Source organism: Lissotriton vulgaris, chromosome 5, assembly GCF_964263255.1.
Source record: "Lissotriton vulgaris chromosome 5, aLisVul1.2, whole genome shotgun sequence".
Lineage (NCBI taxonomy): Eukaryota > Metazoa > Chordata > Amphibia > Caudata > Salamandridae > Lissotriton > Lissotriton vulgaris.
Genome location: NC_141693.1, coordinates 1803352574 through 1803496752, shown reverse-complemented (window position 1 = coordinate 1803496752; position 144179 = coordinate 1803352574). Strand labels below are relative to the sequence as shown.

The 144179-nt window shown below is 44.8% G+C and overlaps 2 protein-coding genes across 3 annotated transcripts; both read right to left on the bottom strand.

Moving 5' to 3' along the window:
- Positions 1-29467: 29467 nt before the first annotated feature.
- LOC147717225 (keratin, type I cytoskeletal 19-like) lies at positions 29468-80499 on the bottom strand. The gene is made up of 8 exons (XM_086924175.1): positions 79939-80499; positions 61112-61194; positions 59009-59165; positions 56322-56483; positions 54954-55079; positions 34144-34364; positions 32490-32536; positions 29468-30052 (listed from the first exon to the last, which is right to left on the bottom strand). Exons 1-8 carry the CDS (start codon positions 80497-80499, stop codon positions 30036-30038), a joined length of 1374 nt encoding a protein of 457 aa, XP_086780301.1. The 3' UTR covers positions 29468-30035.
- On the bottom strand, positions 29953-139411 carry LOC147717224 (keratin, type I cytoskeletal 17-like). 2 transcript variants are annotated; one of them, XM_086924174.1, is made up of 8 exons: positions 138776-139398; positions 131662-131744; positions 128915-129071; positions 126231-126392; positions 124765-124890; positions 122437-122657; positions 120775-120821; positions 29953-30052 (listed from the first exon to the last, which is right to left on the bottom strand). In XM_086924174.1, the coding sequence occupies exons 1-8, from the start codon at positions 139349-139351 to the stop codon at positions 30036-30038; spliced, it is 1389 nt and encodes a 462-aa protein (XP_086780300.1). In that variant the 5' UTR covers positions 139352-139398; the 3' UTR covers positions 29953-30035. The 2 variants fall into 2 exon arrangements, with proteins under 2 accessions (XP_086780300.1, XP_086780299.1); XM_086924173.1 differs by lacking the exon at positions 29953-30052 and adding an exon at positions 118018-118622 and having other exon boundaries at positions 138776-139411.
- Positions 139412-144179: the final 4768 nt, after the last annotated feature.

Genomic DNA, 144179 nt, shown 5'->3' with positions numbered 1-144179 from the left:
AAAGCCATGGTTGCTGCTTTTTTATTTATTTTAAAAAATCAAACGTGTGATATTTATGTTTGAATGGTTTTGAAATATATGAATGTGTTCTAGGCTTCTTTGTAAATCAAAGTGATTACATTGTAGATACAACTTATATGTTCTTGTTTTGTATTATGTGTATATATGTAAATAGTGTGGTTTGAGAGTGGTATGATTGAATGTATGTATTATATGTTGTCCAAAAAAGTCTAAAAAGATTTCTACTTGAAAAAAAGTTTTTTTTCTTTTGAGTAATGTTCATTTGTTTGTTGTACATAAGGTCTTAAAAAAATTTTTCTTTGAAAATTCTTAAATCAGTCATTGAGAATCAAAAAATAAGAAACAACCCTTTTTCAAAATAAAATATAAATCAAACGACACATTTGGGTCATCAGTAACATTTGTTCCATGGTCAGATGTTCAAACTCAAAATAAGGGAGTTAAATGAATGGCAGCACATGCAATCTCTGTTGTTGTTTAGTAGCTTGTGGCAAGCAGTGCTGTTGGGAGCCCAAACCCAGTAGTTTTTTGTTGAAGGTGTACTTGCAGACAGCAGTCTGTGTGGTCCCAAATCTCTTGAAATAAGAGAGGTACTAAGTTGTAAGTTGTCATTTTTGTTTTTTTACCGCCAAGCAGTTAGTATTGCTTCCTGTGGGTGGTAGCCTATGTGATAGAGTGACCTTTTGTTCATCTTGTGTAGATTGGTTGTTGGGAGTATGAGTGATAATGAAACTTTTGCGTATACTGAAGACCATATAAAAAATCTACTAGCTGACCCGCCCCTATTCGCTTCTGCTTCTCTGAGCGTTTCAGCCCAGAACCAGAATGAAATAGATAAACTAACTCGCTTAAAAAAGAAACAAATTCGCACCGACCTGCATGGTCATTTTTTGCTGCAGCACTTGAGAGGAGGAACAATCCCGACAGGATTACAGATCAAAAACGTTCCTGTAATATTCACAGAAGATCCTATATATAAAAAGGGATACAGTTATATAGAGACGAAGTGCAGTCGCGATTTGATGGTGTTAACAATAGAAACTGCTCAAAGACTCTCAAAAACACAATTGGAGGAAATAGAGGCACTTGAAACAGCAATCTCCAGAAATCAACTAATCACAGATTCAAAATCATTGCTAGAGAAATTACAAAAAGAGATTGGAGAGTTCAAGGATTACACAATCAATCAAAAAACGGTGCAATTCGAAAAGGACAAGAAAAATTTCAACTTGGAAAAGGTTTATCCATATTTACAATCCGATTTCTATTCTAAACCAGATTCTAGAAAACACTTACAGGAATACCAGGGAAGATCATTTAACAAATTTACAACCTTCTCAGACACGTCGTCGGCAAGCGGAAACGAAGGAGACGACCCCGCACCAAGGAGAAACAACAATAGGAGGGGTGGATTCCAACAAAACCAGGGACAACAACATCAAGGACCTTTTTTAGGCAGGGGCCAACTCAAACCACGTGGAAAAACTCGCTTCGCCCCCCAAACATGGGAAATGTCAACAAGACGACACAACTACAAAAACTAATACCGTCACCAATATTCAATTTGTCTAATAAAATCTTGACACCGGAAGAAGAAAAGATTTTAACAAAAGGTCTCACCTTTGTCCCTACCAAGTACACAAACTTTGTAAAACTTAAGACAGAGGTCATTGAATTTTGTCGGAAAATAAGACTAAAAACCTTCTTCATCGAGCAGCCTTACCAACCTAGGCTCGAAATAACAGGACTAAGGAACAAATCAACTTTCTGTCCACCTACAAATAAAATACCTAAGGAGGTGATTACTTTCGAACGGACCTTATTGTCAGCGGTTATGGAAATGGAGAAAAAGAAAAAACATCTTAAATTCAATTTATCAAAAGCGGAGTCACAAGCCCTAAACAATTTAAAAACGGATACGTCGGTCATTATAAAGCAGGCCGACAAAGGTGGCTCAATTGCCATCTGGGACAAAGAATTGTATAAAATGGAAGTCAAAAGACAACTGGATGACGAGACATGTTATAGAAAGGTGAACAAAGATCCAACCTTGGAACTGAAAAATGAACTTCATAAAATCATTGACGATGGTTTTGAACAGGGATTCCTTGGCCAAAAGGAGTTTGAGTACCTTAAAATAAAACACCCCAGGACTCCGCTCTTTTATGTATTGCCAAAAATGCATAAAAATGAAAAAACGCCCCCAGGACGCCCAATAGTGTCTGGTTGTGATTCCTTAATGGAGCCTATTTCTAAGTTTGTCGATTTTTTTCTTAAACCCTTTTTATTGACAGTGAAATTTCATGTACAAGACACTACGGACTTCATCAAAAAATTGATGACAATTAAGTTTGACAAAAACTCTCAAGTAATGGTGACAATGGACATCACTTCACTCTATACTTCAATCCCGCAGGATGAAGGTATTTATGTCCTTGAAGCAATTTTGGAAGAAAGACCAAGACCTCACCCAATACCAACGGATTTCATCTTGAGACTTGCAGAATTCGCATTAAAAAAGAATTATTTCAATTTTGATGGAGAATTCTACTTCCAAATCGGCAGCGTGGCAATGGGATGCCCTTTCGCCCCGGAACTAGCGGTATTATTCATGGCTAGATATGAGGAGGCATTCGTCTATAACAACAATCCTTACATACAATGGATAACCCATTGGTATCGTTATATAGACGATATTTATTTCATATGGACTGGACCAACAGAGGAGCTTGAACGATTCCATGATTGGATTAACAACAGAGTACCAACTATAAAATTCAGCATGGAACATTCATCAGAGAAAATGCCGTTCCTTGATGTACAAGTGTATCCATATGAAGGAGAACTAATAACAACATTATATAAAAAATCAACCGATCGAAACAGGGCATTACACTTCCGTAGCAACCATCCACGGAGTCTAAAGGAGAACCTCCCATATGGGCAATATTTACGGTTGAGACGCAATTGCCAATTCAAAGACGAATACTGGAAGCATGCAGACAAACTCACGGAAAATCTACTACTACGGGGCTACCCAAAAAAGCTGTTAACAAAATCAGCGAAAAGAGCTTGGTGGGCGCCACGTGAAAGCCTCCTCGAAAGAAGAACGAAAAATGACACAGACAGGTTGGTTTTTGTTTCGACATTTTGCCCTAATTCAAACGCTTTGAAAAAAGTGGTCAAACAAAACTGGCACCTCCTGCGCAATTTAGGTCAAACCTTCAAACAAGAACCACTCTTTGCTTTCAAAAAGAATTCCAGTGTCGCCAACCAATTGATCAGAGCAGCATTGCCCAAAAAAACGAATCCAGATTTGAGGACTATGCTAAATTTTCCACCAATTCAGGGACACCGCAAATGTGGCACATGTACATGCTGTGACACTACAGTCGAAGGGTCTGTTTTCACCTATAACCATATCAGTTGGAAACATGAAAAATTCTCTAACTGCAAATCACGCAATGTAGTGTACGGAATCATCTGTCCTTGTAAATTGGCATACATTGGCAAAACCAATCAAGAAGTGCGCCTCCGAATACAACAACATAAATCCAGAATTCGGAACAATGTGGCCACAGCTCCGCTGGTCAATCATTGGAAAGAAAAACAACATAAAGAAACTGATGTAATCTGGACAGTCATCGCCAAAGTGGAAAGCGACACTAGAGGTGGTAATCTTGAAGCAAAACTAACAAAAATGGAAGCGATGCTAATCGTCAAATTCAATACAGCATTCTATGGGCTAAACGAAATGTCAGAAATGTTCAAACTCTAACTACCAACAGTTGCTTAAGGCACCAGTCATGAACACCTATACCCTGACCTGTACCATGACCACACCATAACCACACCACAATAAACTTCGTCATGTGGACCCCAACGGACTCCACTCCACCCTTAGATGCTCAGTCCTTGAACTCATCATGCATACGCACAATTTCCGAAATTGATTATTTGCAAACGGAGCACCACAACTCTCAGAAACTTTTGAACATTATGCCAACCACAAACTAACACAACGGAATTTCACTATAGTCTCTAAAAAACCACATTGGTTGAATGGAATATAGAGATTCACATTTCTCAATAATGGCCGTATTTCGACATTACCAACGGAGTACTACAACTCCCAGAAATCATTTAGACACCAGTCCAACTAATACTAACATAACGGCATTCTTGGTGCTTTTAATATAGGCTCAAAAAAAAAACCCTTGAATAGAAGGACATAGAGACTTCTGGCCAGGGTTCACATTTATGAAAAGTGACTGCCGATCAAACGATCTTAGTGGCCCTTTAAAAGATCGAGAACATCACACAGTCTGCATCCGCCCAAACTCCCAGGATCCTTTGCGGACCCGGAAGCTGCGCGCAATTCGCACGACTGGCAGAACGGAACGCTGCTCGGTGCTGCCGTACCCGTGGGAAGGTAAGCCTCCCGTTAGCTTTTGCTCCGCTCGATTTTTACAACAACTTGTACCCGCTTCTTGACAGTTCTCCCCTGTCTCGGTTTTCCAGACTCACTACAAACGATCTTGGACAACGCGTCCTCCGTCACCCCACACCAGACCGGCCAGTAGGACACAATAACGAGCCTACAGGTGAGAACACAATCTCCCTTTATTCACATGCTGCCTTTTAACTCAGAAAAAATCCCCGTTTTTAAAAAATTCCCCGTTCTTTACACAGCCGGAGCCCCACCACCTTGAATCATCAGGGAGCCCGGACCCACCAAAATCATGTAAGCAGAACGAAAGGAGTTGTGGTGTGAGTGTGGTTAATTTTGGACATGTATTGAGAGATACTGATGGGATTCATTTCTTCATGACAGATGGTTTGGTGTCCCGGTAATCGTAGTCGCATTTCTGGTTTCCTAGTGATTGAGAGGTAAGAGATAGAAGCTAGTAGTAGGGGCAGTCAGTGTGGTTTCAACACAAAACAGCATACCAATAAGTTTCCCCTTCTCTTTTCACAGACCTCGGTCCTGACGAGAACTCATTCACCCATATGAGTTCGAAACGCGTAGACTTTTCAAGCCTTAAAAAATCAAACGTGTGATATTTATGTTTGAATGGTTTTGAAATATATGAATGTGTTCTAGGCTTCTTTGTAAATCAAAGTGATTACATTGTAGATACAACTTATATGTTCTTGTTTTGTATTATGTGTATATATGTAAATAGTGTGGTTTGAGAGTGGTATGATTGAATGTATGTATTATATGTTGTCCAAAAAAGTCTAAAAAGATTTCTACTTGAAAAAAAGTTCTTTTTCTTTTGAGTAATGTTCATTTGTTTGTTGTACATAAGGTCTTAAAAAAAATTTTCTTTGAAAATTCTTAAATCAGTCATTGAGAATCAAAAAATAAGAAACAACCCTTTTTCAAAATAAAATATAAATCAAACGACACATTTGGGTCATCAGTAACATTTGTTCCATGGTCAGATGTTCAAACTCAAAATAAGGGAGTTAAATGAATGGCAGCACATGCAATCTCTGTTGTTGTTTAGTAGCTTGTGGCAAGCAGTGCTGTTGGGAGCCCAAACCCAGTAGTTTTTTGTTGAAGGTTTTTTTTATTTTAAGCAACTAACAACCATTGACAAAGCCAATAGTCCTGGTTTTGTTGGTGTAATGATACTTGCTGTATTATTTATATATATATATATATATATATATATATATATATAAATATAAATATATATATATATATATATATATATATATATATATATATATATATATATATATATATATATATATATATATATATATATATATATATATATATATATATATATATATATATATATATATTTATATATATATATATATATATATATATATATTTATATTTATATATATATATATATATATATATATATATATATATAAATAATACATATATATATATATATATATTCACAGAAAAAACCATAGGTTATAGTGGATATATAGTTAGGAATTTGCATTTACAAAACCTTGAAAATTCAATGAAAAAACCATTGGTTTTAGGCCATATATAGTTAGGGATTTGCATTTACAAAACCTTATTTTACTCGCATAAAACCATTGAAATTCCATATATAGTTATAAGCGCTAACTATATATCGCGCACCCGCAATCCACTGCTGATGATGTCACATATTACATCATTCATGACATGGTTAGTGACATCACTGATGACATCACTGATGACATCTCAAATGACATCACTGATGACATCACTGATTACAACATCCAGTGACTGTATGTTTCTGTAAAGTTAAAATATGTTTTACATATTGAAGAATGAGTGGATATATAAGTGTCTGGATGAAGGATTTACTAGGTGCATGACTGACTGATTGAGTGAGTGATTAAATGTGTCTCACTGAGTGCATGGGTTAGTGACTAAACTGTTTTAATTTGTGCATCATTATATCTGTTGTTCTACAAACTGCTGCATATGTTGATCAGTAGCTATATGAGTAACTGTATGGGTTATTGATTGGTTGTCCAAGTATTTGTATGGGAAACTGAGTGTGTGTGTATGGGTGGCTGGAAGGTGTGTGACTCTGTACATAGATGTGTGAGTAGTTGATTCACTATATGTATAGATTCAAAAGTGCATGTGCAAACAGCTGTATGGGCGGTTGACTGTGCATGAGTGTATTAGTGAGTGAATGGATATCTCAGTGCTACATGTCAAATTAAGTACATATGTAAAACACAGTACATGTGAGAGTTGACATCTATAAATAACTGTGCATAAGAGCCAGTGAATGTGTGAGTGGCTGTATGGATCATTGTGAACATGTATCAGAGATTGTATAAGAGAGTAAAGTAAATATGTGTTAGTATATGTTTGAATAAGTAAGGTGTGTATAACTGTATAGTTGAGAAAATGGAGGTGTGATTGATTTTTGGCATAACTGACTAGGTGTGTGAGTAACTCCATGGATGAGTGACAGTCTGTGACTGTCTGTTTACACTGATTGTATCTAAGGTTATATTAGAGTCTGAAGAGGTTCATGGTATTATCACATGAATGATATCATCAGTGATGTTATCAGTCATGTCAAATGAGATGTTTTCAGTGATGTCATCAGTGATGTCATTTGAGATGTCATCAGTGATGTCATCAGTGATGTCACTAACCATGTCATGAATGATGTAATATGTGACATCATCAGCAGTGGATTGCGGGTGCACGATATATAGTTAGCGCTTATAACTATATATGGAATTTCAATGGTTTTATGCGAGTAAAATAAGGTTTTGTAAATGCAAATCCCTAACTATATATGGCCTAAAACCAATGGTTTTTTCATTGAATTTTCAAGGTTTTGTAAATGCAAATTCCTAACTATATATCCACTATAACCTATGGTTTTTTCTGTGAATTTCATTGGTTTTTTAATAGCAAATATGAAAAGCTTTAAAATGTCAAGTACGTGATAGATAAAAACATTTTCGTATTTATGCACGCTGATGTGCTTTGAACGCTGCCCCCCTCCCCTCTTTTCTCTTAGTAGTACTCTCTCTTTGCAGATAGTGAAGAGTAGTTAACGCAGGCCTTTACCCCCGTTGTAATCCGTCCTGCCTGCTTGTCTCTCCATTTGATTGATTATTATCCAAGCATTTACTGTTTTTCAATTGATTCTCTTTGGTTCATTCTCTATTTACAAACAAGCACAAAGTCGCAATACTCTGTTTAGTCTTTGCAGATCGTGAAAAATCGTGTAAAAAAATAAAAGTAATCGAGCAAAATCAGTAGGCCACTAATTGGATCTCTTTTTGACCTCGCTAAAATAGAAATATTATAAACAACTCTTCATGAGAAATACGAAAATAGTGAGATGAACTGAGCTCCACACCATGAGGGCTGCAAGACAGCTCGGCTCCGTCACCCACCCCGCCCAAAATAACGACAAACCCTATGCAAATATTAAAAATATAGACAACACACCAGCAAAGAAACAGGGTAAAACATTTTATTAAATAACTATTTACATAACGTTGGTTTATAAGATGATGTCAGTAGTGGACCGATGTGTGAATAGGTCGGAAGCAGCACAAGGCGCCAAGATCCGGATGGAAAGTCCTGGATGTTGGGTGCCATAGTTCAGAGTTCTGAGTTTGAGCCTTTTTCAATGCCTGTGCTTTGTTGTTTCCCCTCCATCAAAAACAAAAAAAATATATAAAACTGTGCAAAAATACAAAAAAAACAAAAAATGTTTACAAAAGCAGTGCTTGTAAGACTGTCTGAAGCTTATTTCCACCTACTGCAGCTTCACTATTCTCAAAGTAAGTGAGGGTCGTTTGTGGACCTGACTGCATTTGAAAACAATGTTATATGGTACCTCCCTAAACCGCTTGACGGAGGCCCCCGAGGGGCGGTGTGATGGCACGGACTCGGAGAAGACGCTTGGCTCCGACCCCCTCCCCAAGTCTTATAGCACTGGTGTAGCCTGAGATCGCCCCCGACATAGGCGGCCGGCTCCCGGGGTCCGGCGGAACTTTTTGCCTTTTGATGACTCTTCTATTCTGGACTTTGTCCCGCAATCCGTTTGACCTGAAGACACGCTGTAGTGGGGCGCCCCTTTACCGTTTTAGTTGCCATTCCGCCCGCTTTTGCTACACTGTGCCTCTTCCGCCATTCAGCTGTTTACCGCCCGCTCTTGCGACTACAGCGTGTCGCTCACCATGTAGTTAAGTTGCTCCCGCTCTTGCGGTGCAGCGATAGGCGGCTGCCACAGGACTCTCAAAATGGCGGCCGGCTCTTCGGTTTTGGGCCTGGTCCACTAAAATGGCCCTGGGACACCTTGGAACTCGGACGCTTCCCTGATAGGGCTTGGGTCCCATTCTCGAAAGCGTCCCCTCAGCCGTGAAGATTCTACAAAAGTCTTGGGGGCCCCCGACTCCCGCAGGCTTCTGGTGGGGAGCGGCTGCCATGTCTGCTCGTGGAATGGCCACGACGGAGCTACGAGATGGTAGTGCTCTCATGCTGACGCCAGCTTTAGTCTGAAACATCCAGAAACACTGTAGACTACCAATTCGATCAGTTCCGGTAGCGCCCCAACATGACCCGGAAGAGAAAAACTTGCCCTCCCCTCTTTGACTGATGGTTCTTGTTGCCTGTCCCCTCTGTTGTCATTTAACAGAACTTTTTGGACTGCTGAAAGGGGTTGTGTTCCGAACGCTGGTTGGTGGAGACATTTTGACTATATTCTTGACCTACGTTGTCGCGTAATGCGTTATATGACACGCCGCGTTAGCGCACCCGGAAGTGATCCGGGGCGCGGCGCGCAGCGCGTAACGTAAGCATACCAGGTCATGTGACTTGTTAATAAAACTTTTCATTGGTTCATTTTACTTTTGTTATTTTAATGATGAAAAGCTTGGTCATATGACCTAAAAATTACGCTTTTTATTGTTTTCGAACATTATTTTTTTTAAAACATATATGTTATAATATTCCAGGCTAATGTACTTTCCCGGAAAATTTACAACTGTCCTGCAAGTAAAATATATTCCTTTTTCGAGAAAAAGGGCGTTTCTTCGTTCCATGACGGAGCCGTTGAATAAAAGAGACTGGGCCTGCTGTCTTAGTCGCCGATACGCCTGATTATCAGATTCTTATCGATCACTTTATGTTGCAAGAATGGAAAACACAACTGCCCTTGACCATTTATCTTTACTACGTTCCTACATATTATACCTTTTATCCGTCATGTAATTGGACTGCTTTATTTCACTTGCCTTTTACTGATTCGAAAACAGTGACTAAAAGTAGAAACTTTACCAATGTAAATACTACTACCGTGTTTGATTTAAAAACCTTTATTGTGAAAATGTCAGTATACAAATACGGGCCTATAACCACCTGGGCCGGCCACGGAGCAAACTGAAATCGTATATGATGAGGAGACATTTACACTGTAGAGGAACGTAACGAGCGGGCCATTAGGTTGCAAGAACTAAGGTGTCTAACAGTTGCGGAATCGGTGGACGTACATTTTGTAATTAAAATAAGACAGGGCCACTTACAATAAAATGTTCTAGATATACATTTGCGGGCAAGGAGTTACGAGTCCCATTTATACCGGCGCCATTTTGGGCGAGGCCGGGCAGGTCCAAGATATAGTCAAAATGTCTCCACCAACAATCGGCCAGACCAGAACCCCTTTCGGCCCTTTATGCTACAAGATGGTGTCTTCCATTCAGAAAATATTGTTGGCAGCATTTTGAAAGGAAAGATAAACAGCCGTTCTCCTAGTGAGTCTCACATTGTTACATTTAGGAAGAATGTTGAAGAGTAATATGTGGAAAATCTGAAGCCATTTTTCTACAAACTCTCAATCAGCCTAAGTCATGGGCGATCTTTGTCCACACCAGGGCAATAGTGATGCTGCAGCAGGTGCAAAAGAGCTTCAGACAGTCTTACAAGCACTGCTTTTCTAAACATTTTTTTGTATTTTTGCACAGTTTTATATTTTTTTTTTGTTTTTGATGGAGGGGAAACAACAAAAAACAGGCATTGAAAAAAGCTCAACAGTGCAGGGCGCCTTGTGCTGCTTCCGACCTATTCACACATCAGTCCACTACTGACATCACCTCATAAGCCAACGGGGCACCCCACACTGACTTTCGGCGCAGCATTGTAGGATGGCCACACCAGTGCGGCAACTTGCTGGACACCACCTCGGTGCCATCCGGATCTCGGAGCGTTCGAGTCACTGTACCGCAAGAGTGACCGGAACTCAGCTGGTCACGCCGTCTTTCGGCGCAGCATTGTAGGATGGCCATACCAGTGCGCCAACTTGCTGGACACCACCTCGGTGCCATCCGGATCTCGGCGCGTTCGAGTCACTGTACCGCAAGAGTGACCGGAACTCAGCTGAACACGCCGTCTTTCGGCGCAGCATTGTAGGATGGCCACACCAGTGCAGCAATTTGCTGGACACCACCTTGGGCAACAGTGAAGCTGCAGCAGGTGCAAATAAGCTTCAGATAGTCTTACAAGCACTGCTCAGAACTCTCAACTATGGCACTCAACATCCAGGACTTGCCATTCGGATCTTGGCGCCTTGTGCTGGTTCCGACCTATTCACACATCGGTCCACTACTGACATCACCTCATAAGCCAACGGGGCACCCCACGCCGACTTTCGGCACAGCATTGTAGGATGGCCACACCAGTGCGGCAACTTGCTGGACACAACCTCGGTGCCATCCGGATCTCGGCGCGTTCGACTCACTGTACCGCAAGAGTGACCGGAACTCAGCTGGACACGCCGTCTTTCGGCGCAGCATTGTAGGATGGCCACACCAGTGCGGCCATTTGCTGGACACCACCTCGGTGCCATCCGGATCTCAGCGCGTTGTGCTGCCTTCGGCCTATTCGCACATCGGTCCGCTACTGACGCCGCCTCACGTGCCAAAGGATTTTCTACGCTTTTTGTAGCCCTATGCCGCATAACAGGTCATGTGACTTGTTTATAAAACTTTTCATTGGTTCATTTTACTTTTGGTTTCCTAAAGATGGAAGGCTTGGTCATATGACCTAAAAATAACACTTTTCATTGGTTTAGAACATTTTTTTTTCCCAAACGATGAAAGCCCCACCTTGTTTCTGGATGTTTCAGACTAAAGCTGGCGTCAGCATGAGAGCACCACCATCTCGTAGCTCCGTCGTGGTCATTCCGCGAGCAATCATGGCAGCCGCTCCCCACCGGAAGCCTGCGGGAGTCGGGGTCCCCAAGACTTTTGTAGAATCTTCACGGCTGAGGGGACGCTTTTCGAGAATGGAGCCCAAGCCCTAGCAGGCAAGCGTCCGAGTTCCAAGGTGTCCCAGGGCCATTTCAGTGGACCAGGCCCAAAACCGAAGAGCCGTCCGCCATTTTAAGAGTCATGTGGCAGCCGCCTATCGCTGCACTGCAAGAGTGGGAGCAACTCAACAACATGGTGAGCGAGACGCTGTAGCCGCAAGAGCGGGCGCAACTCAGCTGGATGGCCGCCACCTGGGGAGGCCCGTTCACGCCGCCTCCCCCACGCCCGGGCCGCCCCACGCCAATTTTCGGAGCAGCATTGTAGGATACCAAAACCAGTGCGGCAGTTTACTGGACATCACCTGGGTGCCATCAACATCTCAGCGCGTTCTGCTGCCTTGGGACTATTCGCACAACAGACCGCTACTGACGAGGCCTCCCCCCGCCCCACCCGGGACGCCCCACGCCAATTTTCGGAGCAGCATTGTAGGATACCAAAACCAGTGCGGCACCCAGGCGACATCACCTGGGTGCCGTCCAGAACTCAGCACGTTGTGCTGCCTTGGGACTATTCGCACAAAAGACAGCTTCTGACAATTGTTGCTTTTTTGGGTGAAAAATGTTTAAATGTTTTTACAGTTTTTGTTCCGTTCATTATAGTTAAAAGTTAATAAAGTTTTAAAATCTAACTTTGTTGGAGTGCTATATATGTTTAAAAAATCGGGTGAATGGGGCCTTGAATTGGGTTATTGTCATGTGTGGGCTTTGCAAGTGTACTGCTACAAGATCGGACATTTCAAACTCAAATGCACGTTCTTTTTCTTACCTTTCCGAAGCATGGAGCGCAATAGCAGGCAGAGAAAGGGTGATGCACGTGTTGAACACTGCCTGGCCTGGCAAGTTGCTGGCAGTGCCACCCCCGCCCGCTCCTGAAAGAGGGCACACACACACCGCCGCCCCGAGTACTTCACAAATCTTTAAAAGACCATGCGCTTGTTCATGAGGCTTAAATGGTTTATCACCCCTTCTAGAACCCCTGCATCGACCCTCTGACGTTTCCTGGAAGAATTAGCACGTAACACAATACCAAGCCCTGTCAGCTGAAACCCCCGAGAAATCATGGGGCATATTATCAAGGGGGTTTATTTCCGCTTTTTGGGCTTTAAAAGCCAAAAAAAAAAGAGATAAAATTATCTCCCTATTACCAAGCTGTCGCTAACACCAGTTAGTGACATCTAAAAGGAGATAGCGACCATCTTGGGCCCCGCTTTGCATATCAGTGATATTTATCACTAATGACATGCAAAGTGGGCGTGCCAAGATTTTAGCGACTGGAAACAGTCCCTAACCATCGCTATCTCCTATTACCAACTTTTGGAGATATTCCCGCTAAGCGCGAATATCTCCAAAACCTAACACCTGCCCTGAGCAGTTTTAGCCATGTTATCCAATGGGAAGTGGATAACATGGCTAAGAGCATTTGCTGGATAATGCATGAATATCGCTGACTTTTCAACGATATTCATGCATTGCGGCCGTTTTTTATCGCATTTGCGATAAACCTTGCTAATAGCAAGGTTTATGTGCGATAAAATTCGCCGATGTGCGGCGATAATTTTTGTCTCTAAACAAGTTAGAGACAAAAATTATCGCTAGTTGTTGGTAATATGCCCCCGGGTTTTTGCTTGCAGGAATCGGGAGGCGGGAGACTAGCACTGAAATCAGTAGTCTCACGCCTGAATCGGGAGGGTTGGCATGTCTGGATATTCTACAGCTGGGGCCATAAACTACATCCGCAGGGCTAGGTGATAGCCTAGGTCCGGCCTGGACAATCGGACACAGAGGAAGAGGAGTGTCAGAGGGTGCGGTAGTGAATAGGGTGAAAGGGAGGTGTCGGGCGGGCACAGGGTGTGATTCTCAGAGAAGAGCAGCGCAGATGGGGGGAAGTATATGGCCCATGCATGAGAGAAAGAGCGGGGGTGACCAGTGCGTGGGGGAGATGCTTGCGAGGGTGGGGAGCCATGCTGAGGATCGGCGGCGTGCAGAGAGTGGCCCTGGTCAAGGCATCTAAAATGGCTGCCGTGCACGACAAAATTGTGGCATTGGACAAAAACGCAAGATGGCGCAGACAATGTTTATCAATAAGGATTCATTTATAACAAAATATTTACTCGCAGTGACAAAATGGTGGTCAACACTTCCTGATTTCCATCTAATCGAACGTTAACAAACGTCACGCAGCAAAAAAAAAAAAAAAAAGCTCACGCACAGAGCAGTTTTTAGCCATGTTATCCAATGGAAGGTGGATAACATGGCTAAGAGCATTTGCTGGATAATGCATGAATATCGCTGACTTTTCAGCGATATTCATGCATTGTGGCCGATGTGCGGCGATAATTTTTGTCTCTAAACAATTAAAACGAAGCACAAAATGGCGAATTCCCGTTTCCCTACCAGTTTGCGGCCCAGTTCGCGGCCCGTGAAGCGCTTCTACCGTGAAAAATCATTTTTTTTTTATTTTCCCCACGGGACCCTTTAATAACCCCAACAACATTCCTAGGGGGTCAAGAGGGGTATACCTTGCCCCCTTTCAATAAATTCCCCCTTCGTTTTTCACCTCTTCTTCTCTCTCGATCCTAGCGAGAGATAAGATGGCGGCCGCTCCGGACTGTTTAGAATGTTGACAGACACCGGAGAGCCAATCAGCTTTCTGCGCGCAAAGTTCCGTTTCGCGAAAAGTAAGCGGACCGGATCGCTGCCCGGAGCGCTGTTACAGATATATATCTTGTTTTGAACGTTAAGTTCTCAAAAACTACTGGAGCACATATATTGAGACCTAGCAAAGGCACATCGGGCTAACAGTCCCTACAATTTTGCCAAGTTTCGTGCAAATCCATTCAGCCGTTCGAGCTAAAAGTGAGTCCAACCGCCCTATGGAAATTAACATGGGAAAAACGCGTTTTGGGACCCCCCTTTTTTCTCGGCCCCCCGTCGACAAAACCCCCCCAAATTTTCAAGGGCTGCTCAGAAACAAAATGTGCCATTTTCCTGAAAATTTCAGCCGATTCCGTCCACAAACGCCAAAGTTATTAGACATAGAATTTTCAAAAATCCCATAGGGAAAAAATCCTAACTATATATACCTACTGGCGACCGCCAGTAGGTAATATATATATATATATATATATATATATATATATATATATATATATATATATATATTCTCTCCTAGTTACGCCTGTCTCCACATGGGGTACTGGGAGAGACAGGTCCTCAGTGGCGAATACTCTGCCATATGCAGGGATCACATTGTTCGGTGGTTCAGATACATCGATGATGTTTGTATGATCTGGAAGGGAACCACTGAACAAGCAACAGAATTTATCGCTAAGTTGAATGTCAACAACTATAACTTGTCATTCACCTCTGACATCAGTAATTCACATGCCACCTTTCTAGATGTAGCAATTGATATCAACAATGGAGAGATTGAAACATCATTGTTTAGGAAACCCACAGCAGGCAACACAGTGCTGCATGCCCATAGTCACCACCCACCACATCTAATCCGAAGCATTCCCTACGGGGAAATGCTGAGGATTAGAAGAGCGTGCAGCACTGAAGTCCAAAATAAAACAGCGCAAGAAGCATGCAGACAGCGATTCTTGGCTCGGGGTTATGAGGAAAAGGTAGTTCTGGCAGCAATCAGAAAAGCAAATGCCATACCCCGATCTGAAGCCCTAGCACATAGGAGGTTACAGAATTCCATCATGACTCCTGTGCCACAACCTGTCAGACTCATATGGTCTTTTAACAGCCAACACGGTGCTTTACGTAAGATCGTAAATAAGCATTGGGGCTTAGTGAAGTGTGATCAAATCATAGGCAATGATATGCCCGCAAAACCGGCAATAACATATAGGAAAGCCTTTTCACTGCAGGACGCACTGGTGAAATCAAGTCCAGAATTAGTGGTTAGGCATGATTGGTTGGCTGACAGTAAAGGCTTCAGAAAGTGTGCTTCTTGTAAGGCCTGCATACAAGGGGTTAATAAGACAGAGTATTGTACTCCCTTCTCCGATGCCCCATGTAAGATCAAGAAGAAGCTCACATGTAAAAGTGAATTCTCAGTATATGTTTTGGAATGCCCATGTGGGTTAAGATACGTGGGCAGCTCCAAACTTCAGGTGCACAAAAGGGTCTTACAACACCTAAGGGCCATAAAGACCAATGACCCAGTGTACCCCGTGGCCAGGCACTTCAGGGAAAAGCACAACAGCAACAGTGCGTTACTGAAGTATTATGCCATTGATTCCATCGCACCCATGAGAAGGGGTGGCAATAGAGAAGCTGCATTAAGGAGGTTAGAAACAAGATATATCCTCATGTTAGACAGCAAGTCACCCAATGGGCTTAATGCATCGGAAGATTTTTATACCTGTCTGTAGATCACTTATCTTTTCTCCAGTTTGTTGCATGTTTGATTCTTTAGGACAATACAACGAGTCACTTCAAATGATCCCACATTACGGCTATGGATATGTAATTCCAGCTTGGCCGGTGAGGTCCTTTGACCCAAGTTTTGTCCACTTGTCTAAGGATGTGATCAGTGATCCTATCATTCCATTTGACAGACCTGATTATAATTAATTTAACATCAGGGTCATATTTGTAATCAGATTGGATTGTCTGTCATTGTTTTTAATCTTATTCACCTTACACTTTATGCTCACACAATTTTTTTTTGTTTGTTTTTTAACAACCAACGTAGCGTCTTTATTAGTTCTGTTTGCCAGTTTAACCTGTCATATCTGTTTATATGCCTTTGAGGGGTTATAATCTTTTTTTGTCATTTATGCGTCACAATGTATTTTTCATCATTGATCCTCGCAAATGGCTTTGAGTGGGCATCAACAATGGTCTCAATTTGGTTATACTAGCGGAATAAACAGTATTACCTAGAGGCAAATATGGATTTAGCCATACACAGGTTTAATGTCGTATACCCGGACTGTGTTGTTGTAGTTGCAGATATATGCACTGTTCACCGGATACAGAGGTGCCTTTATACACTTTCGACCAGAATGTTACTAATGGATTTAACCGGATATTGTACATTTTATTTGTGTATATATAGGCTTGACAGGGGTCCTTAGGTATTTATCCTAATACTGGCTATCTGACAAAAATGTGAAGTGTATATTTAATGTCAGAACTGAAATCGACATGTAGTATTTTTACTATGCTTATTACACTGCTGCACTTTACGCTATGTTGGTTGGTTACCGCTAAATGCACTTGCACTTTAAATTCTGCAGTTTCCCTGTGTAACACCATGTGACCAAGGCCTCCTGTAGGCTGAAACGTTATGCTGCCGGTTGTTGCGGAATAAAAACAACTCACGGAAAATCTTTGGGTCTGCTGTTTTCTTGAGGCGGCGTTGCTGCAGGATGCTTCGCCGTGCCTTGCTGGGAACCCGTGTGGATATATATATATATATAAATCTGGATGCAATGACATAAACAACATAATACCAGTCGGGAGGAATACTACGCTAGTGCTGATTTTTAGCCTAGGTGTTTTAAACTACGCCCTTAATTACATCGAATTACTTTGAAGAGACCTCCCAGTTTTTTTACACCACTTAAAGCCCTGGCAACAACACCATGTCACAGTCACCTCACATCCTGGCACTGTGCATCATGCATGACTCATGACTTCTACGTTTTCAGACTGCCTATGTGCAGGGGCATAGTGAACTGTCCCCCACCCCACCCCACCCCTTGCTTTAGGAACTACAGCAAGGTGAAGTTCTTGATGGGCCTCTTCTCTCTGCAACTCTGTAGACAAAGGCTCAGCTCATAATGTGAAAAGGTGGGTGAAGGAATGTGTGAATGGCTGGATGGATGACTGAAAGGATGAATGGATGAATGAAAGGGTGAATGGATATGTAAAAGAAAGGATGGATGGATGAGTGGAAGTATGGACGAGGGAAAAGGTAAATAGATGGATGTATGGGTGGAAGGGTAGATGGATGGGTAAAAGGGTGTATGGGTGTATGAAAGGATGGATGGATGAGTGAAAGCGTAGATGATGGGCGAGTGAATGGGTGGATAGATGAGTGAAAGGATGGGTGGATTGAATTGATAAGTGAAAGGGTGAATGTATGGATGGATGAGTGAAAGGGGTAGATGGACAAAAGGATGAATAGAAGAGTAAAGAAGTGAAAGGGTGGATGGATGAGAGAACGGAAGGATGGATGAGTGAAAGGATGGATGAGTAATAGGATCAATGGATGGAATAAATGAATGGATGAGTAGATGGATGGGTGGATGATGGATGGATGGATAAGTGAAAGGGGGATGGAGAGAGAAAGGTAGGATGAATGACTGAAAGGGTGAATGGGTGGAAGGATAAGTGACTGGATGGATGAGTAAGTGAATGAATGAATGGCTGGATGGGTGAAAGGGTAAATGGCTGTATGAATGAGGGAATAGATGGATGGGTGAAAGAGTGGATGGGTGACTGTACGGATGGATGGGGTGAAAGGGTGGATGGATGAATAATGGATGGATGACTGAAAGGGTGGGTGGAGGGATGGATGAGTGTAATGATGGATGGAAGGATATATGGTGGATAGGTTTGCAAATGGTTGAATATGTTTGGATATAAATGGGCACATAGATGAAAGGGCAGAATGAATGGTGAAAGACTGAATAATAGATAAAAGAATGATTACACCTTGTAGCACCCATTATCTTAAGTAGCATTTCCTATACATTGACTTTCAGGTTAATAGGAGTCATTGTCTCCATATAATGTGTGTGATGTAACGCACTCTGACACCCTGCCCTACATAATTGGGATGAGTAACACTATAAGAGAAATTAAATACACATGAGAGACGGTCTATGTGAAGATGAGGGGCACCATTGAAGGGTGATAGCAAGGCAGGACTGGCCGGACTGGGCATCAGGTGTTTCCCTGGGAGTCTGGAAAGGGGGGGGGGGGTAGGGGCGGTTTTGTTACAGGAGGCTGGCACTCCAAAGTTCCTTATATATCCAGTAGTTTTCAATCAACAATAAAAGCGGCTTCACTTATATTCAGGTGTGGTTCACCATTGTCTGGTGATTAATGTACCTGCTGGAGTGAGATGCAAATTTTGAATTGTCTAAGGTAGCAAGCTGCAGCCATACTGAAAAACCATGAAGTGCACAATTGTCTCAACCTAATATAAACCTATTTTGACTTGTACTTAGATGGTTGTCTATTTACTTGCATATATACTATTGCGCGACCACCTCTGACGTATCTGTAAAACTTACCTTTTGTCCCGAAGTTTTGTCCTGAATTTTGACCCTTTGTCCTGAATTTTTACACTCACCGTCCCGAATTTGCACCTATGCCAGTTGGTCACCCTATTTCACACTCGTGAGCACACCTCTGATGCACGACTACAGAGGTACCGAGTGTTTACCTCCCCACACGCCTGCTAAACATACAGCGGGCTCGTAATAGCTGCAGGCAAGTATTTGTGAAAAAGGCCTAATTAACCCCACATCGGCTTCTGGCAGAAATCTGTTTATTTTTAGAGTCTGCCTTTGATTGACGGCAGACTCCCTAGAGTGTGAAAGAGCAAGGATGGGCGCAAATCCTGCCAGAATGTTCTGCAGGTACTTGAGGGACGAGCGGTGACTAATGTAAATATACCCATAAAAGCTCTTATTCGCCAATCAGTTCACCCGATGACCTGGGAACTCTACTACCTTACCCTGACCTACTCACTGCTTAGGGGACATCCTTAGGCTGCTTGAAAATATATAAGATTAGATTCAGAGAGATAGAAGGGAAGAGAGGAAAAGGGAATTGGGGGAAAATTTGATGTTCTTATAACAATATGTCATTTTACGTTTACTTTGAAGGGCTGGTGGGGAACAGAAGTGTAAGGGAGTATAGGAAAGAGAGGAATGTTCTGGAATATTGGGTAATGAGACATAGTGGTGGCACCCTAGGCGGCTGTTTCATATTGCCTTTCCTGCACTGTCTAAGGACTAATCAGTATGCAGAATTGTATATATAATTGTAGCAGTAATTGTGAACGCACCATTTTCGACATTGACACACAGTATTACTACACGGGGCCGGAAGAGATATTTGTAAAGCTTCTCCTCTGCCTTGTAATCCCACGACCGGACCACCTGACAGGTGGTCCACCGGAGGAAATATTAATTGCCCTGCTGAAGAGGACACATAACGGCGCCAGAGAATGCCCTTTTAATCAGCTGGGTCTCTCCCTGCCCGCAGAAACTAATTTAAGTGTTGCAGCGAACTATTGTATTGTTTTAGTTTGGAAGGGTAGGTGCTGTGGACTCGCTGACTCAGGCTGGCAAGAATGGCAGCCGGGCTCAGAGCACGCAATAATAGAAGTCATTACGTGCCATTACCAGCCAGAATACAGCACTTCTCGCAGACTTCTCGGGTGAAGACATGCTGCTTAGCTCCGCTGACGTCTCTGCTCATGCACACACACATATTCTGTAATTCAAGTTCACTTTTAAGTTGTTATAGGCTTCTCATATTTTATATTATGGTATATTGATTAGTATAGCGCACTATTCACCCAAGAGAGTATCTGGGTGCTTGGGCAGTTGTGTAGGTGTGAGGTACTCTAGGTGCTTATGTGAAGAGCCAGGGCTTCAGCTTCTTGTGGAACTCAAGAAGGGATGAGGTGGCTCTGATGTGTTGAGGCTTGTGGATGTCAGTAGACCCAACAATGGAAGTGGGTGGAGCCACTGAAAGAAGTAGGTGGAGCCGGGGAAGTGGGTGTGGCCTCCTAGAAAAATGTTAGCACCTGCACTTCATATTTAACAAATTAAGCACTGACTCCGTAGAGTGTCGAGCTCTGAAGCCGTGCTGCGTAGTGTCAAGAATACTATTAACCCCAAGGTAATCGGCTAATTCCTGATTAATGGCTTTCTCCAAGACCTTAGAAGGCAGAGGTAAACAAGAGATTGGTCGAAAGTTTTTTGTCTCCAGGGGACTAAGTGATGGTTTTTTAAAATGGGTCTAATACAAGCCATTTTCCTGACTTCTGGGTAAATCCCGGTGTCAATTACTAGATTAAGTAGAGAGGTCATTGATCCTCCAACTTCTTCTTTAGCAAGATGGAGTATAAGTGGAGGACAAGGGTCTAAGGGGGAGTCCGATTTAATTTGGGAGACTTTGTCTTCCACTTGCTTTTCGTTCAGGCTACAAAATTGGGTAAGATTGTGTTGATTAGAATTATTATCCCATACTTCTAGTGGGTTGTTAATATTAGCCTGAGCTACCGTGTAAAGCTCATCGTAAACCATTTGAACCTTTGTTCGAAAAAAGGCAGCCAGATGGTCCACGAAAGCTTGGTCTGGGACAAAGAGGGGGTCTCTAGGACAGTGGGACAAAGCTGTTACAGTTGTAAATAATTATTTGGAGGAGTTCGCAGCTTCCGTGATCTTAGCTGTGAAATGGCTGTCTTGGCAGATATAATTGCTGCCTTGTATTATTTTAGCGCTCAACCATAGTCAATTTTATGATGAGGGCTATAAGACGATCGCCAGATGCGCTCGCTAAGCCTACATTTGATTGTTATTGTTTTTAGCTCCGTGGAGTACCAGGGAGAAGAGACAAGTCTCTTTTTAGGTGTCTTAGTTACTTCCGGAGCCAGCTGACTAATTGCCTGTGTCACCCACTTGTTAAACTCAGTAGCAGCCTGGTTAGGATTGGAGCTGTAGGTAGGGTGTGGTTTCAAAGCCAAAATTATATCTTATCGGGATATTTTGTTCCATAGCCGTGCTTTACATAGAGGGGGTCGGATACTGGGTGAACTATTCAAATTTAAAAGGTTAATTGTGAAAAAGACAGCATAGTGATCCGTCCAGAGTACTGGCACCGAACTGGAAACTTGGATGTGCGCATTGTTAGTGAAAATGCCATCCAAAGTATGGCCAGCCTGATGTGTGGAGTTCTGTACAATTTACGTCATTCCAAAGCAAGCCAGGATATCAGTTAGATGAATGTCTGACATAATATCGACAGACAGAATATCGAAATACAAAAATATCGGAGCAAAAATATCGACATCAAAAATATCGGAATCCTATCTTCATAAAGGTAAGTACAAAAATATCGAAAAAATAATATCGTAGTACAAAAATATCGGAATCAAAAATATCGTTTTTTTAAATGTATTAATAATAATGTAAAAATAATTTTAAAATACATATAATTTTACAAATATTAAATAAAAATATTAAAACAAAATTAAAACTAATACATATACATTTTAAATAAATAAAACACTTAATAATTTAATGTAATTTTATTTTTTTAATGTTATTTATTTGATTTAATGTAATATTTTTTTGTTTTTACCCTGTACGACTGTACCCAAAAAACCCAAAACTGACCCTGAACCCTAAAAATATCCCTGTACCCCAAAAACCCAAAACTGACCCTGAACCCTAAAAATACCCCTTTACCCAAAAACTGAAAACTGACCCTGAACCCTAAAAATACCCCTTTACCCAAAAACTGAAAACTGACCCTGAACCCTAAAAATACCCCTTTACCCATGAACTGAAAACTGACCCTTATCCCTAAAAATACCCCTTTACCCAAAAACTGAAAACTGACCCTGAACCCTAAAAATACCCCTTTACCCAAAAACTGAAAACTGACCCTGAACCCTAAAAATACCCCTTTACCCAAAAACTGAAAACTGACCCAGAACCCTAAAAATACCCCTTTACCCAAAAACTGAAAACTGACCCTGAACCCTAAAAATACCCCTTTACCCAAAAACTGAAAACTGACCCTGAACCCTAAAAATACTCCTTTACCCAAAATTAATTAATATTATTTAATTACCAATTAATTATTAATTAACAATAACAATAAAGTAAATATATTAGCACATTAGCTGTAATTAATTTAATTTAATAATAATATTATTTTTCCCAATTAATTAATTAAGAATAACCAAAAATTATATATAAAAAAATTACTATAATTAATGTATTTAAATAATTAATATTAATTAATTACCAACTAATTAATAATTATAAATATGTACAAAATTATATTAATTAATTAACTAATTAATATAAATTAATTACCAATAATTATTAATTAAAATATGTACAAACATATATTAATTAATTAATTATTATTAAATTACTTCCCACCCTATTCCCCTATAAATCCATAACCCGCTACAGAACATATTTATCAATTAATCAATTAATTAAAATTAATAAAAAATTATTTCTCAATTAATTAATTAATAATTCCTACTAATTAATAATTAATTTAACATAATTAAATTACTTCCCACCCTATTCCCCTATAAACCCACAACCCACTACAGAAGTAAAAGACAATATTTAATTAAATTACATTAAAAATAAATAATAAAACATAATAAATACAATATAATATACACTAAATTTATTTAAAAATTGATATTAGTAACATCGAAGTTATTTATTTCGATATTATTGACATCGATATTTAAAACTTCGATATTACTGATATCATACTAATATCGATATTAAGACTGTCGATATTACTTACCTTCGATATTTTGTCCCATCGATATTTAAACTTCGATATTTTTGTATATCGATATTTAAAAATCGATATTTTGTCTGTGTACCCAGTTAGATATTTAGTGTCTGGGTTAATTGTCATCTCCAGATGGAAGTTAAAATCCCCCAGAAGCGTAAAGGAGTTGTTACTAAAACACGATTCCAAGCAAGTTTGTAGCATAGAAATGAAGGCTTGCCTGGGGCCGGGGGACCTATTAATTAAAATTCCTTGGAAGCATTGCATGTTATTGAGTTTTATACTTAACAGCATATCTTCTGCGTTCAGTTGCAGTTCAGGTGTCATGGTCACCTTGAAACAGGCGAGATAAATTAAGGCATTCCCTCCCCCTTTGGATCCCATCCTGTCGTGATTAATGATAAGATAGTCTGACGCACCTACATGGTTCCAATCAGGGTCGCTACTGTTATTAGCCCAACTTTCCATTAGGAAAATCAGATCTGGTTTATCAATTTTGATGAGACACTCCAGGTCAGCTTTATGTTTAATAACTGACCTTGCATTAATCAGGACACATTGAATGGCCTTACAATGAGTACCAGTTTGCCTCAGTGATAGAGTATTATGGTCCATATTAAACTTAGCCTGCCCGCTAATTGATGGATTAATACTCTTATCTAGAGTGACTGATCTTGGCTTACTAGATTTAAAAAGCCTTGGCATTTCCTCTCGGTGACTAGCTGGATCGATTAGGGGTATCAGGGCAGAACACCCATGATTTAGACCCAGAAGCTCGTCACAAGAGTAAGATAACTTAGAAATTTGGGTAGGGGTCCTGGCGCTGAACGCGCTCCGGGCGCCGACGGGCGCAGACGAGCTTGCCTTGGACGCACCTTCGGCGCGCCGCCGGCGCGCCCGCTGCGCGGATTCGACATCTGGTCTTTTATAGTGTCTGGATAATAACATGAAACTTTGACTGCAGGTCTTCTCATTGCTTAGGCCTGGCCTGACAATGCATGAGTCTAAGTTAATAGTGACAAGTTCATGGTGTATTCCAAAACTTTGGAAATGTTGGAGCACCATATACCAAACCAATCATAAGTGTGACCGTATTATCATTGCTCTGAGTCATGCATTGACTCCTGTTTTAATTTGAAGTCACCTTGAAACTACCCTGCCTCATCTTCAAATCTTAACAAACAACTTTCTGATCTTTGTCCTGACTTTAAGGTGAGAGCCAAAGAGCTAGATGTGTTGCTGCTCTGGCCAGACAATGTATGGATCTTACAGCGATGCTTTATCTCAAAAGTCTTATCTTATCCTTCATACTTCAATCTAGACTAGAAGACTCATCGAGCCCCTGGACTAGGGATGATTTCTAAATTCATGGTATTATTCTTTTAACTGAGACCATATGAAGTAAGATGTACTGTAACAGTAATTCAGCACCTAACACCACCAATCACAGCTGGTACCCGCATAAGCAATAAAAAAGGAATTGGGATGTATTATAATGTCATGGGGGATTTGTTATGGTAATAGTACTGCTGTGATATTACAGCTCCCGCAACAGTGCACCTATAATACCACGACTCTGCAATTATTAGTATTTATTAGCTGTATAGAAACCATTGTTCATCGATGCCTCTGGTATTCCTCAATTTTCTTAGATAAATTTGGTGTGCACATTATTTTTATAATTTTGCATTATTACCCACACATGCAGACAATAGTGACTATTAACACCCGATTGCTGTGCTCTTCACACTTTTTAATGCCCGGCCCTCAGTATAAACAAAATCATTGGGGGGGCCCCCCTCAGAATTTTTCACATTTATTCTATTCAATTTACAATGTTTAAGTATGTCTTGGCTTATTTAAACATTAGAGTTATGTTAAACCTATTAAAAATGGCTAATTACAGAGTTGTTGGCGGTTGATCACTTGTTTTCAGCTTAAAACAAAGCTCTACTATCAGCAGGATGCCTCTTTTGACCAGAGCCTTGCGCCCTCGCTGGGATCAGTTAAGGCCCCCTAAGTGGGCTCGCCCACCAGTTTGAAGATGCCTGCCCTTTTGCCTTGCATTTATGGTAATAACTAGGCTGTTGACACCTCACATTTCTGAACAGGGATTTGCAGCCAGATCAGCATCTGGCTCTCACTTGGCACATCGGGAAAAAAACACATCATTCCCCTCCAGTGCTTCTCCATCTTCCTCCACAGAAGCTTTTGTTTTAGAAACGGCTGTCTGGCCACCACTCCTTGCTTTGCTAAAGGGGAATGTCATTGCCACACAGTAGCAGAAAAAGGTTAAAAAAATGGTCGTTTATTCATATGTTGATGCTTTTATGCAGTTGATTGGGCTTCAGCCTCAACAAACAAGGAGTTGATGCATCAAGTGCTGTCACTCACATCACTCACTGTTTTCACTTTTCAGTGAGTAATAACGAAAATAATATTTCTCCTTCTTTCCTTCACCTACACAATACATACTTAGAAATTGTAAGTTGTGCACTTCTGGCCCTTAGTCCTGAAGAATGCCTGTGAGCTAAAGAGATGGGTAGAAACATGTTGACTAGTAATACATGAATGATCCTAAACCCCTTTTGTTCTTAATTTTGTGCTAGGGAGGACCAATGACCTGGAGTCAATGCTACCATGAGGCAATTGTATTCTTGTGGTCTACTATCTGTAGAACCCATGAATTGTTGATCTGACTCCCCCCTGAGGTCAAATCAAACACAAGGAACAAGCAAGAGCTTCCATTTACTGATATACATTGTAAAAGCATGTGAGAACCTGGAGAGGTGCATTAATTTGGCCCTCAATAAGGTGGCACCGCTGATTCCGTGCAAAGTGAGGGGCAGAGGGCGCAAAACCGCCCGTTGGTTCACTCCTGCCCTACTGGAGGCCAAAGCGGTATGTAAGAACCTAGAGAGACAGTGAAGGAAAGGTTTTAAGAGCCAGGACAGACGGCTATATAGGCTGGGGCAGAGGAGCTATCAATATATGCTTAGACGGGCTAAAGCCACTCATTACAAAGATAGAATGGGGTGGCTGAGAACTCTACCAAAGAACTTTTTTAAATGTTTAAAGAAATATCGTCCTTGGCTACAGTGTCGAGCGGCGGGTCCGTTGGAGAGTGCAATCGGATAGCAGAGTATTTTTTGGAGAAGGTGGAAAAAATCTATTCTTCCTTCTCAGGCAGCATAGTCAGTGGGGCCGATTTTGATGAACAGGTGCAGGACAGTAGTTCAGGGCTGAGACTGAGTAATTTTGTGGTCCCCCCCCCCCCCGAGTCCTTAAAGAGCATCTGTCTGAGCGTAAAATCTGGATCTCCTAGAGACCCTGCTCCACCCAAAGTGATGGGGGCTAGTTTGGACGCCCTTGACCCGTATATCAGGCACGTATTAACTACCACGTTCACACAGCATACGTTGCCTGATAGCTGGAAGCGAGTGATTGTCCTCCCAATCAGGAAAAAAACGAATATAAGCCTGGACATATTAGAAAATCTGCGTCCAATTTCTCTCTTGCCTTATCTGGCTAAAGTGGCGGAGAAGGTGGTCACTCACCAACTTGTGGCCCATATGGAAGCCGCCTGTCTCCTGAACCTTTCACAATCTGGTTTTCGGGCAGGTCATTCCACAGAAACTGCATTACTTCACGCTACAGAAACCCTTAGACAAGGGGCAGACGCGGGACACACCATGGCACTGATCATGCTTGACCTCAGTGCCGCGTTCGACACTGTGGCACACTACACCTTGCTACAGTGTCTGAACAAGGGTGGTGTCTCAGGTGCGGCCCTGAAATGGTAAAAACATTTTTTATTTGGGCGCAGTTTCCAGGTCAGGCAGTGTGTACACTACTCTGAAGACATTAAATTGAGGGGAGTCCCCCAAGGCTCTTCCCTCAGTGCCTCCCTGTTCAATTTATACATGTCTCCGTTGGCAAAGATTGTGCAGGGCTTCGGAGTAGATGTAAGCTCCTATGCTGATGACACCAAGCTACTGATTTCCCTATCCCAGGCACCTGGAGTGGCGGCTTCCAATTTCAGAACCTGCATGCAGGAGCTTGCCTCCTGGATGGATAAGAACTGCCTGAAATTGAATGGAAGCAAGACGGAGGTGCTGGTGGTGGGAGGCAAGAACTCCAGCTGGACCTCGGAATGGTGGCCTCCGAGTTTGGGTCCTATCCGTACCCCTTGCACTGAGGCAAAAAATTTGGGGATTTGGGTCGATCCTACTCTCTCGTATGAGGGTCTTATTCGATGAGTGGTGGGGAAATGTTTTGGCGTATTAACAAAACTACGGAAAACGCTGGATCTTCTCCCATTAGGGGCTAGGAAGACGTTGATACACGTACTAATTACGCCTCACCTTGATTATGGGAACGTACTGTATCTGGGAGCCTCTGCTAGGGGCCTTGGGAGACTACAAGTTCTACAGAATGCCGCCGCTCGGCAGACTCTTATGCTGCCCAGGAGAGCGGCTTCTAAAAAGGCACTTGACTCATTGCATTGGCTCCCAGTTAAGAAAAGAGTACTGTTCAAAATGTTTGTTATATGCCACCTGATTGTCCAGGGCAAGGGTCCGACATATTTAAGAGATTTACAGGCACATGCATCAATGTTGGCTTTTGAGATTCCTTAATTGCAATTTTTAAGGAATCGCAATTAAGGAATCGCAAAAGCCTATGCATGTAGAAATCGCTCTAAAAATAGCGATTTCTAAACATTCCTTAATTGCGACTCGCAAATTGCGAATCGCAATTAAGGAATACCTCCTCATTCATTCCTATGGGCCCAGAGGCTGATAGGAATGAATGGGAAGACATTCCCAATTTGCGATTCTCAATTAGAGAATCGCAAATTGAGAATGTAATTTCAAGGGTGCCAGGGTGTCAAAAGGACACCCTGTTGCACCCCTGAAATTGATCTGTGCACATATGTTGGGCACACACATGCTCTAAGGGCATGTGTGTGCGCAACATGAAACTTTGAAAAATGCACAAAAGTGCATTTTTCAAAGTTTTTGCAAATGACCATGAAGTTCAACTTCATGGTAATTTGCTACTCCTATTAGTGAAATCGCTATTTTTTTTACTTTGATGCATTGCATTTAAGGAATCTCAATTTGGGATTCCTTAAATGCAATCGCAATTTAAGGAATCTCAATTTAGAGATTCCTTAAATTGCGATTTTTGCATTTGGGATGATGCATCCCAAATGCAAAAATACTGGTCGCAAAGGGGCAGATTCTGAGAATCTGCCCGTTTGCGACCAGTTTTTAGCTTGAAGCATGTGGCTGTATGTCACCAAGTATGTTCCCAATAGATCTCTTAGATCCAGCGGGATGGGGCAGCTGGTAATCCCCAAGATAAAGAAGGCTAAAATCGGTGGTCGTTCTTTTCGGTGTCTAGCAGCTCAGAACTGGAACAGACTACCATCCCCCTGAGGTTGGATTGCTCTGAAACTAAGTTTAAAAAGCTATTGAAAACCTACCTGTTCTCTGCTTAGTGTAAGGTAGTTCCTGCTGTTGTTTCTGTCTTTTCCCTCTCACGTAGCACGGGGACACGCCGAGATGGCATAACCATGCGCTTTATAAATTTTATTATTATTATTAAAGGGCTCTTCTCGAACCCACAGTGACCTACAACATCCTTCTACAGTAAGGAGCTGATCCTATGATGAAGCATGGCACTTGCCTTGGTGAGGGTCTGTCGCCCTTCTGACTCACAATGAGGAGTTAATAAACAATAAGGTAGTCACTCACTACAAGCACAGCGGATCAGTGTGAGTGGAACCCGCTTCGTTCCTATAACTGTATAAAGACCAAAGCATTCTTGTGCTGAGTTTATCATGGAGGGTATTCTGTGATCCGAACTGTATTCTCCTCCCATGCTTCCATTGTGTGAAAACAGCAGCGCTTTATATGTTGCAGTTTATCTTTACGTGCAAACTGACATCTCTCATGCATTATTTTTTGGGTACAAAACACTAAACAGTTTTAAAACATTGATGCCCTATGTTGCCATTTGAGTCTTCGAATTTTCTTTATTGATCATTGTACATAGTTTACACCACAGAGACAGGAGTCAAGTTTGCATCAGCCAAAGTAACAACTTTAATGTACGTTTCTTGCAAAAACAAGATGACACACCCATGGAAGTCATGGAACAGCAGGAGGAAGAGAACCAAGAAAGGAAGAGGGTTAATCAAGGCAAGGAGGGGAAGATATCATCAGGGAGAAGTTCAGAGAGGAGGACATTGTTATTCAGGGTCCAGTGCAGAGAGGAGAAGATGATAGGAAGAAGTGTGGAGGGGAGAGGACGGTATGTCATGTATGGGGTGCAGAGAGGAGAGGATGGTATCAGGGACATGTGCATAAAGACAAAGGGAGCTGAGACCACATACTACATTCCCATTGAAGACAGAGGAAAAAGGACCTATCAAAGGTGAGGACAAAGGGGTGAACAACACATAGACCATCAATGACAAAGACTAGAAAAAATGCTGCTGTTTCAATGAAGAAGTCTTGAAGAACCCACAAAAGCTGTACATGGAGAGTTTTTCAAAATGGCCACAGCCTGTGGCAGAAGGGTCGGGGGTACTCGGACGCCTCTCGGACAGGATCACTTTAGGAAGATGCTGTTCGTGCTTGGGCAGCTGTCTGATTATTTCACCCTTGTAACTGACAGAGAGAAAAACAAGTTTCATGTGGACAAGATTGAAAACAAAATGGCATAATAATAAAAAAAAACATAAACTGTTGTTCTTTGTTATTGGTCTGATAACATAAACATAACGTGTATTTGTAAAGCGCACGTTCACCCAAGTGTATCTCAGCACCGAATAACAGATGTTTATTGTTACCCAACTCAATGATATTCATTTTATTGACCTTAGAAAGATGAAAGGATGAGGTCGAACATAGGCCACTATAGTGGAGGCATTAGTCCATTAAGCCTCCATAAATGGCTTTTAGATTCAATTTAGATTTGCACGTTTCATGCAGAATGATGTTAAGCATTACTTTTGTTTGTACTCAATCTTGATCATTACTGAATCGAGCCAATATCAGCATTAAATAGTTCAATGAGATGTGCCTGCTGCCCAGATCTGCATATAATTTCGTAGTCACAGGCTTGAATGCTGGTGGTTTAAGGAAGCCTTTTGTGAAATGAAAACCCTGAGTCGAGCATTGGTAAAACAGGGAATTAACTTCAAAAGCATGTTAAAGGTTTCAAAGTTTTGAAAAATAATTGCACCAGGTGAGCTAACTCGCATGGCGAAGGGCCAGCACTTCTCCGGCTGTTCCTGCATGCTTTCCATGTTTATGTAGCACAAACCTGGCCCCTGGGTTTTATAGTGGTTTACAAGAGAAGCAAATTACTTTACACATTTTTTGACGCACCAAAGAAATTGATTTGCTCAGAATAACAGGATGCTGAGCCATATTGGGGGGTGCGAGCCTGGCTTCCGAGCAGTAGCTCCAGCCACTATGCCACATCTTGGATAGAAGCCTAGCATTATGAGACTCCCCATCTGCCATTGAATCTGAACTCTCATACTAAAGAAGAAAATGGTCACCATCATCCGCAGGACAAGAGCAAGGTCTAGCTGAAGTGAAAAATGTTTAGAGCCACTCTCAGGTCATTGGAATGCATCCACCTATGACTGCTCAACTGAGACAGTACATAAACCCACACTTAGAACAAGACAAACATAAAAAATGTGTGGTGAAAAGGAAGGCGCCTCACGGGCGAACACCCTCGGGGCACTTGGCAGATGTTTACCAGTTTCTTACCCCTTTCTCATCATTGGTCGCTATTACTTTTCAAAATAAAACCAAGTGTCCAAAACAAAACCATGAGTGTTTGTGCAAAAAGACAGGTGCAAGACAAGAACATCCAAGGAATCGCTCCTTGATATGACAAAAAAGAGTGATTAAAATCAGCAGTCACACCAATGTTACAATTTTATTACTGGGTATGGTGTGTACTGGTGAATTAGGAAAGGCTGGTAGCTTAACATCGCATACCAATACCCATTCCCTTTCCACCAACCAGGACTCCGCTGATCATGATAATCAAACACCGGCGGTCTCAAGGCTTTGTCAAGTACACACATTTAGCGCATCTGAAGATGTAGACATGCACACAGTTCGCTTTTAGGTGGTGGATAATGGGGTGTGAGATATAATAAATATACCACTGTCGCCGGCCCACTGAGCTACCCGTTTTTAAACCAGACTTGAAAAGATGGCTTTAGTTACATAGAAAGGTAAAATGTAACATTTTGGTTACCAGCAAGGCTAAATGATTGGTCGAGGACGGAAAACGTAGCTATGGATTCCCCCCACTCAAACAATCAAGGACAGTATAATATCACATTTAGCAGCTGTACTAGTGCTGCTGGATGGGGTTTCTTAGAGCTAGAAATTTCTCTAGTGTAATTTTTTCTCTAGAGAAGGTTCAAGGTCTGTTTATATTCAATATCCTTCACATGACTGCCCTTCTTTGATTATAACCAGTAAATAAAGAGCATAATAGCCCTCGCTGTACATCGACTTTATTGTTTGTGATAGTTGTGCTTTTCTAAGTCTGATATTCAAACTTAGGGCCTGATTTAGAGTTTGGCGGACGGGTGCTCCATCACAAGTGTGATGGATAACCGGTCCGTCTTATTACAGGTGCATTTATGACTATGCCACTTGTATTAAGGCTACTGGGATATTGATCGCTTTGTGACCGAGAACCCACCTGGCAAACTCACATTCAGGGTCTTAAAGACAATTCCTCTATAGTACTTTAATGCTCGCTATCGGTATCCTTGGGGAGTGGAATATATAAAGGAGTAACTTAACCACAAGAACGCCGACACCAATGGTAAAACAACAGCACCCACCACAGATAATGCAGTCACAACTGACTGTGCCACACACAGAGTAAAGTTCCATAAACTGAAAAGAACCTACAGTCAGCAAGTGTCCCCTAGAGTACCTTTCAGCATGCATGGAGAGTACGACCAGCACCCCCAAATATCTATAGAATGACAATAATACCGGACAGATTGAGCCCCTCTCCATTCTTTGAATTAAAGCACAATATGGCGCTTGTCTGACTTACCTCCTCTGTTGGTCTGATCAGCAGGTTTCTTGTCTCCACCCGGTACCCTATGAGACAAAATTATGTGGGAAGTTAATGTCAAAACAATTGAATCCCTGCTACATTCAATCTACCATCTTTATGTTAACAAGGAATCTTCCCATATTAATGGCCCTAAGCGAAGTACATTTTAATATGATGTAAGTAAGATTTTAAACATATGTAGTGAACTTGATTTCATCAACAGGCTTTAATTGTCCCATAACAAGAATAACCTCATATCTTATTTTATCGAATATAACTTAAAGGTTGAACTAGTGGGGAGTTATTAAGATAAAAATATGTAACAGTCTAAAGAAATAATACTTAAAATGTATCTTCTCATTTTGTGGCTTACACAATGCCAGTTTAAGGAGCTCATTTGAAGCTCAGTAGGTCTGCAAATGCGAATCAGGCTGAAAGTTTAAAAAACACCGCTGTTGCATCACAATATTAAATAAGTACGTTTTCATTGTGATTCAGATTTACAATTATTGAATCTTTTTTTGGAGAGAATTATTTTGTTTCTCCAATGAACCGGTTGTTTTTTGAAGAATATTCTTTTTTCTTGGTCAAATTAAAAACATTCTATTCTTTCTTTTACTTAATTTAATGTTGGGGAAACAATATACAAAATACACTTTAAAAGAAAAAACTATGGAAATATTAATAGGAGTTCATAGACACAAATAATTAACAGTTTGATATATTGTTTGATATATTAATATATGTATTATGTTACAAACCAGTTCAAAAAGGACACCCTCAGCCTAGTAGCAGAAACTTTTATTAATTAGGTAATTTCTCTTTAAATTCTAAAACTGTAAGAAGTTGGTAATCGGATCAAATTTACATCTAGAAGTACACAGCCTATAAGTCATCATTGCAGTTGCCTGCTCAGAACAGAAACATCAGATATACTCCCGCCACCACTAGATGGATGATGGAAGGTGGGTGAAAGATGGAATGCCCCTTTTCATCAATGCCTAAGCAATGGCTGGTTGAATACCAGTGGCTGCATCAGCTACCAAAGGCTGATAACCAGATATTTTTAATTCTTGATAGTCCCACCCAAAAATAAGGAGTATGGAGGAGGGCTGATACATAGATTTGCAGATCAGATTGATTCTAGAAAAAATCTTGTCCCAGGATTTACACAATTCGTAATAACCGGAAAACATAAACGAGTAATCTGCCAACAGTCTTCTTCACCTGTCGCAAGAAGATATCGCTTTTGTCCCTGTCGAAAGAGCCGATTTGGAGTATAATAAATCCAAAGTATTGTGTAAAAAAATTTAATACAGAGTTTTCACAATTTTTTTTTTTTTTTAAATAGTTTTTTTCTGATTAATTTATTGTTTCTCATATGATTTGCAGCTCTTTGCAAAGCACATTTTGAGTCAGAATTTGAGCTATTTGCTTTCAGCCAAAGTACATTTATGTAGTGCTAATCTTTGTATGTACAGATTAGCTCCAACCGCAATAACCTTCTAGAGCTCATCTGTACTGGTATGCTGGGCATACAGTACACTTATTTAATACAACATTGGCCAATGAAAAAGCTCAATCAGAAGCCATTTTAAGTAACCATCTTTAAAGGAGCCACTCAGTGTTGTTGTTATTCAATCCCACTCACTTGCTATCCTGCCCTTCCAGGAGGCTGCGGTATTTTCCTATCTCTTGCTCCAGCCGCGCTTTGATGTCCAGGAGGGTCGTGTACTCAATGCTGTTTTGTTCCATGTCAGATCTCATCTGGCTCAGCTCTGATTCAATATTGGTGATCCTGGTCTGCAGCTGTGCCAGCTGCATGCAATAGCGCCCTTCTGTTTCCGCTAGACTGGCTTCTAATGAGGCTTTCTGCGAGTAGGAGGAGAGGTGATGTTAAGCAAAAAAGCATGCATTCTTGGTACAAATAAGATCAAACAATAATTGCTCTTCTAAAAAATTGCTGTTACATTTGCCATCCCAATTATAAAGCCAATTACAGCTACACTTCGTACCCCCTATTGGTGAGGTGCAAGAACTGTCCCGGACCTTATAGTGATACAAAATGTGAGGTAGAAGACACATCCAAACAAACAACCTCTCCCAACATTTAGTAGCTGTTATAAGGAAAGAAGAAAACATTTTGAGCCAGATGTAGGTAATCACATATTACCGATTCCTAAATACCGAATTTTACCGATTTGGTATTTAGGAATCGGTAAATGTGATGTAGGTAATGATTTGGTAAATGTTACCGAATCAGTAAGATTCGGTATTTACCGAATCAGTATTTCCCATTTATTCCTATGGGCCTGGAGGACCATAGGAATGAATGGGAATTACCGATTCGGTAAATACCGAATCGGTAATAGGGGGAAGACTTACAAGGGTGGCAGGGTGGCACATTAACACCCTGTTGCACCCCTGAATAGTGCATGGGTGCACATGTGGCACACATACATGCCCTAAGGGCATGTATCGCCCAGCCGATTTAGGGCTGACGCGGCGCACTGCTGCCAGGGCAACGCCGCCTCCTGCGGACACGCCCACTCGCGCTGACCACGCCCCCTTTCACTATATGAACGCGCGCTGACCAAGAGCGAGCGTTCACAGAACTCCACTCCTGAGGCGAAAAGCCGGGAGTTAGCACTTCTTTTAAAATAACTGCACAATTGGTTTTAACTTTGCTAATTCCCAGGACATTACTACGAGCAAGCAGACCCGCCCTGCCGATTTAGGGCTGACGCGGCACACTGCTGCCAGGGCAACGCCGCCTCCTGCGGACACGCCCACTCGAGCTGACCACGCCCCCTTTCACTATATGAACGCGCGCTGACCAAGAGCGAGCGTTCACAGAACTCCACTCCTGAGGCGAAAAGCCGGGAGTTAGCACTTCTTTTAAAATAACTGCACAATTGGTTTTAACTTTGCTAATTCCCAGGACATTACTACGAGCAAGCAGACCCGCCCAGCCGATTTAGGGCTGGCGCGGCACACTGCTGCCAGGGCAACGCCGCCTCCTGCGGACACGCCCACTCGCGCTGACCACGCCCCCTCTCTACGTCAATCTCGGCTCAATAAATCATGTGCTGCAACCGGAAGCGCAGCGGACGAGCGCAGCGGGCACGACGAATGCGCGCCGAAGGCGCGCATAGGCAAGCTCGTCTGCGCTCGTCCGCGCCGAGGACGGGCCAAGGGCTACCCCCCCAGCCGCTCCAGTCCCACGATCACCTACCAATACGGTGAGACTCAACTACACCTCTGCCAAATTACTAGAACTCAGGCATGTAGCTGTTTTACCTCACGCGCTACCACTTCTAGGGTATACCAATTCCATCTTAGGCCCATACTATTGTCCTACTTGCATAAAAGCAACCTCAAAACCCCCTACAACTGACCCACTACTGTTTCAAGCAGCGCTAATAAATGCCAGATCCCTCCCCAAACACAAGCTAGAAATCGCCGACTTGATAGACACGCTTAAACTGGATCTCTTATTCATAACTGAGACATGGGGGGATGAAGCCTCCGGGCCAGATTTCAGAGCTGCCACCCCTATTAATTACAATGTATGCAGATTAGACAGGCCAAAAAAAAGGGTGGAGGCATTGCAATAATTTACAAAGACCAGTTTAAACTCACTACGAAACAACTTAATTGTCCTGAATACAAGGCCCTCTTTTTCACATTAGGCCTCTCGGCCAAATCATCTTTTAAGGGCATGTTAATTTACCGCCCTCCTGGGTCAAGATCCAAGTTTCTCGCCAACATAGGCAATATAATTGAAGCAGCTGCAGACTCCCCACACTTCACCATACTAGGTGACTTTAATTTTCACCTAGAAGCCCTCAATAACCATGATACAACGCAGCTAATTACAGACTGAAGTAGTGAAGTAGTGTGGCTCACTGGTTAGAGGCGGCAGACCCGAGAGCAGAGGACGGCCCGGGACCAGGGTTCGAATGCCGGCGCGGCAGGTTTCTGGACCAGGGTCAGCGGACTCGATAATTCTCTCGCCTCGGTGCCCACTCTGATCAGCGATCACACTCGGCAACTCTGGGCATTAGCTTGCCTCATCTTCACTAACGGCCCCACCAGACCGCCGGGGATGCCTGGTCTCACCCTGGAGATACCCATTATGGGACCATCTCTCAGGGAAGCCAGGAAGGGTTTCGCAGCGGTCGAAGCGCCTTGGGACCCTCCGGGTAAGTAGTGCGCTATATAAATGCCTATACATACACTTAGCAGCTGCCGGCCTGCTGCAATTGATAAAATCTCCCACGCACCAAGCAGGCCACACACTAGATGGTCTATTCACCAACAGTTCCCTTATAACCGTTACCCAAATAATCCCCCTTTTCTGGACAGACCATGCAGCGATCTGTTTCACTGTTGAAACTAACCCTACCAAACCATCTCCTACTTCCCCCTCTCAATTTTCCCACAGAGACTGGAAAACATCCATCTAGCTCACTTAACAGAGATGATGCAGGAAAATCATATCCCCAATGAACAGGACCCTATCATAGCGTCTTCCAATTATTTGACGAACTTAAACATGGCTTGCAACAAACTAGCCCCAATCAAAACTTCCCACCGGAACAGGAAAATACCATCAGCTCAGTGGTTTACAGAAGCCCTTCGGATTCAGAGACAGTACTGCAGGAACCTTGAAAGGCAGTGGCGTCGCCACTACAGCCCGCAGACAAAACGACCTATAAAAATGCCCTTTCCATCTATAAAAGACTTATAGTTTCTGCAAAAAGCCGTTATTATACCTCCTAAATTAACCAGGCTAAAAACTCGGCAGGAGAACTATTTCAGGTGGTTACAACTTTGTCCAATCCCCCTGCCCCGCGCCTAAAAGGCTCTCAGTCTCTATCGGACGCTCTGCCCAGCTTCTTTGAGGAGAAGGTTAGTTCAATTTTTCTTACCTTCTCGCATTCCTCCCCTTCCCCCCCTCCTGTATCACTTCCCATCAGTATTTCCCCCATCTTTTCATCTTTCGATACCATCAATCAGGAATATATTCAACGTTTGGTAACCAGCACTAAATCTGGATCCCCCCTTGACCCATGTCCCCCTACTATTCTGAATCTCATCCCAGAAGCAATCTCTCCCGCGTTGTCTACTATCTGTAATGCCATGTTTTCAACAGGCATCTATCCATCTGTCTGGAAGGAGGCTATCATTAAGCCACTTCTAAAAAAGCCAACCCTGGACCCTCTTCTCCCTGCCAGTTATAGACCTATCGCCTGTCTCCCCTTCCCAGCCAAGATTTTCAAAAAAACTATGAACATCCAACTTTCGAAATTCATCAATGATAACGATCTACTTGATGACACTCAGTTTGGCTTTAGACAGGGGCACGGGACGGAGACAGCACTGCTAAAGGCCGCAGATGAAATCAGAGCAACGATGGACAGGGGAGGAGTGGCGGTCCTAATACTTCTGGACCTCTCCGCTGCATTTGACACGGTCGATCATGTCACTCTGATCGACCGTGTCGCGGCTCTAGGAATAAGAGGCAAGGCTAAAGATCTGATTGCTTCATTCTTAGCCAACCGCCCTCAGACAGTCAAGATGGGCAATTTTACTTCCCAGACCTTCTCCCTCCCATGCGGTGTTCCACAGGGCTCCTCGCTAAGTCCGACGCTTTTTAATATCTACGTATCGGACTTAGCGAGGGTGATAAAATCATATGGAATTGCCCTTACAACGTACGCCGATGATACTCAACTAGTGTTATCGGTGCACAATAATGGAACATCTGTCGCAGCCAACTTTCAAGAGGGAATGAAGGCGATAAGCTCCTGGATGTCATCAAACTGTCTTAAACTAAACTCCGATAAAATGGAGGTGATGACATTCGGGAGCTTACAGCCGGCATGGTCCCCACAGTGGTGGCCATCTCAGTTGGCCCCCCCCCCCCCAACCGGTAGCCAAGGTCCGCAATTTGGGAGTCACTTTTGACAATAAGCTGACTTTCCTCCATCACGCCAACGCTGTGGTATCATCTGCCTTTTACACCCTAAAAAAAATTAAAAAACTACTTCCTTACTTACCACAATCCACGGGCAAAACACTTATCAGCACCTTAGTGTTCTCAAGAACCGACTATTGTAATTCCCTTCTCCTGAATGCTCAGGAAAAGGTACTCAATAAACTCCAGATGGTGCAAAATGCCGCGGCCAGAACCCTACTATCCATCCCTAAATTTACCTCAACTTCCCCTTATATTAAAGAGCTACATTGGCTCCCTATTAGGAGCCGAATCAAATTTAAGGCTCTGTGTATAGCCTACAAATCTCTGAACAACGCGGGACCACAGTTTCTAAAAGAAGCCCTCCGCCCAGTGGAACAACGTAGGACCTTACGATCGTCCTTAGCCTACTTGTTGAACGTTCCACAGACAAGAAAGGCAAGCTGGGGAGATAGACGTTTCACTATCGCCACTGCCAAACTGTGGAATACTCTACCACTCGACATCAAAACAGCCCCCACGCTTCTCAAGTTCAGAAAGAGCCCTAAAACATGGTTGTTCTCCTCCTAATTCCCCCCTCATCTCATGAAGTGAGTTCTGTAACGACAGCGCCGAGACACCCGTACGGGTATTTGCGCGCTTTAAAAATTGCATAAAAAATAAATAAAATAAATAAATATGTCTGCCACATGGCACTTTTTAAAAAGCACAAAATTGCTTTTTTAAAGGTTTTTGATATTTACCATCAACTTGTAGTTGGTGGTAAATAACGAATCCTTGAATGTAAAATGCACTCACTTGAGTGCTCCCTACATTTAGCATTCGGTAATTTACCGAATCGGTATTTAAATTACCATTCGGTAAATTACTGAATCCTTAAACCTGCCTCCTACATCTCAAACCCTAAATACTGGTCGGTAACGGCCGAAATTCGGTCATTTCGGCCGTTACCGACCGGTATGGGCTACCTACATCTGGCCCTTGGTTTCCAAATGTAGCTTCTTTCAATATCCCAGGGATAGGTAAGGTGTTAAAACAGACATTCCCCACTTTTTGTTAAATGTTGAATATAAAATAGCATGTATATAACAAGAAAAATATAGATCTATTTTTTAACATTTGAGCATTGACTTCAATAAACCAATTGCAGGTATAATGTAGTGTGTTAATACAATCAGCTTTCTTTTGGGAGATAATCTCTTATATACTGAGTAACATATCCACCACTCAAATCTCTTTAATATTTTCACTATACTTCACCACTAATCTTTTCTGGGTTCCGAAGTAGTGTCCGACTCGCCGAAAAGCGCTTCAAAACCCCATCAAGGGCAGCAAGCGCTATATGAATGCAAATGTTTTTCCTCTTCTGTCCCTCCACTATCTGTGTCAATTCAAATAACTGACTAACATCCATCACTCAAATTACTTTCGTATTTTCACTATACTAATTCCTCACTAATCTTTTATGGGTTCCAGAGTAGGGTGCCACTCGCCAAAAAAGCACATTGACGCCTTGTCAGGAGTAGTAAGCGCTATATAAATACAATAACTATACAATACAATATATTATTGAAGGGGAACTAGGACCAGAACGAAAACAGAGCATTCGAAGTCAATACGAAGAGTCTAAGTCAATGTCACCCCCTTTTAAATGGCTCTTTGTCACAAGAGCTATGGCTCGTCCTTGTGGAATGATGCGCACCGCATTGGCCTTTACAGGAAAGGTGCCTGAAGTAGATTATAAACTTAAAGTCTTGGGTTTCATTACTTTGGAGAGTCATGTTACATGTAATGAGGAGGCCAAGCATTCCATACTAATCATGGACTTTCTTGTGAACATTTATCTACCCTAACACCAGGTAGTATCTTACACATTGTTTACTACCTTACATTTCTTGATTTTGTCAGTAACTGAGAAAACATTATTTAAAATAATTACTTTGAAAATGTTTCATCCTCAAGGCCAGAGTTGTCCTAAGCAGGCTAAGGATATTGTTATGAGTTAGTGTGAGTATCCACAATTTGAAAAGTTTTAGTGGATCCACTTGCCCTAAAAAGAATGATGGTGGTACAGGTACTTCGGAGGGCCTGGTCACTGGGGATGATCAGATGTTTCCTATTGTTATAGTTGTATACGAAAATGGCTCCCCTCTTCCAGAGGTTACTTTGGGTATAGAACTTTTACAAAAAGAAGGCTTTATCTGAGAGTACTTAAAGTTGTGCATCATACAAAAGCTATTTACGCATTGTGTTAATTCAGTGCATGCATACTCTTTGGATGTTGTCCAAGGTTACTGGTGACGCATCATGGGACAGTAGACACTGGGGGTGATAAATACAACATATGTCTATATATAGCAAAAGTATTCCCTCTGGTTGTGGCGCTACTTTAGGAGAGAAGTAAGGACAGCTTCGACATCTGCCTTGAAGCACATTACAGATTATTTGGATCAATACACATTTTGGGAGAAATTGAAGAGGAAAAAGTCCTCTAAGGGAGGTACTATTGTGGTACCTTTGACTATGTTCAGAAATAGAGACCTTGTCACACACGGTCGACACACCTATTGCAAATGCACTCACTCAAGTGGTCGACTTCGGACAACTAGGAACATATCATGGTGCTTTTGCTTAATGACAAAGAATCGAGGGGGCTACTTAAAGCAAATTAGGCAGCTACCATGTCCTGAAGACCAAGAGATACTTCTTTCCTAGAACAGGGGTGCGTAGATCCAGGAAGATTTGATCAGGGCATGTTTTCAGGATAATTACTATGTAAGCAAATTCTATTTATAGACGCTGAGTGTAAATGTATCTTACGTAAACAGCCAGAAAATCTTGATCGATGCTTCGGCGACCCACAGCGGCCACCTCTGTCCTGCAGTATTAAAGAATGCCACAGAGCAGCTAAAGCACTTGCCACAAATATGGGTTCAGGTTTCTATCAACGAGGACATTATGAGATTCTGAGAGAGCGCAAACTGACCAAAATGTAGAAGTGCGTCACACTTACACGTAGTAAGCACAAGTCATGAAGAGAAATGCCATGAGTGCTGATAGTACCTACATCTATATTCTGAAATGTGTAGTTAATGTAGAGATTTAAGTAGAAGTGGAACTAATACAGAAATGTGTGAAACAAATGATATAATTAAACGTGATTATTCCTGAAGCCATGTTGTGTAGCTGCTAAAATATAAGATGGCATACGGAAACGCTGAACGTGGTAGGCCTCAGGGCCAGAGCTAGAAGGGAGGGGGAAGGTGGTTCAATTTCACAACGTGGCTTGCACTAATGTTTTAGTAATAACAAATAGACCATGATTTATAGATGTGTTTACTGAATAGCAGAATAAGAGTACTAACATGCCATAATTAAAGAAAAGTCGAAAGTTATAATCATTATGAGAAATGTTGTAGGCCTGAAAAGTTTAACGTTGATTTACACATATTAGTCTGGGCCGGGGAATGTTGCAACGATGTTGGAAGTCTATGAGAATTGGGATTTGGCTGCAACTATCTGTCTGTAAGAGAAAAGGGGGTATTCAATTAGAAATAAAATGAATAGAAGTCTGTTCAAGAAGCGGACCAGACATGGAGGAGGGTTCCGGAATGTTTAAGGGGTATCAGCGGGCCGGAGACGAGTCTGAGAAGCAAGGTCGACTCTAACCACAAGGCCTCATCATGGAAAAAGCCAGAAGCTACACCACGTGAGGGGCGTCTCACGAGGGGCGTCCTAAATGTTGTTGTATTTTTGTATTAGGGACAGCACCCCTGGGGGGAGTTAGAGCAGAAGCCTGAGGACCCTTAAGAGAGCGGATGGGTAGGCAGAGAGGGGTCATGATTGGAGAACTATAGGTTTCCACCAAGAGACTGGAGAGTGGGTGACTTCCCTTGGAGGTCATTCACTGCTGACACCTTTGTTAGGTAGGGACCTGATTAAGTAGGGATACCATCTAGATCAGGGTAGGGACAGCCTAACCTGTCTATTCCCTCCGGCTGTAAATGACTGAGAGATCTCAGTATGTGTCTATGCTAATAGCCCTATTATTTTTAGAACTGGTTTTGGTAGTTTCCGTTGCTCGTCTGAGGGCTTTCAGAGAGCACATGTATGTAGTTGGGCCCATGTATCTTGTGAATCTCATCTTGAGATGCTTGTACCTGCAACTTATCTTGACTTTATAATAAATCCTTGAAAGCTAGAAGTTGTTTGTGATCCTTTGAAGCGGAGTCCTTTATTGGGTGAACTAACTTGGTAAGAGATGCACTTTCTTCCCTCAATGACAGGCAATAAAGATTCAGTCGACCAGATCGGGGTTTAGATCAATAGTGATAAGATATCGATCAAAATCTCGCCCTTCCAGTTGGTAGCTATAGAGAATGGTTGCCTTCTTGAGGAAGGTGATCTAGGCCAGGTTAGATTACCCCAAGGCCCCTAGAGATCGATGATCGGAAGAACCGCCCGCCGAAGAAGGACCGGATGACGTGAGACAGAAAAGCAGCAGTATCGGTCGAGAGTGAGTATAAAGGGTCATGCGTGTTAAGATTGCGGTGTTTTGTATTGTATCTATGTTGTACATGTCTGGCGGAGTTGAATGCTTGTAGAGTGACTGTGGAACAGGTTGTGAGCGCGCACAACCGGTGGAAATCTTAAGTTCAAGGAGAGCTTAAGTGGTTCGGGTGTATCGGACACCCAGAGTAATTGTTAACTAGAGTGAAGGGGGTCACGAGGTACCACGGATCACCCGAAGGACCGAGATAGGGGGAACGTAAGAGTGAGTGCGTGAGTAACGGACGCTGGTCGGAAGTTACTGTGTGTGTAAAGAACCTATCAGAGAGACGATAGACATCTCGTCAGTTGTGTTGACAATTACAGATAGACTGTGGACGTACAGTCGAGGGAAGTGACCGCTTGGTCGGAAGTAGTCATTTTTCGGAGTATGAATGGGATGCATGCATGACCGCGAAGAGAGCTGAGAAAGGAGGGGTGCTGCTGCGAAGCGGAGACTAGTGACGTCAGAAAGTGCCGCGCTGGGATTGGCCGGCCGGTGAAAGACCGCGCTGCGATAGGCCAGCTAGCAAAGCCGCGCTAGGATTGGTGGATTGTCATCAGGAAGTAAACAGAGTATTCAAGCTGGAAATTTTGCGCATAATTATGAAGTGTTTTAAATGGTTAAGAGCGCTGTTTAAAAGAGAGCGCAGGGGATCGTATGAAGGGGAAGAAGCCCCGCCGGAGGGTACACCAGCCCGTTATATGGGGACAAATGTTGGGCTGCATACGATTCTATGGATCACAGAGTGGAGTAAGATGACAGACGGAAATGAGGAACTTACGTTCCCGAAGTACGGGACGTTCAGATTAGAGGTGCTACACAGATTAAAAGCAATTATGACCTCAACGAGACCCTTGCCTAGACCAACCCAGTTTGAAGCCCTTAATGCATGGATTAGGGCAGCGCATGAAAAGAACATGAACAGACGGCAAGAAAGAGTGAAACGCTCGGTAAGGACAGTACAGGATGCCAAGTGGGATGCGGATGCTAAAAGATGGAGGGTGCATAACCTGGAAGTAAATAAATTATATCCAGTGTTAGAGATGCCCGGGAACAAAAGCCCCCTAGAGGAGGATGACGAGAGCGAGACAGAGGACAGCCTGATAAACAGATTATTGACAGACAGGCCACCTCCGTATAACAGAGCAGGGGGAGATGTTGAGAATAGTGAGAAAGGGGGGGGCAATGCAGGAGAGCATGGGCCGCTTCCCAGCCCCGATTGGGATCCCGCTGCAAGGAAAGAACTGTCCCAGGCTAGCCAGGTGCAACAGGTAGTTGGGAGGTTTGTGGTGCAAAGGCCGCCAGAGACGGAGTGTGCCACATCCTACGCATTACCTGATGCACTACAGGTACCTGTTACCATAGGTCCTATAGTATCGATATATGACCCAGAGAGAGCTAGAGGGGAGGAACGGGTACGGAGGGACAGAGAAAGAGCAGAGATGGCAAGGAGGAATGATACGATCAACTCCCCAAGCCAGTTGCCGATACCAAGAGAGTGGAGCACCCCAGTACCCACGACAGGGGATCTGGGGGACATTAGATGGCCAGAGGATATGAGGGGATCAGGACGGAAATCCTTTCAGGAGTTAAATGAGTACATGAAGAAGTGGGATGAGGCAGTAGAGGCTCACAAGAACATCATAACTGCGGAAGCTGAAAGGGAAAGGCAGGACAGCAGAGCCCGGATTCACTGCGGGGCTGAAGAGAGCAGTCCGGAGTGGGACGGGAGGGAGAAAGACAGTAGGAGAGGCACCCATTGGGCCCGGAGTGGAGGTAGATCAGACCTGGAAAACGGGGGGGTGTCTCGTCCAATACGTAGTGATGAAGACAGAAGGGCTCGGGAGTACAGAGACAGCTTTAAGTGTATCCACTGCGTGCCAGACAATAGAGAACAGAGTGGGAGTTGCGAAAGGCCGCACCATAGTCCCTGTGATGACGGACATGAGCGCAGCCCAGGGAATATGGGAAACCAGGAAGGATCGTATCAGATACTGAGTGATACGAGGCCAAGAGGGAATGGGGACCGAAGGAAGAATAGCAGAGAGGCTTACTGTGAAAAGAGAGGAGAGAATGGACAAGGTAAGGTAGGGGGTAACAGGCCCGTGTTCCATCACCTTCCCAGATCGGATGGCCGAGCATGGGACCTGGAGAGATGGGAACAAGAGAGAGCACTCCCCAACTCTCCCGAACCCAAACGTCGGGCCCGGAGTTGGGATGGGAGAGAAACCTGTGAACCCCCCTCGAAGGAGGTATTGCGAGCAGAAATAAAAGCCAAAAGACTCGATGTCTCCAGCTTAAAGTCGGATCTGGATGACATGGTAGACGGTACCCTGCCCTTAGAAAGAATGGACATGTATGAGCAGGATGAAATTCTGTTCATGGCAAAGGACGTAACTCGAAAGGCGAGGGCAATCCATGAGAAATTGGTAGAACTAGCAGGCAAATATATGGTGGATCTGTCAAGAACCAAAGCATTACAGGGCAACCACAGACTACATTACACAGACCGAGATCTAGATGAGAGGAGAACCATCGGATTGAAAACACACATAAGAGAGCTGATCACTGGAATAAGGACATGGAGGGCCCTAGATAAGTGGGAAGAGAGGTGGTCCAAGAGAGGGACCGTCAGGAGAAGCACACTTATGATGACACCAGGAGGACAGCAGGGAGTAGAGACATACCCTTTGAGGGAAGTCGCAAATGGGACCTATGTCCACGTCCCTTGGAGTAGGGGGGATTTAGCTGCTTTTACCACCTCTTTCCCCAAACTGCGGGAAAACCCAGTGGAGTGGTATAAGCAAGTTGAGAGATTCGTAAAAATCTCAAAGGTCCTGTGGATAGATTTGAACACGCTGTTTGACATAGTAGTGCCAGGAGATTTGTGGACCGCATGCAAGGTTAGCGCTGAGTGGCCCACCATAGAGCCCGAGAGAGATGCTAAGACTAATGGGCCGTCCGAGAGTGTGATGGCAAAATTCGAGAGAGTAATGACTTGGCTGAAAGATAAAGTGCCAATGCAGGACATAGATTGGGTAAAAATTGACCGAACAAGACAGGAACCCAAAGAGACAGTTCACGAATACTATGAGAGGTTGCTGAAGGCGTTTAAACAGTATAGCGGTCTGGATGTAATGGATCCAAAGGACATAGGGCAATTTGTGTCCAAGTTCGTCTTGGGCCTAAGACCGGATATTAGTTTAATGATACAGCAACACTTGATTTGTTGGCAAAACAAACCCCTAGACGAAATACTGAGGTATGCCAGGTACTGCTGTGATGAGATAGACTCCAAGGCTAAGAAACTAAAGGAGAAACTGATGGTGGTACAGATGCAGGCAGCTGGGAAGGGGGGACAGCAGCAACAGCAACCAGGAACAGGTACTGGGGGAAAGAAACAGTACAGTCAGAACAAGGGCAATGAGGAGAACTCCACCTTTAGACCCAGGATAGATATAGCTGCCTTAAAGAAAACAACTAGGTGCCACCAGTGTAACGAGGTGGGACATTGGAAACGCGAGTGTCCCTATAATGTTGAGATAGGAGACCAAGAGGTAGAAGAGGAAGTGACCCAGAGTGCGCCTGCAAGAGGGGTAACGCAATACCAGGGAAAGGTGCTCAAAGGGGGGGGCCCACCTCCCCGAGCTCAGTTCCCGCAGCCACCCAGAGTAGGGACTATGGGTAAGACCTATAGACAGATGCCACTGTTTGTCGGGGGAGAGGAATGCTATTATGTGGACCCACTAACTGGACAGAGGGTAGAAAGGGATGACTGCACCCTCGGGGCAGCTCTGGAGGTAGATCAGAGGGGACCCTATGTTGAGGCCGAAGTGGCAGGGTTCCCCACGACATTTCTAGTGGACACAGGAGCCACCCGATCCACGATCAGGTCAGCCGCAGTTCCAGGCCTGCCCATGTCTGGAGAGACCATACAAGTGGTGGGGGTCGCTAACAGGAGAATGACCAGTCCTCTGACTGAACCCGTGCAGGTGAAAATAGGGAAGTACAGTGATGAGCATCAGTTTGTGGTTTGCGATTCTAGTCCTGTATGTCTGCTAGGAAGAGACCTTTTGTGCAAGTTAAATTGCACCATATATTGCACACCACAGGGCGTGGAGGTATTGACTAATGACGATGATGCAGATTTTAAAGTCGCAAATTCCAGAATATGTGTGGAATTGTATCCCACTCTGACAGTAGATGAGCTCCCCTGGGATCTGAGAGAGACGGTTGCTCCAGAAGTGTGGGATTTCACGGGGGAAGAGATTGGGTTGGTGAAAGGGGTGGACCCAGTGAAAATTGTAGTGAAACCGCATGCTGAGTTTCCAAGAACACCTCAATATAAATTGACTCCAGAAACGATTGCAGGCATCAAACCTGTGATCGAATCCATGATTAAGCAGGGAATACTGAAGGAAATCGTGGGTAGTCCATGTAACTCCCCGATTATGGGTTTGCAGAAACCAAATGGGAAATTCCGGATAGTGCAGGACCTCAGAAAGATTAATAACATAGTCGTTTCGTGTTGTCCAGTGGTACCGAATCCATCCGTGATACTGTTTCAGATACCGTTCCAAGCAGAATGGTTCACTGTAATTGATCTTTGTCAGGCTTTCTTCTCGATCCCTCTGGACGAAGAAAGCCATTTTCTTTTCGCATTTAAGCTGGAAGGTCGCGTCCTAACATGGTGTCGTATTCCTCAGGGGTATACAGAGAGCCCATCGATCTTCAACCAGCTTTTAAAGAAAAATCTTGAAAGTCTAGTGCTGCCCCAGAGGTCAGTTCTGGTCCAGTACATAGACGACCTCCTTGTGGCGTCAGAGACAGAGGAAGCTTGCAGGGAAGACTCTATTGCTTTGTTAAATCACCTAGCTGAGAATGGGCATAAGGTGTCCCCGGGAAAATTGCAGTACTGCTTGACAGAGGTGCAGTACTTGGGACACAGAATTGAGAAAGGTAAACGAAAAGTGTCACCAGACAGGATAGAGGCCATCATGAAGATGAATGCGCCTAAAACACAGAGAGAAGTCAGGATGTTCCTAGGAATGGTGGGATATTGCCGACAGTGGATTGCAAACTTTTCACTGAAAGCAAAGCCCTTGCAAAAACTGACGCACAAGGAGGTGAGCGATCCGGTACCATGGGACAAAGACTGTTTGATGGCATTCCTGCAGCTGAGAGAGGACTTGTGTCGTGCTCCGGCTCTGGGAATGCCGGATTACGATAAACCATTCTTGCTCTACTGTTGTGAGAGAGAGGGTTGCGCGCTGTCTGTGTTAGTCCAAATTCATGGGAATGCCCGTAGACCAGTCGCTTATTTCTCGGCTACTTTAGACCCAGTAGCCGCAGCGTTGCCCGGATGTCTCAAATCCGTTGCCGCAACAGGTGTCAGCATCGAGAGGTGTGAGAATATTGTCATGGGGCACCCGTTAGAGGTGCACGTGCCCCATTCTGTTGAATTGTTGATGACCAGGACTAAAACACAGCATCTGACGAACAGCAGGCTCACGCGCTATGAGCAAGTCATTCTTGCTGCAGAGAATGTGACCCTCAGGAGATGCTCTGTTTTAAATCCTGCTACCTTGATGCCACTTCCGAACGATATTGAGGATGATGAAGATTGTACAGACCATGACTGCCTCGATGTGACTGAACTATGCACCAAACCAAGACCCGACATCGTAGATGAGCCACTGACTGACCCAGATGAAATTTTCTTTGTCGATGGCTCATGTGTAAGAGACGAAGTTGGGCAGTTGAGAGCAGCTTACGCTGTTTGCACAATTACTGGAGTAGTGGAAGCTGGATGCCTGGAAGGAGTACACTCCGCTCAGGTAGCCGAGATTATTGCCCTGACACGTGCCTGCCTGGCAAGCAATCAAATCCGAGTCACCATATACACTGACAGTCAATATGGTTACGGGGTAGTTCATGATTACGGGCAGTTGTGGTCTCAAAGAGGTTTCATGACCTCTTCAGGCTCTCCCATTCGCAATGGAGAATTTGTGCGCCTGTTGTTAGAGGCATTGCAATGTCCAGCAGGTATCGCAGTTGTGAAATGCACCGCACATACCAGAAATATGGACTTCGTGTCACAAGGCAATAGATATGCCGACGAAGTCGCACGGTATTGCGCGGAAACAGGGTACTCTTTCACAGAAGTGGAAGTGGGTGGAATAAATGTAAGGACTGAATTAGCCATGATATTAGAAACTGTCGATACATGGGACGAACTAAAGGAAATGCAAGAAAATGCTCCTGATTGTGAAAAAGAAACATGGCAAAAGGCAGGATGTGTGATGGGTGAGGCCCATTTCTGGGTCTCAGCAGATGGCAGAGCAGTGTTGCCCAATGAGATGGTGAGCCCAATGGCCAGACACATACATGGTCCTGTCCACTTAGGAAGAGATGCTATGCTGAGAGTGTTTAGACAGACCTGGTACAACCCTAAGTTCAGAGTAGCAGCCGAAGCAGTGTGCCAGCGTTGTGTGACGTGTCAGCAGTTGAATGTAGGGAAAAAGACACCAGTTGCACTGAGCCACATTGGGAGGTCAGGAGGTCCATTCAATCGAATGCAGATAGATTTCATTGAAATGCCAAGGTGCAGCCGCCTCCGTTATATCCTGGTGGTTGTTTGCGTTTTCTCCAGATGGGTTGAGGCATCTCCTACACGTAGGTGCGACACCCTCACAGTAGCCAAGTTACTGCTTAGGGAGCTTATCCCGCGCTTCGGGGTGCCGGCCTCTTTGGAATCAGATAGGGGAACGCATTTCAACAGCTCGCTTGTGAAAATGATTTGTGCAGCTTTGAACATAGATCAGAAACTACATTGCAGTTATCGACCAGAGGCTTCAGGAATTGTGGAGCAAATAAATGGCACCATCAAGGCCAGAATTGCAAAGGTGTGTTCATCAACATCCTTGAGTTGGCCTGATGCGTTGCCATTGGTCCTTATGAGCCTCCGTAGTACCCCGGATAGGAGAACTGGTTTGTCTCCTCATGAGGTATTGATGGGAAGAGCAATGAGGTTACCTTCTGTCCCAACTGCTGCACTGATTAGCATCACAGATGATATGATCCTGGACTATTGTAAGGGGCTGTCTGACGCCATTCATTCTGTGTCCCTTCAGGTGCAGGCTGCCGAGGTACCATCGTGCCAGGACCCGTGTCATGACTTGCTTCCTGGGGACTGGGTCCTGGTGAAAAAGCACGTGAGAAGAAGCTGCTTGGATGTTCGTTGGCGTGGGCCCTTTCAGATCATCCTGATCACGAATACGGCAGTGAAAGTGGGAGGCCTGCCCAACTGGATCCACGCGTCGCACACGCGGAGAGTACCAGCACCTCTGGAAGACACAGCTCCTCTCTCGGATAGACGTCCAGCTGCGGACCGAGAAGCCATAGAGGGGGCTAGCCAAGCTGTAGAGGTGCCAGCGGAAGAAAGGAACGAGTCTGACCAAGCTGAGGACCGTCAGTACAGCAGCAAAACAGACGACGCTACTGAAGGAGAAAGTAGCTGGGAGTACGAGTCAGACACTGACAGGTCTGACAGAGAGCGTGAACAGACAAGGAGGAGAAGGAGTAGAAGGGTACGTGGAGAAGCGGATTGGCCGCAGAGAAGAAGCTCTAGTCTGAGGTCAACTCCAGAGAGAACCCTTCCTCAGATATCAGAAGATTCAGACCCGGAAGAAGGTGCTCAGGGCGCTGAAGCACCGGTCTTGAGGAGGTCAAGAAGAGTGCGTGTACCTAGCAGGAGATACTCCACCCCTGAGTGGACATATCTGGCGACAGATGGCTTCGAAACCAGTGACAGGGAGGATCCGAGCGGTGGTGGTGTCCAGTTCTGAGCCCATCATAACAGTAGAGATACGACTGTTAGTGCCCGGTGTCGAACAAGAAGGGTCACTGACATTTATGGTTCCCCGACCTCCCCGCCTCAGCAAATTAAAGCACATGTTTCTCACAGAATTGCAATTCCCCGATTTTGGTACAAAGATATCAGCCCAAGAAGAGCACAATCTTCGTATGGAGATATTGAACTTTGCTGTCGAAGCTGCAGGCGATCGCCTGATAGTGGATGCTTAAAAGACTTTGTAAATAAGCGAGAAGAAAAGAAGATTACCTAGCGCCCAGGAAGCAGAGAATCTTAGGGACCTTCCCTTGAGTTACTGGAGAAGGGCTAGGGTTGTCTGTATTGGACTGTAAAGAACTTTTGCGAAGAAGGTTGTCAGCTTCCAGTTGTGTGGTTCTAAGGACAAAAGGAGTAAGAGAGACTGTAAAGGAACGAAAGGAAAAAACTTTGTGCCAAGATAAGAAAGAGCCATACAGTCTGACGAAATGGAGGCCGGCACCCAAAACCGCAGAGCGAAATGTATAATAGGTACACTAATAGTAGGAGTGATAATATTAATAGCTTTAGTAGTAACAGTCTCTTATGTAAAGGGACGTGAGGAAGAGGCAAAGGTAACTGATGTGAAATCTGTAGAGGCGCTTACACCCACCGTTGCTGGTGAGAAAGGGGAAAACACTCAAGAAAAAGCGTTATTAGCTGCAGAAGCCCGCAGGTTACACGTAGATGAGTCCCAAGGAGACTTTAGGTCTAATGCTTATGCTAAACTTCTGTATGAATACGTGGATGCCATGGAGGTTAAGGACTGTTACGTCTGCATGCAGTTGCCGGCGTCTGTAGATGAAGGCATTCGATATCATCACCTCCCGCTGACATATGGCATTACATGTAGCTTATTGCTTAGTATATTTTATGGGAGAGATAGTTTTGAATACTATTTCTCCAATTACGATGCAGTGTTACCAGAAGTCCCTAATTATAAACAAATGAATAAATGGGACTACTGGAAGAGTGAAGACAGGTTGGCAAAGTTTTTCATTCCTTGGATTACCTTAGATACTTCACATGCCCGCAGAAATAACCTGACATGCAAGGTGTCAGAAGTCGAGAAAAAGTTCATAGGGCAGGTGGATGATCGAAATAGGAGACAAAAGATTTTGAAAAAATCGGGACAATGGAAAACAGATTGGACCGAGGAAGAGAAGGCACACAAGAGAAAAGGTAGTAGTGGTCCAATAGCTTTAGATAGAACGCAGAGAGGAAAGTTATGTCTTCATAGAGCCAAAACGTATTATGAGAATGTATACGTGGGAGAAGTTAGCTGTGAACATGCTTTCAATTTAGAGTACTATACTAAAGACTTCCTGAAGGGAATGCAAGCGATTCCAAATGTATATTTTGTATGTGGGAGAAATGCCTACGTGAGACTACCTGACAACTGGTATGGATCATGTTACTTGGCAATTATCTTCCCTAAAATATATCATGCCCAAGACTTAGAGATCATCGAGGGCAAGACATCATCGAGGGGAAGGAGAGATGTAGGAGGTGTAGAAATGGTTGGAGATGTCTTTGGAGCTGTGTTCCCTCTTTTGGGATTAATCCTTAATGATGTCAAAATTAGACGACTGGCAACAGTCGTAGACAGGTTGTCTGCCAGCACTGCTCAGTCCTTAATGTTGGTAGAAGGAGAGATGCAATCGATAAGGGCTATGGTTCTTCAGAACCGTCTTGCCTTAGACGTCCTATTAGCAAAAGAGGGCGGAGTCTGTAAGGCTTTGAAGGTCCAGGAATGTTGCACTTACATTCCAGACAATTCGAAGCCCCTTGAGAAAGTTATTAGGAACATAACTGATATTCACAAGGAGATCGAAGACCTGAGCAGAGAAAATGTCTGGGAAAAGGTGGGCCATGGAATAAGTGAGGCTGGAGGTTGGCTCACCACCTTAGGCAAAAGCTTTGTGTGGAAAATACTAAAACCTATCATCATAATATTGATCTGTGGGATCGTGTTGTGGGGATTGGTGAGGGTATTCAAATGGTACAGATCAAGAAGGTCAGAGAGGGCTCGGAGAAAACAGCTGCAGAGATTGGCTGCCATACAAGATAGTCAGTACCGGAGTCTGAGGGCTTTGGAAACACAGAAACGAGTTATGCTAGCAATCACTGCAGTTTGAATGTTAATGATGACCCCGAGAGGTCATCAAAGGGGGGAACTGAGAGAGCGCAAACTGACCAAAATGTAGAAGTGCGTCACACTTACACGTAGTAAGCACAAGTCATGAAGAGAAATGCCATGAGTGCTGATAGTACCTACATCTATATTCTGAAATGTGTAGTTAATGTAGAGATTTAAGTAGAAGTGGAACTAATACAGAAATGTGTGAAACAAATGATATAATTAAACGTGATTATTCCTGAAGCCATGTTGTGTAGCTGCTAAAATATAAGATGGCATACGGAAACGCTGAACGTGGTAGGCCTCAGGGCCAGAGCTAGAAGGGAGGGGGAAGGTGGTTCAATTTCACAACGTGGCTTGCACTAATGTTTTAGTAATAACAAATAGACCATGATTTATAGATGTGTTTACTGAATAGCAGAATAAGAGTACTAACATGCCATAATTAAAGAAAAGTCGAAAGTTATAATCATTATGAGAAATGTTGTAGGCCTGAAAAGTTTAACGTTGATTTACACATATTAGTCTGGGCCGGGGAATGTTGCAACGATGTTGGAAGTCTATGAGAATTGGGATTTGGCTGCAACTATCTGTCTGTAAGAGAAAAGGGGGTATTCAATTAGAAATAAAATGAATAGAAGTCTGTTCAAGAAGCGGACCAGACATGGAGGAGGGTTCCGGAATGTTTAAGGGGTATCAGCGGGCCGGAGACGAGTCTGAGAAGCAAGGTCGACTCTAACCACAAGGCCTCATCATGGAAAAAGCCAGAAGCTACACCACGTGAGGGGCGTCTCACGAGGGGCGTCCTAAATGTTGTTGTATTTTTGTATTAGGGACAGCACCCCTGGGGGGAGTTAGAGCAGAAGCCTGAGGACCCTTAAGAGAGCGGATGGGTAGGCAGAGAGGGGTCATGATTGGAGAACTATAGGTTTCCACCAAGAGACTGGAGAGTGGGTGACTTCCCTTGGAGGTCATTCACTGCTGACACCTTTGTTAGGTAGGGACCTGATTAAGTAGGGATACCATCTAGATCAGGGTAGGGACAGCCTAACCTGTCTATTCCCTCCGGCTGTAAATGACTGAGAGATCTCAGTATGTGTCTATGCTAATAGCCCTATTATTTTTAGAACTGGTTTTGGTAGTTTCCGTTGCTCGTCTGAGGGCTTTCAGAGAGCACATGTATGTAGTTGGGCCCATGTATCTTGTGAATCTCATCTTGAGATGCTTGTACCTGCAACTTATCTTGACTTTATATTAAATCCTTGAAAGCTAGAAGTTGTTTGTGATCCTTTGAAGCGGAGTCCTTTATTGGGTGAACTAACTTGGTAAGAGATGCACTTTCTTTCCTCAATGACAGGCAATAAAGATTCAGTCGACCAGATCGGGGTTTAGATCAATAGTGATAAGATATCGATCAAAATCTCGCCCTTCCAATTCTATGGGTAGTTTTATTTGTAACAAGTTTCCTCTCATAACTTCCACTAGAACTTCTGTGGATGCTCAGCAAGGCAGCTGACTTAGCATCACAGACTCATGTTTCAGTTTTTTGTCCAGTTAATGCAGGCCACATGTTTTTCTCAATGGACGGCCGACCCGTCTTTCCAAGGTCAAAGGAATGATTATTATTCAGATTGAAGATATTAGTAGTATTCACATTATTCGCCAACGTCAATCTTCATGGGCTGATTCAGCTTGTTGTGTGCAATATACCTATGTTGAGTCTTATTTTTTGTTTGAAAATAGTGGTTAAATTATGGACCCACAAAGGTAATAAAAAAGTAAGTAATTCTACAACGACTCTCTAACCAAAGCAGAGCACTGGTTACAACATGAAACTGATTATGGAATTCTGGCTTTACCCATAATACCTTGCTGAGGAGCATAAGCTCTGAACTCACCATGCTGAGTTGTGCCTGCAGTTCGATCTCCAGACTCTGCAAGCTCTGACGAACACTCGATATCTCGCTCTTCGATGATTGGACGGCGTGGGTATCTGCAGCGACGCTTTGAATCAATTCTTTGCTCTACAAAGAAAACAATGCATCATTTGTAAGGCCTCATCTTTCATGAAACAGATGTGGTTGATCCTGCAGAGGCCGATGACTGCTGGTTGAGAAAATAATAATAATAATCCACATTTGTAAAGCGCACAATCACCCGTAAGGGTCTCTAGGCGGGCTAGACATCACCTGCTCGGTGCTACCGATTACAATACAGTTTTCACCAAGAATTGAATTCTGCTAGGAACACCAATTGTGTTGCATTCACTGTTCATCGTGCCAGGGAGCTCATTACTATAACAAATGCAAAAAAAATATATTACGTTGCAAACCCTGCGATAAGCAAAATGATTTGCAAAAAATGTATGTTGTCCATGTACTAAACTCCTTTTGTAAACCCGAAAGCCATTTTTAGGGGCAAAGCCAATCTCAGGCCATTGCAAATTTCAAAATGGCTATTTAACATCCCTTAGGCCTGTCGTCTATGATCCCTCTTCAAATTGGAATGTAGCTCAAAATTACAATCAGATTTTCAAAAAGTCAATGCGTAATTTGCACCCACTCTTGGCCGCCCCCTTCCTCCTAAATCTGGCCCAAAGAGCTCTGTCAAACACAAGACCAATAGTATGTAGTGAGAAGGTTACCTCGCTTCTAAGCAATCTCCCTTGACGTTGCTTTATGAGTGTCATGTAAAAATCTGTACCCCATAACCAACAAACTCATGAGCTCAATAAACATAATCAAGAACAATTTTAATTCCCAAATTCCATTCTTTTAATCATGAGAATGGGCCAGGTGTGACTAACAGGAATTTGGGGGTGGAGGAGGAGATGGTAAAAAAGCTTTGCTCTGAAATAAGAGAAGCAAATCTGATTAAAAAAAAATGTTTAATGTTGGTAATGGTTCTTGGCAATGGTGTTCTTTAATTTCTTATTGACCCTATCTCTGTTGTACCTTCAATCCCCAGATCCCCTGTCAATGACTCGCGCACCAGCATGGGATCAGGTATCCCAAAAGCACGGCTAGCTGGTTGCTTTAACCTTTAAAACACACTGAAAGGCCAGGAAACTAAATATTCAAAATGGTGTCTCCCACTGATACTTCAACACATAATCTCTACTATAAAATAAATATGTAGATAATAAGACAGAGATGTAATGTGCTCCTTGCCCATGTTAAACTGCATGTCAAGTGGGTTATGTCATCAATAGGTTAGGTGAAGGTGATCAAGATGAAATAGTTGAAGCAATCCATTTGTCTACTCACCCTAGCCTGGTACTGCTCCTCCGCCTGCTTCCGATACTTCTCAGCCAGCTTCTCGTAGTCCACTCTCAAGTCGTTCAGAACCTTCAGCAAGTCTGCTCCTGGTGCCGCGTTCATCTCAACATTGAGGCTTCCGGCCTGTTGGTTCTGGGCCGCCTTCATTTCCTGTGTAAAACTTCAGAGAGTCATTTGTCTGTGGGAACATGCACTTTGGTGATGTTACATTTTTGATGTCACCCTCTGACATCCCTTCTAGAGTGTCATTTCTCTGACATCTGTATTCTCCCACACTCAAGCTTTCTTCAAATACCTCTAGTGTGTATTGATAGTTTTCTGGCTCTGTTTTGAAACTTTACATTGCTAGTGGCTCCGTATGGGAAGATTCTGTCACAGTGACTGGATTCTTTACTACTTTTGAGCCAACATCACTTTGGGTTCTGGGGTGTGTAGTTCTTATTACCACAACGTAAACACTGCTTTACAAATCAGGGAAGGCAGATGGATGTTAGATGAAGGCGACACTCATGATTTGTGGCCAGTGAATGGGCCAAATAGAAATCTCTGCTAATAATGCACAGTGTGATTGATTTGGGCGAGTGTGTGTGTCACTGCTGTGTAATAGGGGGTGTCAGAAGCAGCATACCATACAGAATAGGGTGGCAGGACAAGAACAAACCTGCCATTATCTATAGAAGTACATAATAGCCATACAACTAGAGAATCACATTGGAATAGAGATAGATGTTGGCCATCCTTTAGGTTTGTTAAAGGTGCTTTGACCTGACAGCGGGCACTCAATGTAGTTTGTGCTTTAAATTGACAGGTACTGAGTACCTACAATGTTTTCTAATTTAAAAGAAAATGTGCATACCAGCAGTCTCAGTAGGGTGCAACCCTTTTAATGGGAGTGTACCAGTACTTGTTAGTAGCAAAAATGTACTTTTCGATATTGAGTAATTGCACCTTTATGCTTCGAGTTCAAGAACTAACGGGCAATGAATCGAAGTGCATCACTAGTGACAATAGTTGGGTGCATGGTCTTATTTACATTTGCCATACTTCAGTCATAAAGGACTGTAATCACACAAGGATTGCAAGGATATTCTCATGACTTGGTAAAAAAAACAGTATCTTGAGATTCCAATGACATCAAAGATTGACAGACTGCCACGCCAAATATAGAAAGCGAGTCGGCGGTCTATATTTGGTGCAGTACTATACCCATTTTTGCTCTCATTGTCATCCAAAGATACTAGGCTGTTTTGAACACCTGGAACTTCTATTTAGAGTCCTTTTATATTTCTTCAACACACTTTAAGTGCTTCAACTCAAGCTTCCCTGACCATACAGTAAATTCTCAGAATATCAATGCATCATATTCTTCGAGAAACCCCTACTTAGTCAACTGCTGCCCTACCTTTTTGAGAGCTTTTCATTTTTTGTTTTGGATACAGTTTTCTTGCCTTTAAAAAGTTCCGCCTGGACGAACACACATGCGGGCTGACCCTTTAAAGTCTATGCACCATCACCACATTGCACATTTTTGATCTACATCTTTTTGATCCTAACTAGGGGTGGGTGTAGCTTGCGTAATTCTGTGTAGTGTAATCATGCAGAATTACCTAAGAAGTTTGCAAGATTACGCTTGAAGTACACAAGAAGAGTAATTTTGCAGTTAGCACCATTTCTTAGAGCAAAAATACCCCTTTGCATCCTAAATTGACACGAGGAGGAATTTTGCAGTAAGAAATACAATTAAAATCAACAACACAAATAGTGAGCGCAAGCAGATGCTCGAGCTCGCCTAATGTGCTCTGGAGGTAGGATTTTCCCCAATTTACTACCAGCATATAGTGCTAGTTTCTTAGCATAAAATGCACCCTCGCATCCAAAATGGACACAAGCATGCATTTTTCCCTAAGAAACAACGCTAAATGCAGCAGAAAAGGAATATTGAGTGCAAGGTTGCTGCTCACGCTCTCTTGATGTGCTTGCAGCAGGATTTCCCCCCAAATGATTCTTAATTACGTGAGCAGGAGCAATTACGTAATTACTGGTAGTTTCATGTCACAGCATAACACAGAATTACGTAAATCACCCTGATTACTCCAGCCCAATAAAAATTCAGCAGAGGCCTAATCCTAGCCCCAGACGTTTACCTTAATGTTTTACTAGATTGCACAGATGCAACATTTCTTATGTTCTTCCTTATTCATGATATGGTGATCTTATGGTCGCTGCATTTGCTCATTGTACAACAGATGGAAATTCTCTTCATATAAAAAACTTTCTATTCTTAAAACTGCATTAACTTCTCGACTAAACGTATAGCATTGCTAAATTGTGATTCTGAGCTTAATTAAGTAGTGCCGTAGCATTCGTGCCACGCATTTCGTTCTTGGACCACCTTTCTGATTTGAGTGGCCCAGAATGCCGCAAGGTTCAGCACATCACATGCCATATCATTCAATGTGTATCTGTTGCTTTTTCACCTGACTGGATTGGGTTGACTTGTGAGTATGGATTTCACTGTCACTGGTTTGTCCTCATGCAATAGATGTGCCTAGTACGGATCTCAATGGAAGTCATCTACATAGACAGTAGTTGTCTAAAAACATTTAAAGCAAATGTAGGCCTTGATGGCGGCAGTCATGAACTAACAAGACTAATCGAAACTGAAATGTTCTTACGTCTTCGTGGTTCTTCTTGAGTGCCGCCAGCTCCTCCGTCAGACTCTCAATCTGTGACTCCAGGTCAGATTTGGCCAGGGTCAGCTCGTCCAAGACTCGGCGAAGACCGTTGATGTCGGCCTCCACACTGTGGCGAAGTATCAGCTCATTCTCATACCTGGAACAATATTTGGAGAGAGAGAGGGGCTGAGGGCTCAGCTAGGCTGGAATGATTGACCCATTGAGGCCACAGACAAAAGCAGCAAGAATCATCAGCAAGTATCTACCCAAGGAACTGATACCTCACACTGCGGCCTGCACATGTATAGAGGTGTGCTAGTGGGTTGTCAACAACGCAAACATCATTTACCACCTAAGGATACACCATGTCCTGGTTAAGTTCTAGAAAGAAGTAAACGATTTTGAATTGTTACTTTAGGATCATTGGTCCAAAACATTGTCCAATCACTGCCTGGATCCACCGTTTAACACCTAGAACTGCATCACAAGTACAGGCCCACTCGAACACTGATCCAGTCTGTCTTCAGATTTCTCAATGGCCTTAGACCACAGACGGCACACTAATGAAGTGTACTTGACTCTTCCTTTCTTCCAGGGAACATCTGGGATGTGCAGTTCTCACTGTCTCCTCTCCTCAATGCTTACTTGAGTGCTTGCATCAAAGATCCAGTGAAGACGGTTAGAACCTGTAGTAATCAAGGATCTATACTCGCGGTTTATAAAAGATGTAGGTCTGTTAGATTTATTTCGGGTTACAGGTAGGCCCCACCAGGAGCAGAAAGGATGATGGGCTGAGCAGCAAGGATGTTGCTACTGGTGGGGAGTTACCTGTAACTAACCTTTATAAACCTACATCTACAACTTACAAGGATCCATCTTATTTGTAACACAGGTGATGATTTATGAAAGAACCTATAGGTGAAAGGCGAATTGAAGAAGAAGATTTACTGAGAGAAACAGAGAAACCAAGAATAACCTACTGAGAAACTAAGAGTACAAGAAACTGAAGCTGGAAATGAAGAGGAAAGCCAGGTAGGCCCACCTCTGTCTACTACGTTTGACAGCCTGCCGGCAACCCTTGGATCGGTTTAACTAGTGCCGATGGAGTTAGAGAGGATCGGCTGAGGAGCAGCATCCTTGCTGCTCAGCCGATCCACTCCAACTCCAGGCGGGATTTTACCTGAAACTAAGCTAAATAAAACTACATCTATAACTCGCAACAATTCATATTATTTGTAACAGAAGCCTAACAGTGTCTTCCTTAAGAGGAGTGGGCAGGACAGAGGTTCTCCTATTTAAACTCCAGGTGCCATCTCCTTTTTGAAGGAGCCAGACAAAGCCGTAGCTTCTTCAAATGATTAATTTTCATTAAGTCCTAGAAGACAGCACCACCAACCCACAGCATTGCACACATCTTCCAAATGACTACCGCATCAATTCTCCTAACCCACCAATCCAGATGAGATAATTGTTTCTGAGACAAGATGCTACACCAGACTTTCCTGGCATAGGAGGCAGAAAACAACAAAGGTAAGCTACAACAACACCCTCAATTAAACATTTTCTCCTCCTACTGGTTGGACAGTCTTTCCAGTCAAACATTACTGGCCTTGATTAGTAGCTAATTTGTGCCGGTGGTAGCCAGTGGTCTCCACCCGCTGTTTTTTCCTCCCACTGGGACTCTCACATTGTACAACAAACAGCATTCCTGATCAAATCCCCTGCCTGTCCTGTCCCGTAGTCAGACCCCGCCCAAGCTCAGGCACAGATGTCATGGGAATGATGATGTCATAGTGGGTCTGGCATGAGGCAGAGCATGAGTTAGGCAGCACGGAGTGTTTACACAGTCAACCTCAGGTCTGGAGAGGAATAGAAGAGCGACAGTGATTCAAGCCCACCCTTCAAGCTCAGTCCCAGGCAAATAGAAAAATACAAATGAATATTGCTCAGCAAAATGTAATAATCATAACTTTGTGCTGATGTATAATTTCTTGTGCATACATAAGATCTTGCTTCATTGCAAAATCACAATGGACATCAAACGTAGAAAACAAGTTTCTAAATAAAGCACTACATTTTTTAGCTGTGAGAAACGACACTTACTTCATTTTAAAATCATCCGCAGTCAGCCTGGCGTTGTCAAGAGTCAGAATAACCTTGCCGTTGTCCAAAGTGGCGGCCAAAATCTAGGAAGCAAAAGACTGCGTGAGTCTGAGATCAGAGAGACAATGGCTGGCATCTTTGGGCATGGGAGCCCTTCTTGTACTGTGTGCACCTCTGCTTGACAATCTAAAGGGAGAAACGAGGATTACTGGGAGCCAGCATGTAAGAACAGATGCCAGCATGTGCCCCCTTTAACCTGTCCTTGCTTTTCAAACCACGTGCCTTTATTTTCCAGGGCTTGACTTTTTTCCTGTTCTAGCTCAGGACCACAATTCATCAGCCAAATGAGAAGCGGCCCTGGCTGAATCCTCCCCAGCCCTACTAGCCTTTTTAAGAGATGCTCCTTCTGTTAGGCTATTCACTGTCTTCTTCATAGCCAAGTATTACAAAGAACAATGGTCCTAAGCTTAGAGAGGATATTCAAACAAGTTATTTATAGACTACGATGAGTGCTATAAGTTTACTTCCTATGTCCAGCCGGACATGGAATATTTATTTGGCCAATGTATAGAATACGAAAAATAGAAACACAAAAAATTACAAGAGGGCACCGTCCTGTACCCAGTGTGAGGGAAAGAAAATGGAGTAAAGGTGGAAAATAAAGTGTTTTTTCAGGCAATAACTTTGGAGCAAAACGTGGCTTGCATCTCAATACATAGTACAGCAAGCTCAAAGCGACAGCAACTACAATACATAAACACAATGGTAAATTTGTAGCACTGTTTGTGAAAGTCGATGTTTCGATCCCATGCTCCTATATTGGCGGGATCATCATCAGGACTATTTAATGATTGCCTGGTTGTCTAAAAATGTCGCCTTAACGTAGTTCAGGGAGGAGTACCGCGTGCCCAAGACCTCAGAGTAGGGTGCTGGTAACTTCTCCTGCGTGTCCTGGTGGTGACAGAAGGTCTACGTATTGTAGTTACTGTCGCTTTGAGCTTGCTGTTCTATGTATTGAGATACCAGCCACGTTTTGCTCCAAAGTTATTGCCTGAAAAACCACTTTATTTTCCACCTTTTCTCCATTTTCTTTCCCTCACACTGGGTACAGGACTGTGCCCTCTTGTAATTTTTTGTGTTTCTATTTTTCGTATTCTATACATTGACCAAATAAATATTCCATGTCCGGCTGGACATAGGAAGTAAACTTATAGCACTCATCGTAGTCTATAAATAACTTCTTTGAATATCCTCTCTAAGCTTAGGACCATTGTTCTTTGTAATAATTAGATACCTGCGGTCCAAAGCGATCCTACCGGGTCCCCAGATTTGCTTAACTGAGGTTCCGCATAGCAAAGGGCACATCTGCAATGATGCCAACTGGCCCCATGTCACGTGTGCGCCCGCCATCTTTCAATCTGAAGGAATTGCACTGTGGGTAGGGTTGCTTCTCCCATTATATCTGTGGGACTGTAAATCCGGAAAGGCTAAGTGATGCTATGATTACTTACCGGTAATCCCCATTACTCTTAGTCCTACTCGTCCTCGACCCAGTCATCACTAATAAGGATTCCACTTGACAGGAAACAAAACAGGAAACGCTTTTAGGCTCCACCCACCCTCCTGCCAGGGGCTATAAGAACATAGCCAACAGAAAGCACTTCCTGACTTACCAAGCAACAGAGTCCTAAACAGGGAGGGTGGGTGGGAAGTATGACTGGGTTGAGGATGAGTCGGACTAAGAGTAATGGGGATTACCGGTAAGTAATCATAGCATTACCTCTGCGTCCCTCATCCTTTACCCAGTCATCACTTATGAGGCATACCAAATCAACCATACAAGCAGGCCTTTGGCAAACCACACAGAGAACATAGACCCAACAAAAGTAGAGTGCAGCAAGTGAAAAAACATTTTTAACACACAGAATCGGGAAGGTCCCCCACAGCACGCAACACACCACAACCAAAATTGGTCCGGTCAGACAGAGCACAATTCAGAGAATAGTGCCTCACAAAATTAGAATCAGAAGCTCAAGTCCCAGCCCGGCAGATCTCATCAAGGGAAACCCCATGAAAGGCAGCCCAGGAAGCAGAAACACCCCTAGTGGAATGGGCCTGAACCCCAGAAGGGCAAGGCAAACCAGAGCCCTGATACGCCATAGAAATAACACCCTTGATCCAGCGACCCAGAGTAAGACGGAAGGCAGCCTTATCACGACCAGCCAGACCAAAGGTCACAAAGAGAGAGTCGGAAGAACGAAAGTTACGAAACCCAGCAGAGCGGGCAACATAAATAGACAACACACGTTTCACATCCAGAGAGTGAAGCAACAGTTCAGCAGGCGAGGAAGGAGAAGGACAGAAAGAAGAACTTCTGAGAGGAATGAAACCGAGAACGAACCTTCGGAACAAACCCAGGATCCAAAGAAAGGACCACCGCGTCATCCAAGAAACGCAAAAAGGGAGGAGAACAACGCAAGGCAGTGAGCTCGCTCAACCTTTTAGCAGAAGTAACAGCAACGAAAAAAGCCACCTTAAAAGAGAGGACCTTAAGGTCAAGTGACTAAGGACTCAAATGGAGAGGACTGCAGAGCTCTCAGGACCAAAGAAAGATTCCAAGGAGGAACCAGAGAACGAGCAGAAGGAGAGGAGAGAGAGAAACTCCTGAACAACCTAGAAACCAACAACCCATCCGAAGACGGTAGCGAAGCCGGATCCCCGAAAGCCTGAACAGCAGCCCACTGCCCCTTCAGAGTAGACAAGGCATATTTCATCTGAAACCCATCAAGAAAAAACTGAAGGATAGAAGCGATAGGGCAAGACACAGGAGACAGACCATGCCCGAACACCAGGAGGAAAAAGAATCCCAATGCTTAGTGTAGGAGGACGAAGTGAACTTCTGACGGGAGCCCTGCATCCCAGTGATTAGGTGGTCAGGCAAACCCCGGACCCCAAGAGACCACTGTTCAACCTCCATACCGCCAGGGTCAGAGGGACCAGGCGGGAGGGAGAGGGCGACCTCAGGGGAGACGGGTAGTGGGTCAGAATCCAAGGAGGACCCACTGCCAAACTCAACAACAACGGCAACCAGGACCTCAGAGGCTAGTGAGGTAATAGAGCCACCACCGGGCACCCACCCGCTGGACCTTCTGCAAGAAGGCCGGAATCAGGGGAAAGGGGGAAAGATGTACAGCAACCAAGGGGGCCACGGGAGAGACAATGCCTCCACCCCCCAAGCACCCAACTCCGGAGTCCGGGAAAAAAGAAAGGGAAAGTAGCGCATTGGTCCTGGATGCAAACAAGTCCAGCGTCGGAGTCCCGAACCTCAGACAGAGCATCCGGAAAATCCTGGGAGAGAGACACAGGGTCAGAGAAGACAGAAACCTGCGACTCAAAGCATCCACCAGCCTGACATGCTGAGCAGAGATGGACAGAAATTGCCACTCCGCCCAACCTGCAATTGCACAGGCCACCAGATTCAAAGAAGGACTGCGAGTACTGCCCTGGTGGTAGATGTGAGCCACAGTAACTGAGTTGTCTGACCGCACCAGGACATGGCACCCCTGCAGACGATCCTGGAAGAAACGAAGAGCATGGCCCACCGCAGAAAGTTCCCTCCAATTGGAGGACCGGCGGGACTGTGACCGGAACCAACGAGCCTGAACAGACCCAGAGTCACCCCACAAACGGACGCCCTGGCATCTGTCGTCAACACCAATGGAGGTGGCAGGCGAATCCACATGCCCTTGGAAAGATTGGAGGAAACCAGCCACCACTGGCGAGCCGACACAACCTCCAGAGAGACCTGCACAGAGACTGCATAGTCCCGAACCGGAAAAGGCACCCAACGTTGAAGATGGCACAGCAGAGGCCGAATATGAACCCTGGCCCAGGGCACCATGAAGACAGTTGCAGCCATATGACCCTGAACCTCGAGCCACTGAAGGAGGGGAGCCGCAGCCTGGGACAACAACCTTCACAACAGGAACTGAAGGCACAGCAGCCAGGAATCCGGAAGGAACACCTTGCCCAGGACTGGATCAAAGACAGCCCCTATGAAAGACTTCCGAGTGGCAGGAACCAAATGGTATTTTTGAAAGTTCACTAGAAACCCACGCAGCTTTAGAGTACTAATGGTCAAGGACAGGTGCTGAGACAGGACCGAAGAGGAAGGAGGCTGGAGCAGCCAATCGCCCAAGTAGGGAAACACCGACACATCCAGGAGGTGAAGATGGGCCACCAAGGGAGCCACCACCTTGGTGAACACGTGGGGAGAGGACCGGAGACCAAACGGAAGGACACAGAACTGCCAATGACGACCCTCCAGGCAGAAGCGCAGGAACCTCTGATCCTCCAGAGCCGCGGGTACATGAAGATAAGCATTCTGGAGATTAAGCGTAGCCAACACCCAGCGGGCCTGAATCAAAGGGATCACTCACCAAAATGCTAAGTGATGGTGGTTAAAGTGCCAGACGCACCTGAATGTGCAATATTCCAGATGACTCCATGTCACTGAGACACCCAGTTTTTACTCCAGGACATTCAGCTAACTTCTCAATGCCTTCTGGGAGTTGCAGTTTGGCTCACTTGAAATGAAGAACTAACATACCTGAAAACAATTATTGCAAAAAGAAACCCCGAAAATGTTGTGTACCTGTGAATGTAGACATAGTGTTATGAATATGTCAAAATCACTCCGGAAGCGCTGTGAAGCTATACTAATGGAAGATTGGGCGCTACATAAATCCCAGATAGTAACATCCACGTGACACTGTGTTCCTTGTCAGTTTCCCTGTTGTTTATCAGGTTATACAAGCATTCTTCAGAAGCTTCAGTACCACACCCTTCCCTCTTATTCACCACTGCATGAGGGCACAGCTGGTTTCTATATTGTACACGAATAGTAATGTATGAAAATCAGGTTTCAGTGAATATTATCACTTACGATTGACCAAGTAAAGAGTCTTGGTCTGTTTTGATCCTATTACAGTCTTTCAAAAACACTTCAGAATTACAAAAAATGTGCTTCATTTTCGCTTCCGAACTGATGAATCAGTACACTTCATTCATAGGTATTTACATTTTGTTGTTGTAAACTACACACAAGCATTTGCAATGCAATAGGTCTCGCATTATAAATGTTTCAGCTGTCGGCACTGATTCCAGGGACTGAACCTGCACACTTATCCTGCATACTGATTGCAGGTACTGAACCTGCACACTTACCTTGCACACTGATTACAGGGACTGAACTTACACACTTATCATGTAGACTGATTCCAGGGACTGAACCTGCACACTTATCCTGATCACTGATCCAAGAGACGGTCCCTGTGTGTTTATACAGCACATTGATGCCAGGGACTGATCAGGCACATTGGTGCAAGGCCATGAACCTGCACTCATTACTCCACGCAATGACCCATTGTACACCTACCTGCACACTTATCCTGATCACTGATCCCAGAGACTGTCCCCATGTGTTCATAATGCACGTTAATGCCAGAGACTGATCTGCACATTGGTGCAAGGCCACAAACTAGCATACTTATCCCACACAGTGATTTGTGGCATTACCTGCACATCCATCGTGCACACTGATTCCAGGGAGTGAAGCTGCATGCTTATTCTGACCACACACACCTATACTGCCTAAGTGGAGTCAATCACTGACAATGCACATTGGTGCAGGGCCCTGAACCAGCACCTTGATGCATGGCATTATCTGCACAATGTTCACAGGGACTGAGCCTGTATACTTATCCTGCCCACTGATGACAGAGACTGATCATGGACGCCACCAAGCACATTGATGCCGGAGGCTGACTATAGATGGGTGCAGGGCACCGAACGGCGCGCTTACCCTGCATAGTGATCCGTGGCACGACGATCTGGCCCATGAACCCGTGAATAAACATGCACACTTCACCCGCACAGTTACCCCGGGTGCTGGCCCAGCACACTGACCCCCACACCTTGTGCCGCATGCAGGCAAGCCTTGCCTGGGCTGTCCCCGGACTGGGAGGCAGTGTCCAGATGGAGGACGCTGGAGTTGCTCTGAGACCTGGTCCTCAGTATGAAGTATCCCGAGACCCCCTCCTCTGCTGCGGCCATGGAGAGCCCCAGGATGGGCGGCGGGGAGAATGGGAGGGGCAACAAGCTGGGGACCCAGGTACAGGCAGAGAGGATGTAAACAGCCCTCGTCGCCATCCTGTGGGAGTCTGTGGTGGAAGAGGGGGCTCTGGGAGGTCACAGTGCAGGGGGCGGCGGGGGCAGTATTGGGATTTTTAAATGAGGGGATGCATGCCAAGGTTGCAGGTCACAGCCGGGCAGGGGGTGGGTTTGTGGTGTGGGCAGCTTTGAGGGTTTTATAATGTTCTATTAGTCAGAGGTGAGAAGAGAGTAAATACATGAGGTGAGTACCAGAGGGCCGAACCTTGGGTGAGAGGGGGCAGTTCAGGGAGATAGTACTGCTGGTTTAGTCTTTGCCTCTACGAAAGTGGTGCAGGGGGGCTGGCAGTACTGGGAGCTGAGTTTGGGCCGTACTAAATATAGGTAGCGGAAGCCGAGAAGAACGGTGGTAGGCGAGAGAGTTGGGAATGTCAGTGCTGAGGGGCCGGGGGTCTGCGGGCCTCGCCCCCCTCTCTGACCGACCCACAGCCGCCCAGGGAGGCTCAGGCTGCCACTTGCAGCTAGGGATGTGAAAAGCTTTCAATAAACCACAAAGCACACGGGACTGCTGCCCCAGCCTGTTTTACTGGCGGTTAAAATCGACTTTTACTAAGGCCTCCCTCACGAGAGCCTAAGTGGCAATGCAATATTTATTGCACCCGATGAGATCTAATACCCCGGGACTTAGAATTTATTGAGTGTTGTAAACACCACGATTTTTACCTAAAGAATAGGGAATGACATGCAAATATTGGTGCTTTTCTCAACTAATCGCACCGGTATTTACTAGATTATTTTACCACCACCAAATTTCTCCAGGTTTGACCCGAGCATCCGAAGTTTATGCAGAGGAGCGGACTTTATGACCCATAAATATCAGAGGGCGGCAAACTGTCCACCACTTGCGGTTTCGATCTCTCTGCAGAGATTGTTAAAATGAGCCGTGGTTTCAATTATCGCGCCTGTGTCTGGGCACGATAATTGAAACCACATGGCCTATTGGTGTCTATTACGCACACCAAGTGCGTAATAGACACCAATAGGCCATGGGCGGAGCAATGCGCCCGCCTTTGGCAAACTGCGTGCAGTCTTTTATAAACAGACGCACACAAAGGCCAATCGCTTAGCAAAAAAGGAAAAGCTCACGCACAAGCGTGTGCAATTCCTAGGTCAGTGCTGAAACCCCGTTTTTCAGGTACTAAATGTCTTGCGCTGCACGACAATGCTGCGCACTGCAACGCTAGGCGCGAGACCTAAAAAACGCACATTATACAGCCTTTCCTTTCACACCAATAAAGGGAATTATGTAACACAGTGTTTCCCAAACTGTGGTCCGCGGACCCCCAGTGGTCCGTGACACATTCCCAGGGGGTCTGTAGGCAACAGTTTTAAAAGCACAGAAGCATTTCTTGTATAATTAGCAGCTTTCCAGCAACAATAAAAGTGTCAAGAGAATGCCAGTGATTAATGTACCTGCTGGAGCTGAGGAGAGTTTTGTTCAGTTGCAGCTGTGATTGAACTAATGTAGCACAGAGGGTTAATGTGCCTACTGCAAAAAAAGTGTACAATGCATCTTAAAAAGCCGTATTTTGTGTGCATAGGTTCGTGGTTACTGCTTTTGTCAGAGATTATTTCGTTACTGTGTACTTCATAAGTGACAATCGTAATCTAGCAGAGGGACCTATAAACTATCATGAAAGAGCTGCTTGCAAACTGCATGGTACCAGTTAGTAACTTCTATTTTTTCCCAGGTATTCATTATCCTGATGCTGCTAAAAAGATTTATTTGGGTGGAAATACATTTTTAATGTTAAAGTCAGTGCTAGCCTCTGTGTTTTGTTCTGAATCCTGAGTTTGTGCTTTTCCAGACCGGGCACTCTTTAAAAAAAATTTATACACACTGATTTACATGTGTGATTCAATGTCTCTATATGTGTGTGATGTAAAGTGCTCTGACATCCTACAATGGTATGAGAGATGCTATAAAACAAATGAAATACATGTGACAGAGGGGCTATTACTTCAATATAAAATACCAAGCGCCAGATGTACGATCTGTTTTTATATGCGCGAACGGGTTAGCAAACCCTTTTATGCATGCAAAAACCTATTGAGCCATGTACATAGCCTATTTCGCTAGTCGCAATTTGTTTGCGACTCGCTAAATAGCTTTTGCAACTTGCTATTTGGAAGGGGCATTCCCTTCCAAATAGGGAGGCTCAAAACCATGTACAAATGTTTTGCGGTCACAAACCAGTCGCAATTACCACCTACTTCATGTAGATGGTAAAGCATTCGCAAATGGGAAGGGGTCCCCAGTGGACCCCTTCCCCTTTGCAAATGCATGCAACATTATTTTTTAAGGGCAGGCAGTGGTCCCAGGGACCTCTGCCTGCCCTTAGAAAATGAAACGAAAACGTTTCATTTTCTTTTTTTTTTTTACATGCATGGTAAACAGGGTGCATTTTTTTTTTAAACTGCTTTATTTAAAAGCAGTCCGAGACATGGTGACCTGCTGAGCCCAGCCGGCCATCATCCCTGGGAGTGCTGGCATTCCCAATGGGCTTGAAAATTGCAAGAGGCTCATTAATATTAATGAACCTCGCAATTTGCGACCCCATTGGGAATCCCAAACAGTGTTAAACACACTGTTGTACACTTCATTTAGCGACTAATTTTCCACTTGCAATGTGTCGCCAATTGTGAGGAGCTAAATTAAATGGTCGTACATCTGGCCCCAAAATCCCTATAGGCAGATTTATGTTAACTGGCACATCCCCAGGGATGCGCCAGTTAATGTGCGCCACAGTGCGCCACAGCTTCGCCACCCATGGTGCGCCGCATTTACAATGCGGCGCACCATGGTGCAAGGCAGGGAAGATGCGTGACGCATCTTTCGGCGTACGGGCGGCGCGTTGCTGGAGTCATGTCGCAAGTGCGACATGACTCCTGCAATGCACAGGGGCCACCCCTACATTGCATGGTGCATCATCCTTACGCCTGCTTCAAGCAGGCGTAAGGAATTGACGTAGAAAGTGACTACGTGAAATCTTGTAGATTTCACTGAGTCACTTTCCAGGGGCGTTCCTGCGACGGAACGCCCCCCCCCTGCACCGGAACGCCTACATGAAACCTGACGCAGGTTTCATGTGGCGCAGGGCCTTACACCGTGACGCAACTCCATAGATGCGTCACGTTGTAAATGCCTCGTAGGGATGCACCACGTTTACGCCGCCTTGCGTGACGCAACAGCGGCGTAAACGTGGCGCAAGGGCCTCATAAATCTGCCCCCTAGTACTTTGAGTATTTGTTTTGTGTGCACGTGTGTATTTTTTTCGAATTACTGTTTTCATTTTGAAATTTAACTCATACAAATTGCTTGGGGGTCCCCGGCTTCCAGTGGTGACTCAATGGGGGGTCCTCAGGAGTCAAAAGTTTGGGAACCACTGATGTAAGAGATTGTGACATAATTCCCTTTACTTTTCATTCTCTGACTGCTAAGTGAGAGGAGATTGTAAACACTAACCCCGTTGCAAAAAAGAAAGGCAGCAATTTGCCAGTAGACAGAGACTGGCATTTGACCTGTCTTTGAAGCAGCAAATGTGAAAAGGTAAATACAGAATTTGACGGACATCTTAATGTTTTACTTGGACTTTCACAACCCACTAAAACTCTGCGCAACTTAAATCTTCACAGTTTGGGAAACACTTGTCTAGACACATCAGAGCCTCACGGTCATATGAACTACACCCCCAGCCCTTCCAGAATGACTACCTGCTGTAGACTAGGTTCTTGTAGTCTGGTTTCTGCCATTATAAAACCAAGACTGCAAGTCCCAGAATCCAAAGTAACTACCTGGGTTACAGTAGCTGACTGTAACAACCTGGTAAACTTGGCGGCTGTATATTATGTACACTTCTGAGAAATGGGGTCGTAGATTTCAAGTGTCCAGTGTCTGGTGTGAGTTCTGTTTTGTCAGGGCATTGTGCAAAGTGATATCCTGACTTTATAATGGATGGAAGAATCAAAACCATATATATCATAGAGCCACAACTGAGCACACATAAAGCAACTCAAGATGTTATAGCATGAACAGCCACTACTCATGAGGAGCAATCCTACTAAGTGCTGACTTTCTAGCCAAGGGCACTTTGCATGCTGGGATTTATAGGCCAAACGTTTAATGGGACAAACTGCAGTGTTTCCTTTAGCCCCAGCATGCAAAGTGCTGTTATCACTTTTATTGTTGTACATGGCTCCACCTGAAGCCTTTAGCAAGAACAACCAGATTGGAATTTGGATATTCACTGGAGTGAGGTCTCAACAGTAATCAACCAACGAGGTTAAACACCCCTGTGACGTCACCGAAGGGAAGCGACGCTTCTACTTTTTCCCGCCGCGTTAGCTGGGTCTCCTGTGCCGCGAGAACTGCAGCAGAATGGGGCTTTGCGGGGGGTGGCCGACCGGAGGGAGGCTCGCCCCCCCCGGGGAATTTTGGGGCCCCGAGAGGAAGGGAGGGGGGAAGAAATTAGATAGGACACAGGAAGGGACTTTGGGCTGGTTGGGCTAGTTAGTGTGGTTTGGGCTCCTTTTGGGCTGGGGGGAATAAAAGCGGCCATTTTGGGTCACTGTGCACCATTTCGTGGGACAGTGACCCAGCAGCCGGGGGGCATAATTGGAGCGTTGTCGTTTAGTCGGGTTTAGCAGTTTTAGCGGTTGTTTGTGGCTTGTTGGCAGTAGCGGTCTTGTGGAGGGCGGTGATCTGGTGCATCGGCTGCTGCGTGTGGTGTGTGCCGAGCGGGGGTTAGAGAGCTGACTGCGAGGCGGCGGGCCGAAGGCGGAGTGTACCTGTTGGTTGATGTCGGCGGAGGCGATGGCCGATCCCCGGGTTCGCGAGGCGTTGCGCCTCTTGGGGGAAGCTGGCAGGACGGATCTCCTGCCAGCGCGGCGAGGAGGACATCGGCGGCAGGGGGGAGAGGTGGGACAGGTGGGTGGGGTGGCAACGGAGTTGGTTTTGCCCCGGCATGCTGGACTTCCCCGTTTTTCTCTTGGCAGGAGCAGTTGGTAAGGGGCTCGGGTGAGCAGCATGCGGCTCCAACCCGCCGAGAGGATGGGCCGGCTCTGCCTAGTACGGGCGGTCGCGCTCCACCGAGGGACCATGTGCGTCCGGACAGCGGATGGCAGGGTCATAGGTCTCCAACGCCCCCCTCCCGATGGGTCGCTCTGGCCACCGGGGGACGGGGATGGAGCAGCAATCTGGCAGGCGATTCTGATTACCAAACTGGGGAAAGGAGAAGGGAGAGTGTGGACTTAGGGACATTGATGGCAGCGTGTAGGGACAAGGCATGTCTGAGCAGGATGCCCGCAGGAAGGGTCATGGGGGGCGGTGATGGGGAGATGGAGTCGGAAGAGGAAGGGGAACTTCGGGAGGGCGGGGGGGAAACCTGTATTGTTGTTGGCAGTGTTTTGCAGGTATGCCCCCGGCAAACGGTGCCGCGAGTGACGGCCCCCCCAGCAGACCTGGTTAGGCAGCGGGATCCGGTGAGGACGCAGGCCTTGATGCCAGGTAAGACCAGTACGGGGTCGGGGAGTGGCTTGGGCGGGCCTCATGGAGGCCAGGCATGTGGGGGTGCGGATGGCGGATGCCAGAGGTCAGTGGGGACGGATGCCGGCGGCGGAGACGAGGTGCGATTGGTGAAGGGCAGATACGTAGCGGATGCTGGGGTGGGTACGGAGGCGGCAGGTGGCGCGGCGGCGGCGAGTACGGGGACGGGGGAAGCGGCAAAATCCGGCGGGTCGGCGGCGTCCGGCGCCGGGGCGAAGGAGAGCTGTGAGGTGCCGGTCAGGAAGTTGCCGTACATGGGAGTGGCGAAGCCACTGGGGGCACATTTGTCGCTAGCTACCAAGGAAAAGGTATGGAAAGGGGAGTATGTGGAGATATTGCGGTTGCTCCACAGGGAGTTGATGGCCAAGGAGGGGTCGAAGGAGGAAGAGCAGGAATTAGCTAGGCGTCCAAAGGTGCCTGTCACCATTGAGAATTGGTCGGCAGCTTTCCTGATATATGCCAGTGTGTACTGTGAGAAGTACCCTGACAGGGCGGTCGCGCTGTTCAAGTACATGGACGTGGTGCGGCGGGCACAAGTGACTTACAGAAGTAATGCTTGGTCGCATTACGATGAGGAGTTTCGGGCACGCATGGCGTCGGATCCGGAAGCGAAGTGGGTGGAGTTGGATGCGGACCTATATCAACAGATGATGAGTGGGGCAAAATTTGGCCGCACCATTTACACGGCCAGTGGTTTGCCACTGGCGCCGCCCCCCTTTTCGGCCCGCCCCACCCGTGGAGGGGTGGGGGTGGGGGGAGCTGGAAGTAGTCAGAGTGTCGGGACCTGCTGGGATTTCAACAGGGGTTCCTGTCTCCGGCAGGTGTGCCGTTTTCGGCACGAGTGCTCCGCATGCGGGAGACGCCACCCAGAGGCGCGATGCTGGGGGCCGGGGGGAGGCCCAGCACCGGCTCAGTACCCGGCTCCCGGGCCCAGCAGGGGGAGGAGAGGTGGTAGGGGGGGGCGAGTACCCTGGGGAAAGGCTTGTACGCCGGTTAGGCTGGATCGACTGGAGCCGTTGTTGGAGGCGTATCCGCGGGCGGACGATGCGGCCGTGCTGCGTCGGGGCTTCAGGGAGGGTTTCTGGTTGGGGTACGAGGGTCCGCGGATCGCTCGGTGGGCAGAGAACCTGAAGTCCGTGAACGCGCACAAAGGTATCGTCCGGGAGAAGCTCTTTAAGGAAGTGAAGGAGGGGAGGATGGTGGGGCCTTTTGAGGAGGCGCCGTTACCGGATTTGATCATCTCACCCATTGGAGTGGTCCCGAAGAAGGAGCAGGGTCAATTCCGGCTGATTCAGCATCTCTCGTGGCCGGAGGGCGCGTCGGTGAACGACTTTATCTCGGCGGAGTTGGCGTCCGTGTCGTACTCGTCCGTGGACGTCGCGAGGAGGTTGGTGACAATGGCGGGTCAAGGGGCGCTCATGGCAAAATGCGATGTAAAATCGGCTTTTCGGTTGCTGCCGGTTCACCCAGCGGATCATCAGTTGCTGGGGATTCAGCTTGATGGGCTCATTTTTGTGGATAGAGCGCTTCCTATGGGGTGTTCTGTGTCGTGTGCCTTGTTTGAACGATTCAGCTCCTTTTTGCAGTGGGCTTTTTCCTGGCGCACAGGCTCTGAGGCGATAACGCATTATCTGGACGACTTCTTCCTGGTGGGTCGGCCCGGTTCGACGGACTGCCAGCAGCGTCTGGACAGTTTTACGGACCTGATGGATCACCTGGGGGTTCCGTTGGCGCCAGAGAAGACGCAAGGGCCCAGCACGGTGCTGTCGTTCTTCGGGATAGAGCTCGACTCAGCGGCCATGGAAGCGCGCCTACCGGAGGAAAAGCGGGCGGTTATGGTGGACTTGGTGAAGAGCATGTTGGCCAGGTGGAAGGTGTTGGTGCGCGAGGTGCAGGTGTTGCTGGGGCATTTGAACTTCGCTTGCCGGGTGGTGCGAGCGGGGCGGACCTTTTGTCGGCGGCTGGGGTTGGCGTTGTCCGGTTTGACACTGCCTCATCATCATGTGCGGCTGTCGGCGGGCTCGAGAAAAGATCTGAGCATGTGGTTGGCGTTTTTGGAACGTTTTAATGGCGTGCCCATGGCGCCCCCGGAAGACTGGGAGTGGGACGTGACGATGTCGTCGGATGCGGCGGGAGTCGGAGGCTTTGGACTCTATTGGGCGGGCAGGTGGTGCGCGGAGCAATGGCCGGAGCAGTGGCAGGCAGGGGGTAGGAGCATTGCGTTCCTGGAACTGTTCCCGTTGGTGGTGGCTGTGGGCACGGGAGTTGGCGCACAGGCGGGTGTTGTTCAAGGTGGACAATATGTCAGTGGTGCAGGTGGTGAACCGGCAGTCCGCAAGGGAACCCCAGGTGCTGAAGCTGATGCGCGTTTTCGTATTGAGGTGTTTGGAACACAATATCTTGTTCCAGGCCCAGCATGTGCCGGGAGTGGACAATGACATTGTGGATGCTTTGTCTCGTTCTCAGTGGCAGAGGTTTCATGGGCTAGCCACGGAGGCGGCGGCGGACAAGACGGAGGTGCCGACGGAGCTGTGGTTGGTGGGAGAGCGCGGGTCGTTCAGTTGGTGAGGTCGTCCCTGGCAGCGTCCACGTGGAAGAGTTACGAGCAGGCCTGGCTGGAGTTTCTGCGCTTTGGAGCGGTAAGGCAGCGGGGCAAGTGGCATCGGGAGGAGCAGGTGGTGCGTTTCATGCTGGTGTTAATGGACAAAGGTTTGGCGAGAGTGACCATCGCGGGAAAACTGGCAGGAGTGGCTTTCATGGGCAAGTTATGGTGGGGGTATGCCCCCTCGGCGGGAGAATTGGGGGGGCGGCTTCTGGAGGGTTGGGAGAGGGAGAGAGGGGCTCGGGCGCGGAGGAGACGGCCGATTACGGAGGCCATGTGTGAACGCCTGGTGGGCCGTTTACCGGTGGTGTGCAGTGATCGGGCGGAGACGGTGCGGTTTTCCACATTGATGTCGTGGATGTATTTTGGAGCCTTTCGGGTGTCGGAGTTGGTGGGTTTGAAGGGAGGTACGGGGCTGACGTGGGGGGAGGTGGAGATTGGAGGCCGGGAGGTTGCGGTGCGGCTTCGGCGGTCCAAGACTGATCAACGGGGGAAGGGTACTTGGGTGTTGTTGGGTCCTGGGGGAACGGAGGCGGTGTGTCCAGCGGAGTGGGGGAGACGGCTGGCAGAAGGAGGGGTGCAGGATGGTGTGGAGGTTTTTGGCAGAAGAGGGGGGGGGACGTGTGACAGCGGCGCAGTTGTTGTGGGTCCTGCGGCACGCCCTGCGGACTATGGGTGAGGACCCAGAGGAGTTCGGAACGCATTCATTTCGCATCGGTGCGGCGACGGAGGCAGCGCGGAAGGGTTGGGGGAAGGAGGAGATTAAACGACTGGGGCGCTGGAAATCAGACTGCTATAAGTCGTATTTCAGGTTGCAAGGGGTAGTGGTGGAGTAGACTTGAAGTTTGGGCTCGCTGCTTACATGTGTCTCTTTGCAGGTGCGGTGGCGGGGTCTACGGCGGCAGCAGTGTCCATATATGTGGTGGGCCATTCGTTTGTAAAAAGAGCTGAGAGGGCCGAGTGGCAGTGTAAGGGACTGGCACTGGTGAAACAAATGAGGAGGGACTTGCTGGAGATCAAGAGGCAGTGGGCAGGGTGTTATGTCATCTGGTCAGAATTCATACCCAGGAGGTGTTGGAGGGGAGCAGAGAGACCAGGTGCTATTGATAGGACTAGGAGGAAGATTAACAGGGAGATGCGGGCCTTTTGTGACAAGGAAGGAATGGGTAGGATGGAGCACCCGGAACTGAAGTATGGGGCTGTCTATTTTTTCATGGAGGATGGAGTACATTTGTCGAGATATGGGATGGAGCTATATATCGTACAATTGAAGGAGGCGTTAGACCAGGCAATAGGGGTGCGCAGGTATCCAAAGGTGCAAGGGTCCTAGGGGGGGGTCGAAAGCCGTATGGGGCTTTCGAGTGGCGCTTTTTCCTAGTTAAACGGGGGGGGTGGAAGGAGTTTTACTGGCTGAGGGGGAGGGAGTATACATGTGGCAGATGTTGAAACAGTTGAGACAGGCGTTTGGGAAATTGATAATGATGTTTATGTTGTTGGCGGGGAACTGTTTAGGGGAGGGGGTTGGGGGTTTTGGTCAGGTACATGTATAATTAGTTTGGCCTAGTTTTGTACGGCAAAGGCCAAGGTTGGGGTATGTTTTCAGGTTGCACCTGTTTCCCAATAAAGCGACCTTTATCACACCTACATCTGTGTCCGGTCGGTTCTTCCCCTCCCCGTCTCCCGATGGGCCCCAATGGGGCTTTGCGGGGGGTGGCCGACCGGAGGGAGGCTCGCCCCCCCGGGGAATTTTGGGGCCCCGAGAGGAAGGGAGGGGGGAAGAAAGTAGATAGGACACAGGAAGGGACTTTGGGCTGGTTGGGCTAGTTAGTGTGGTTTGGGCTCCTTTTGGGCTGGGGGGAATAAAAGTGGCCATTTTGGGTCACTGTGCACCATTTCGTGGGACAGTGACCCAGCAGCCGGGGGGCATAATTGGAGCGTTGTCCCACCCACCCTCCCTTAGGGCAGGCTTTTGGGGGGGAGGAGGGGTAGTTTTCCAGGGGTTGATGCCTTTAGGGTTGCGCAAGGGTTGTTGTGGGAAGCAGGTGCTTTCTGGGTTAGGATGTTTCTGGTAGTGTTGTCGCTGGGGGCAGGTGCTGGAAAGATTCTTCGGATGGCGCTTTTTCCTAGCTAAACGGGGGGGGGGGTAGGATAGGAGGAAGGAGTTTTACTGGCTGAGGGGGAGGGAGTGTACATATGGCAGATGTTGAAACAGTTGAGACAGGCGTTTGGGAAATTGATAATGATGTTTATGTTGTTGGCGGGGAACTGTTTAGGGGAGGGGGTGGCGGGTTTTGGTCAGGTACATGTATAATTAGTTACGCCTAGTTTTGTACGGCAAAGGCCAAGGTTGGGGTATGTTTTCAGGATGCACCTGTTTCCCAATAAAGCGGCCTTTATCACAACTACATCTGTGTCCGGTCGGTTCTTCCCCTCCCCGTCTCCCGATGGGCCCCAATGATGGTTGGCGGTCAATGGGTGAATATCAGGGCCGGCTTATGGCATGAGCGAGCTGGGCCATGGCCCAGGGCGCCAATCGTCAGAGGGGCGCAGAGAGCTGTCTGCATTAAAGTCCTGCAGACAGCAGCGTCTCTCTTACTTCACTCCAATGGATGAGACTAAACTGTTCATAGTCTTTTTATTCATTTTTTACTTGCTGCAGTTGACATTTTGAACGCCATGTACCCCTTACTTTCCTAGCCACCCACCTCTCACCGACCTGCTGACACACACAAACACCACCATTCGCGCCACCAGCGCCTTGGCACTAGAGTGCTCGAACTACAGCTGCGAGTGACCCAGAATATTTGGGGGAGATGCCGAGAAGTTTGTGCTCAGAGGCCAGTCACTGCTTTAATGTGTGACTGGACCGTGAACACAATCGGACCCCCTGCTACCCAATTGTATTCAGCAGCTGCAGAGGGGGCGATCCGAGCAAGGGTCGACCCTGGGGCTGCTAGAAATATAACAAGTTTTTTCCACAAGCGTTTGCTGTAGAATGAAGGGCCATGTTGAAGAAGGGTAGTTTGGTGTCACCCCCAGATGGGGTGACACCCGGTGCGGTCCGCACCCCCCGCACCTCCCTAGTGACGCCAGGTACAAAAACAGCAATTTTTGAGATACAGTTATGGAACCCCGAACCGCCTAGCTTTTTTCACGTCATTTTGTACGACTGAAATTCTACTGTTAACAAAAGTCACATTTTATCAAACCAATAACATTTTTGTATTTAAATTGTTGACAATTCTTATAGACAATTCACAATCACGCTATTCTACTCACGTCAAAATCTGTGAAATTCTTGCAGTGGGTTCACGTAAGGTTTTGCCACAAAATGTGAATTTCCAATTAGAGGCACCGTTTGATCTTGTTGGCAATTGCTGCACATTAGTATGTCAGAAAACCTTTTTATGACATCATACCCTCATATTCTTCGTCAATGGTCGGCAAGTCCCACCAAAATAAAACATTTTAGAAGCACTGCTCCAATTCAACTTTTAGCATAAAACAATTCTTTCCTTGAGACATATTCACAAATGGGGGCAGGGTGAGTGTTTGTCGATATTGGCACTAAGGACGCGCACATTTTCTGAGGGAGAATGCAGTCGAAAAGCTGTATACACGTTACACAGACAGGAACTGGCACAGACGAGGATCCTGCATACCATTGGATCTCATGCGTCACGTGGTGCAGGGACAGCGGCCAATATGAGACATCATACATTTTCTTTCGCTACACAAGCTCGACGTCTTTACAAAAGAATCTACGATTATGTAGTAGGGACAAACAATGTTTAATCAGACACGCTCTACTATTGGGAAGATGGCCCCAACACAAGTCCCTGTTTTTTACACAAAGATAATTAAACACGCTCACCTTTGGGTGGGATGTATTGGAGGAATTGCAGATGTGAATGTATAGAGGGGCTTCCACAATTATTTAGAAAATCAGGAACTGGATCAATTCTGTATGCAAATATAGTTACACTTTGCAATGCTTTGAATGAATGAATGAATGAATGAACAGTCTTGTACCTCGCAAACTTAACCCGGTGGGCATCAAGGCGCCTAACAGAAAGAGTGGAGTAGGAGCCGGGAACCAGGTTACAGATATGCCTCGGCAAACAGCCATGTCTTTAATGCCTTCCTGAACAGCGAGATGGACGGTTGAGTTTTTAATTCAGAGGGGAGGGTGTTCCACAGTTTAGGGGCCAATGGGGTTGAATACTATAGATGCTTTCTGGCATCTATAGTATTCAACCCCAAATTTATTGGAAAAAGAATGGCGGCTGGCCACTATTTCCTTCCCCCAGTAGTAATGATTCCACCGAGTACTACTGGGTGGTATTGTTATTAAATAGGATGGGATTGGCTGGAGTTGCCCCAGTTCTCATGAGGAGGTTTGGCTTTGAATCTCCAATCACAGTTATGGGAAGAGTAAACATCATCTACCTTTTGTTGGAGTTCCTCGATGGTCTTGTAGTAGCCACTGTAGTCGCCTCCTCTGCTTGATGTAGGTTTGTGCTTCTCATACCACTCACGGATCTTGCGCTCCAGCTCAGTGTTGGAATCCTCCAGCTCCTTCACCTTACTTAGGTAGGTGGCCAGGCGGTTGTTGAGGTTCTGCATGGTGGCTTTCTCATTGCTCCCAGCAAGGAGGCCTCCATCACCGCCTCCCTGCAAAAAGCCACCTCCACCTCCCTGCATAAAGCCACCTCCAGAGCCCCCACCAAATCCGTACCCTCCACCAGCTCCATAGCCAAACTGAACCGCTTGTGCCCCACCTGCCCCAAAGCCCCCGCCAGAACTTAAACCTCCAGCAGATCTGCCGCCAACCCCAGTGCTGCCCCCACCACTAGCATCATGCCCGGCACTTTTAAATCCCAAATAACCACCGAATGAAATACTGGAAAGGTCCCCCAGCTGCCTACCAACACCTTCCTCACCAGCTGAAGAGTACTGAACTGAGCCACTAGATCCTTTGAAGGACCGCGAGGAGGAGTAATGGGACATGGTGCTAATCAGTCGAAGAACTACCAGAGTACAGTGTGGCAGCCGAATACCCCACCTGAGCTGTGCAAATAGAAATGCCCCAGAGCCTCCCTAAATACCTATCCCAGTGGGTGGCACCCTAAGCATCTGCTCCTTCCCAGAGCGTGCGTCAGCAGCGGAGCAGTATGCCAATGAGGAACTGATTTATGCTGAGGTTTGCACAGATGCCTGTTACACCCACCTGTCCATCAGAGGGTTTCAGCTTCATGTTTGTTGGGAGCGACAGTTCATCTCTCTAGGGTGGTTCCACCTTTGGAAGTGATTATCATTGTCTTTGTTTCAGTTCCTAAAAAAACACACAGTACCTGGAAGAAGATTCTGCTCCTTGCGGAGTACAAATTAATCATCCGGAGGAACAGAAGTCTTGGACAGGTGCCAAGGAAAGAGGTGACTTCTGATCTGACCTGTGATTAACACAAGTATTGACTTCAATGTGGTGTCCTTACCTAGAAGAAGCAAGCCAATACCAGTAACCAAATTACCTTTAAAAACTTTCTTGAATGTACTGCCTGCACAGCTGTGGGCAGAAGTGAAGTCTCCTATATGCATTATGGGAATGTCCAGCACTGAAGGAATTTTGATCCATGGTGGAAAGATGCCTTACAGACATAACTGGTACACGGGGGCCGTTCAGGGCTGAACTGGTCATTCTTGGGAGATGTAACCCTACAGCAATATGCTGAAAGTCTTTGTAGGTTTGGTCTCATGGTGGCCAGGACAAACATTGTCCAGCAATGAAGGGCTCACAAGTCTCGGAAGATCTGGATCAATGGAAAATGGACATGAACTGGTGCTCACTGGCTGAAAAACAAGATTACGAAGGCAGAGGGTGCCTAAAGTAATGGGAAAATATTTGGAAATCGTAGGCATCAACACAGGAGGGTGCGCTGAACTTAATGTGCCTATGGGCCATGGCACGTTTGGGAAGGGGTAGTTTCCACACGAATGTTAGAGTGGTCAATTGCTCTATATAAGATGCTTCCTGTGTGATACTGGTTTATTGCACTGCAAGGATGGGCAGCATGTTTTTGGTTTGCTGTAGATCATTAATACGAAGATTGTTAAAAAGTCTCTTTAATGTAAATTAGTTTATATTTGAATGCCTTTGAGCTACATTTATTATTCCAGTTCTAAGTGGTGTAGTCTTCTCCATATATTAAAAGGTTGCATTAATATGATAGTAACATATAGACATCTATGACTTGTTCACATTTAGATTATCCCTGACTAATGTAGGCCTACATTTTAAAATGCCAAATGTTGGTTTCCATCTTGGTTTGTGACAAGTGAACTTTTTATTTCTAGGTGGAGCTGGAGTCTCAATTATCAATTGCAATGTTCTCTTGCTTTCCATCCCATGTGAAATGTTTTGTTTTCCTTGTGATTATCATGTAATGATTAGTGCATTAGCAAAGACGCCTGCAGAGTTCAGTCTGGTTCCTGTATCTCATCTTGTTATCGATAGTGCAACGTTAACCCCTTCGCTGCGGCGGCAATTCCGCCGCAGCGCTAGGGGGGGGGAGCAGAGCGGCGCTCGCATGCTCGTGACGGAGCCGCTCCGTCACGAGCCGCGGTTGCGCTGTGCTCATGACAGAGCGGTTCTGTCATGGCCCCGCCCGCTCAATAGAACCTGCCTCGCAGGCGCAAAATCAGCGCCGCGCAGGCGCGGCGGCAGGGCCATGACGGAACCGCTCCGTCATGAGCACAGCCAACCGCGGCTCATGACGGAGCGGCTCCGTCATGAGCATGGAACCGGTTAAAGGATGTTGAGAGAAGCTGTATTGTGGAAGGTTCTGAGAAGATAGAAAGCGTATAATTGTATCACCTCGCTTTTACCTGATTTAATTTTTTTCATGAAAACTGTGTGTAGGTATAGTATAGCAAATGTTAGAATTGTGTGATTTAAGATAGTACAGTATAGGTTAGTGCTCAGACTGGGTTTTCAAGGTGCTCAAAGGAGAAGATTTAGAGGACTCTCAAAATGGCAGAACCTATTTTCTGTTGCCCTTTCCCTTTGAGGCAACCTTATAATGGTTTGTTCTCTTTCTTATTTGAGTTTCATTTGATTTGAACTTCATATTATTTCATGCATCCTTATTTGATTAATCAATTACTAATCTGATTTTTGGTTTCTGTAAACCTTTTAACACTTAATACATGTTCATGGTTTGAAATCGTAATTGTTCTCTGTGTTTCTTGTGCAGAAAAATGCGCTTCACATTTATTGAATGTAATGATTTGTTGGCAAGCCTCAGCAGCAAACTTTGATTCATCAGCTAGCGCTTTATGGGCCCCAAAAATTGACCAAAGAAAATAACTAACAAATGATTTGGCAGTTTTTTTCTGTATTATAATGCTTTGCACAGATGAAAAGTTGAGCTCTGGTTAACATAGAGATTCTAGCCTTCAGATTCCATCATGTTTGTGACGTTTTACTGCACCACATAGATAAAATTGCATTTCCATGTATGCGTAGAATAAAGTTTAAATGTTTTTCATGGGCAGGGCCAGCAACCTTCACAAGCTATTCTGATTTGCCAAGCTGCCAAGTTGCATCTAGCTGGCAGAATTGACAGAATTGCACAGGATGTAACAATATTTGTTCCCGCCCAAGTAGCATCCAAGAGAAGTTTTATGTTGCAGAATCATTTGCAACAGTTTTTACTCAATTTAATTCTAATTGGTTTAGTTCATGAGAACTATATAAAACTGTAATGAATGTATGAAATTCTTTGTTTAGAATCCTACAAAAGTATTTTCATTTGCTTTTACAATGAACCTTTTCCTTCCTGACCATGGGAGGTGAATCCATGCTGGCTTTCTCCCCCTATAGACTTTGATACTTGTTGATCCGAACTTTACTGAGCTCTTTGATTGCTTTCTGTACTTTTACTGAGCTTTGCACTCTGATTCATTGATTTACAGATGTTGAAACTTCCAACTGATTACTGTATGACCAAATTTGGAGACAAAAAACCTGTAAGGTTTCAGACTTCTTTGTCTGTCATTTTTGTAGGACCAAATGGGTTCTACATATTATTTGAAACCCTCATCTTCTAAAGTTAGAAATTGAAGCACAGGTCCTGCAGGGAGCAACAAAATCCTGAAGGGATTAACACCGCTCCGGGTCCATCAATGCCACAAAGGGTAAGAGCTGTAGCGCAGTGTTAGAATTGGGGTTTTCTAGTTGGCAGAGGTGGGTACCTTTGACCAAATAGGGACCCTTACTTCTAGTCAGGGTAAAGGGGTACACACTGTTGATAACCCTTGCTCACCCCCTTGGTAGCTTGGCATGAGCGGGCAGGCTTATATCCAAGGCAATGTGTAAAGTAGTTGCACCAACACCCACAATAACACTATGACACACCACAAAAGGACACCACACAGGTAACTATCAAAAATAGACTCTTTGGGGGGCGTGGCTTGTGCGCCGGCGATAGAGGACGTCTCTCCCGTGAGCTCCGTCTCGGACAACCCGCGGATGCCGTGAGAAATCGTCTAACCGTCTTTCGGACGGTTTTTCTTGCCATATTTCAGTGTCGGAAGGTGGGAACTTCAGAATGCAGCGCTTTGCCAACCGAAACGAGCGCATTTTCGAGGACTATTTTCAATGGTAAATATCTCTTCACTTCAAAACACGGACGGACGCCATTTTGTATGCCGCCGGTTCGTATGTTTTATCTGCGCTATTACTGCTCTCTCCCCTTTCGCTCAGGCGCTAGCTTGGCTCTGCTACCATCGTAGGATGCTGCGTCATTGATGAGTTGCTGTGGACTCTTTTTCACTTTTGGCGATGTTCCTGCTTTCAATTTAAATGCGCAGTTCTTTCTATGTGGTGGAGCAGCCGCCATTTTGTGCTTCTGGATGCCTAGCTTTCTACTGCTGATATATTCAAGGAATGTGATGAATACCTCAACGCCATTTCAAGTTTCTTGTTCCCCTGCTCTCTAATGACCATCGGTCTCCTCCATTGCCTTTAAGCACTGTCTATACTCACCTTTGAGTGTTTTGGCGCTTTCTTTCATCTAGTCTACATTCCATACTGGCATGATGGTCTGTCACAATGTCAAGATTTTGATTTAGTGGTTGCCTCTTGTTTGACATCGTGTGGCTGTTACTCTGCATCGTTGCACTGATTAATAGTGTGTCATTGGACGACTCATTTTTCTCATTGTCCTATTTTTGCCAGAGGGTGTGCCCCTATCACCTTTGTGCATCCACATTCTAATTCATATTCTACAGCATTATTGGTCACAGCTCCCTTTTGTCATCCTGCATCATGGCAAATGTCTCTACTTCGCCGAAGTTATCGCAAACAGGAACAAAACCTAAAAGACCAAAAAATGACCCACCCTCCCCCATTAACTCTTCGACTAATCCTGTTCTGGATTCCATCCTTGAGGAGGTGCGTGGTCTCCAACCCTTTATGACTGCTACCAATGCTAAACTTCAGCAGATCGAGGAGCGCTGGGTGGTTATGGAAAATAAGGTTTTGAACTTAGAACAACGTGTAAGCGATGTCCAAGACCTCTCAACTCGAATTCCACTTTTGGAACAAGAAATCCACAAACTCAAACTACACACCGAAGATTTGGAAAATCGTAATAGACGCAACAACCTACGCGTTTATGGTGTTCCGGAAAATTTGGAGGGGTCTGACATGGTCTCTTTTATTCGGAAACTTCTTCAGGAACTTTTGGAACTCTCGCCATCGACTCATCCTCTCAACATCCAAAGAGCACATCGTCTTGGTCGTCTCAATTCCAATGCAACCAAACCACGTGGAATCATCATGTTATTCTTAGAGTTCACAGAGCTAATGGCTGTTTTGAAAGCCGCCAGGGCCAAACGTCGTCTCCAGTGGTCTGGTCACAACATCTTCATTTCTCAAGACCTCTCTTCTGCTACCAATGCTCGACGTAAGGAATTCCTGAACCTTCGACCCACGATGAGACAACTTAACATTCAGTATGGAATTCTCCATCCCTGCTTCTGCAAGATTACCCACAATGGCCGTACCAGGTCCTATGATGATCCCCAGAAACTTCGCGACTTTTTGATGAGTGTCTCACCTTCCACCATGGACACTGCTAGCTAATGCCTTTTCGTTTTTCAATGTTTTTCTTTTTCTACAATTACTACTCTAATCTATCTACTTTCTCTTAACTTATCTTCGTTTACTATTTTGTTTTAACTTTTTTCTCACATCCTTGTGTTTATCCTTTCTCATGATGTCCGTATCAGGTCTGCTCGTGGGACATGTCCTCTCCCAGGCGTACCCGCGTCTCACATGTTTTGGTTACTGTCTCCTTCTCAGATCAAGCCTTTGTGCCTTGACCTGTTTCCTAATTTTCTTTCCCTCTTTATGTATCTTTCCTCTTTCTCTCTTTTCTCTCTCTTTCCTCGCTTCCTTCTTCTCAAGTTCCCTCTGCTGTTTCCTTTACTTCTCCGTTTATTCTTTTCTTGCTGCTTGATTCTTCTTTCCCTTCTTGACATGAGCGTTCTACTACTCCAATGTTTAACTGTTATTTTTTGTCTTCCCCTATGTAGTGATCTCCTTGCTGTGTGTTGCCTCCACTCTTCGCCCATTCTTCCCTCCTTCCAACATGTGTAATTTTGTCTCTTGGAATGTTCGTGGTCTTGGTCATCCTGTCAAGCGTCAGAAGGTATTGTCTCACTTAACCAAATTTCATTCACAGGTTGTTTTTCTTCAGGAAACATTGACATTGACTCCCTTAAACTAAAGAGACAGTGGGTGGGTCAGGTTGTGTTTTCTCCTGCGGTCAACAAAAAAGGAGGGGTCGCTATATTATTTCACAAGGCTTTAAATGCACAAATTATCTCCTCTCAAAATGATGATGAAGGTCGTTGGGCAATGGCAAAGGTTGTTATTCACAACAAGACGATGGTCTTATTGAATATTTATGGCCCTGTACGTCCAGACCCCAAATTTTGGAAAGACATTAAATTGCTCATTGCATCCATTGACTGCCCTAATTTCATTGTTGCTGGTGATTTTAACCAATGGTTGGACCCTTTTTCAGATCGGTTATCTTCGAGTAAATTTCAACCTGATAAAACCCATAAGGCTTTTCAATCTGCCATTGCCTCTCGTCCTATATATGACTCGTGGAAAGTGTGTAATCCTGATTTATTGGAATATACTTTTTTTTCTAATGTCCATCATACACGTTCAAGGATTGATTATATTATGATTAGTAAGTCTCTTCTTCCCTCCCTTCAAAAATCTGTTATTGGTTCTATTTTTATTTCTGACCATGCCCCGGTCTATACTACCCTGGACCTATCCCTTAGTCCCTCTAAATTTAGTCGTTGGAAATTTAACTCTTTTCTTTTATCGGATGCCACTTTTATCAAAAAATGTACTGCGTTTTTTAATGAATATTTTTCCTTAAATGACCCCGTCGATACCTCCATTCCTAACACTTGGGATGCTTTTAAGGCTTCTTTTCGTGCTTTTACGATTTCTTATGTTTCTGCCAAAAAGAAGCTTAATAAGCAAAAATATGAAGATCAATTTAAACATATTAAATCCTTGAACACACATATTTCTCCTCCAAATCCCCATCTGCCCTTCAGGAGTTGATTCTTGCCAAAACAACTCTTAATAAAATTATAACTAATGAAGCCTGTCATACCCTCCTTAAAATAAAATCTAAATATCATGGGGGTCAGAACAAAGCAGGTAAAATGTTGGCCAATTACTTGAAAATCAAGTCTGAACGCAAAGCTGTCGGTCCAATTTTTAATGATTCACTCAACAAACTAGTTACCTCTGATGAAGACATTGCTGAAGTTTTTCACAACTACTATCAAGCCCTATATACAGACGACACTCATCCTTCTGATGCAAACTTAACAACATTTTTCGAAGGCCTTCCCTCTCCCCCTGACCTTCCTGTTGATTTTTCACACCTAGAACGTGAAATTACTCTTCAAGAAATTACCTCAGCTATTCATTCCCTTAAGAAATCAAAAGCCCCTGGTCCTGATGGCCTACCAGTTGAATTTTACTCCTCCTTTCATTCCTTTTTTGCTCCCAAACTCCTTCAGTTATTTAATTCTTTTATTTCTGAAGCTAAGGCCTCCGGGTCCTTTTTGGATGCCCTCATCGTGATCATCCCAAAACCTGATAAGGATCACTCCCAATGTAAAAATTTCCGCCCCATATCCTTAATTAATTATGACTGTAAAATTTTTGCTAAAATTCTTGCCTCTCGTCTTGATTCCGTTATCCCTCGTTTAATCAACACAGACCAGGTGGGTTTTGTTAAGGGCAGACTTGCTGCTGATAATGCCCGTCTTTTTTCCAATGTTCTCTCTCACAGTAAAAATGTCAAAACCCCGTTAGCAGCCCTATCCCTAGATGCTGAAAAAGCTTTTGATCGTATTAATTGGCAATACATGTTCCGAACCCTTACTTGGTTTGGTTTTGGTCCAAATTTTATAGCGTTAGTTCAACTCCTTTATTCCTCCCCTCGTGCCAGCATTTTTGTTAACAATCAATTTTCCAGATTCTTTTCTTTAACCAGAGGCACAAGACAAGGTTGTCCCCTTTCTCCTTTATTATTTATCTTATGCCTTGAACCCTTTTTACAACGTATTCGTTCCAACCCCCATATCACTGGTTTAAAATTCTCCTCTGTCGAAACTAAACTCTCAGCGTACGCTGATGATGTCCTCATCTACATGTCCAATCCCGAATCATCCCTCCCGCCCTTTTTAGATGAAGTTCAGTTATATTCTTCAATATCAGGTTATAAGCTCAATTTATCCAAAACGGAAGTGCTTCCCCTTAATTCATTGTGTTTTCAATATATGTTTAATAATACTGATTTTGCATGGTGCCCTTCTAAAATTAAGTACCTTGGCATATGGTTTTCTTCCTCTCTAAAAGAAACCCTTAAAATAACATTTGATTCGTTGATTAAGAAAATTCAATCCCTTCTGCAGATTTGGTCTCCCCTATTTCTTTCTTGGTGGGGTAGATTAGACACCATCAAAATGATGATTACCCCTCATGTTTTATATACAGTCTCTATGCTCCCCTTCAAAATCCCTAAATCCTATTTTTCTCGTATCAATTCTATATGCACAAAATTTTTGTGGAATAATAAACATCCCCGCATTGGATTACATAAGTTGATTTGTCCTAAAAATGAAGGTGGTGTTCGTTTCCCTGATTTTGGCTCTTATCATTCTGCCTTTTTCATCAAACAATCCTTCTCCTTGGCATATGATTTCCTTGATACTCCTGTTCCTAAGTGGGTGCTTCTGGAACGCTCTTTTTTAAAAGATTTCTCCTTTCAACATGTTCCTTTCATGTCAAATTGTACCTTTATATCCAAGTATCCCATTCTGAAATATTGCCAATCTACCTTGCAAAATATTTTTTCCTCTACCCTTTCCCCTACACAATGTTTTATATCATCTGTAGTTTGGTACAACAAATTTCTTAGATATAAAGGTAAATCATTCTATTTTAAACACTGGAAAGAAAAGGATATAATGTTTGTACATCAGTTTTTCCTTGACTCCACTCTTCTTTCTTTTACTGATTTACAAAATAGGTTTAACTTACCCTCCTCATTTCTTGCTGAATATTCTATTATAATCTCTGCTATTCAATCTCACTTATCCTCTTTATCTTCTTCCTCCGATTCCTTTTCCTCTTTCACTCCTGTCACTCCACTTTACCCTCTCTTTTCTTCTCAACAACCTAAAGCTGCTCTTGTATATTCACTTTTACTGTCTAATTGTTCTGTTCGATCTAAATCTACAGTAGAGACTGCTTGGGAAACTGATCTTGATGTCTCTTTTGACACTGCATTATGGGATCGTTTATGGTCTAGACTCTTCAAAGTTTCTGTTGCTGCACGCATTACCCAATCCTTACTTTTTATTTACCACAGAGTTGTTATTACCCCGGTTACTATACATAAATTTTCTCCAACCTCTTCACCTTTATGTTGGTCCTGTTCCAAAGTTACTGGTACTCTACAACACCAACTATACCATTGTTCCCCAGTTTTATCTTTTTGGACTGATGTTTGGAATATATGTATGAAAATGTTATCTCTTTCTTCACAATTATCTTTTATACACGTATTTTTAGGTTCTTTATCTGATGATATTGATATTGTTACACCCTCTTCTGCTAAGTTGTTAGACCTTTTTATTGCACTTGCATTTAAAGTTATTTTATCGTGTTGGAAAGATAATTCAAAACTCTCGGTCCACACATGGTGGAATTATATTTGTGATGAACATAGAATTTCTATAGCCTCTTCTACCTCTATCCCTTTGAAAGTTAAATCTGACTTATTATGGCTTCCCTTTACTTCTTATCTCTCTTCTAATCCTTCTCCCTTACCGCGTGCTCCGTGTCCCTTATGATCCCTTAGTTTTACTTCCTTATCCTCCTCTTTCTCTCCTCTTCTCTTTCCCTGTCTTCTGCTTTCCTCCTTTTCTTTTTTTTTTTTTTCCTTTCTTCTTTCTTCTATCTATCTCTTCATACCCTTCTTTTTTCTATATAAATTCCTATAGATTGATGTCTTTTCATTATTATTATACTCATATGTACTTTTTTCTAATTTTTCATGACATGCTTCTTGTATCACTTTTCAATGCTTAATAAAAATTTCTTAAACAAAAAAAAAAAATAGACTCTTTATCTAAAATTTAGGCAAGACCAAAAATCAACAATGCAAGGTTAACATACATAATAACTTCTGTTGCAGATGAAAATAAAAGTGGTTCTTTTGTAATCCAACCAAAACGATGTCTGGTAATGTTGTATTCACCGATAGTTCACTTGTCTTGCAAGAAGCACAATCCTATCAGAAAGGAGGGGAGGAGGAGGGGGAACCCGTAGTTCAAAATGACAAGGTAGTCTTTGTGTCCCAGTACTGCAGCGAGTGTGGTAATGCTGCTGGTGACTTTTTAAACCGGGAATCCAAAACTTTACTCAAGTTCCGCTGACTCCTCTTTGCACAAAGAGAACAGTCCCTCTACGCTGCCATTGCCGGTAGGCTCCCGTTAAGGCCTCCACCCTCAGGTAGATGAAATTGGTTTCCTGGCACCGCCCGCGGTTCCCTTTCCCCGCGCTGACTAACAGATAGGCAGTTTACCTTGGCGTGCGGGGAGGGCGGAGGCCGCCACTTCGTACAGGCTCCCAGCGGTACCTTTACTCTAGCGTCTTCTGTAATGGGGTAAGTGCTGAGCCAATCCCTCACTGGAAGAGCCCCCTCTGACGCGGCACCTCTTCCTTGCGCTGGGCCAATCCTAGCGCGGCTCTCTGGACGAGCCCCCTCTGACACAGCACCTCTTCCTTGCGCTGGGCCAATCCTAGCGCGGCTCCACGGGACGAGCCCCCGGGTGACGAGGCACTGTTTCCGCTTGGGCCAATTACAGCGCGGCCTCATGGAACGAGCCTCCCGCAGCTAGCCAATGACGGTGCTGCCTCGCCGGTGACGACAGCGGCCCAGGGCCGAAGACTGTGAATTTCTCGGGCTGTTCTTTGTCCTGGGACGCAGCGGTGAATCGGGGACCTGGCAATTCGGGCGCAGCAGCCCTCGCCACAGATTGTAGGTCGCAGTCAGGCCGCACACAATGCTCACAAGTGACTCGGGGTAGTCCCAGCAATCCCACGGCCTCCGACAGGTGTATGCCGATGAGCACACCGATCCTCCCACACAGCAGGCAGTTAGGAATAAGGCACAGAGGGCGAATAAAGGATGTTTTTTACCACGTCTTGGACCTTCTTGGGAACTTTTTAATCCTGTGTTCCAGGAACAGGAGGCCAGCTCGTCTCAGACCCTTGGACACTCTAAGTAGACACAGCACACATCTCTTGGTTGCAAGTAGGTAGAGGAAGCACAGCACACAGCAAATTCCACTTCTTCTCTCCTTTAGTAGAAGCAGCAAAACAACAGGTCAGCCCCAGAGCATACATCAAGGGCAGTCTTCCTTAGTTTCTCCAGCTGTACTTCTTCCGGCAGAGGTTCCTCTTGATTGTAGAAGAATAATCTTCAAGGGGTCTCTGTCCTACTTTTATACCCCTAAAGTCGTTGTTCTTCATGTGTTGAGGGTTCTGGACCCAGTTCAAACCAGTCCTTGGGCAATCTGCCAGTTCACAACTTCTTCCTTTGAGACAGGGGGACAGGGTCCTCAGAAGCCCAGCAGGAGGTGGAGCCAGTCCTTTGTGGAGGCAGGCACAGCCCAGCTCAGCTGCAGGGACTTCCCCACCCATATCTCTAAATGCAGATGGGCCTATTCAGTCTAGGACTACACTCACAGACTCCTGGAACCAAGACACCTCATCAGCCCCTGTCACTCCCCACAGCCAGACAGTCAATCCACAACCAGCCAGAGACACACAGGAAGGTTTGAACAGAGAAACAGCAGCTTTCTAAAAGTGCCATTTCTAAACGCAGGATTTAAAAACCATCTCCACAAAAAGATGTGTTATTAAATTCTGAATTCAAGGGTACCAGACTCCATGTCTCCATCTTGTTCCTATGGGAAGATAGGCGGGTATAGTGGTATACAGCCTTCCCCATTCTATCCTATCGGCAAGATGGCCTCCCAATAATGAAAAACGACTTTGGCTATATTTCACTATTAGGACATGTTACACACATCAGTACATGTCCTATCTTTCACCTGCACTGCACCCTTCCTAAGGGGGTACCTTGGGCCTACTATAGGGGTGTCCTATGTGCACAGAAAGGGAAGGGTAGTGCCTGGCAAGTGTTGGTACATGCCAGGACAACATGGCAGTTCACAGACTGCACCCAGGCACTGTGGTGGCAGGCCTGAGACACCCTTTTAGGGCTAATCATGTGGGTGGCACAATCAGTGCTGCAGGCCCACTGGTAGCATTTGAATCACCAGTCCTGGCACACTCAGTGCACTTTACTAGGGACTTCTTGGTAACACAAATATGCCAATCAGGGATAACCAATCACAATAATAATTTACACAGGCAGCACTTACACTCTGACACTGATCAGCAGTGGCAGAGTGTCGAAAGCATCTAAACCAGCAAAAACGAAATCCGGCACAGCATCAAAAATACAGGAGGTAGAGGCAAAATGACAGGGGGAAAACCACGCCAAGGATGCCAGGTCTAGCAGAATCAAAATATTTTAACAGAGATGGTTCATACTAGATCAGTTTTAGTTATGATTGGGTCTGCGTAGGTAAATTTGCCTTAGATACAAAGGACTGGACCATTATGGTACAACTGGCCTTGCCCAAAATTATAATTGGTCATTATCCAGTCTGCATTCCTGATTGACCAATTGGAGATCTGGCAGATGCCTTGAAGTCCTCAAAGTGGTTCTTGTAATTATCAATAGGGAAAAGCAGTGCACATTCATTAGAGTGTGAGAGAAGGTAAACCTAAACGGTGCATGTTGGGACTTGTATTTCAAGAGAGAGAGAGAGCAAGAGAGAGAGTGTGGTGTCACGAAATATTTGAATTTTTTTGGCTCTACGTAATACGAGGCTTTAATTTGTGGGTGATGTTTTTGTATGATTTCTGAGGATGCTATCTGTAGGGGGACAGAGAGGGCTTGAGTTTTTTGATTTCGCTAATGCTTGCTGCACTTAGTGCAATTGTAAGATAGAGCTACAGTTTAAGTTGTTGAAGCAGTCAACGTCAGTGAACTCAAGATCCAGTCATTTTGCTGCATTTGTCTGCTAAAGTAGTGGAGTGTACTGTGAAGAGCTATCTATTACTTCAAGAAAGGAACATAATATCAGCTGTGTGTGAATGAACTAACCTGGATCAGTATTTGTTCATTCTTTGGTGCAGAGAGTGAGAATACCAGTTAGAAGTAAGCTGTAATAGGCTGAGAGGTTACTATTGTCACGCAGCATAAGAACCATCTGTATCTTCAAACTTTGATTTCCTTTCAATTTAGGTGAAGCAAACCCTAGTTGTTTATACAAGTTCATAGAGTTTCGTTTATTGAATCTTCACTGTATTCTGAGTCATTGCATTATAAGGTACCGCGCTGAGATAGGTCAGTGAGTTTCGAGAGTCGTGCTGTGGTTGGTTGAGCTTTGTATTGATTGCACAGGGATTGGTGGAGAAGTAGTAGAGGCCATGCCGAGATTGGCTTATTGTTACAGAGGATTAGGTGAATCCAGTGTTTACCAATGACTGAGAAAGCATGGAGAATCTCTCTTTGACAACGAAAAATCTCTAGGTAAGAGGAAGAAATTGCTGCCTCAGGCCACACCTGCCAGAAAGAAAGATTTATATATGTGTGCATAAGGCTCAAATGATTATATCAGTGCACCGAGAAAGACAGGGGTTTAAAATTCCCATTATGATACCTTCAATATAGGGACCTTGAAAATCAGAGAAAGAGAGTGTATGTGATGAAACCCCAGACCCATGCTATTTCGAGTCGCGAAACATTTGGGAACAGATAGCAAACATAAAAAAGAACAGGAATTTGGACAGCGGACAAAGTAGTGTTGCCTTGAGAATATTGCATACTGTTGTGTCCTCTCAAAGAAATTAGGATGAATTGATCATTTCTTACGATTGCTTGCACATGTCCTTAAATGTTTTGAAATATTTGAAAAAATCACAGTTTTATGGTTAAAATTGTTATCTTATGTGATATTGCTTTTATGATATGTACTGTTGGATAAACCTTATTTGAATTGAAACATTAAAAAAACAGGAGAGATATAAGATACAGATAAAAAACTAATTTTGCACTTGGCTGCATGCACAGTGTGATGAGAGACAAAGAATCTGGCATCAGGATAATATCGATGCTGTATTCTTACCCCACAATAGCAAACAAAATGTCAGAACAAGAGAAATCACCTACCAAAGAAAAACAGGAGAATGACGTAGGGGCTGAGAGTGATGGGAGATGATGATTGTTTGGATAATTTGTTGAGTTCTAGACCTCCCTTTTACAGTCTAGCTCTCATAGGAGTAATAAGGACAGATCTCCTTACAGAGGCAATTGCACCCCTGATGTACAAGAATGCTAGTTACCCTCAGACCCCAGCAGTTCAGAGTGTTCTCCCAACACCACTAACCCCAGGCACTCCCCAGATTTTGGCAAGTACTAACCTGCCCCAATCCACTTAAGTTTGAACACCCAATAGGTTCAAGCAATTTTGAGTACCTCACAGACCTTAGTGAACGCAGGTACTCCCTAACCACAGAAAATCCCAGAGTGAGAATCCATTGAAAACAAAAGGGGCTTTGGTTTAATTACGATGGGGACTACTCCATTTCTGCCTTGATTTAATCCCTCACCGGACTTGGAGGCAGACCTCTAATTTTACCCTACCTACTTTAGATGGGTAGATTAGAAGTCAGTTTTTAATGCCCCCAAATGCCAGGAATACTCTGAAGGTAAGGGCAGTGGAAACCTATATTTGCATTTTCTTGTTGAAAAGAAAAAAGAAAACAGTTTGGTCCAGGGCTCTGTACTGTACTGCAAAAAGCATTTACAGAAGCCGCTATGATGGCTGTTCCAGGCATTGCTTTTCGGATTGACTTCCTACTTAACCCTCCGCCAGCCCTGTGGAGTAAGAGCCGTAGGAGTCAGACCTCGAATTTCCTTTACCTACTTTAGATATATGGATTAGAGGTCAGTTTTACTCCCCTTAAATGCCAGGAATACCCTGAAGGTAAGGGCAGTGGAAACCTGTCTCTGCATTTTCTTGTTGAAAATAAAAAATAAAACAATTTGATCCAGCGCTCTGTAATGTTAGTGGTGCCCTGCACCAAACTGCATAGAGTATTTACAGAAACCGCTTTGATGGCTGTTCCGGGCAATGCTTTTAGAATTGACTGCCTACTTGGCGGTCATTTGTAAATCTGGTGGACAGTACCTCTGTCAGGGTGACAGAGTAATTTACTCAGTCGCCCTGGCATAGAAACGGGTTGTCCACCAGATTATAAGTCTGGCCTAAAGTTAGAACAAAGAGGATGTCGGAATGGTCCGTATGTGGTAGATTCTGTTTCTGATGTCTTTGCAGGAATGCAGGGAGTTGGTTTCTAGGCTGAGGTCAGATATGTGCAATCCGCCCAAACCAGTCAAATGCACTTTCCCCGTTCTTAATGCAGGCTGCATCAAAGCCTGCATGGAGAACATGCACACTCCTCCAGTCCCTGGCTGAGCGCCGGGTAATGGGGCTGAGAACAATCACAATGGTGCATTGAAGCGTTGTGATTGGCTTAGGGGAAGGAGCCTGGCTGCCTGCTTCCTGTTCCTGGAGTAGGAGGCAGGAGAGCTGGAGCCGAGATGCGGGATCCGGCCTCAAGGAATGTTTATTTTTTTAATATTCTTCCACTGCATGACCCCCATGACACGCTGCGACCTCATCCCCTGACATCCCCGCAGGTGCCTGCCCATCTTACCACCCGCGAGCCAATGCAAGCCGCTACTCATTTAGACTGGGCCCAAATCATGTGAAAAATGATGTTCAAATGCCCCAAAAAAATACAATGGTACTGCAGAACATGCAAGTTCAAAGGTCATCAAATGCTAACATACCCCAAGCTCAATTGATGGAGTAAACCATGGGAAACAGAAGGTACAGCATGAATGCAAACTCTAAGATACATAAGAATCCTTTCAGAGTTACCAACAATCTCTTACAGTTCCATTGGACTGGACCCTGATCAATCCTGAGAGGAGAAGAACATTGCATGCTTGGTGCAGTTCTAGAGTTAGACCATAGTGGTCCATATGTGCATTGTGTGGTGAATGTTGGCTCCGTATAACTTTTAAACGCTACTGAAACTATCCAATCTACTGGGAGAACAGTAGCGGTCCCAAAATTAGCTCTCTCTGGAGAACAGACAGTACAAATCTGGTTTCAGCTAAAGTTCCTGTAAAAATATGCTCCCTCAAAGAGGACCATCAATTTGTAATATGTTATGTTATGTTATATCAGCTTGTAAAGCGCGCTGCTACCCGAAGATGTCCTGGCGCTGTGCACTGTTGCCTGGAGGGCGTCCAAAACCTGCAAACAGACTCATAGCTAAACTGGGAACAACCAGGTTTTCAGGCCTTTTCTAAACAATAGAAATTCCATAGCGGACCTTAGAAAGACCAGAAGCTCATTCCAGGCCGAAATGGCTCTGAAAACAAAACTCTTCCCGCCCTCTTTGCATCCATTGAGCGAAGTGCTCTTCCTGGAACATACCATTGGATGCGTTTTGCTAGATCTTCCGGGCCCATTCCCTCAGGGCTTTAAAAACAATACAGAGGGCTTTGAATTGGGCACGTTGTTTAACCGGGAGCCAATGATGTTGACGTAGCTCATTTCTAACCGACAAAAACCTTGGGGTGCCTGTGAGCAGCCTGGCCGCCGCATTCTGCACCATCTGTAACCTATTAAGATGTTTCTTGGAGATGGTCAGATGCAAGCTGTTACAATAATCCAGGCGAGAGAGAACGAGAACCGATATTACTGTTCTAAAGGTTTCATCAGTGAGGAGGTGTTTTCTTTTCTTTAGTGTTCTCAGTATAAAAAAGCTGGTAGATACCACGCTATTAATAATAATAATAATAATAATAATAATAATAATAATGATCCACATTTGTAAAACACACAATCACCTGTAAGGGTCTCTAGGTGCTGGGGGCCGTGGGAAGATTAAGCAAGCTATTGCCCAGAGTCACATGGTGCTGGGCTAATCTGCCGCCGGTGCCGGGGATCGAACCGTGATCCGCAGATTCCAGAGTCAGTCGCCCTAGCCGCGGCGCCACACCTCTTCTCTATTAACCTGATCACCAAAAGAGAGGGTGTTATCCACAATCACTCCCAGGTTTTTGACCTTCCAAACCGGTGGTGGCGGGGGGCCCATATCGCTGGGCCACCAAACTGGGGACCAGAAGTTGGGATTATTCCCACAGATGATCACCTCTGTTTTGCCGGCATTCAATTTTAGGCAATTGGCTGCCATCCAGCTGGTTATTGCCACCATACAGTCGTGGCAGCTTGGGGCCATATCGGCTTCTTTGCCTCTCTGCAAAGATAACATGATTTGAGTCTCATCAGCATATGAGTTTAACAGTAGTCCAACGAATCTTATGATGGCAGCCAATGGTCTTACATAAACATTAAAGAGTGTTGGGCTGAGTGAAGAGCCCTGGGGAACCCCACAGGGAAGAGAGAATGGTTTAGATCTTGCTCTCCCAAGCTCTACAGATTGTACTCTGTTGGCCAAGAAAGATATTAACAAGTTCCTGGCGTCACCCAGGACCCCCGCCTTCAATAAACGATCCATCAGAATCTCATGATGGACCGTATCGAAGGCGGCCGACAGATCCAGCATGATCAGAATGGCAGAGCCTCCCTGATCCACCGCCTCACGCACCTTCTATGTAGCTTTAATCAGGGCTGACTCCGTACTATGACCTGAACGGAACCCGTATTGAGAGGGGTCTAGAATGTTTTTGTTCTCAAAGAACAGGCTTAGTTGTGTGTTCATGGCATTCCCCAGAATTTTAGCCGGTAATGGGAGGCTGGAGATGGGTCTGTAGTTGTTGGGATCACTACGATCTAAATTCGTTTTTTTTATAAGTGGCAGTATTGAGGCAGTTTTCCAAGCTACCGAAAAGTGCCCTTCCCCCAATATCTGGTTAAGTAAGGGGGTGAGGGTGTTAGAGGTTATGATTGGTGAAATTTTTATTTTTGCAGCTGGACACGGGTCATTAGGAGAGCCGGATCTACAGCCCACCAACAAATTGTTAACCACATTTATCTCCAATGGTGTAAACTTGTTGAACATAGGAGGGCGGTAAGTTTCAATAGACCTGAATGCCTCCAGACTGGTCTCATCTTGATCGTGGCAAAAAGAGGTAAAAATAACTTTCACTTTATTTTTAAAAAAGAAGATAGGGAGTCACAGAATTCTGGGCTACTGTGAGTAGCAGGTTCAGGGGGAGTCGTGAGATTAGAAACTGTTCTAAACAGTTCCTTCACTGAAGATTTTGCACCAGTAGTCTGTTGTGAGAAATACATTGTTTTTGCTTCCTGAATTGTTTTTTTATAGTCAGTAAGGCTATCTTTGTAGGCTTTTTATTGGTCGGGCTCTATCCATTTCCCCAGAGACGTTCCAGCCTCTTACACTCTGATTTCAGATCCTGTAGATTCTACGAGAACCAGGGGGCGGAGGGGGAACCACATCTGGGAGAGCACTATTTGACAGGTGCTAGTCCCTGGCAGGCAGAGTCAATCCACTCCTCGAAAGCCCTAGTGGCTTCTTCTATGTTGGTAGAAAGTTTAGGAATCGTGTCTGACAGAAATTTATCCAAGCTGGTACTGTTAATAGTTTTTCCAGGCACGAGAAGCTATCTTCTCCCTGACCGTTGAACAGGGTAATTTGGCGAGAGGCCGAACACTGGCAAAAACAATTCCAGCATGGTCTGACCAGGGAAGTGGAAATATGGCCCGAACAAAAAGACTAGAGGAGTTGGTGAATAAACACTTGGGAGGAATTTAAAGAATCACAGGATGAAGGCCCAGAAAGAGAAAGCAACATGGATGAAGTATGGATGCATAAAGAATTATTAGAGCGAGATTTGGGTTTCGGGGGACAGGACACCCGTTTTTCTTGAGGCATTTCTAAAGTACATTCATGTAGGAAGAGATGCCATGAGTGACACTTTCAGAACTTATTGGTATAATCACCACCATTTCCGTGTCATTGCTGAGAACTTGTATCAAAAGTGAATAATGTGTCAGCAGGTAAATGCAGCCAAGAGGACAGTTGTGGCCATGAGTCATTTAGGAAAGTTGCATGGCCCTTTTAATAAAATGCGGACGTTTTTCCGGAAGATGCCAATCTACAACAGATCAGGCTATATTCTTGTAGTGGTTTTTCTTCCTGTTAGGTTGAAGTTTACCTACCAGGAAGTGTTATACCCTAACTGCTGTCAAAACAATATTTAAGGAGGTGATTCCTAGGATTCGCCTGCTGATTTCTCTGGAGTCAAATCATGGAACACATTTCTGAGTAAAATCATGAAACGTTTGTGTGTAGCATTGGGGATTGGTCAGAATTTCCACTGCAGTTACAGACTTTTACTTTCTGTTATTGTGAAGCAGATTATCTGCACTCTAAAATCCCGATTGGGTAAGGTGGGTTCCTCTTCTTGTTTAAAAAGGCCAGGCACCCTTCCCCCACTTCTGACGACCCTTTGAAGCACTCAGAATTGAAAGAATGAAGGTGGGAGTTCTGAGAATTCCATCAGTGCCTGCAGCTGTGCTTGTGTAGGTAACCGATGATTTGGTTCCTGACTACTGCAAAGATTGGCTAATGAGGAGCATTCTATTTCTCATCAGGTTATTTGGCAACCACCATCTTCAAGACAAGATCTGTGTCATGATTTGAGTCCAGGTGACTGGGTCTTTGTGAAGGAACACACCAGGAAGTCATGTCTTGAACCCTGCTGATGAGGACCCTACCAAATCATTTTTGTGATGAACCCTGCTTTTAAGTGTAGCAGACCACCACACTGGATTCACGCCTCCCACACCAAGATAGTGAGAGAAGCCAGTGAAGAAGTGGTGACTGATATTGAATAGCAGAGACAAACCCAAGCTCAGAACTAACGTCCAGAGGGAGGAGACGAAGTACTCAGGGTTCTGGAAGTCAAGTTGTCACAAGTGAGCAGTCAGTGGTGAATGAGCCCAAAGTAACCACAATAAAGAAGTTGCTGAAATCACAAGCGTGCACCACAAACTTCACACACACAAAATAGTCCCCCATACAGCCACTGACTCAACCGCTCATTGATCCATACAGGCAGTCACACACCTTCTCACCCACAAACACAGACAGCCATAGATGTAGTCAGACAACCAATCATTCACCCATATAGCCATTCACGTACTAACTAGCACATACATAAACCCTCTAAGACATCACCTGCCAGACAGATACACACATTTTCAAAACCAGTTACTCATCCATACATTCATGAGACACCTAATCACTCACTTATGCAGTCATTCATGCACCCACTGAGTCATCCATACACCTTGGTATATGTATTTAACACTCATAAACTTAAAAAAAAAACACTCACAGCCACTGACAGCCACTGGATGATGTCATCAGGAAATGAGTGAAGCACCGCTCTGTCCGTCGGTACTTCTCCGCTGGCATCCCATCCGAGCTCGGATGCCGGCGGAGAAGTACCGACGGACAGAGCGGTGCTTCACTCATTTCCTGAGCCGCAGCCAGGAGGGGTGAGGTCTCTCTTTCTTATGACACTGTGAAAACACAGTTCACAAGAAAGGACAAAGAGGGGACAGCTAATGAGGCAGGTGATCTCGTATTTTGTGTGATAAAGATTCAATAAATAGTAAAGGAATCACACGTTTTTCTTTTTGTTCTTGACACTTGCCGTAGCGGTAACCACATAGGTCCTGAAGAAAGCAAGGACACAGCTGTCCAAAAACTGCTGAAACATGTTGACCTCTATAAACTCCTAGGCAGTTATATCTGTACACTGCCCGTGATTCTTTTAATATTGGAGGAGTGGGTAGCACCAGAATAAATTCTTTCAGTACTCCCTCACCCAATTTTAATACACTTTTTTTCACCTTTCTTTTGCACTACAACATTAGTCACCTCGTTTCATTCCTGAACTCTGATACAGAGGACTAAGACTCTTCTGACTCCTAGCTTGACAGATGAGGTTCATTTCCACTCTATCCTCATTTGACATAGGTAGGTGTGCCACTCTTTGGTTAAAGAGGGATCCCAAATGATGAAGAGCGGTTCCGTGTGGTGACTGATGGGTACCTTTTATTGACCCATTTTCCAGGATTGGAAACTTACCTTTGAGTTGAGGATAAACATAGTGTTTGTTGTGAATGTAATATGTGAGGTCATAAGCAGAGCATTGTGGGGGTGTGAGTTATAGTTAGCTCATCTAACTATGACTGCTGAATTTATTTGTTTGTGCACGTGTAAAATTTCATTCCTTGAAATCAAGGAGAGTGGCGCCAAATATCCAAAGGGACAGAGCACCTATACTGACAAAGTCAAAATTCAGATTCCCTATGGACTTACAACTTTCTGTATAACTCACTATTCACACACTTCTGTCAATCGAGATATGTTCATACTAGGAACACCCTCATAGGAATACACATACACAAAATTGAAAAAAAATATACAATATCCGTTTAATTTGACATCACAAGGTTAGTGCATTTAGAAAAACATCATGTCATTAAAAACAAATCTCGTCATAAAAAGCATTACATAAAAATCAATCTAACAGTGAAAAATCACCAATTATTAATACATAAAAATAACAGCTAAAATGATGCATGGAAGGAAAAACTAGGCCTTTGCTGCGTTAATTCAGAGTGATGGTAAACAAGGTAAAGGGCATTCAGATTTATTGCCTCTGTACAACCTGTCCCAACATGAATTTAAGCAAATTCTAAAGCGTGTGAAAAGTCAGCCTAACTATTACGTCCCTGTAATCTTTGTTTTTTTCCGTGAATATATATATATATATATATATATATATATATATGTGTATATATATATATATGTATAATATATATATATATACATATATATATATATATATATCTCCAAACAATACTGTGTCCTAGCTTTAGGACACCCCCGCGCCGCACGGCCACCAGCTGCTGCGTGTGCCCCCTTCCTTGTGCCTCGCTGCCCGACTGCCGGCTCGTGACCACGCCCCCTCCTTCGAGCGGCGTGGTCCGTGTTCAGCGCTCCTCTCCCTGTGCCCCCGGGGCACTGTGCAGACTCGTACTAGTGCTCTTTAGTGTTTATAATTGTTTTCCCGCCGTATTGCCTGTTGACCTGTATTTTTGTGATCATTGTTGTTGTTCCGCCGTATTGACTGTCTTTTTTCCCGCCTGCAGCCGCCCTCCCCGCTCCCCGCTTCCCGCCTCCACCGCTGACCCCGCCCCTTTTTGCCTTCTGTTCCCTCCCCGCTCCCGCCTCCCAGCTGCTCCTCCCACCCGTGCACTTGGCCTTATATGGCGACCGTGCGACGCAGGTGAGTGTGTCCTAGCTTTAGAACACCCCCGCGCCGCACGGCCACCAGCTGCTGCGTGTGCCCTCTTCCTTGTGCCTCGCTGCCCGACTGCCGGCTCGTGACCACGCCCCCTCCTTCGAGCGGCGTGGTCCGTGTTCAGCGCTCCTCTCCCTGTGCCCCCGGGGCACTGTGCAGACTCGTACTAGTGCTCTTTAGTGTTTATAATTGTTTTCACGCCGTATTGCCTGTTGACCTGTATTTTTGTGATCATTGTTGTTGTTCCGCCGTATTGACTGTCTTTTTTCCCACCTACAGCCGCCCTCCCCGCTCCCCGCTTCCCGCCTCCACCCCTGACCCCGCCCCTTTTTGCCTTCTGTTCCCTCCCCGCTCCCGCCTCCCAGCTGCTCCGCCCACCCGCGCACTTGGCCTTATATGGCGACCGTGCGACGCAGGTGAGTGTGTCCTAGCTTTAGAACACCCCCGCGCCGCACGGCCACCAGCTGCTGCGTGTGCCCCCTTCCTTGTGCCTCGCTGCCCGACTGCCGGCTCGTGACCACGCCCCCTCCTTCGAGCGGCGTGGTCCGTGTTCAGCGCTCCTCTCCCTGTGCCCCCGGGGCACTGTGCAGACTCGTACTAGTGCTCTTTAGTGTTTATAATTGTTTTCCCGCCGTATTGCCTGTTGACCTGTATTTTTGTGATCATTGTTGTTGTTCCGCCGTATTGACTGTCTTTTTTCCCACCTGCAGCCGCCCTCCCCGCTCCCCGCTTCCCGCCTCCACCGCTGACCCCGCCCCTTTTTGCCTTCTGTTCCCTCCCCGCCTCCCAGCTGCTCCGCCCACCCGCGCACTTCGCCTTATATGGCGACCGTGCGAACGCGCAGCGGTCACGCGCAGCGGGCACGCCGATTGTGCGCCGAAGGCGCGCCAAAGGTAAGCCCGTCTGCGCCCGTCCGCGACCGGATCGCGACCAGCGCCAGGACCCCTGGCCCACGAAGACCCCGACCGACCCGCCTAACGTACACCGCCGCCACCCTCTCCGCACTCAACACCGGCCGACTCCCAGGATGCCACCAAGCCACACCACGCCGCACCCACGGACCCTTCAGCTGCCACGCCTGCAAGTTCACCTGCATCCGGACCTGCCTCGCACCAGCACCCGCCAAGTCGAAAACCAGCGGCACCCACCTCAAGTGCATCCTGCTCAACACCCGCTCCGTCCACAGACACGCCATCGAACTCTGGAACCTCCTAGACGCCACAGCCCCTGACGTTGCCTTCCTCACGGAGACCTGGATGAACGCCTCTTCAGCTCCCGACATCGCCATCGCCATCCCAGAGGGCTACAAGATCACCCGGAGGGATCGCACCGCCAACCAGATGGGAGGAGGCATCGCCATCGTCCACAGGAACACCATCCGTCTCACGACCAGCACCGACAACACCCTGACCACCGCCGAACACCTGCATTTCCAGATCCACACCGGCCCGAACACCACCCTCAGAGGCACCCTGATCTACCGACCCCCGGGACCACGCACACAATTCAGCGACGACATCGCCGACTTCGTCAGCCCGCATGCCCTCCCCTCCGCTGACTACATCCTCTTGGGGGACCTCAACTTCCACCTGGAGAACAACAACGACCGCAACACCAGCACCCTGCTCGACAACCTCGCCAATCTTGGACTCAAGCAGCTGGTGTCCACCCCCACCCACCTCGCCGGACACACACTCGACGCAGTCTTCTCATCCAGCACAGACATCGACTTCAGCCACGCCACAGAGCTTCAATGGACGGACCACAGCTGCGTCCACTTCACCTTCAAAAGAACGACGACCCACCACCACCAACAACAGGCTGCCCGCAGAAGCTGGAACAAGATCACAGCAGACCAGCTCGCCACCTCCTTGAGCCAGCACCCTCCTGCCAGCTCAGCAAACCCCAACAAGGCCGCCGACAACCTCACGAAGTGGATCAGCAACTGCGCGGACGAGCTCGCCCCGCTGAGGACCCCGCCCAGCAGACCCGGCAGCAAGAAAGCCCCATGGTTCACCGACGAACTCAAGAGCTCCAAGAAGAACTGCCGAGCCCTCGAGAAAGTCTGGAGAAGGGAACCTACACCGGACAACAGGACCACCTTCAAGCTGGCCACCCGGAAGCACCACCAGCTGATCCGCGCCGCCAAGAAAACTGCATTCAAGGACCGGCTGGACAACAACGCACACAACTGCAAGGAACTCTTCAACATCGTGAAAGAGCTATCCAACCCCAGCGCAGGAAACAACGACATCACCCCATCGCAAGACCTCTGCAACTCCCTCGCCTCATACTTCCACAACAAGATCGCGGACATACACAACAGCTTCAACAACCAACCAACGCACACCACGACCGAACAACCACCCCCCACCACCACCCTCCACGCCTGGACCCCGATCAGCACCGAAGACACCATCCGCACGATGAACTCCATCCACTCCGGATCGCCGACCGACCCCTGCCCTCACCACGTCTTCAACAAGGCCGACGCTGTCATCGCACCCCACCTACGAGACATCATCAACACATCCTTCGACACCGCCACCTTCCCTGAGAGCTGGAAGCACGCCGAACTCAGCGCTCTACTCAAGAAACCCACAGCGGACCCCACTGAACTCAAGAATTACCGCCCCATCTCGCTCCTTCCGTTTCCAGCCAAAGTCATCGAAAAGACCGTCAACAAGCAGATGGCCGCCTTCCTCGAGACGAATGGATCCCTCGACCCCTCACAGTCTGGCTTCCGAGCCACCCACAGCACCGAGACCGCCCTCATCGCCGCCACCGATGACATCCGAGCCCTGATGGACAACGGAGAAACAGCGGCCCTCATCCTCCTAGACCTCTCCGCGGCATTCGACACTGTCTGCCACCGCACCCTAGTACAGCGCCTCAGCAACATCGGAATCCAGGACAAGGCGCTGGAATGGATCATCTCCTTCCTCGACGGAAGAACACAGAGAGTCCGCCTACCACCGTACAAGTCAGAGGCCACCGAAGTCATCTGCGGCGTCCCGCAAGGATCCTCGCTGAGCCCTACTCTCTTCAACGTCTACATGAGCCCCCTCGCGGCCATCGCACGCCAACACAACCTCAACATCATCTCCTACGCCGACGACACCCAGCTGATCCTCTCCCTGACCAACGACCCCGCCGCCGCCAGAGCCAACCTGCACGAAGGGATGAAAGAGGTAGCCGAGTGGATGACGACCAGCCGCCTGAAACTGAACTCAGACAAGACGGAGGTCCTCATCCTGGGCTCTTCACCCTCCGCCTGGGACGACTCCTGGTGGCCTCCCGCCCTGGGCACGGCACCCAAACCGACAGACCATGCACGCAACCTGGGCTTCATCCTGGACTCCTCCCTCTCCATGACCAGGCAAGTCAACAACGTCTCCTCGGCGTGCTTCAACATCCTACGCATGCTACGGAAGATCTTCTGGTGGATCCCCACCGAGACCAGGAAGACCGTCACCCAGGCCCTCGTCACCAGTCGACTGGACTACGGCAACGCCCTCTACGCCGGTACCACCGCCAAGCTCCAGAAGAGACTCCAGCGGATCCAGAACGCCTCAGCCAGACTCATCCTCGACATCCCACGAACCAGCCACATCTCCGGACATCTGAGAGACCTACACTGGCTCCCCGTCAACAAAAGAATCACCTTCCGCCTCCTCACCCACGCACACAAAGCCCTACACGACCAAGGCCCGAGCTACCTCAACAGCCGAATCAACTTCTACGCTCCCAAACGCCACCTCCGATCAGCCAACCAGGCCCTCGCCGCCGTCCCCCGCATCCGAAGAGCGACTTCAGGAGGAAGGTCCTTCTCCTACCTGGCCGCCAAGACCTGGAACTCCCTCCCGACCGACCTGCGCCTGACCCAAGACCACCTCTCCTTCAGGAAGAAGCTGAAGACCTGGCTGTTCGAGCAGTAGCGGCACCCCCCCCACCCCCAGCGCCTTGAGACCCTACGGGTATGTAGCGCGCTCTATAAATGTCTTTGATTGATTGATTGATTTCACCGTTTGAGGACCTCACACGAAGTTTGAATTAATCCATGTATTGTTGAAACACTTCAACGGTCAGTCTCTTAAAACAAAATTCCAGTATTACCTCTGATTTAAAATCCAAACATGTTTCGGGCCACAATGCCCTTGATCACTGGCGTAGGCAACAGGGAAGGCAGTCACAAAATAGGCATACCTTTGCGATCTTAAATCACCGCCGCACTGGGCGGGAACCCCAGATGCTTCCTGGTAGATAGAGTTCTACCGGAAAAATAGTCCATAGTGGGTGCTGCACACCAGTAATATTTTCCACAGTGGGTTGTTTTAATATCATCTCTGCTGCCCAGCTTTATTTTCAGTGTCATCCAACCGGTTCCGGTGTTTCCAGCGCCTCTTGTCCTTTGCACTGTGGACCTGCTGATTTGCTACGGGGCACCTCGCGATCTTGAGCCCACTGCTAAGAAATCAAAACAAAACTGCTCCACCATTTGAGGGCCTCACCCCCCAATGTAACAAGACGGCCGCTCGGCTCTGAAGCTCCGGCGGAACTGATGCATCAATGATGCCTGTCAGCCTGCACTGGTGCCCTCCTTGCCCTACGGACATATGATATTGCCATCCTGACTGGGGGTATCCTACTGGACCCATTGGATGACACCTGGACTGCCAATGGAGTTGCTTTCCATCAATCCAGTGCTTGCGGCCTGATGCGGCCCTCGGAGGCTCCGCAGTGACAGGGGCCGCGGTTAAGCCTGAGGATGGGTAGGCAATTCTACCTGGTGTGCTGATTCCATACTGCTGGAAACCTTGCTGGATGACACTGGCCTACGTTGCTGTGGGGCCTGGCGCTACCCGACTCCCTCCCTGTATCAATGGGCTATGCTGGCTGGGAGGAGAGGTGCAGCGGCTGCTTACTTACATGAGCCAGAGCTTAGTATATCGCCTCCTCACACACAGAAGAGCTGCCTGGAGGCCACCTAGCATTTCCTGGGTGCTGCCTTGCTGTGGGCTCTCCTGGACTCTCCCTCTCTTTACATTTGGGGGGGGGGGGTGCTGTGGGACACCGGCCCTATTGTGGACCTTGGGAGCCTGATCCTGCTGACTAGATTGGAGGTACGTTGGAGTGCCTCACCTCCGATATTGATTCCTGTGCTAAGTGCCTGGACACTCCCTGAGATGACGACTTAGCTTTGCTGCAGACAGTTCATTGCCCATGTGTCACTGCAAGATGTGACTGATGTCTTTGCCCTGCTGATTGTTTGGAGTGATTTCATACAAAGTCACTTGAGCGCTGCCTGTCGTCCTTATTGCATTTTTCCTTTTTTTCGCCTCGTTCGTGGTTTGTTTCCTTTTCTACTCCCTACTATTCCACCCTTGACTCATAGCATTGTGCGTACCCTTTAGTGCATCAAATTTTGACTGCTCCTGAGCCATTTTCAGAGTAGTGCAATGGGTCAAAGTGACCCTAAGCAGCAGTATCTCTATGTTGACTCAATCAGGACTCCCCGGCATCAGGGCTTGGAAGACCCCACTGAGGGAGATGCTGGTTCATCCCTATATGGTGTTACCCCCCCAGAGGGAGCTGCTGCCATAATGGCCGAACTGAAATCAGTTGTCAAGGCCATAGACTCTCGCTTTGACGCTCTCTCTAGGCTCCTAGATGGTGTGCAAGAGCGCATGGAAAGACATGAAACTAGATTAGACGCTGGCGAGCAATGAATCTCCGAGATTGAGGAGGGTGGCACTGCAGTGAATAAACATCTCGAAAAAATGAAAACATGAAGTGGACTCCTAAGATGATGGCTCCAAAGATCGAAGATTTGGAGGTGTGCTCCTGCCAGAACAACTTTCTAATTGCTGGGGTGGCTGAGACCACCAACACCGGACATATGGACACTTTGGTTGAGAATCTATTATCATAGCTTTTTGGCAGGGACTCGTTCACACCTACATTAATGGTTGAGAGGGCACATATGTCTCTCGGTCCCCGGCAAGTATCGGGGGCAACCCCCGTCTCATTATTGCCAGACTTCTCCACTACAGAGACCATGATATTGCCATTTGTCTTGCTCTTGAGAAAGGACCACTGCACTTTCAAGGTATGACTGTGTTGTTATAGCCCAATTTTCCACCATTCGTGCAGGAGCATGAATGGCATTTCTAGGATTGCTTATGTGCTCGAAGGGAATCCTCCCTTGCACCCAGACACCATTGCACAATGGTGCAAGAGGGTCTGCATTGGCGCTAAGTTGCTAAACTTAGCACCATCGCAGGGGGTAATGCAATGCTGCACCACATTCTTGTAAATATGGTGCAGGCTTGCATTTCAGAAGTGGAGGAGTGAGGTGTAAAAAAGTGTGGGAGAAGAGAGAGAGTACCTCACGGTAGAAACACCCAGGGGGTTGCCGGCTGGTACTCGCTACTATGCTCACTTGTCATCATCAGTCACTCTCTCTCTGTGTAGAGAAAAGATAAGTGTGAGTTCTCCTTTTGGAAGAATCTCCAACCAATAGGTTAAGAGTGATAGAAAAATGTAAACAATCAGTGCCTAATGTTTTTCATATATGTGCCCGTTGGAACCCTGTGAGAATCTAAAAATATAATTCACACCATTAAAAACAGGTAAAGCTTGCTGGCCTGACACAACTTTATTGAATGCTGCAAGCTTCCCAAATTAAAAATGGTTTCCATCAAACCATGATCAACTTTATACTGCCAACATCTTCCGTTGCTGAATCATCACGCAACTTCTTCAGGGCTGTAAGGGGTTCCAATTCTCAACTTCACTGGAGATTCACTTAAAACTTAGCTGTTGCGAAGCCTCCTTGTACCTGCAACGGTCTTCACAGTGGTACACATGTCTTCCGATTGCGTGGCCCTCGGGTGACTGCACACTGTCTAGCCCCCGATGCCGCGTCCCACCGGCGTGTTAGAAGCTCGCCGGCCTCTCCATCAACTGGAGAAAATCTGAGCTTTTCCCCCTAACAGACGGCACTGACCCTTGCCCTATTGATTTTTCCCTGCAATGGTGTACGAGCTCTGCTAAATAACTTGGCCTTTATCTACACAGGGATAGTTCAGAGATTATTCGCCTTAACTAGGGCTCAGAAATTGATCGGCTCTCCACCCAAATTGAACGCTGGGTCTGGCTCCCTTTCTCTATAGCAGGGAGAATAGCTGTAATCAAAATGGTGTTTCTTACCCATTTTTTTACATTTAATATTTATTTCTTAACATCCCAATAGTGTTAACGAAAAACTTTTTCAAAACTTTGCACAGTACGCTCATGCACCTGATTTTGGGCTGGCAGTGGCAAGCACCCTAGGATTAGTTGGCATACATTAACTCTGCCCTATGACGGTGGTGGCTTCAGACTCCCTGATTTTACATCTATTGTCTTGTAGCTCAAGAACATACTTCTGCTACCATCTAAATGCCAGACTGCAATATCCTAAACCGAAATGGACACAGGCCCTCTCGTTGTACCTCCTTACCACACTTACACATACTTAACCCAGGACCCCTGCTGAGTTACAGACACTACCTACCACATACTGGGCTTGGACCAGGATCAAACGATTGTTGGGTTTTGACATGTAATACTCCCCTCATATTCCCCTTCTTGATAATGCCTGGCTCCTGCTGACCAGGGAGTCGCTGACTCAGCGCACACTAAGCACGTACCATTTCCATAGCATGGGTTATTTGTTTACAGACTCTATCTTACAGTCCATCTCCTCGCTGACTGAGGGCCATGATGCGACTTCCATGGATAGGTTTATCCTACACCGGCTCCACTGCACTTTATGCACCACTCTTCAGTCGTACCCTCAGGAACTTAGGGGCATATTATCAAGACAGGCGATAAAATTATCCCTGTTTTAGCGGCAGAAAACTGCCGCTAAAACGGCAATATTTGGCTTGATAATATGCTCTATGGCAGTGGTTCCCAAATTTTTGACTCCTGAGTACCCCCATTGAGTCACCACTGGAAGCCGGGGACCCCCAAGCAATTTGTATGATTTAAATTTCAAACATTAAAACAGTAAATCGAAAACACTAAAAACAGATGCACACACAAAACAAATACTCAAATTACTAAGGATTTTAGTATTTTATATTGAAAGAATTTGCAAAAAACAGGAAGGTTAGTGCTTCATCTCCCTGACTAACTTTTAAATGGTTGGTTTTATTTCGCAGTACAAGGCTCCTGCCCGGGCCAGACTGGAAACCCAAAGCAGCCCTGGCAAATGTTTTCAGACCAGTCCACATACAGTGCACACCAAGTGCAGTGAGTGAGCCTGACTACTATAAAGGGGGCTTTTTGGAGGCACTCCACCCCCAAGAAAATTTAGGAAACAATGGTGCACTCTACAACAACTTTATCATTATATATTGAATTGTATCAGCTTTTAGAGAATTGTAAATGATGACCTTACTATGCAAAAAAGGATACGACAATCTTTGTTGGGGTTCTTCAATGATTCCTTCTTATCAACCTCCAACAGTGACTCATCTCTCCATAGCTCCTCTGACATGTATTTCCTTTGTTTTATAGCATCTCTCATACCATTGAAGGATGTCAGAGCCCTTTACATATAGGGGCAGATTTACAAGCCCCTTGCGCCACGGGTGCGTCACAAAAAGTGACGCATTGGTCGCGCAGTTTAGTACCCCATATTTCCAAGGCAGGAAAAGCCACCCCGCGTGACTTTTCCTCGTCTTATAAATTTGGCCCATTTGCACACAGCACTTTGCGTGAAAGGGGCGCTCCATGGGTGTTGCTGTGGGCGTTCCCACCCAACACCCACGAAACCAGACACATTTCCAGATTTACTTTAATTCGTAAATCTGGAAATGTGTCTGAATGCTATGCCTCCCAGGGGAGGCACAGGGAGGCGCAACGAGGAGAAATGTATTCATTTATTCTAGTTTTTTCCTCTTTCTATGCGTGTTGCATTCTGCAGCATGCATAACATAGAAAGAGAATATCACGTCTGGTTATTGTTTATGTACAGGAAGGTGTCCCTTCCGCACATAAACAATCAGTAAAACAATGACGTTTTGCAAGTTCTATGTGTGCTAACGCAGCTCATACATATTAACAATCTGCTCACGACAAAGGCATCCTTGTACCATGGGGCAAATGTGCCTGTGCAGGCGCATGGCAGCAGTTTGTGTGCCAGCGCAGGGGGAAACACAGTGATGCAACATATTTTTGTAAATATGTCACATCCCTGTGCTTTGAAAGTGACTCAGTGCGGCGATGCCAAATGGCTTGCGACACACACTGAGTCACTTTCCTTGTAAATCTGCACCATAGAGACAATGATTCGTATGTGTAAATTAGTGTATAGCAAATGTTACATAACGCAAATGCGACTACAAGGTGTAGCATTCACATGTCATTCATACTGGTAGGCATTTTTAAAGAGTGCTTGGTCTGGAGAAGCACATACTCAGGATTCAGAACATAACGCAGTGGTTAGCATTGAATTGAACAATACAAATGTATTTCCACCCAAATTAATCTTTTTAGCAGCATCAGGATAATGAAAGACTTGGAAAAAACATGTTTCTGACTTGTACCATGCAGTTTGCAAGCAGCTCTTTGAGGACAGTTTATAGGTCACTGTTCTAAATTACGATGATCACTTATGAAATGCACAGTAACAAAAGAATCCCAGTGACAAAATCAGTAATCCACTAACCCATGCACAGAAAAACCTGTTTTTTAAATGCATGGTACATGTTCTTTCAGCAGGCATATTAACCTTCTGTGCTACATTCAAAGCTGCCAGTTGACAAAACTCATCTCTCTCTCCAGCAGGTACATTAATAATTGACGTTATCTTGACACTTTTATTGTTGCTGGAAAACTGCTAATTCTACAAGGAACTTTGTAGTGCTTTTAAAATGATTGCCTGAGGACCCCCTGGGAATGTGTCACAGACCCCTGGGGGTCCGCGGACCACAGTTTGGGAAACAGTGCCATAAAGCATATTATCAAGCCCATTATCGCCATTTTAGCAGCCATTTTCTGCCAGTAAAACAGCAATAATTTTATCGCCTGTATTGATAATATGCCCCAAAGCGACTTTCCTCCCCTCACTATGATTATCACAGCCCCGATAACGTTCATTTAGTATCCCGCCTATATGACATTTCCAAGCGGCTGAAACCCTTTTGGTGTAGAGAAAGCAAGGGCTGCATGGGAGAGAGACTTTACATAATAGAATGTGGTATTGTTGTGAGAAATCCAGGCAGATCTCCAATAATCATCGCAATAAATGATTGCATTTTAAATACCTGCACCGGGCCTGTGCCCCTCCCCGTTTCCTGACTAAACTTGACCCGACTAGATCACATCACTGCTCTAGATGGCAGAGTATGCTGATTTTGCCAACTTAGCTTAGGAACTGCTGTCCTATACTTGCATTTTAGAATGCAGTCCACTGCACACTCTCCCGCATGACGGGGCAGGCACTTAGTTCAACCCCTTTATTGGCCCTGTTAGGGTATGTTAAGCCTATACTGACAAGTGTTCATCGTTTTACTGAAATTTGTATTACTATTGGCCAAGAAGCAAGTTGCTATACATTGGTGTGATGTTTCTTGCCCGGCTGAATGGGTATGGATGGGTGACTTAACCTTCTGTGATGCTAGGAGTGGAGTGAATGACTCTTTACAGCCCCACACGTCACTACCGAAGGACATATGGCAACCACTCAGATACTATTTATAACGTTCAATCCCAGACATTGACAAGGATGTGGCACCTTATGCCCAAACCTCTCCTGCTCCTCACGCTATATATATATATACAGAGGATCCCCCAAACCAGATTAATATATATATATACATATATACATATATCGAAAAAGATGGCCACTCTGACTAGGACTTCATGGAGAAGCAGAGGGTTCAAAGTCTCACCGGCAGATCTATTGCTGGAATCAATTTGCTAAATTGTATTTATTGTTTTTGCATTGCATTCGCCAGAGGCATCTTCAGTGTGCTTTGCATTAATGGGGAAAGAAAGTGCCTTGCTAACGCTCGATAGCCGCTTAGAGTAGCCTTCAGCTTTCTCTTGAAAAGAGTCAAGGACGTAGCAAGCTTAAGTTTAATGGCAAGGATTTCCAGAGTGAGCTTAAGTCTAATGGTAAGGAATTCCAGAGTCAGCTTATATCCAGTGGCAAGGAGTTTGAGAGCAAGCTTACGTCTAATTGCTAGGAGTTCCAGAGCAAGCTTATGTCTAGTGGCAAGTAGAGCTAGAGTGAGCTTATGTCTAGTGACAAGGAGTTCCAGAGCGAGCTTATGTCTAATGCAAGGAGATCTGGAGCGAGCTTATGACTAGTGACAAGGAGTTCCAGAGCGAGATTATGTCTAGTGGCAAGGAGTTCCAGAACAAGCTTATGTCTAGTGGCAAGGAGTTCCAGAGCAAGCTTATGTCTAGTGGCAAGGAGTTCCAGAGCAAGCTTATGTCTAGTGACAAGGAGTTCCAGAGCAAGCTTATGTCTAATGCAAGGAGATCTAGAGCGAGCTAATGTCTAGTGACAAGGAGTTCCAGAGCAAGCTTATGTCTAGTGGCAAGGAGTTCCAGAGCAAGCTTATGTCTAGTGGCAAGGAGATCTAGAGCGAGCTAATGTCTAGTGACAAGGAGTTCCAGAGCAAGCTTATGTCTAGTGACAAGGAGTTCCAGAGCAAGCTTATGTCTAGTGGCAAGGAGTTCCAGAGCAAGCTTATGTCTAGTGACAAGGAGTTCCAGAGCAAGCTTATGTCTAATGCAAGGAGATCTAGAGCGAGCTTATGTCTAGTGACAAGGAGTTCCAGAGCAATATTATGTCTAGTGGCAAGGAGTTCCAGAACAAGCTTATGTCTAGTGGCAAGGAGTTCCAGAGCAAGCTTATGTCTAGTGGCAAGGAGTTCCAGAGCAAGCTTATGTCTAGTGACAAGGAGTTCCAGAGCAAGCTTATGTCTAATGCAAGGAGATCTAGAGCGAGCTTATGTCTAGTGACAAGGAGTTCCAGAGCAAGATTATGTCTAGTGGCAAGGAGTTCCAGAACAAGCTTATGTCTAGTGTCAAGGAGTTCCAGAGCAAGCTTATGTCTAGTGGCAAGGAGTTCCAGAGCAAGCTTATGTCTAGTGACAAGGAGTTCCAGAGCAAGCTTATGTCTAATGCAAGGAGATCTAGAGCGAGCTTATGTCTAGTGACAAGGAATTCCAGAGCAAGCTTATGTCTAGTGACAAAGAGTTCCAGAGCAAGCTTATGTCTAATGCAAGGAGATCTATAGCGAGCTTATGTCTAGTGACAAGGAGTTCCAGAGCAAGATTATGTCTAGTGGCAAGGAGTTCCAGAACAAGCTTATGTCTAGTGGCAAGGAGTTCCAGAGCAAGCTTATGTCTAGTGGCAAGGAGTTCCAGAGCAAGCTTATGTCTAGTGACAAGGAGTTCCAGAGCAAGCTTATGTCTAGTGACAAGGAGTTCCAGAGCAAGCGTATGTCTAATGCAAGGAGATCTAGAGCGAGCTTATGTCTAGTGACAAGGAGTTTCAGAGCAAGATTATGTCTAGTGGCAAGGAGTTCCAGAACAAGCTTATGTCTAGTGGCAAGGAGTTCCAGAGCAAGCTTATGTCTAGTGGCAAGGAGTTCCAGAGCAAGCTTATGTCTAGTGACAAGGAGTTCCAGAGCAAGCTTATGTCTAGTGACAAGGAGTTCCAGAGCAAGCTTATGTCTAATGCAAGGAGATCTAGAGCGAGCTTATGTCTAGTGACAAGGATTTCCAGAGCAAGATTATGTCTAGTGGCAAGGAGTTCCAGAACAAGCTTATGTCTAGTGGCAAGGAGTTCCAGAGCAAGCTTATGTCTAGTGGCAAGGAGTTCCAGAGCAAGCTTATGTCTAGCGACAAGGAGTTCCAGAGCAAGCTTATGTCTAATGCAAGGAGATCTAGAGCGAGCTAATGTCTAGTGACTAGGAGTTCCAGAGCAAGCTTATGTCTAGTGGCAAGGAGTTCCAGAGCAAGCTTATGTCTAGTGGCAAGGAGATCTAGAGCGAGCTAATGTCTAGTGACAAGGAGTTCCAGAGCAAGCTTATGTCTAGTGACAAGGAGTTCCAGAGCAAGCTTATGTCTAGTGGCAAGGAGTTCCAGAGCAAGCTTATGTCTAGTGACAAGGAGTTCCAGAGCAAGCTTATGTCTAATGCAAGGAGATCTAGAGCGAGCTTATGTCTAGTGACAAGGAGTTCCAGAGCAAGATTATGTCTAGTGGCAAGGAGTTCCAGAACAAGCTTATGTCTAATGCAAGGAGATCTAGAGCGAGCTTATGTCTAGTGGCAAGGAGTTCCAGAGCAAGATTATGTCTAATGCAAGGAGATCTAGAGCGAGCTTATGTCTAGTGACAAGGAGTTCCAGAGCAAGCTTATGTCTAGTGACAAGGAGTTCCAGAGCAAGCTTATGTCTAGTGACAAGGAGTTCCAGAGCAAGCTTATGTCTAATGCAAGGAGATCTAGAGCGAGCTTATGTCTAGTGGCAAGGAGCTCCAAACCCACAAAATCCCCCTCACCAGGTCCTAACGTTAAATACAAGCACCTTCGTAAGAGCTAGGTCTTGCTGTGGGTCAACATATGGGCTTGAGGAGCAGCGTGATGTCTTTTCCGTTTCAGATGCAACGGGGGAGCATCGACTTCATTGGACTAAAGGTCCTGATACCTCAGACTGCTGCAGTGAATCTGCTCACTGTGGTGGATCGGGAGCCTCTCCTGGGGCAGACGTTGGCTGTGGGCTGTTGGAAGTGATGTCAGTCTGCACAAGTGTCTGCATAATAACAAGAAAATTTGACTGCAGGTCTTCTCATTGCTTATGCAACAGTGCACCTATAATACCACGACTCTGCAATTATTAGTATTTATTAGCTGTATAGAAACCATTGTTCATCAGTGCCTCTGGTATTCCTCAATTTTCTTAGATAAATTGGGTGTGCACATCATTTTTATAATTTTGCATTATTACCCACACATGCAGACACTAGTGACTATTAGCACCCTATTTCAGTGCTCTTCACACTTTTTAATGCCCGGCCCTCAGCAAAAAAAAAATCATTGGGGGGGGCCCCCTCAGAATTGTTTACATTTATTGTATTCAATTTGCAATGTTTAAGTATGTTTTGACTTATTTAAACATTAGAGTTATGTTAAACACATTAAAATGGCTAATTACAGAGTTGTTGGCGGCTGATCACTTGTATTCAGCTTAAAACCAAGCACTGCTATCAGCAGGATGCCTCTTTTGACCAGAGCCTTGCGCCCTCGCTGGGATCAGTTAAGGTCCCCTAAGGGGGCTCGCCCACCAGATTGACGACCCCTGCCCTTTTGCCTTGCATTTATGGTAATAACTAGGCTGTTGGCACCACACAACCCTAAATAGGGATTTGCAGCCGGATCAGCATCTGGCTCTCACTTGGCACATCGGGAAAAAGCCCATCATTCCCCTCCAGTGCTTCTCCATCTTCCTCCACAGAAGCTTTTGTTTTAGAAATGGTTGTCTGGCCACCACCCCTTGCTTTGGTAAAGGGGAATGTCATTGCCACAGAGTAGCAGAAAAATATTTTTAAAACATGGCAGTTTATTCATATGTTGATGTTTTTATGCCGTTGATTGGGCTTCTGCCTCAACAAGCAAGAACTTGAAGCATCCAGTGCTGTCACTCACATCACTCACTGTTTTCACTTTTCAGTGAGTAATAACGAAAATAATACCTCTCCTTCTTTCCTTCACCTACACAATGCACACTCGGAAATTGTAAGTTGTGCACTTTTGGCCCTTAGTCCTGAAGAATGCCTGTGAGCTAAAGAGATGGGTAGAAACATGTTGACCAGTAATACATGAATGGTCCTAAACCCCTTTTCTTCTTAACTTTGTGCTAGGGAGCACCAATGACCTGGAGTCAATTCTACCTTGAGGCAACTGTATTCTTGTGGCCTACTATCTGTAGACCAAATGAATTGTGGATCTGACTCCCCCCTGAGGCAAATCAAACACAAGGAACAAGCAAGAGCTTCCATTTACTGATATAGATTGTTAAAGGGCTCTTCTGAAACCCACAGGGACCTACAACATCCTTCTACAGTAAGGAGCTGATCCTATGGTGAAGCATGGCACTTGCCTTGGTGAGGGTCTGTCGCCCTTCTGACTCAGAATGTGGAGTTAATAAACAATAAGGTAGTCACTCACTAAAAGCACAGCGGACCAGTGAGAGTGGAACCCGCTTCGTTCCTATACATGTATAAAGACAAAAGGATTCTTGTGTTGAGTTTATCATGCATTACTTTTTTGGGCACAAAGCACTAAACAATTTTAAAACATTGATGTCCTGTGTTGCTGTTTGAGTCTTCGAACTTTCTTTAAACCGTTTTTGATCATTGTACATAGTTTACACCACAGAGACAGGAGTCAAGTTTGCATCAGCCAAAGTAACAACTTTAATGTACGTTTCTTGCAAAAACAAGATGACACACCCATGGAAGTCCTGAAACAGCAGGAGGAAGAGAACTAAGAGAGGAAGCAGGGTAATCAAGGCAAGGTGATGGAGAAGTTTAGTGAGGAGGATATTTTTTGTCAAGGTCAAGTGCAGAGAGGAGAAGATGGTAGGAAGGAGAAGTGTAAAGAGGAGAGGATGGTAGGAAGGGGAAGTGTAGAGGGGAGAGGATGGTATCAGGGGCATGTACATAAAGACGATGGGAGCTGAGACCACATACTACATTCCCATTGAAGACAGAGGAAAAAACCCTATCAAAGACAAGGACAAAAGACCGACATAAAATGCTGAAGAAGCCTTGAAGAATCCACAGAAGCTGTACATGGAGAGTTTTTCAAAATGGCCACAGCCTGTGGCAGAAGGGTAGGGGGTACTCGGACGCCTCTCGGACAGAATCACTTTAGGAAGATGCTGTTTGGGCTTCGGCAGCTGTCTGATTATTTCACCCTTGTAACTGACAGAGAGAAAAAAATGTTTAATTTGGACAACATCAAAACAAAATGGCATAATAATAAAAAAGACATAAACTGTTGTTCTTTGTTATTGGTCTGATATCATAAACATAACGTGTATTTGTAAAGGGCATGTTCACCCAAGTGTGACTCGGCACCGAATAACAGATGTTTATTGTTACTCAACTCAATGGTATTCATTTTATCGACCTTAGAAGGATGAAAGGATGAGTGAACCTGCCAGGATTTGAACCTGTGACAATGAGGTCGAACATAGGCCACTGTAGTGGAAGCATTAGTCCTTTAAGTCTCCAGACATGGCTTTTTGATTACATTAAGAGTTGCAAGTTTCATGCAGAAAGATGTTAAGGATTACTTTTGTTTGTACTCAATCATGATCATTGCTTAATCGAGCCAATATCAGCATTAAATAGATCAATGAGATAATGTGCCTACTGCCCAGATCTGTATATAATTTGGTAGTCACAGGCTTGATTGCTGATGCTGTAAGAAAGCCTTTTGTGAAATGAAAACCCAAAGTCAAGAATTGGTAAAACGTGGAATTAACTTCACAAGCATGTTAAAGGTTTCAAAGTTTTGCACCAGGTGAGCTAAATGCCTTGATCAGGACCAGGAATGCTGAGGCTGTTCCTGCATTTTCTTCATGTTTATGTAGCACAAACTTGGCCCAATGGTTTTAGAGTGCTTTACACAGGGCTTTAAGTGGGATAGAAAACCTGAGGGGTCTCTTAAAGGGGCGTGGCCAATGTAATTAAGGGTGTGGCATAAAAACATACGCTAAAAATCTGTGCTTAGCATAGTGTGCCGCCCCACTTGTATTTTGCTGTTTCTGTCATTGCATCCAGATATAGGATACAACAATTAACAACATATATACAACAAGTCAGGACTATTGGCTTTGTCAATGGAAGATAAATAGGCAGCAACTATGTCTTGTATATAAAGCTTCCACTTAAGGCAGTGGCTTTACAAGGGAACCAGATTACGTTACACATTTTTTTAGGCACAGGAGAAAGTGATTTGCTCAGAATAAAAGGATGTTGAGCCAAATCGGAGGTGCGAGCCTGGTTTCCGAGCAGAAGCCCCAGCCACTAGGCCAGATCTTAGAAAGAAGCCTAGCATTATGAGACTCCCCATCTGCCATTGAATCTGAACTATCGAACTAGAGAAGAAAATGGTCACCCTCACCCGCTTGGAAAAGAGCAAGGTCCAGCTGAAGTAATACATGTTTAGAGCTACTCACAAGTAACACAGCCCTACAGATTAACCGGCCAGACTCAAACCCACAAAGCATACGTCTAAAGACAATTCCTCAATAGCACTTTATTGCTCCCAATCGGTATCCTTGGGGAGTGGAATATATAGGGGAGTAACTTAGTGATCCACTTGGAGTACAACAGAATGAATGAATGAATGTGCAACTTTTAAAGCGCGAACTTAGCCCAAGGGCATCAAGGCGCTGAGAGCAGACATCATGCAGGCAAAATCGATTCTCACTCAAACCGATCCTCGAGAGAACAGCCATGTCTTGAGGGCTTTACGGAACAGCAAGTGTTCCTGTTGCCCGGAGAGCGAGTTCGGAAGAGAATTCCAAGCACCTGCAGCAGCAAGTGAGAAGGCCCTCCCGCCCCATCTCATCTTTTTAACCCGAGGAACAACAAGGAAATTCTTTATTGCAGACTGCAGATTTCTGGAGGGCACATACTGTTTAAAAATGGTCTTTAAACCCAAAAGGCCCAGCCATAATATGCGTTATGGGTAAGGCAAAGAGTTTAAAACATGATTCTACAATCCACCGGGAGCCAGTGTAGCGCCCTAAGGGAGGACGAGAGCGAACGACGTTTCGGAATGTCCATGTACAACAGCACCTCAAGAAAACCAAAACCAATGGTAAAACAACAGCACCCACCACAGAAAATGCACAGTAACAACTAACTGTGCCAGACACAGAGTAAAGGCCCCATTTACTGAAAAGATCCTACAGTCAGCAAGTATCCCCTAGAGAACCTTTCAGCATGCATGGAGAGTATGACCAGCACCCCGAAATATCTCTAGAATGACAATAATACCGGGAGGATTGAGCCCCTCTCCATTCTTTCAATTAAAGCACACAATGGCGCTTGTCTGACTTACCTCCTCTGTTGGTCTGATCGGCAGGTTTCTTGTCTCCATCCGGTACCCTATGAGACAGAAGTATGTGGGAAGTTAATTGCCGAACAATTGAATCCCTGCAAGATTCAAGCTACCATCTATATGATAACTAGGAATCTTCCCATATTAATGGTCCTAAGCGAAGCACATTTTAATATGATGTAGGTAAGATTTTAAACCTATGTGGTGACCTTGATTTCATCAACAGAGCTTAACTGTCCCATAACAAGAATAACCTCTTATCTTATTTCATTGAATATAACTTAAAGGTTGAACTAGTGGGTAGTTATTAAGATAAAATATTTAACAGTCTAAAGAAATAATACTTAAAACGCATCTGCCCATTTTGTGAATTACACAATGCAAGATTAAAGAGCTCATTTAATGATCAGTAGGTCTGCAAATGCGAATCAGGCTGAAACTTTAAAAAAAACAAAACAATGTTGCGTCACGATAGTAAATAAGTAAATTTTCATTCTGTTTCAGATTTACAATTATTTAATCTTTTTTGGAGAGAATTAGTTTGTTTCGCAAAGGAACCCGTTGTTTTTTGAAGAATATATTTTTTGTTTGTCAAAGAAAAAACATTCTATTCTTTCTTTAACTTGTTTTAGTGTTTGGAAAACAATATACAAAATACATTTAAAAAGAAAAACTTGTGGAAATATTAGGAGGAGTTGAAAAGACACAAATAATTAACAGTTTGATAAATTAATATAGAATTATATTTATTATGTTACAAACCAGTTGAAAAAGGAGACCCTCAGCCTAGTAGCAGAAACTTTTATTAATTAGCTAATTTCTCTTTAAATCCTAAAAGTGTAAGAACCTTGTAATTGGATCAAATTTACATTTAGAAGTACATAGCCTATAAGTCATCCTTGCAGTTGCCTGTGCAGAACAGAAACATGAGATATACTCCTGACACCACTAGATGGATGATGGAAAGTGGTTGGAAGATGTAAGGCCCCTTTTTAGCAATGCCTAAGCAATGGTTAGTTGTACAACAGTGCTTGCATCAGCTACCAAAGGCTGATAACCAGATATTATTAATCCTCGATAGTCCCACCCAAAATAAGGAGGATGGAGGAGAGCTGATACCTAGATTTGCAGGTCAGATTGATTCTAGAAAAAATCTTGTCCCAGGATTTACACAATTCTTAATAATCAGAAAACATAAACGAGTGATCTGGCACAAGTCTTCTTCACCTGGGGAGAGAAGATATCGCTTTTGTCCCTGTTGAAAGAGCCGATGTGGAGTATAATTAATCCAAACTATTGTGTTAAAGAGTTGAATACAGAGTTTATCAAGTTTCAATGAGCACAATTTTTTTTTAAACAGTTTTTTGCTGAATAATTTATTGTTTTTTATATGATTTGCAGCTTGATGCAAAGCACAGTTTGAGTCAGAATTTCAGCTATTTGCTTTCAGGCAAAGTACATTTATGTAGTGCTAATCCTTGCATGTACAGATTAGCTGCAACCACAATAACCTTCTAGAGCTCATCTGTACTGGTATGTTGGGTCATACTGTATCCTTTTTTCCATACAATATTGGCCAATGAAAAAGCTCAATCAGAAGTCATTTTAAGTAGCCATCTTTAAAGGAGCCACTCAGTGCTCTTGTTATTCAATCCCACTCACTTGCTGTCCTGCCCTTCCAGGAGGCTGCGGTACTTTCCTATCTCTTGCTCCAGCCGCGCTTTGATGTCCAGGAGGGTTGTGTACTCAATGCTGTTTTGTTCCATGTCGGATCTCATCTGGCTCAGCTCTGATTCAATATTGGTGATCCTGGTCTGCAGCTGCGCCAGCTGCATGCAATAGCGCCCTTCTGTTTCTGCAAGGCTGGCTTCTAATGAGGCTTTCTGCGAGTAGGAGGAGAGGTGATGTTAAGCAATAAAGCATGCATTCTTGGTACAAATAAGATCAAATCAATAATTGCTCTATCTAAAAAAATTGCTATTACATATGCCATCCCAATTATAAGGCCAATTACAGCTACACTTAGTACCCCTATTGGCGATGTGCAAGAAATACCCAGGGGCTTATAGTGATGCAGAATGTGAGGTAGAAGACACATCCAAACAAACAACCTACCCCAACATTTAGTAGCTATGATAAGGAAAAAAGAAAACATTTTGTTTCCAAATGTCGCTTCTTTCATTATCCCAGGTATAGGTGAGGTGTTAAAACAGACACTTCCCGTTTTTGTTAAATATAAAACAGCATTTTGCTATAACATGAAAAAAAAATATTTAACATTTGTCCATTGATGTCAATAGACCAATTGCAGGTACAATGTGGTGTGTTAATACAGTTAGTTTTCTGTAGGGAGAAAATAGGGTACTTTACCGAAGGGGGACGAGTACCAGGAAGAAAACACAGCATTCAAAGTCAACAATAGGAGTCTATGGTAATTCCACCCCCTTTTAAATGGCGCATTGTCACAAGAGCTATGGCTCATCGTTGTGGAATGATGTGCACTGCATTGGCCCTTACAGGAAGGGTGCCTAAAGCAGATTATAGACTGAAAGCCTTGGGTTTCATTACTCTGCAGAGTCATGTACCCTGTAATGAGGAGCTATGCATTCCATATTGGGTATGGACTTTGTTGTGAACATTTATCTACCCTAATAGTTGGTAGGATCTTACATATTGTTTGCTACTTTTGGTCTCTTGATTTTGCCAGTGACTGAGAAAACAGTATTTAAATAATTAGTATGAAAATATGTCATCCTCAAGGCTAGATCTGTCCTAAGTAGGCTAAGGATCTTCTTATGAGTCAGTGTGAGTATCCACATATTTGATAAATGTTAGCTACATCCACTTATCCTAAAATGAGTGATGGTGGTACAAGTAATGTATAGAGCCTGGCCGCTGGGAATGGTCGGATGCCATCTATTGATGTATCAGAAAAGGGCTTTCCTCTTCCAGAGGTTACTTTGGGTATAGAATTTTTACAAAAAGGGGATTTATCTGAGGCTACTTAAATTTGTGCATCATACAAAGGCTACACACCCATTGTGTTAATTAATGCATACATACTTGTTGGATGTTGCCCAAGGTTACAGGTGATGCATCATTGGACATTAGACACTGGGGGTGATCACTACATCATATGTCTATACATAGCAATATTATTCCCTCTGGATGTAGAGCTACTTTAGGAGAGAAGTACGGCAGCTTCAACATCTGCCTTGAAGCACATTACAGCTGAAGATTATTTGGATAAATACACATTTTGGGAGAAATTGAAGAGGAAAAAGTCATCTAAGGGATGTACTATTGTGGTACATTTGACTGTGCTCAGGAATAGAGACCATGTCAGACTGTCGACACTCATATTGCAAATGCACTCACTCAAGTGGTCGACTTTGGCCAACTAGGATAATTTCATGCTGCTTTTTCTTAATGACAGAGAATCGAAGGGGATATTTTCAAATTCTACTCAAAGACAATAATTCGAAATTGATGCCTCGGTGACCCACAGCAGATGCCCCTGTCCTACGGTGTTAAAGAATGCCACGGCGGCGCAGCTAAAGCACATGCCACCAATATGGGTTCAGGTTTCTATCAACGAGGATATTATGAGATTACCTGGGTAGATTTATATTTTTAACAAGCTTTCTCATAAATTCCATCCATGTTTTTCTCCATGGACGGCCAACTCACCTTTCCAAGGTCAAAGAAATGATTATTATTCAGTTCCAATGTATTAGTAGTGTTCATATTATTCGCCGACATCAATCTTCATGGGCTGATTCTGCTTATTTTGTGCAATATAGCTTTGTTCAGGCTTATTTTGTGTTTGAAAATAGTGACTAAATTCTGGACCCACAAAGGTGATAAAAAAGTGAGTAATTCTAGAAAGACTCTCTCTACAAACCAAAGCACGGCCTACACATGAAACTGATTATGGAATTGTTGCTTTACCCATAATGCCTTGCTGAGGAGCATACGCTCTGAACTCACCATGCTGAGCTGAGACTGCAGTTCGATCTCCAGACTCTGCAAGCTCTGACGGACACTCGATATCTCGCTCTTCGATGATTGGACGGTTTGGGTATCTGCGACAACTTTTTGAATAAGTTCTTTGCTCTACAAAGAAAACAATGCATAATTTGTAGGGTCTCATCTTTAATAAAACAGATGTGAATGATGTATGAGACGGATGACTACTGGATGAAATGTGCTAGACTTCGCGTGCTCAGTGCTACAAATGGCCACAAATTTTTCATCAAGAATTAATTCTGCTAGGAACATCAATTGTGTTGCGTTCGACTGTTCTTCTCGCTAGGGTGCTCATTACTATTACAAATGCAGGAAACCATTTTACATTGGCAATCCCAGTGATAAGCAAAGTGATTTGCTAAAAATGTATTTTGCCCATGTACTAAACGCCTTTTGTGAATCAGAAAGCCATTCTTAGGGGCGTAGCCAATCTCAGGGCATTACAAATTGCAACCTGGTTATTTAACATCCCTTAGGCCTGATGTTCTATGATCCCTCTTCAAATTGGAATTTAGCACAAAATTACAGTCAGGTTTTCAAAAAGTCAATGCGTAATTTGCACCCACTCTTGGCAGCCCCCTTCCTCATACTTCTGGCCCATAGTGCTCTCTCAAACACAAGACCAATAGTATGTAGTGGAAAGTGTTCCTCGCTTCTAAGCAATCTCCCTTGACGTTGCTTTATGAGTATCATGTAAGAATCTGTAACCCATACCCAACAAACTCATGAGCTCAATAAACATAATCAAGAAAAATGTAATTCCCAAATTCCATTCTTTTAATCAAGAGAATGGGCCAGATGTGACTAACAGGCATGTGGGGGTGTGGGGGAGGAGATGGTGAGAAGGCTTCTCTCCAAAATAAGAGAAGCAAATCTGATGCAAATAGTTTTAAAATGTTGGTAATGGTTTCTTGGTAATGGGTTGAAGCAATGGTGTTCTTTAACCCCTTCGCTGCTCATGACGAGCTCAGCTCATCATGAGGCACGGTTGAGCTGTGCTGGTGACGAGCTGATCTCGTCATGTACAATGGGATTTACTCATAGCTCAGCACCGGGAGGGAAAACCACTAGCAGCCAAGGTGTTAATTTCTTATATACCCTATGTCTGTTTTACCTTCAATCCCAAAATCCCCCGTCAATGACTCGCGCACCAGCATTGGACCAGACATCCCAAAAGCACGGCTAGCTGATTGCTTTTACCTTTAAAACACACTGAAAGGCCAGGGAACTAAATATTCCAAATGGTGTCTCCCACTGATACTTCAACACATAATCTCTACCATAAAACAAATATGTAGATGATAAAGACAGAGTTGCAATGTGCTCTTTGCCCATGTTAAATTGCATGTCAAGTGGGTTATGTCATCAATAGGTTAGGTGAAGGTGATCACGTTGAAATAGTTGAAGCGATCCATTTGTCTACTCACCCTAGCCTGGTACTGCTCCTCCGCCTGCTTCCGATACTTCTCAGCCAGCTTCTCGTAGTCCAATCTTGATTCGTTCAGAACCTTCAGCAAGTCTACTCCTGGTGCCGCGTTCATCTCAACATCGAGGCTTCCGGCCTGCTGGTTCTGGGCCGCCTTCATTTCCTGTGTAAAACTTCAGAGGGTCATTTGCCTGACTAAGGTCTGGTAAAGCTCAGGTAATGCAACTGTGGGAACATGCACTTTGGTAATGTTTCATTTGTGATGCCCCCCACATCACTTATAGTGTGTCATTTCTCTGACATCTGTGATGTCCTACACTCAAGCTTTCTTCAAATAATCTTGTGTATAATGCCAGTTTTCTTGCTCTGCTTTGAAACTTTGCACTGCTAGTGGCTCAGCATGAGAGGATTCTCTGTCACAGTGACTGGATTCTGCTCTACTATTGAGCTAACAGCACTTTGGATGATGGGATGTGTAGTTCTCATTCCCACCATGTATACACTGCTCTTCAAATCAGAGCAGGCAGATGGATGTTGGTTGAAGTCGACACATGATCTGTGGCCAGTGGATGGGCAAATAATGCACAGTGTGATTTGGGTAAGGGTGTGTGTCACTGCTGTGTAATAGGAGGTGTCAGAAGAAACATACCATATGGAATAGGGCGGCAGGATGAGTAAGGATCAGCATTATCTGTAGATGTACATAATAGCCATAAAACTAGGGAATCACACTGGAATAGACATAGATGTTGGCCATCCTTTAGGTTTGTTAAAGGTGCTTTGACCTGAGAGCGGTAGTCGGTCCTCTAAATGGAATGGTACTGAGTGACTACAGTGTTTTTTTAATTTAAAAGTACATACCAGCAGTATGCACTTTTGTGTTGGTGCAACCCTTTTAATGGGAATGACCAGTACTTATTATTAGCAAAACTATACTTTGAGATATTGAGTAATTGCACCTTTATGCTTCTATTTCAAGCACTGATGGTCGTGAATCGAAGTGCATCGCTAGTGATAATACTTGGGAGCGTGGTTTTATTTAACTTTGCCATACTTCAGTCCTCAAGAACTGTGATCACACATTGATTGCAGGATAGCCTCATGACATAGTAAAAAAACAGTATGTTAAGATTCCAATGACAACTGACAGACTGCTGCACCAAATATAGACAGCGAGTCGCCGGTGTATATTTGGTGCAGTACCATACCTATTTTTGCTCTCATTGTCGTCCCAAGATACTGGCCTGTCTTGACCACCTGGAACTTCTATTTAGAGTCCTTTTATATTTTGTCAGCACACTTTTAGTGCTTAGACTCAAGCTTCCCTGACCGTACACTAAATTCTCAGAATATCAATGCATCACATCCTTTGAGAAAACCTCCCCTTAGTCAACTGCTGGCCTACCTTTTTGAGAGCTTTTCATTTTTTGGTTTGGATACAGCTTTCACGCCTTGAAAAAGTTATTCCTGGACCAAAACACGTGTCAGCTGACTCTTTAAAGTCTATGAACCATCAATACATTGCAAATTTTTGATGTACATCTATTTGATCCCTGCTAGGGCTGGGTGTAGCTTGCGTAATTCTGTGTTGTGTAATCATGCGGAATTAACTAACAATTTTGCAAGATAATGCTTGAATTACATGAGTAATTGTGCATTTAGCACCATTTCTTAGAGCAAAAATACCCCCCTGCAACCTAAATTGACACAAGGAGGCATTTTGCGGTAAGAAATACCATTAAAATCAACAACACGAATAGTGAGGGCAAGCAGATGCTCGAGCACATTTAATGTGCTCTGGGGGAAGGATTTTTCTCCAATTTACTACCAGCATTTAGTGCTAGTTTCTTAGCACCAAATGCACCTCTCATCAAAAATGGACGCAAGCATGCATTTTTCCCTAAGAAACAGTGCGTAATGCAGCAGTAATGGTATATTGAGTGTGAGGTTGCTGCTCGCACTCTTTAAATGTGCTTGCAGCAGGAATTTCCCCCCAAATGATTCTTAATTATGCAAGCAGGAGTTATTATGTAATTACTGGTATTTTCACATCATAGCATTATACAGAATTACCTATATTACCATGATTACTCCAGCCCAATAAAAATTCTGCAGAGGTCTAATCCTAGCCCCAGAAGTCTACCTTAACATCTTACTAGATTGCTGAGACACAACATTTCTTATGTTCTTCATAAGACATGATATGGAGATCTCATGGTCGCTGCATTTGCTCATTCTGTGGCAGATGGAAATTCTCTTCAAATAATAACACTTTTTATTCTTAAAAGAGCATTAACTTTTCGTCTAAAACGTATAGCATCGCTAAATTGTTATTCTGAGATTCTGTAGCTAAAATGAGTTGTGCCGTGGCATTTGTGCCACACATTTCGTTCTTGGACAACCTTTCTGATTTTAGTGGTCCAGAATGCCGCAAGGTTCAGCACATCACATACCATATCATCCAATGTGTATTTGTTGCTATTTCACCTGACTGGATTGGGTTGACTTGTGAGTATGGATTTCAATGTCACTGGTTTATGCTCATGCAATAGATGTGCATAGTACGGATCTCAGTGAAAGTCATCTACATAGACAGTAGTTGTCTAAAAACATTTAAAGCTAATATAGGCATTGATGGCGGCAGTCAGGAACTAATGGGACTAATCGAAACTGAAATGTTCTTACGTCTTCGTGGTTCTTCTTGAGTGCCGCCAGCTCCTCCGTCAGACTCTCAATCTCTGACTCCAGGTCAGATTTGGCCAGGGTCAGCTCGTCCAGGACTCGGCGAAGCCCGTTGATGTCGGCCTCCACACTCTGGCGAAGTATCAGCTCATTCTCATACCTGGATGAACATTTGGAGAGAGAGGGGATGAGGGCTCAGCTAGGCTGGAAAGATTGACCCATTGAGGCCACAGACAAAAGCAGCAAGAATCAGCAGCAAGTATCTACCGAAGGAACTCACACTGCGGCCTGCACATATTGAGGTGTGCTTGTGGGGTGCACACAATGCAAATATTATTTACCTAAGGATACACCATGTCCTGGTTAAGTTCTGGAAAAAATTAAACAATTTTGAATTGTTCCACACAGGATAAGAATGGTATGTTCACAAAGGAGGGATTGCAAATTGTTAGAACTTGGGGTCTCTAGTTGGCAGTGGTAGATACCTTAGTCCAAATAGGGACCCTTGCTTTTAGTCAGGGAAAGGAGGGACATACTCTCAGATAAACCCTGCTCACCCCCTGGTAGCTTGGCACGAGCAGCCAGGCTTATCTCCAAGGCAATGTGTAAAGTATTTGTAACCACACTCCCAGTAACACAGCGATAAAACCACAAATGGCAAACATAGTGTACTTTATCGGTAAGGCAAACATACCAATTATGGACAACTAATTATCATAACACTTTATACAGGAAGCACTTGCTCTTTGACACTGATCAGCAGTGGGAAAGTTCCCAAAGCATCTAAGTCGCAACAATGTCAGAAAACGTTCTAGGAGGAAGGCAAAAAGTTTAAGGATCCTTAGCCAAAAAGGGCCAAGTCCAACACAAATACTTACCACAACCAGCCTAGCTCCTGACTTATGTGCTTGCTATCTAGGCATTACAATTTCAGGGACATTTCGAGCCCAGCAGTTATACTGTAATGCTAGGACCATTGGTATAAAACATTGTCCATTCGCTGCCTGGATTCACCGTTTTAGGCCTAGAACTGCATCCTAAGTACAGGCTCACTCAAACCCTGATTCAGTCTGTCTTCAGATTTCTCTATGCCCTTCGTCCACAAACGGCACATTAATCGAGTGTACTTGACTCTTCCTTTCTTCCAGGGAACAACTGGGATGCGGGGTTCTCACTGTCTCCTCTCCGCAATGCTTACTTGAGTAAAGTGTATCAAGTATGCCAACCTCGAATTTGAGATGCACTGATACCCCTGTGCTGTGACTCACACCAGGCAAAAGTTACAAGTGGTAACTTACCTCTGCTGACTCCGTATTCGCTTGCCTCAAAGATCCAGTGAAGACGGTTAGAACCTGTTGTAATCAAGGATCGATACTCGCAGGTTATAAAAGATGTAGGTTTGTTAGATTTATTTCGGGTTACAGGTAGGCCCCACCAGGAGCAGAAAGGATGATGGGCTGAGCAGCAAGGATGTTGCTGCTGGTGGGGAGTTACCAGTAACTAACCTGAATAAAGCTACATCCATAACTTACAAGGATCCATCATATTTGTAACACTGGTGATGATTTAAGAATGAACCTACGTGTGAAAGGTGAATTGAAAAAGATGATTTACTGGGAGAAACGGAGAAACCAATAATAACGTACTGAGAAACTAAGAGTACATTAAACTGAAGCTTGAAATGAAGAGGATTGCCTGGTAGTCCCACCTCTGTCTATTTCATATGACAGCCTGCAGGCAACCCTTGTATGAAAGGCGTTTTGGATCTGTTTAACTAATGCAGATGGAGTTGGAGTGGATGGGCTGAGCAGCCAGGATGCTGTTACTGGTGGGGCATTACCTGTAACTTGTAACTAAGCTAAATAAACCTACATCTACAACTTACAAGGATCCATACAGTTTGTAACAGAACCATAACATCATTCCTTATGAAGAGTGGACAGGAGAGAGGTTCTCCTATTCAAACTCCAGGTGCCATCTCCTTTTTGAAGGAGCCAAAGGTGTAGCTTCTTCAAATGTTTTATTTTCATTAAGTCCTAAAACACAGCACCGCCAACCCACAGCAGGGCACACATCTTCCAAATGACTTCCCCAGCAATTCTCCTACCCCACCAATGCAGATGGGGGTCATAGAATTTCAGATAAGACGCTACATCAGGCTTTCCTGGCATAGGAGACAGAAAACAACAAAGGTAAGCCACAACAACACTCTCAACTAAATATTTTCTCTTCCTACTAGTGTTGCCAGTCAAACATTACTGGCCTTGATTACTATCTCATTTGTGCCGGTGGTAGTCAGTTGTCTCCAACAGAAGTTGTTTCTGCCCACTGGGACTCTCACACTTGTACAACAAACAGCATTCGTGGTCAAATCCCCTGCCTGTCCTGTCCCTCAGTCCGGCCCCGCCCAAGCTCAGGCACAGATGTCATGTGAATGATGATGTCATAATGGGTCTGGTATGAGGCAGGGCATGAGTTGTGCAGCATGGCGTGTTTACACAGTCAACTTCAGGTCTGGCGGGGAATAGAAGAGAGACAAGCCTACCCTGCAAGCTTAGTCCCCAGTAAAAAGCAAAATAGAAATGAATATTACTTGGCAACAAGTCATAATCATAACTTTGTGCTGATGTGTAATTTGTTTTGCATAAATAAGATCTTGATTTGTTGCAAAATCGCAATGGACACAATACATAGAAAACAAGTTACTAAATAATGCACTACATTTCTTAACTGTGAGAAACAACACTTACTTCATTTTAAAATCATCCGCAGCCAGCCTTGCGTTGTCAAGAGTCAGAATAACCCTGCCGTTGTCCAAAGTGGCAGCCACAATCTAGGAAGCAAAAGACTGCGTCAGGCTGAGATCAGAGAGACAATGGATGGCATCTTTGGGCATGGGAGCCCTACTTGTACTGTGTGCACCTCTGCTTGCCAATCTAAAGGGAGAAACGAGGATTACTGGGAGCCAGCATGTAAGAATAGATGCCAGCATGTGCCCCCTTCAACCTGTCCTTGCTTTTTAAGCCAACGTGCCTTTACTTTCCAGGGCTTGACTTTTTAGGTCTCGCCTAAGCCATTGCTAACGTGATGCTTTGGCGAGATATTAAGTAGGGACTTTCAAAAATGCTCCCAAAGGCTTTTCCAAGTGGATTGCCTACAGTGCATGTGTGCGATCGCATGCACATCGCACACCATTTGGTAGCCTGTGAGCCTCTCTCCGTACTCATGCTGGTTTGCTTGCAGCCGGCTTCAGATTTCAAAGGAATCCGCTCTCCCGCACCCTGCCGTTTCTGGCTTTGCTCGTTGAAGGCTGTCATGCCCAAGATCACACCGACTGTCAGTTGCTGCAACAGTGTCTTTCACTTTCACAGCCGGCCGCTTTGATGTTGTTTTGTTTACCATGTGCCAGAGCCCTGTAATAAACAGCAGCAGCTGGCAGGCCCCGTAAGGGGCAGAGAGATGCACACAATTAAACTTTGTTTATTCACAGACCATTTGCCATCCGCTGCAGTTTACCCTAAAGTTATATACTTTTAGCTAGAATATGCCAACCAGTTTTACAATATCGTTTTTTTTTCCATTAGAGCGCGAGGGAAACGCTTTAACTTTTGCCAATGCTTTCACTATCTAAAACTACAAAGAATAAAATAAATAACCGTGCTCTTGTGCCTCTCCTTCCTTCCATGCACCTGTGCTCTCTTTGCTTTCAGTGGCTCTCTGTCCTTTCAGTGCCTCCCCTCCCCCGTGCTAGTCAGTTCCAGCACTTGTTTCTGTCTCAACCCCCATTCTCACACCACCTCTCACTCTTGTTACATCCCCCATCCACACACCTATACCACTCAGTGCCACATAATTATATGCTACATAATTACACTGCGCTCAACGCAACATACACTCCAAATACCACATGATTACACGCCATATAATTACACTGCACTCAACGCAACATACACTCCAAATACCCCTCAGTGCCACATATTTACACTCCACATAATTACACTGCACTCAGCGCAACGTACACTCCAAATACCACTCAGTGCCACATAATTACACGCCACATAATTACACAGCACTCAATGCAACGTACACTTCAAGTACCACTCAGTGCCACATAGTTCAATGACAGGTAATTATACAGCACTCAATGCAACAGACACTCCAAATGCCACTCAGTGACACATAGTTACACACCACATAATTACACTGCACCTAATGCAACATACACTCCAAATAACACTCAGTGCCACATAATTACACGCCACATAATTACACTCTACTGAATGCAACACACACTCCACACAATAACAGTCAGTGCCACATTAGTATATGCTACATATTTACAATGCACTTAATGTAACATACACTCCAAACAATACCACTCAGTGCCACATAATTACATGCCACACAATTACACTCTACTGAATACAACATACACCCCACACAATACTGCTCAGTGCCACATAATTATATGCTACATAATTACACTGTGCTCAACGCAACATACACTCCAAATACCACTAAGTGCCACATAATTATATGCTACATAATTACACGGCGCTCAACGCAACATACACTCCAAATACCACTCTGTGCCACATAATTACACAACACATAATTAAGCTGTACTGAATTCAACACACTCCACACAATACCACTCAGTGCCACATAATTATATGCTACATAATTACAATGCAACATACACTCCAAACAATACCACTCAATGCCACATAATTACACGCCACATCACTCAGCGCCACCACAGCATCAATCTGTGCAACCATTCAACAACAACTGGTTCAAATATGTTCTCTCAATGTTTCAAGCTTTATTACAAATGTCACAAAAAGATTTTAATATTTCACTTGTTCTTCGATTTTCGTCACAATAAAATTCACTGAGCATAATCTTCACAAAAGTTATTTACAAAAGTTGAAGCTATTGCCATTATAAATTACAATAACTTTTATTTAATTATTAACTAATAGAAAAATGTAAGCCATTGATATTTGTAATATCAATACGTCTAAGTCACGTAAGTACAACACATATAGCGTTACAAATGCTATAGGTGTCACATTTGCGAAAGTTATAACTATTGGCATTGTAAATGACAAAGCTATTAGTTCGGTATTTTCAAAACCAACACATAAATAAAAAAATTGTTGTTTACAATACCAATAGCTCAAACTTTCCTAATGCGAGACCTATTGCATTGCAAATGCTTGTTTCCTATTCTAGCTAAGGCCCACAATTCAGCAGCCAAATGAAAAGCGGCCCTGATGTGACTGAATCCTCCCCAGCCCTACTGGCCTTTTTAAGAGATATTCCTTCTTTTGGGTTATTCGCTATCTTCTCCATAGCCAAGGGCACATCTACAATGATGCCAAGTGGCCCCATGTCACGTGCGCGCCCGCCATCTTTAAAACTTCAGGCATTGCACTGTGGGTAGGGTTGCTTTCTCCCATTATATCTGTGGGGCTGTAAATCCGGGACTGTTGAGTGCTGGTGGTTACAGTGCTTGGGCACCTGAATGTGCAATATTCTAGATGACTCCATGTCACTGAGACACCCAGTTTTCACTCCAGGACATTCAGCTAACTTCTCAATGCCTTCTGGGAGTTGCAGTTTGACTCACTTGAATTGATTAACTAACATACCTGAAACCAATGATTGTAAAAAGAAACCCCCGAAAATGTTGTACACCTGTGAATGGAGATGTAATATTAAGAATGTGTAAAAATCACTCCGGAAGCACTCTGACGATATACTAATGGGAGATTGGGCCCTACATAAATGCCAGATAGTAACATCGACGTGACACCGGGTTTCCTTGTCAGTTTCCCTGTTGTTTTGGCAGGTAATACAAGAATTCTTCAGTAGCTTCAGTACCACACCCTTCCCTCTTATTCACCACTGCATGAGGGCACAGCTGGTTTCTATATTGTACACGAATAGAAATGTATGAAAATCAGGTTTCAGTGAATATTTTCACTGAATGACCAAGTAAAGAGTATTGGTCTGTTTTGATCCTATTAAAGTCTTTCAATCACTTCAGAATTACACAAAAAAGTGCTTCATTTTCCCTTTCCGAACTGATTGATGACTCTGTACAGTTCGTTCGCAGGTATTTACATTTTGTTGTATGTTACAAGAAACTGACATTAACCTTTCCTTTCACACCAATAAAGTGTATTATGTGACATAATTGACTTTACTTTTCATTCTGACTGCTAAGTGAGAGGCGTTTGTAAACACTAACCCCCTTGTAAAAAAACATGCCGCAATTTGCCAGTAGACAGAGCCTGTCATTTGACCTGTCTTTGAAGCAGGAAATATGAAAAGGTAAAAACAGAATTTGACGGACATCTTAATGTATTATGTGGACTTTCACAACCCATCAAAACTCTGCACAACTTAAATCTTCACAGTTTGGGAAACAAAACACTTGTCTAGACACATAAGTGCCTCACGGTCACATGAACTACTCCTCCAGCTCTTCCAGAATGACTACCTGCTGTAGACTAGGTTCTTGTAGTCTGGTTTCTGCCATTATAAAACCAAGACTGCAAGTCCCAGAATCCAAAGAAACAACCTGGGTTACAGTAGCTGACAATGTAATAACCTGGTAAACTTGGCAGCTGTATATTATGTACACGTCTGAGAAACGGGGTCGTCGATTTCAAGTGTCCAGTGTCTGGTGTCAGTTCTGTTTAGTCAGGGCATTGTGCAAAGTGATATCCTGAATTTATAATGGATGGAAGGATCAATACTATATATACCACAGAGCCACAACTGAGCACATATAAAGCAACTGAAGACGTTATAGCATGAACAGCCACTACTCATGAGGAGCAATCCTACTTAGTGCTGGCTTTCTAGCCAAGGGCGCTTTGCATGCTGGGATTAATAGGCCGAACGTTTAATGGGACAAAATGAAGTGTTTAGCCCCAGAAGGCAAAGTGCTGTTGTTATTGCTTAATGTTGTTGCGCATGGCTCCCACCTAAAGCCTTTAGCATGAACAGCCAGATTGGAATTTGGTTATTCACTGGAGTGACGTCTCAACAGTGACCAACCAAAGATATTAAACAACGTTGTGACGTCACCGAAGGGAAGCAACGCTTCTACTTTTTTCCGCCGCATTAGCTGGGTCTCCCGTGCCGCGAGAACTGCAGCAGAATGATGGTTGACGGTTAATGGGCGAATATCAGGGCCGGCCTACGACATGGGGAGCTGGGCCATGGCCCAGGGCGCCAATCTCCAGAGGGGCGCGCCGAGCTGTCAGCATTAAAGCCCTGTAGACAGCAGCGTCTCTCTTACTTGACTCCAATGGATGAGGCTAAACTGCATTTAGTCTTAATTTTTTACTTGCTTCAGTTGACATTTTGTGCACCATGTACCCCTTTCTTCCCAACTCCCTCTCTCACCGACACCGACCTGCTGACACACAAACACCACCATTAAGCATGGGTGGAAAATCCGTTTCGCTCGCGGATTTTGCGGATTTTCGGTAAATTCGCAATCCGCGAGATTCGCGAATCTCCCGCAAAATCCGCAAATCCGCGAGCAGCGGATTTTATGGCTTGCTCGCACTGTTCGCGTGAGTTCGCGGCTTCCCAGTACAACTTCGCGCCCCGCGAATAAGCGCAAAATTGCAGAAATACGATCTTAGCAAAACTGAAACTACTTACCAGGTTCAAAAGTTCAGGCTCATCATTAGTAGCCATTTCCTGTAGTGCTTCCTGAGGGGCCCCTCCAGAGTTCAGTTGCCAGTTGCAACTATTATGTGACCCTGCTCTGAACCTCAGAATAGTTACACATATGCCACAAAGGTCCTGAATTACAGCTAAGGGAGACAAGCAGGAGCCAGGCTGGAAGTTCAAATCCATTAATCAGCCCCTAATTCATTATTGTCAGTTGGGGCAGGGCAGGTGTTGTAACTAATTTTGCAACAATGAAAGCACTTAGCAAGTGCAAAAGATCACTAATCAGGAAGCACTAAGGAAGCAGGTGCCAGCTAAAAAAATATTCTGTGACACATTAATCAGCCCCAAATTAATTCAGGTCACTTGAGGCAGGGAAGGTGTGCTTGCTTTGCCACAATAATGTACACTGACTGGACAACCAGAGGGTGCTGTGATGAAACAGAGGGTGGCATGGGTGGGCCAGAGGGTGGCATGAGTAGTCAGAGAGTGGCAGTGGTGACAGAGAGTGGCAGTGATGAAGAAGAGTGTCCCAAACAGGCTGGACACGTAGAAACAACAAGTTCGCGAAACTTGTGACCCGACAGGTAAGTTTGCGTTTGCGAAATTGTACAAAACCCTCGCGAACTGGCAGAAACCCGCGCGAACACACAAAAAAAAAAATCCGCAAATTCGCGAGAATTCCTGGATTTTGCGAATTGCGAGTTCGCAAATCCGCAAAATTCGCGAACGCGAGATTCGCAAAATTCGCCCATGCTTAACCACCATTCGCGCCACCAGCACCTTGGCACCAGAGTGCTTGAGCTACAGCTGCGAGTGACTCAGAATGTTTAGTGGAGATGCCGAGAAATGTGTGTTCAGAGGCCAGTTACTGCTTTAATGTGTGACTGACCCGTGAACAAAACGTCCCCCCTGCTACACAATTTTATTCAGCAGCTGCAGAGGGGGCGACAACTGTATCCGAGCAAGGGCCTGCTCTGGGGCTGCTAGAAATATAACAAGTTTTTTCCACAAACGTTTGCTGTAGAATGGAACCGAGTTGAAGAAGCTACAAAAACAGCAATTTTGGGGAGACAGTTATAGAACTGATTAGCCTAGCTTTTACCACGTCATTGTGTACAAGTGAAATATCACTGTGAACAAAAGTTAGATTTTAGCAAAACAATACCATTTTGTATTTAAATTGTTGACAATTCTTATATTTCACAATCATGCTTGCCTACTCACCTCAACATCTGTAAGACTCTTTCACTAGGTTAATGTAAGGTTTTGTCACAAAAGATTTATGTCCAATTGGAGGCACCGTTTGATCTGGTTGGCAATTATTATAGATGAATATGTCAGAAAACCTTTTTATGACATCATACGCCACCAAAATAAAACATTTTAGAAGCACAGCTTCAATTCAGATTTTAGCATAAAACAATTATTTCCTTGAGAAATATTCACAGAAATGTGCAAAGAAATACTCCTCGTCTTTGTGCATATTTCAGAAAATATTCAGACTTCGTCATTCACAAAGGATGCGCACATTTTCTGAGGGAGAGTAAAGTGAATAGCTGTATACACGTTACACAGATAGGAACTGGCACAGGCTAGGATCCTGCATACCATTGGATCTCATGCGTCACGTGGTGAGGGGGCAGCAGCCAATAGAAGACATCAAATTTTGTCTTTCGCTACACGTGCTCGAAGTCTTTACAAATGAAACTACGATGATTAAGAGAAACGTAATGGTCAACCAGACACGACACGCCCTACTATTGGGGAGGTGCCGCCAACACAAGCCTCAAGTTTTTACACAAATAGAATAATTAAACACGCTCGCCTTTGTGCGAGATGTATTGGAGGGATTGCAGATGTGAATGTATAGTGGAGCTTCCACAATCTTAAGTAAATCAGAAAATGGATCAATTCTGCATGGAAATATAAAGATACTTTGCAATGCTGTCTGGCATCTATAGTTTTCAACCCCAAACTTATTGTGAAAAGAATGGCGTCCGGGCACTGTTTCCTGCCACCAGTAGGAATGGTTCCACTGAGTACTACCGGGCAGTATGGTTATTAAATAGGATGGGATTGGCTGCAGTTGCCCCAGGTCTAGTGAGGAGGCTTGGCTTTGAATCTCCAATCACTGTTATGGGAAGAGTAAACATCATCTACCTTTTGTTGGAGTTCCTCGATGGTCTTGTAGTAGCCACTGTAGTCACCTCCGGTGCTTGATGTAGGTTTGTGCTTCTCATACCACTCACGGATCTTGCGCTCCAGCTCAGTGTTGGAATCCTCCAGCTCCTTCACCTTATTCAGGTAGGTGGCCAGGCGGTCGTTGAGGTTCTGCATGGTGGCTTTCTCATTGCTCCCAGCGAGGAGGCCCCCATCACCGCCTCCCTGCAAAAAGCCACCTCCACCTCCCTGCATAAAGCCACCTCCAGAGCCCCCACCAAATCCGTACCCTCCACCAGCTCCATAGGCCCCAGCGTTTCCATAGCCAAACTGAACCTCTTGTCCCCCACCTGCCCCAAAGCCCCCGCCAGAACTAAAACCTCCAGCAGAGCTGCCGCCAAATCCAGTGCTGCCCCCACCACTAGCAAAACCCCCGTAACCACCGATTCCACCAGAGGCAAAGTTCCCAAAGGAGCCTTGGCCCCCCATGGCACCAGCGCCTCCCGCACCAGCTGAAGAGTACTGAACCGAGCCGCTAGATCCTTTGAAGGACCGCGAGGAGGAGTAATGGGACATGGTGCTAATCAGTCGAAGAACTATCAGAGTACAGTGTGGCAGCCGAATCCCTCTCCTGAGCTGTGCGAAGAAAAATGCCCCAGAGCCTCCTTAAATACCTATCCCAGTGGGTGGCACTCCAAGCATCTGCTCCTTCCCAGAGCGCGTGCCAGCAACGGAGCTGTATGCCAAGGAGGAACAAATTTATGCTGAGGTTTGCACAGATGCCTGTTACACCCACCTGTCTATCAGAGGGTTTCAGCTTCATGTTTGTTGGGAGCGACAGTTCATCTCTTTAGGGTGGTTCATCTTTGGAAGTGATTATCATTCTCTTTGTGTCAGTTCCTAAAAAAACACACAGTACCTGGAAGAAGATTCTGCTCCTTGCGAAGAACAAATTAATCACCTGGAGGAACAGAAGTCTTGAACAGGTGCCAAGTAAATTTCTGATCTGATCTGTGATTAACAAAATTATTGACCTGAATGTGGTTCCCTTGCCTAGAAGAAGCAAGCCAATATCAGTAACATAGTTACCTGTTTAAAACTTTCTTGAATGTACTGCTTATGCAGCTGTGGGCAGAAGTTAACTCTCCTATATGCATTATGGGAATGTCCAGCGCTGAAGGAATTTTGATCCATGGTGGAAAGATGCCTTATAGACATAACTGGTACATGGTGCCCTTCAGGACTGAACAGGTCATTCTTAACAGGTGGGGAGATGTAACCCTACAAAATATGCTAAAAGTCTTTGTAGGCTGGGTCTCATGGTGGCCAGGACAAACATTTTCCAGCGACGAGAGGCTCCCAAGTCATGCAAGAGCTGGATCAATGGAAAATGGACATGAACTGGAGCTCACTGGCTGAAAAACAACTCTACGAAAACAGAAGGTGCCCACAGTAAAGGGAAAATATTTGGCAATCGTGGGCATCAACGAGGGGAGTGCCTGAACTGAATGTGCCTATGGGCCATGGCACATCTGTGAAGGTGGAAGCGGTAGTTTCCACAAGAATGTCAGGGTGGTCAATTGCTTTGTATAAGATGATACTGGTTTGGTGCACTGTAAGGATGGGCTATATGTTTTTGGTTAATAAAAAGATTATTAAAAAGTCTCTTGAATGTTAATTATGTTATATTTTAATGACGTTGGGCTCCATTTATTATTACAGTTCAAAGTGGTGTAGTCTTCTCCTGCTATTAAAAGGTTGCATTAATATATAATTAACATTTAAATGTAAAGGTGTTATTTTCTATGATTTGTTCACATTTAGATTGTCCATAACTAATGTAGGCCTACATTGGTTTCCATCTTAGTTTGTAACAAGTGAACATTTTATTAAGGGCGGGCAGAGAACTCCACTGCGGAGATTTGCCTACTCCCCGCTCCGCTGGGAAGTCGGAGTATAGGGAAAAACTCCGACTCCACAGCGGAGCAGAGTTAGCCACCCCCGCCCTGCTAAATAGGCTCCCCGCCTCCACCCCTCTAATAAAAAATAGTTACCTGTACTGCGGTGTCCCTAGGCTGCCCTCCTCCTCCTCGTTGTCTCTCTCCTATGTCAGACAAACATCTTGCGAGATCTGCACATGAGCTTGTGCGCGCCCATGCGCATTTCTGGCAAGACGTCTTGAGAGAAATGCGCATGTGAGCTCACAGGCGCATCTGCAGATTTTGCAAGATGTATGTTCGATTTAGGAGAGAGACGGCGAGACAGAGGAGAGCAGCCCTGGGACGCGGCAGTACAGGTAAGTGTGTTTTTATTTATTTTTAAATTAATTTGTAAATATTTTTTATTAGGAGGGTGGAGGCGGGTGGCGGTGCGGAGTTCCACTGAGTTTTTCCCCAACTCCGTGGAACTCCGCGTAGTCTCACTACGCCAGCTCCGCCCAGGGTTACATTTATATCTAGGTGGAGCTGGAGTCCTAATTATCTAATTCAATATTCTCTTACTTTCTTTCCCATGTGAAATGTTTTCTTTTCCTTGTGATTATCATGTTTGAATGATTAGTGCATTACAAAGACGCCTGCAGAGTACAGGCTTTTCCCTGTGTCTAGTGGCGTAGCAAGGTCAGGTGGTACCCAGTGTGGAACATTTCTTGTCACCCCCCGCCCACTTTGAAATTTTTAAATTAAGGGAAAAAAATAGTTATACATATTTTTGCCATTTTGTCACCCCCCTCAGTGACATTTTGTGTCCACCCCCCAACCCCCCCCCCCCCCCTCCCCCCCACCCTGATTGGATTATTTTCATGAAAACTGTGTGCAGGCATAGCAAGTGTTAGAATTGTGTGATTTAAGTTAGTGCAGTGTAGGTTAAGGCTCAGACTGGGTTTTCGATGTGCTCAAAGGAGAAGATTTAGAGTACTCTCAAAATGGGAGAACTTATTTTCAGTTGTCCTTTCCCTTTAAGGCAACCTTATAATGTGATGTTCTCTTCCTTATTGGAGTTTCATTTGATTTGAACTTCATATTATTTGATGCAACCATATTTGATTAAATAATACTAATCTGATTTTTGCTTTCTGTAAACCTTTTAACCCTTAATAAATATTTATGGTATGAAAACTTAATTATTCTCTCTGTTTCTTGTGCAGCCTAATGCACTTCACATTTATTGAATGTAATGATTTGTTGACAAGTCTCAGAAGCAAATTTTGAATAATCTGCTAACATTTTATGGGCCCCAAAAATTGATCAACGAAAAGAACTAAAAAATGATTTGGCAGTTTATTAAATATTATAGGGCCATATGTATCAAGCCAAATTGACTTCGCAAACGCCGAAATTCGCAGAATTTTGGCGTTTGCAAATGCAATTTGGCCTAATGGTATGCATCAAGGAAATCTGCTTGCAAAATAAGGAATCGCAAAATTTGAGATTCCTTATTTTGCGATTGCATTTAAGGAATCGCAAATTTTGCGATTCATTAAATGCAATGTAAGAAGCTGAAAAAATGCACAAATTGGCCTTAGGGAATCGCAAATTACCACCAACCTCTAGTTGGTGGTAAGTTGCGAATTCCTTGAAAAATGCATATTTTTGCATTTTTCAAAGTGCCATGTGACGCACATACATGCCCTTACATGTATGTGCGCCACATGTGCACCCATGCATATTTCAGGGGTGCAACAGGGTGTCCTTTGGACACCCCTGCACCCTTGGAAATATTCTCAATTTGCGATTCGCAAATTGCGAATCGCAAATTTCCCATTCATTCCTATGGGCCTCCAGGCAATTAGCGATTCTGAAATAGCGATTTCTTAAAAATCGCAATTACAGAATCGCTAATTGCTACCTTCATACATATGGCCCATAATGCTTTGCACGAAAGAAACTTGAGCTCTGGTTACCATAGAGATGCTAGCATTCATATTCCATCATGTTTGTGACGTTTTACTGCACCACATAGATAAAATTGCATTTCAATGTATCTTTAGAATAACGTTTAAATGTTTTTCATGGGCAGGGGCAGCGACCTTCACAATCCGCTCTGAGTTGGAAGGTTGCAAGGTTGCATATAGCTGACAGAGTTGACACGATTTCACAGGTTGTCACAATATTTGTACCAATCCAGGTAGCATCCAACAGAAGCTTTATGTTGCAGAATCATTTGCAACTGTTTTACGCTATTTAATTCTGATTGGTTTAGTTCATGAGAACTATATACAACTGTAATGAATGTATGACATTCTTTGTTTAGAATCCTACAAAAAATGTGTTCTTTTGCTTGTACAATGCAACTTTTCCTTACTGACCCTGGGAGGTGAATCCATGCTGGATTTCTCCCCCACTTTAGACTTTGATGTTTGCTGATCTGAACTTTACTGATATCTTTGATTGCTTTCTGTACTTTGACTGCGCTTTGCACTCTGATTCATTTATTTACAGATGTTAAAACTTCCAACTGATTTCTGTATGACCAAATTTGGATAATAAAACCTTTAAGGTTTCAGACGTCTTTGTCCGTCATTTTAGTAGGACCAAATGGGTTCTACATATTAATTTGAAATCCTCATCTTCTAAAGTTCAAAATTGAAGCACAGGTCCAGCGGGGAGCAACAAAGTCCTGCAGGGATTAACACCGCTCCCGGTCCATTAATGTCTCAAAGGGTAAGAGCTGTAGAGCAGTATCAACAACTTTTAACCCCTTGGTTGCTGGGGTCATTCCCCTGCCGTGCTGTGGGTAGGAGGGGCAGGCACAGCACCCCCGTGCTCATGACGAGCTCAGCTCGTCATGAGCCACGGTGGTCGTGTGCTCATCACGAGCTGAGCTCGTCATGACCACACCCGTTACCTCGCACAGCAGGGGAATTTGCCCAGCGTGCGAGCGTTCTAACGGTCATGACGAGCTCAGCTCGTCATGAGCAAACGAGAACCGTGGCTCATGATGAGCTAAGCTCGTCATGAGCGTGGGAGGGGTTAAAAGAGGATGGTTCAGACTAGATCTGTTTTAGTTATGATTGGATCTACAAAGGTAAATTTGTCTTAGAGACGCAGGACTGTACCTTTATGGTACAACTAGCCTTACCGAAAATTGTAATTGGTCATTATCCAGTCTGCATTCCCGATTGACCGATTGGAGATGTGACAGATGTCTTGATGTCCTCAAAGCGGTTCTTGTAATTATCAGTAGAGAAGAGCAGTGCACATTGATTAGAGTGTGAGAGAAGGTAAACCTAAACGATGCATGTTGGGACTTGTATTTAGAGAGAGAGAGAGAGAGAGAGAGAGAGAGAGAGAGATAGAGAGAGAGCAAGAGAGAGAGAGTGGTGTCACAAATCAGTGGAATTTTGGCTCTATGTATCTCGTGGCTTTAATTTGTGGGTGATGTTTCTCTATGATTACTGAGGATG

Bases quoted from the DNA above. Each gene is read 5' to 3' on its own strand.
- LOC147717224 (XM_086924173.1), bottom strand. From the start codon at position 139,351: ATGTCCCATTACTCCTCCTCGCGGTCCTTCAAAGGATCTAGCGGCTCG. The intron at 129,072-131,661 runs GTAAGTGTTGTT...ATGTTCATCCAG, and splicing joins GCGGATGATTTTAAAATGAA to GTATGAGAATGAGCTGATAC. The intron at 120,822-122,436 runs GTGAGTGGGATT...TCTGTCTCATAG, and splicing joins CTGGAAGGGCAGGACAGCAA to GGTACCGGATGGAGACAAGA.
- LOC147717225 (XM_086924175.1), bottom strand. From the start codon at position 80,499: ATGTCCCATTACTCCTCCTCGCGGTCCTTCAAAGGATCTAGTGGCTCA. The intron at 61,195-79,938 runs GTAGATGATGTT...TTTGCTTCCTAG, and splicing joins TCGAGGAACTCCAACAAAAG to ATTTTGGCCGCCACTTTGGA. The intron at 32,537-34,143 runs GTGAGTGGGATT...TTTGTCTCATAG, and splicing joins CTGGAAGGGCAGGATAGCAA to GGTACCGGGTGGAGACAAGA.